Consider the following 136,091-nt stretch of genomic DNA (forward strand, 5'->3'; position numbering starts at 1 on the left):
ACCTGGGTCTTGGTGCATGCCAGGAAAGCACTCTATCATCAGGCCAAACTTTTTTTTTCTTCTGGTAGTTGTGGGGCTTGAACTTGCAGCCTGAGCGCTGTCCTGAGCTTTTCTACTTAAGGCTAGCACTCTACCACTTTGAGCCTGGACTCTACTTTGAGTGCTGTAGTTGTTCCATGGAGATGAGTCTCATAGACTTTCCTTCCCTGACTGGCTTTGAACCACAATCTTCAGATTTCAGCTTCCTGAGTAGCTAGGATAATAGGTATGAGCCACCAGCACCCAGCTTTTTTGTTTGTTTGTTGAGACAAAGTCTTGCTGTATAGTGCAGACTGTCCTCAAACTCAGGATCCTCCTGAGTCAGCCTTCTGGGTTCAAGGATTACACGTATGCATCACTACACTTGGCTGAGAGGAATATATTCCTATTTCCAATGAAGATCTTTCCCGAGACACAAAGGCTGGGATGAAAACACTGGGCAGACATGATGGCCAGGCTGCTTCATAGGATGGCATTGGCCCTGGAAATTCCACAGAATATAGAGACCAATTACATGAAAACAATAATATAAAAAGTTTGCAAACTGTTTTGTAGTTGCTCATGCTTTTTATTTATTTTTGGTTGTAAAGGTGATGTACAGAGGGGTTATAGTTGTATAATGAGTATATTTCTTTGTTTTTGAACAGTGTTACTCCGAGTCCATACTTTTTAATATAGAATCTAGTTGGAGTGTAGGGGGATACAACAGGGACATGGATCTAAAGTCAACCATATCAGCCATCTTTGGTTAAGTTACTTTGTTTGGGAAGCTAACTTATTCTGAAAACCTGGAAATAGTTAACAACTGTGGATGGAAGGAATGTAGACTACAGCTCTGATTTAGCCCCCTAGTGGTGAAAGTCCACAGTATGCTTGTTAAAGCATCCTCTGGAGGGAAGGGGTCATCTATGCAGAATTCTAGATGGGCACTGACCCTTCCAATTCCCAGATTGCGTTGATATGAATTTTGCTCAGATTTTTAACTGGGGGAAGAAAAACGCCTCTAAACACGAGTCGTTTCCAGAATGCTTCTGTATGCAGATTCTTCTGGAAAGAAATACACAGGCCAATCTTCAGAGTTCTTCTGTTTGGACTCTGCATGTGCCAAACCAAAAAATTCAAAGAAGCATTTGAGAGTGTTTAAGCAGCCTGCAGATCATCTATGCTATTCTCAACAAAACGATCAGTTTTCTAAGTGTGAGAAATCAACTTTTTCTCTTTTAACCATAGAAGGCCACGCAAATAGTAACACACAGACACCCACGCACACCCATGAACTCAACCCAGGTATGTGTCCTGTTCTCCGGGAAGGGGACGAGTGCAGGTCCAGGGGGAAGGAATGTGGCAGGCCCTCCTGATGAGAAAACCCATCTGGGACTTGAGAAATCTGGATCCAATTCTTGGCTCCATCTCCAGCTCACCACATAATTAAGAGGGCAGATCAGCTAATCTCTCTGTCCTTCACTTTGTCCTCTTTAAAACGATAGTATCTGGCCTCTCCCCACTTCTCAGGAATGCCATGTCAGCAGATGCTGAGCCGTGGGGCCTCAGAGGCCAATTAGCTGTAGACAGCAGGGAACTATGCCCAGCCTCAGCTGCCCTCCTGCCCTAGCCTGTCTCACAAATTAATGTCTCTGGTCACACACTGGCTGCCTGAGAGAGTGTGAATGAATCGCAGACAACTCAAAGCTCCTTCCTTTCAATGATGAGGCAAAAGTAACATTTCTTAAGTTTTTGATTCACTGTCTCAAGTTCTTATCAGTGTCAATTTAAGAAAGAGGCATTTTTAGGCCCAGGCAGGGGTGCGCCAATGAAGTCACCAGAAAGTGGGGGAATTTTGAGTTCTTTTCTGACTCTAGTACCTGAGTAACTTGGACTCCTCTCCTCAGATATTTATTTATTTTTTTTTCATGTCTTTTTTGTTTGTTTGTTTGTTTTTGTTGTTGTTGTTGTTTTTTGCCAGTCCTGGGCTTGAGCTCAGGGCTTGAGCACTGTCCTTGGACTTTCTCAAGGCTAGAGCTGTACCACTTGAGCCTCAGCACCACTTCTGGCTTTTTTCTATGTATGTGGTACCGAGGAATCGAACCCAGGTCTTCATGCATGCTAGGAAAGCACTTTAACCACTAGGCCAAACTCCTGGCCTCCTCAGATATTTATGAGTGTTTACTGGGGGCCTAAAATATGCTGGGCAATGGGCAAGTTTGAATGAATTTTTCCAAACAGGCATGCATGGCATCTTATACAATAAGTGCTCAGTAAACAGAAGCCATCATAGACTTTAATCTCCACATAAGCTAGGTGATATTCCCATTGTATAGATGGGAAAATTAAGGGACATGGCTGCTCTACTGTATTTCATAGACCTTTGGAGAGCCAAGATTATCTACCCATGCTTCCAAAATGGATAGAGTACCAGTCAGAGCCCTTAGCTGTCACTTGTGTGGAACTTGCTGAACTGGCCTCCCCAAAGCCATGCTTCCTTCCATGAGTGGTCCACAGGCAGTACGTGGTCAGACTTGGAGTGGCATTAAATATTCATGGCTCAATTGTACATGGCGTTCTGATCAACGGACTTAGCTCTTCTGGGTACTAAAATGCCAGGGCCAGGCTGTGTAGTCCTTTCTCAGGAAATTAATTTTCCAGCCCCATTATATATTGGAGAAGTTGTTTTAGCTTCTGCAGAAGTGAAAAAGCCGAAGCGGTTTCTTGCTGTTATTGCAGTGAATTGTTCTGTAATAGAAGCAAAAAAACTGTTATGGAAGGCGGGGTTAAAGTTATGGTCCCAGAAGTTCCCAGATCCTGAAGTGTGTGTTTAGAGCTGCAAGTTCAAATGCCGGTGTTCTTGTTATGAAAGAGCAGCTGAGGAAATGGGCTGCTCCTCCTCCAGGAGTGGCTGACAGACTCCCAAGCCCTGTTGGGGAAGAGGAGTAGCCCAGGGATGTCCCACTTTCCAGTTTGACCTTACACTTCATCCACTTGATTGTGTGCAAGGTTTTATCATCTGTCTAGGTTGTTGAAGAAGAAAAAATAATGAGGTTATTTATCTGAATTTATCTAAAAGTTCTACTTTTAGAACTTCAAACATAGATTTGCATTAGAGAATGCTACCCACATCTGTGTAGAATAACTTTCTCAGAATTTCTTTCAAACATCTAAGAACTGGAGCTGGAGGCTGGTGGCTCATGTTTGCTACTCAGTAACCTGAGATCTGAGGATCCCTGTTTGAAGCCAGCCAAGGCGGGGAAGTCTGAGACTTTTTTCTTATATACACTGCCACAAAATAAAGCTGGAAGTGGAGCTATGGTTCAGATGGTAGAGCGCTAGACATGAGCAAAAGAAGGTGAAAGAGAATACCCAGTCCCTGAGATCAAGCCTCAGGACCTGAAATAATAATAATAATAATAATAATAATAATAATAATAAGAAGAAGAAGAAGAAGAAGAAGAAGAAGAAGAAGAAGAAGAAGAAGAAGAAGAAGAAGAAGTATGTGAAGGTAACAGAAGTTGGACAATCTTTGAGTGCTTAACCCTATACCTCTTACTATTCTTAGACCCTTTTTTCAGCCATTTCTAGGTCAGAATTTTTTTTTCCTGTTGCACAACTATAGTGTATTGTTCAACATTTTATGGGACTTGCCTTTCAACTGTTTTTTCTGTTTCTGGAGAAAAGCTGTGTGCCCACTTGAACTCAGCTGTGTAAAATGTCTCACCTATAGATGATGATAGCAGGTTATCAGACCAATTCTTTCCAGTCTTTTAAACTTGAAGTTGAATCTTCAAGAAAAGGTTTTTATTGCAAGGATCCAGATTGTTTTCTCCCTCCTTTGAAAATGTGGGTATACCTCACATAATATAAATGCATAAACATGCTCATTGTAAAAAGATTGCAAGGAATAAAGTATGTAAAGACTATGGAGAAAAAAATATTCATGGCTCAAGTGAAATATGTATTTATCTAGAATAATATAATGTTCTTCCTCTCACCCTCACTTCCACATATAGTTGTCATGAGATTGGTGTGGGAAAGGGCAGTCACGAGGGGACTAGACCAAAGGCCCTTCTACAATCCAGGCAACAGAGAATAATTTGATCACCAAATTCTACTTTTCTGAGGATTTCTGTTTAAGTCATATATTTTGAATCAGACCAGGTCTGATTTGTCTTTTTTTTAATGGTACATACGAATTCCAAGTTATATCACTAATCTGAGAATTTTAATGTATTAATAGGAAAACAAGAACTGAGCCACTATCACTACCTCCACAAAACATCCTGATCTCAACTCTCTTCAGATCACTTTTGCTGCTGTTGATTCTGGAAGATGCAAACTGGACACCCTAATCTGGGGAGGCAGGAACCTCAAGAGAGTGACAGGGATGGAGAAGAGAGAATCCTGGGTTCTCAGTACTCAGGGAAGATGAGAACAACCTACAAGGGAGACTTAGAAGCAGCAGACATGAGTATTGCTAGGAGAGTACAACTGGGAATTGAGGGTTCAGTTTAGCCAGTCCTGGGCTTGAGCTCAGGGCCTGAGCACTGTCCTTGGACTTTCTCAAGGCCAAAGCTCTATCACTTGAGCCTCAGCACTACTTCTGGCTCTTGGTATGTGGTACTGAGGGATTGAACCTACGTCTTTGTGCATGCTAGGAAAGTACTCTACCACTAGGCCAAACTTTTTTTTTTTTGTGGGTTATGGGGCTTGAGCTTAGTCTGGGTGCTGTCACTGAGCTCTTCAGCTACCACCCTACCCCTGGGCCTCGGCGTTGTTCCAGAGCTCCTCAGCTCAAAGCTACTACCCTACCCTTGAGCCAAGCCCCACTTCCTGTTTTCTAGAAGTTAATTGGAGATAAGAGTCTCAGGTTTTTTGTGCCTGGGCAGGCACAAAAAAACCTGGCTTTGAGCCTTGATCCTCAGATCTCAGCCTCCTGAGTAGCTAGGATTACAGGCGTAAGCCTTGGCACTGGCTTTTTGTTTTCGTTTTTGTTTTTAGGAAGAGTGTTGGAAGCAAGAAAGGAGTGGGAGGCATGGAAACAGACAACCCTTCTAAGTTATGCCTCCTCGTAGCCTGTTGGCTATTCAGACTAGCTAGCGGTACCTATGCCACTCTTGCCTCCTGGCTATTCAGGGTCAGTCTAGGTGTTTCCTATCCTTTGCTTTCTCCATCTTCCTTCTCCCATTTCCTAATTCTCTATTACCATCCTCTAACTCCCATAAACATACTGCTCTCCATTTGTTATCTTGCTTTCCTTTCGGAAAAGTCTTCCAATAAGCTTTTCTACAACAAGAGATTACTAAGATCTGATTGATGCAAATTAGCTAGCAATAATGCTTAGACTCCTGTTGTCTCCCGAGGGTAGTGGAAGACTGAAATATCACAAGAGGAGGAGGAAGGTCACTGGGCAGACAGAAAGCAAATTGCTGAAGATGGAAAGGAGGAGGGATTGAGAACAGTGGACACATTCAAATCAGAACAAGGCAGGGAGCGGAAAGGAGAACTGGGGTCATACTTATAAATATTAGGTAGCATGTTTTCCAGGCACATTTTAGTAGCTAGACCAAATTTTATTACTGAAGGTGATCAAAAAAAATTAAACACTGATGTGGTTTTAGAGTTGAAACTAAGATTTTTGGCACTTTTTCTGTAATTGTGCAAAATTGTGTTAAGGAATTATATGACAACTCCAGCTTAAACAAATGACCTAGGGTTAGGGCAAAAACAAAACAAAAGGGCCTGGAGTTTGGCCTAGTGGTAGAGTATTGCCTGGCATGAAGACCTAGGTTCGATTTCTTGGTACCACATACATAGAAAAGAAGGCTGGAAGTGGTACTGTGGCTCAAGTAGTAGAACTCTAGCCTTGAGAAAACCCAAGGACAGTGCTCAGGCCCTGAGTTCAAGGCCTAGGATTGGCAAATAAAATAAAACAAAAATAAAACAAAAAATTGGCTATATCAGAACCAGTTGTGGAACTGTGGCTCAAATAAGTTGAGTGCTAGATTTGAGCAAAAAAGCTAAAGAAGTGCATCCAGGCACTGGGTTCAAGACCCAGTATTAGCATACCAAAAAAAGTAAATAAGAACAAAAGCCTTACACACACACACACACACACACACACACACACACACACACACAAACACACGCGCGCCTCTTAAACTACTCCAGTCCAAAGCACTGTCACAAAAAGGTTTTCATGTAAAGAAAACTTATCTGGGGCCTGGAGTTTGGCCTACTGGTAGAATGCTTGCCTAGCATGCACAAAGACCCAGGTTCGATTCCTGGATACCACATATATAGAAAAAAGCTGGAAATGGTGCTGTGGCTCAAGTGGTAGAGCTCTAGCCTTGAGAAAGCCCAAGGACACAGTACTCAGGTCCTGAGTTCAAGGCCTAGGATTGGCAAAAAAGAAAAAAGAAAAAAAAAAAAGAAAGCCCTTAGCCTTCCATAAGCTAAAGAACAGGCATTTAAATGTCATTCTTCAAAGCATGCCCTTTAGATCAGGAGTCCTTGACTTCGCTATACAGACTTAATAGTCAAGAGTATAAAAACTTCCCTTGTATTCAAAGGAAATAGTGGTATTTAAATCCTAAACCTAATAATCTAATGCTATTGCAGTGGCTTACCATCTTTCTCGCCCTTTATATATTTCAACTTTTCTAAAATCATCTGGGAAGTAATAGATCATATTTAATTGTTCAGGATTTTATGCTGTGCTTTCAGAATCGTGCCTGATTTGTGGTCTGGCTGTAGTTCAGTATTATCCAACACTAGGTTTATTTCATCAGCTGAGTTTCAAAGCTCCCTCACTTTAACCAAAAATTAAAATAATTGCTCTAACTTTTCCCCTTGCTGTCAGGCAGCTAGTTAGTGAGTCTTGCCACATTTTAAAATAACTCTGTATGTTCTCCATAAAAGATTTTTTTTTTAAATTTCGCACAGGCATTCATTCTCCTGTATGAAAACAAATCTTTCTTCCTAACAACTTACTTTGTTGTAGGGTTACAAACCATGCCACTAAATCTATGGAGAATAGCCATAGATCCAGCTGGTGGAGAGAATGGCCTGTGGTTCCCAGGCCTCTCTCCTTCCCATCTCGCTTTAATAGTGTACGCAGTCACTGAGTGGCAAACAGGAGGGACAAAAGAACGTTATGGTACATATATTGTGCATGTGTGTCATCCTTCATTCCATTTCACCTCTAAAAATCCTTTTTCCCTTCTCATTGCTTCCACTGGTCCCTTTGACAGCCCCCCTTTAGATGTCTTGTTACTACTACCACCATGACTGAAAACAAGCACTACTAAGTTTTCTGAGTTTGTCTCTTATTCAAGTCATCTCTAGATGTATCCATTTTCCTAAAAATGACATTTCATTTTTCTTTATGGCTGGGTAGTATTCCATTGTATGGAGCTATGTGTATACACACACACATACAAGTATATGCGTGTATTGAATTTTCTTTTCCATTCACCAGTTGTTTAGTTATCTTGGCTGATTCAAGTTTGGCTATCATGAACAGAGCTGCAGTATGAATGGGACTATATTTGTTGTATTTATTGTATATCGATTTAGTCTCCTTTGGATGCATGTCCAATTATGGTATGACACGGCCATAAATTATGTCTGTTTAGTTTTTTGAGGAGCCTCCATACTGACTACCACATTGGTTATCTAGTTTACATTCCCACCAATGTATGAAGGCTTTACACACACACACGTGTTCATGCACACACACACATACTACTGCTAACACTCGTTGCTTTCTAGATACTAGTCAACCATGAAAGATGATGGAATGGAATCTTAGTATAGTTTTATGTCAGAGCAAAGGATGTTAGCCATTGTCCCTTGCCTCATGCATGCTAGGGAAATGCTCTACTGTTGAGCTGTGTTCTCACTTCTCTCCAGGCAATTGTTCTGAGAGGAACTGGAATAGAAGGTATTTTGTTCATCAAAAAGATTTTTTAAGCTAGGCACTTGTAACTCATGCCTGTAGTCTAGCTACTCAAGAGGCTGAGATGAGGATGCCAGCCCTGGCAGGATGCTAAGAAACACTCTAAGTCCCTTTCACGTGAGAATGAAGACCATTGTCAGCAGACTGTCGAATGTCGACATCACTTCTGAAGGGCCCCCGCGGAACCCTGCAGAGAGATTTCAACATCAACATGGAACTCAGTCTCCTTAGAAAGAAAAAGAAGAGGCTCGGGGTTGACAAATGGTGGGGAAACAGAAAGGAACTGGCAACTGTCTGTAGTCGTGTACAGAACATGATCAAGGCTTCTGCTACAAGATGAGGTCTGTGTATGTTCACTTCCCCATCAACGTCGTTATTCAGGAGAATGGGTCTCTAGGTGAAATCTGAACCTTGTTGGAATACAACCTTGAGAAATACATCCGAAGAGTTTGGATGAGGACAGGTGTTGCTTGTTCAGTATCTCAAGCCCAGAAAGATGAATTAATCATTGAAGGAAATGATATTGAACTTGTCTCAAATTCAGCTGCTTTGATTCAGCAAGCAACAACAGCTAAAAAAACAAGTCTATCAGAAAATTTTTGGATGGTATCTATGTTTCTGAAAAAGGAACAGTTCAACAGGCTGCTGAATATGTAAGTTAACGCATCTTCAGAAATACCATCCAGGATTCTGATAACCAGTTTGTGATACTTCAGTGATGCAATAAAAGAATTCTATTGATGTGAAAAAAAAAACACTATAATTTTCCACTTAACTCACTGAAATTAAAAAGTCATCCTCATAGAAAAAAATAATAATTTAATAAATGGCAAGTTTCAAAATATACATTATTAGGAATAAGCAGTTCATTGACTAATAACACAATGCTCAAAATTTTGTTGTTGTTGGTCATAGAACTTAAACTCTGAAACTGAGCATTGTCCCTAAGCTCTTCAGCTCAAGGCTAGTGACTACCTCTTGAGCCACACAGGCCCACTTTATATTTCCTGGTGCTTAATTTGGCGATAAGTGTATCATGGCCTTTTGTGCTGAGATCTGATCCTCAGATCTCAGCCTCCTGAGTAGCTAAGATTACAGGAGTGAGCCACTGGCACCCAGCTTGCCCATGCTCTTTTAAAAGAATTTTTGTGGGGGCCGGGAGTTTGGCCTAGTGGTTAAAGTGCTTGCCTAGCATGCATGAAGACCCGGGTTCGATTCCTCGGTACCACATACATAGAAAAAAGCCGGAAGTGGTGCTGAGGCTCAAGTAGTAGAGCTCTAGCCTTGAGAAAGTCCAAGGACAGTGCTCAGGCCCTGAGCTCAAGCCCAGGACTGGCAAAAAAAAAAAAAAAAGAATTTTTGTGGAAGACAAGCTGATTTCCAAAATGAATTATATGAAAACCAATTGTATGAAAATGTCAAGGGCCTAAATTGTTCGAGCCACTTTGAAAATGGCAGGCTTGGCTCTACCCTTACTACCAAGCTATCATAAATAAGGCACTATATTAGAAAAAATAAGCTAATGGAACTAAACAGAGAACCCAAAATGTGATCAAGTACACATACTTATGATGTGTACATATACTTGAAAGGTAGCAGAAAGGCAGACAGACCACTAAGGGCTGGTTTTGCATTGCCTGGTGCCAGGATAAGGGGTACCCAGGAAGACCCTTCCTCAGTGATGAATGTGTACAAGATGGAGTCAAGGGCTTTCTTTCTCTTTTTTTTGCCAATCCAGGGGCTTGAACTCAGGGCCTGAGTACTATCCTTGGGTTTTCTCAAGGCTAGAGCTCTACCACTTGAGCCACAGCACCACTTTCAGCTTTTTTCTATGTATGTGGTACTAAGGAATTGATCCCGGGTCTTCGTGTATGCTAGGCAAGCACTAGGCCAAACTCCCAGCCCTGGAGTCGAGTTTTTGTGAAAAACTGGATGATGTAGAATGAAGGCCTTCTGTCACCATCCTACATATGTCTGGGTTTAATGTACACACAGTCTTTTAAAGAAGTTAAATCGAACTGAATGCCAGAAAAGTATCACCAGTAGCATCTGAAGTTGCTCTAATTACTATTTTATTTTCCTTTTCAATACTTTTAAAGATTCCACATATTAGACAATTTTCTGATAATGTGTTAATTTCTCTGGAGACAACCATATAATCATTTAAAACATGTACATATATGAGATAGAAGTTTCCGCAGCCTATAAAAGCTTCTTTGGGGGAATAAAAGTGATGTGCTGACAATTCAATCATAACGTTAAAATAAATGGTTTCCTTACGAAACATGAAGCTCTATGTATGGAACTATCATTGGTGCAGGCAAAGAACTCAGGTCAAGTGAACCCTGAACTACTCCTACCCAGTGCAGTTCCTTCCATTACTACAGGCCATCTGGTCCTCTAGAAAGACCTTCACCCTCTAGCATTTCCTCAAATCACTCCTTACTCGTAGGCAGGAAAAAAAGGTCAGTCTTCCTAAGATGACAGGAGACAACGGTTTGTGGAGTGTTTTCTATAAGTGGTACTTTCTGGGGCATTTCACCCCCATATCTCATTAATTCCAAAAAAACATGCCTACAGTTCCCTCCACTGCTCCCTTTATCACAAAAAAGGAGGGAACCACTGCTTCCTAACTCACTTTTGGTGCATGGAACAACCAAATATTACACCAAAAGACATGTAATAAATGCCATATAATAGAGGTAAGAATAAGAAAAAAAGCAGTTATCTGCTTTCATTTGACTTAAAGGAAAAAAGGACACCAATGTGCTTTACTACATACTAAAATATCAGACAAATGCACAACATACTGCAAAACTTTAATACAATGTGGTTAAACACAATACTCAAATATTAAACTCTTCAAACACATAAAAATCATCTTCTGAAAGATCAATGGGCTTTCTAGTGTAGCTACCTTTGTGTAACTTTATGAAATATTCCCCTCAATGTCTGACCCTGATCTTGATACATTAGGAAGTCTGATGTAAGAAAATGGCATGTGGACAGTCAGAGGCTTAGATTACTATTATTCCAGGGCCCGTCTTCAGAATCCATCATCAGAGGACTGCTCCGCATCTTCATCCTTTACTTCTCGGTATTTTCCCAAAGACTCCCCTTCTGGATTGTAGTTCTGCATTTTAATATTTAGTTTTTCAGCTAATTTTTGTGCTGCGAGCTTCGCTTGCATCTCCTTTAAAGAAAAAAACAATAACAGCAAATCCCAAAGTTACACATTTCTTTTTCCTTTCAATGGGAAAAAATGTGAGATAACCCCCAATTGCAATACAAAGAGGCTGACAGCTACGTTCTACCAGAGACACAGAGGAATGCCTGTCTATCCTGGAACGATCTACTACTGTCTAAGAAAGGGAGCCATCAGCTCAGCAAGATGACAGCACAGATATATTAAGTATGTGGGTGCATGGGTGTATATATACACACCATCGTGCACGCACAAGACAACCTGACCTCTGCAGAAAATCACTAATGCTGTGATGATTTCTCCAAGTGACAATCTTCCACCTGAGTTAAGTCAGAACCTCTAGACTTCAGAGTTAGACATTAGTTCTAACATGCCAAGTTCCCATCTCCAAATAAAAGTCCTATAGAAATTAATAGACAACAAAAACTAGGGGCTGGGAGCATGGCCTAGTGTTAGGGTGCTTGCCTAGCATGCACGAGGCCCTGGGTTCAATTCCTGGGTACTACATATACAGAAAAAGCCGGCAATGGTACTGTGGCTCAAGGGGTAGAGCTCTAGCCTTGAGAAACCCCAAGGACAGTGCCCAGGCTCTGGTTTAGGAAACAAAAAGCAAAAAACAAAACCCTCCAAGTAAACTTCACAATGGCTTATCCACACTCTGTCCCTTCACATCCCTGGAATGCCATTATACCTTACCCTTCAAGACTCGGACAATAAAGGCAGGTATAAGTGAGGCTCCTGTTGCTACAGTACCAAGGAAGGCAATTTCAGGTTGAAAAGTTAAAATTCAACCTAAACATGTCTAAGGTAGGCATTTCAGATCTCAGAGACAACTTAAAAAGCATTTCTTTAATACCATATTGATAATTAGCAGTAATTCTAACTGGCTATACAGGAGGTAGGGAAGACTACCTTAAAAGTACCTATTGAGCTTTTACAAAAAGCCATGTCCAGCTGACAAGTTAGCTATAATCTAGTTGAGCAATGTGGATGGAGGAGGCCAACATGTTGCTGCTATCTTCCTGGAGACTCACGGTTACTAGTATATCTCATCTGTACTCCCCCTAGCATTCTCACACTTCCTTTTTGTTTCTCCCTGCTACTCCACACATGTTTAAAATTCTATTCAAAGCACATGAAGCTTTGGAGAGGCTACTGTGTAAATGTGACTAAGATGCCTAAGGTAGGAGCTGCTCTCTTTCCACAGCTCACAAATTATGCTCGTAAACACAGAGCCCCATGTTTGTAACATAACACTGTCCTTCCACCCTCCCGCACTACCCCTTTTCCCTCTACACTCCCTTCATTCTCTTGGCAGAGCTCTGAATTAAGATTGCACCTCTGAGAAGCTGATACATGGTTTTTATAGGGTACAAGAATGAACAACCGTTGCTTCCACTATCTCAACCAAGAGCAGGCAGATAACATGAAAATAGGCAATCAGTCCCCACATTTCTTGATAAATTACTAATGTTGCAGATAGCTGTAACTGTCTCCATGGCTACTTGATGTTCTAACTTTGTATCACTGAAAATCAGTGGCACATTCATGGCCTCTAGCACCAATTCCCTTCTTTTAATCCTCTCCCCTTTGAGCTGCCTGAAATAAATATCAGCTCATGAAACAGCAGGCAATAAAGCCAAGAAAAATGGGATAAATACCTCATAATTCTGTTTCTGCTGTTTCTGAAGAGCCAAAGACTCCTCTATGGAGAGCAGCTGAGTAGGCAAGTGGTGAAGTGGTAGGAGTCTCGCAGCAGTGATGTCATCAAGATGCTGCTTATCCCTGCGCCGCCGCTCCTCTGAGGAAACGGAGGGCTCTCCCCTCTGACAGTGACCAGTTGAGTCATTCTTCTGTGATGGCAACCTGGAGGGAAACATAAGACTATATCAAACTATTTTCCTTCTACACACACAACCAAAACTTAATCATTTTCTTCTTACATGCACACAAAAATGGCCTTGAATCCTAGCATATAATTCTCCTACAAAGGTTGTAATAAATAGCAAGGTTATTCATATTCATATTGTAACAGGGGTAGTGTGCAGTTATACAAACTTCTGCTCTTTGCCTTTTCCTCCTCATACCTTATACTTGAGCTGAAGCTATTTTTTTTTCCTCAGTAAATCTAGTCACAGATCAAAAGGAATTTTCTGTCTAGTGGAGGGAAATAAATGGGCCAACAATTGCAGTGTAACATATCACAGGTACTAGGGTAGGTAAAGATACTTTGTAACAATCAGCATACAATTAAATATTTTGTCCCCAGGGTGGACCCTGGGTCCCCCTTTATCTGTAAGGAGCAAAATTTCCACTTCACTGAATCCCCACAGCTCTGTCCCTTACATGTAGTAAGTTTGCAGACATTTTATTCTGAAAGAGTCCACCAGCTCCCTACAATGCTTTTCTCTGAGCCTATGGACTAATCAAAGGGGGAGGTGTACACTAGTAAATGGTACTGTAAAGAAACCCATTATATACCTCCTCCCAACTCTATGTTTATTAGGAAATGTTGACTGAATTTTTTTTTTTGCCAGTCCTGGGCTTGGGCTCAGGGCTTCAACACTGTCCTTGGACTTTCTCAAGGCTAGCACTCTGCCACTTGAGCCTCAGCACCACTTCCGGCTTTTTTTTTTTGCTATGTATGTGGAGTACCGAGGAATCGAACTCGGGTCTTCACGCATGCTAGGCAAGCACTCTACCACTAGGCCAAACTCCCTGCCCCTGTTGACTGAATTTAATACTCCCCACCTGCTATGTAAAATCTCTGTCAATGATTTAGTTTCAAAATTAATGTTATTTTTCAAAAGGAATCCTCCACTCCAGTAAGTTTGGTCTAAGTATTCCCAAACTGTTTTCTACCTATAAATAGTGCTCAAGCAGGCTCCCTTAACTTAAAACATTCTTCCAACTTTTTGAGTTTCACACATTTCCTAGGATAGGCCTGTTTCAAATGACACTTACACGTTGGTTTTAAATTTATGTGGCAGGGGCACTGGATTTTGGGCTCGCATTTCTAGCACTTCCATGTAATGAGGCTTCTTAGGAAGCCCTCTGCAAAGGTCTGTGGAGTTCTTAGCACTCAGTTTTTCTTCTGAATGTTGTTCACCTTGATCGGCAATCGTGATTCTGTTTAACCTGTCAATAAACAGGTTGTCAAGGCTGCAGGAAATGTCTTCTCGATCTGAAGCACGATGCTGGGGGAGATGCTCGATAGATCCGGATGAAGAAGGTCCCTCGGCTCTGCTGCTGGAAGCTGGGCCCTTGCTCACTGTGTACTCAACCTCCAGAGTGTCTTCATTGCCTTTGTGAGCAGGATGCACAAGTCCCTGCTTTTCTGAGTTTGTTTCAGATGACTTGATGCTATCCACAGGGGAACAGCCAGGAACTAGTGATGAAGTATCAAGTATCTGGTCAGAGTTCTGGGGCTTATCTACATCCACATCAACTCCTGCAATCGCTTTTTGCCTTAGCTTATAGTCTAAACTAATAGGATGAAACACTTCACTTTGTCCTTTAACTTCTTCTCGTTCTGCAATGGCAGCTTTCAATTTGGCAACAATGCCAAAGATCTTTTTACCTTTGTCGGGCAATTTGCAAATGAATTTTCTGTCAAGTAGAAAAAAATACATATATATTAGAACCATTTTATTTATGAACTTTACATGTAACACTTAAAAGGCAAAGTATTTTCCTCTAACATATGTTTCCAAAATACGACTTTTTTTTTTTTTTTTGGTGGGTCATGGAGCTTGAACTAGGCCTGGGCGCTGTCCCTGAGCTCTTCAGCTCAAGGCTACCACCCTACCTTTGAGCCAAGCCCCTCTTCCCATTTTCTAGAGGTTAATTGGAGATAAGAATCTCAGGTCCTCTCGTGCCTGGGCTGGCTTTGAACTTTGATCTTCAGATCTCACCCTTCTGAGTAGCTAGGCTTACAAGTGTGAGCCACCATGCCCAGCTAACGATGTTTTTTTGATGTGTGATCTCCCAAGACCTAAAAGGTTTGAAGGATGGGTCTGTAAGGCCAAATTTCATGATTTCAAAATATTGACATTTGCCCTTAATGTGCAAACAGGCACAGTGGGGTTTTTCAGAAGTTTCATAATACAACATCATTGTTCTGGAATGGAACATTTAGTTGTATATTCTTTTTTTTCCATATATTCTTTTATTGTAATTAATAGAAGGGTTATATTACATTCGCCAGATGGAAGATGCAGTACTTCACATACATTGATACTCTTTCTCATGTCTTGGTCCCCATTTCCCTCCCCCTAGTTGTATATTCTTATGTTTTTTGGGGGGTTTTTTTGGGGGGGGAGGTGGGGACTCCTGGGGCTTTCTCAAGGCTAGAGCTCTATCATTTGAGCCATAGCACCACTGCTGGATTTTTCTATGTATGTGGTACTGAGGAATGGAATCTGCGTATTTGTGTATGCTAGGCAAGCAGTCTACCACTATGCCAAATTCCCGACCCTATTCTTATGTTTTAAAGACTTCTCAGTTGTTACTGATCAGCCAGTAAGTTTTGCTAGATAAAACAAGAAAAAGTTATTTCACTGCTATATATTAAAAATATAGCTCATAAATTGAAAACACTGGTCTTTACTTAGGAACCCTCCCATGAAGTGATTGTTCCTTTTTCTGAATGACAGAAATTCCTTTTCTGATTTATTCTTTCGTTGCGTAAGTGAACAGCAAAGTTGACATTTTAGGCCACATTTTTTTTTTGGGTGATGGGACTTGAACTCTGGGCCTGAGCACTGTCCCTTAGCTCTTCAGCTCAAGGCTAGTACCACTTGAGCCACAATGCCAGTTCACATTTTCCGGTGGTTAATTGGAGATAAGAGTCTCAGGGACTTTAGTGCCAGGGCTGGCTTTGAACTATGATTCTCACATCTCAGCCTCCTGAGTAGCTAGGATTACAGGCATGAGCCAATGATGCCCAGCAGGCCATGCATTCTTTTTCTGACAGTACATCCACTAAGTCCAGCAATTTCAACATAACACCTCTCTGCCACTTAGATTCTTTTATTTTCCTGGCCTTTTTCTCCCGAGTCTTGGGCTTGTATCTCTAGCTTTTAATGATTTAGTTTTCAGTGAACCCAAGTATCTACACTTTTCTCTCTTAACAAGCACGCCCCACTTAAAAAAAAAAAAAAAAAATCAACCTTGAATAAATTCCTCTCCCCACTTCTATTTTTGTTAGTGCTTCTCCATACAAATCGGAAATCTCCAGCCATGGCTGTTAATTATAGATTCGAACTCTTCCACCCTTTATTTTTCCCCAATTCTGCCTTTTCAGTCCTTTTGTTGGAAACCTCTCTGAAAATATGCTCATGTCCTCTGCTTCTTAGTCCTTCAAAGCACCCTACATCAAGACCCTATATAAAACTGCTTATGGGGAAAACATCCTTCCATCGTTCCCCTGCTTAAATACAACCTACCTGCTGAATGAGAATGCAAATTTGTTTGGCCTAATAAACCACTTGTTATAGCCCATGCCTCCATTAAGAATAGACTTAGAGATCTAGGTCCATTAATACAGTCTAGGCTGGGATTGTGGCTTAGTGGTAAGCATGCATGCAGCTCTCGGTTCTACTCCTTGCTAACACATAAACAAAAAGTCATTAAGTAAATCCTAAAACTTTGGGTGCATATAGAAGCCAGGGGCTGGTGGCTCACACCTGTAACCCCAGCTATTCAGGAGGCTGAGATATGAGGATCGCTTTTCCAAACCAGCCTGGTCAGGAAAGTCATGCGACTCTGAATCTCCAATTAACCACCAAAAGATTGAAAATGGAGCTGTGGTTCAATTGGTTCGAGAGCTGGTGCTGAGCAGAACACCTCAGGGACAAGTGCCCAGGGCTGTGATTTCAAGCCCCAAGACCAGATTTGGAGAGCTAAGTCCATTAAGCAGACTAGAAAGCCAGTGGCTGGCGGCAGTAATCCTACCCAGAAGGCTGAGATCGTGGTTCAAAGCCAGCCCAGGCAGAGACTCTACTTCCAATTAACCACCAAAAAGCCCGAAGTGGAGGTGTGGCTCAAGTGGTCGCTTAAGCAACAGCTCAGAAACAGCGTCCATATCCTTGGTTCAAGAACGCTGCCTATCACAGACATGCACGCACGCGTGTGCACACACACACACACACACACACACACGCACAGTAGCTCTAGAGATCCAGATTCAGTAAGGGTAGAGCTATTTAAGACATGAAAATTGCCAACACGCTTTTGTTATGGGGAAGAAGCGTGCCAAGGGGTTGAGGACCCGGGCGCTCCCGTCGGGGAGCCCAACTCAGGGGCTGCCGGGAGAAACCCCGGCGGCGGCGCCGTCCTCGCGCGGTCGGTCGGCGCGGGGCCCGCGGGAGGCCCCGCTGGGCCGCTGCAGGCCGCGCCGGCGCCCGTGGGGTGGCGGGGGAATCTACGGGGGCCAAGGTGACCTTCAGGGCAGGGGAGAGGGAGGGAAAGCAGCGCGCCCGGGAAGCCCGGTGCTGACGTGGGTAGGGCGGCGGCTTACTCGTTGCGCAAAAGTCTCTCCTGGCGCCTCAACATCTCCCGCAGCTCCGTCAAACTCCGCAGCCCCAAGTCCTCGGGAGCTGGGGGCTCGAAGCCGCGGGGCAGCGAGAACATTCTGCGGGACCTGAGGTTGGCGAGGCTGCGGCGGGCAGTCGGCTTCCTCGGCAGGCCCCACGGCGGGTGCGGGATCCGCAGCCGGAGGCGACTCCGGGGCACGGGCGGGAGTCGCCATTTTCCCGGAAGAACAGCTCTTCTTCGAGTCGAATCGAGCTTTATTGAAACGCCGGAAGTAGACACCAACTGGGAGACGGGGACGCCCGGAGGCGCGCACAGGGGCGGAAGTTGCGTCAGGTGACGTAAGCGCCACGATTTGGCGCGCTTTTCTCAGTGCTGCGGCGCTCGTGCGGCCGTCAGCTGTTCGCCTCTCTTCAGGAAGTATTGAAGCGCGTTTGTGTGTGGTGGCGCAGGTCCATAATACCAGCGCTTGGGAGGTTGAGGTAAGAAGATAACAAGTTCGAGGCCAACCTGGGCTGCCAAGACCGTGTCTCAAAATATCGAGAGTTTCCGTGACCCAACCTCGCACTCTATAGACGTGAACTGGGAGCATGGCCCCTCTTACGAGCCCTGTTAGGATATAACCAGAGTGGTGGAAGGAGGCATTACTCAAATAGTAAAGCGGTAAAAATGCTAAGATTGGATGAGTTAAAGTCTAGAGAATGAAGGGCCGGGAGTGTGGCCTAGTGGTGGAGTGCCTGCCTAGCATGCACAACGACCCGGGGTTCAATTCCTCGGTACCACATACATAGAAAAAAGCCGAAGTGGTGCTGAGGCTCAAGTGGTAGAGCTCTAGGCTTGAGGAAGCCCAAGGACAGTGGCCAAGGCCTGAGTTCAAGTCTCGGGACTGGGAAAAAATAAATAAATAAAAGCTGGGTGCGAGTGCCTCACACTCAGCTACTCAGAAGTCTGAGGTCTGAGGATAGCGGTTCGAAGCCAGCCCCGGCAGGAAAGTCTGTGAAACTTACCTTCAGCTAGCCAGCAAAAACAGTGGCTCAAAATGAAAAGCTCAGTGACAATGCCCAAGCCATGAGTTCAAGCTCCCTACTGGCATTAAAAACAACAACAAAACCCTAAAGGAGGAGTTAACTGTTAGTGATGTAAATTGGGTTCCAGAGTAGAATTTGAAAGATGGAGCTATGTGACCTGCTCAAACTTTAGTGACCTTTAAAGTTGTAAGGTTCCTTCGGTCCCATCAGGTTTTTATAACGAAGGTTCATGCAGCAGGACTTTTGATTTGTGGCACGATCTTAGACAGGGTTCTAGCTACAGGGTTTTTGTTTTCTTCCACATTAGTGAATTCTCATTTTCTACTCATGGGTCCCACTGCCGTTCAAGGAAGTGTATAATTCTTTGACACCTCCAGATTCTGCTCCCTTCTGTGTTCCTTTCCTGGAAGGTTCTAATCTTCCTTTGCCATTCATGAATTTTGGTGCATCTTACCGCCTCTCTGAGCCTTCCTTGATGGTTGAAAACCAAATCTCCCTCTCTCTCTCTCTCTCTCTCTCTCTCTCTCTCTCTCTCTCTCTCTCTCTCTCTCTCTCTCTCTCTCTCTCTCTCTGTCTCTCTCTCTCTCTCTTTCTCTTTCTCTCTCTCTCTCTTTCTCTCCCTTCCTTTAGTGCCTGGAATGGCTTTGAACATTAATCCTCAGATCTCAGCCTCCTGAGTAGCAAGTATTACAGGCGTGAGCCACCCTGCCCGGCCCCTTTTTTCTCTTTTAACCACAGCTAACAGTGCTTAGAGTTAGAACTTCCCTTCATGAGGCATACTATACATTTCTAATTATATCCTATGTGGTAACTTTTTGGTTTTCCTGTTCCTGGGCTTGAACTCAGGACCTGTCACTAAGCTGCTTTTGTTCATGGCTAGCACTCGACCACTTGAGTGGTCCACACTGGTTTCTTTTCTTTCTTTTTAGTAGTTTATTGCAGATAAAAGAGTCTCACAGACTTTTCTGCTCGGATTGGCTTTGAACTGCAGTCTTCAGATCTCAGCCTCCTGAGTAGCTAGGATCACTGGAGCCTGGCATGGCATTCCTCTCCCCACCCCCCTGATTTTCTAATGAAATTGTAACCTCTTATGCTTGTGTTTTGGGGGTTTCCTCTGATACATATAGTAGATACTCATTCATAGAATCTACTCATTTTTTCTTTGTACTGCTCCTCCATAATCTTTTTTGTAAATGAAACATCTCTTCTATATGCAAGTATTAAGCTTTGTGTTTTGTGGTTTTTTTTTTCTTCCTTAGGCATTTTCTTTTTGCTATCTTCATTCAAGCTTTTTTTTTATTGAGATTGAGTAATTTTGTAATTGATAAGGATTATCATTCTGATTTGCAGAGCTTTTGGATAATGAAAAATACAAAGACTAAGTTTTACATAGGAAAGAAGTTTAAGTCTTCAAACATTAATGATAAAATTATTTCTTCCTGATTGGGTGATATATACATTTCTTTCCTGTTGCTTAGTTTTAGTTGTTCCCTCTTTCTCTCCCATTCCCTCCTTCCCCCATGTTAAGCTTTTCATACAAGTATTAACCATAATTGCAGTGTGAAGGTATTTCCAGTGGTATAGAATAGAAACCTATAAAACATGGCTTAAGGTCTCAACATACCAGAATACAAATCTGTGTTTCTACCAACACCCATGCACAAATGATCTGGTTCTCAGCAACTAAAAAGTATGCCAAGTGAACAAACTTCCCCCTATAACAAAATTGTGCTTTAAAATAAAAATAAGCAAATGATTCTTTCATAATTCATCAAGCATCACAAGATAGGTATCTAGAGCATGAAATTTCATTGCATTATCAGTGGAAATAGAGATATGAAACTGAGATATTATTTTTTTAATAAGAAAAAAAGAATACCAAAACAAATGTCAGGGGTTTTACCTGTTGGCAGCTAAATCAATGAGACCCTTAAGGAAGTAGAATCCACACACCAACAGCACCTGATCTTCCCTGAAAAATTCCAGTTGTATAGCAAAGACTCATTTGCTATTTAAAAAAAAAATAAGAAAAAAGAAAATGAATTAAAACAAGTGTGTTTCAGATTTTTTTGTTTTGTAATGGTATTGGGGTACCTTAAGACCTTGACTACGGAGCTGGTGCTCTATCATTGTGTCATGCCTCCAGCTCTGTTGCTTAGTTTTTGGAAATGGAGTCTTTTCTGCCCAGGATGAGTAGTCTTTCAGCCCATTGAGTAGTTATGAGCCAGAAGTCCCGAGCCACAAGTACCCAGCTTCTTTGCTTAAAAAAAGTGTAGTGCTTAGATAATGTGAATGTTACCCTCACAGTGAGTAAATTTGACTGGGCTTTAAAAGAAAGGAAAATGCAGACACTGAAAGAGAAATTTTGAAATTTCATCAACCAAATGAAGATAACTTATGGCCATTCCATAGCCACTAAGATGTACAAGACATTTCTTTTTCTTTTTCTTTCTTTCTTTCTTCTTCTTTTTTTTTTTTTTGGTGGGTCATGGGGCTTGAACTCAGCCTGGGTGCTGTCCCTGAGCTCTTCAGCTCAAGGCTGCTGTCCTGCCTTTGAGCCAAGCCCCACTTCCTGTTGTTGTTTTTCTAGAGGTTAATTGGAGATAAGAGTCTCAGGTCCTCTAGTGCCTGTGCTGGCTTTGAACCTTGATTCTCATAGCTCAGCCTCCTGAGTAGCTAAGATTACAGGTGTGAGCCAAAGCACTCAGCCAAAGACATTTCTTGACCATTATTAAAAACAGAAATTTGTGGATTTCAGAGCCATGAGTTCATCAAAGAATTTACCAAGACAAGTATGTAAAAAAACAAAACAAAACATTAAGGTGCCTTTAAGAGAAACTGAGCAGGCAAGCATAGGTACAAGGGGATTACTTTAGATTTGGCTGATTAGTTAACTTATTTTTTTTTTGTGGGTTTTAACTGGTTGTTTGTTCTTTGGTTTGTGGTTTGAATTTGTGAACATTTTGTGTACTCAGAGCCTTGTTTTCTCATTTCAGTCTCTACCAAGGTCAGTCCTTGTTTTTTTCATCTAACCAGGATACTAGTCCTACCATGCCTCCCTATGACTCAAACCTGGGAATGATTTGTTTGTTCAATACAGAGTTGATGATCAATTCTGAAATCAGTAAACATTAATCTTTGGAATCACTAAACTGTCTGCTTCTGTTTTCTTATGTTGGTTGTTGGGTGTGGTTTGATTATGTTCCTTAATGGCTCAGTGGTTGTAAGCTTGCTATCTAGTGGGGTAGCATTGGAAAGTACTATGGAATGTGAAAAGGTAGGACCCAGGAGAAATCATATAGTGAACCTGACCTCTGAATGCAATCTCACTATATGACCACTCTCTGGTTTGCACTCATACCACAGTTGTACCAATATACTACAAAGCCTTCTCCAGAACCCAGTTATTACCAATGATATGTTCTTGAACTTTCATAACTATAAACTAAATAAACATCTTTCCTTTACTCATTACCCAGCCACAGGTTTTTTGGTTATAGTAATAGAAAATATAACATCCAGGGGCTGGGAGTTTGGCCTAGTGGCAGAGCACTTGCCTAGCATGCATGAAGACCCTGGTACAATTCCTTGGTATCACATACATAGGAAAAAAAAGCCAGAAGTGGTGCTGCAGCTCAAGTGGTAGATCTCTAGCCTTGAGAAAGTCCAAGGACAGTGTTCAGGCCCTGAGCTCAAGCCCAGGACTGCCCCCCCCACCCCCCCCCAAAAAGAAATATAACATCCAGCACATACTTTTCAGTTTTTGTTGTTTGATGGTTGTGGGTCTTGATCTTGAGGCCTAGGCCCTGTCCCTGACCTCTCTCACTCAAGGCTAGTGCTCTGTCACAGCTCTACTTTTGGTTTTCTGGTGGTTGATTGTTGATAATAGTTTCATGGACTTTTCCTACCTGGGCTGGCTTTGAACTGGTGTCCTCAGATCTCAGCCTCCTGAGTAGCTAGGACTACAGGTGTGAGCCTCCAGAGTCCGCTTTATTTTTTACTTACCGTGTTAAAAAAAAAAGAGTATTGAGCTGGGCATGGTGGCACATGCATGTAATACAGCTATTTTAGGGAGACTAACTGAAGATGATTAGGTTAGAGGCCATCTTGGGCAAATCAAAACCTGTCTCAAAATAAAATACCTAAAGGGCTGAGGTTATAGTTTAGTGCTACAGAACACTTGCTTAGCATGCACAGAAATCAGAATCATAAAGCTTTCACAAATACTTAGGAATTCACAGACAGATTCTTCATTTTCCTTCCAGCTTTAAAATCCTAAACTTCTATGAAATGTCACATTCCCCCTTTCTATTTTATGTTGATCCCACAACAGCAAAAGGTTTTTCTCAGCTACCCAAGGGTTTAGGTTGTAAAGTGCATGTACTCCACACTAAAAGTAAATTCTTGCCTTAGTTATCCAAATTGTTTGAAATGTGGAACCAAATTTTCAGCTCCTATCTCCCTTTTTTATCAGCAAATAGTAATTTAAAGCCATTTACCAAGGCTATGATTCCCGGGTGGCAGACTGTGGCCTATTAAAATTAATCCCGACAGAAGATCCTTATGGCTTTCTCCAAATCCATTCAGTTTTGTGGTTTATGAACAAGATGAACAGACTGCTCTTCCCAGAGGGTTGGAGGGAGGAAACACATTAAAATGGCTACTGCATCTCTGTTTGCTCAGCTGTGGGGGGAGAGGGGAGCGATGTAGGGCAGCGTGGGGGGTGGAAGATAATACCAGGACTAAGGGAAATGGGATTAATCAAAGGGGCAGTTGCCTATGGAGGGGAAATACAAAGTCTCTGGTGAGCAAAGCTCAACCCAATAAGGTTTTAGTTGGAGGACTGGAACTCTTTCTCCTCAGACTTTCACATGATTGAGCTTTGTTTAGTGACAGGTCTTCCATTTCAGACCACCACTGTGTTTTATGACCATGATTGTGTGGGAAGAGAGAATAGGCGTCTGTTAGAGGAGGATCATCAAATGTACAGTTCTCTAAAAAATTGTGTCATTTTGTTTTTTAGTTAGCACATTTACTCAAGATTCTTGATTAATATATGACCGGTGGTATTTGAGTAATAAACTATGAATATGAATGAACTCATTAACCAGAGATAAAAATGTCCTTGGAAGAGTACTAAGATTAGTACTTAAGATTAGAGTACTAAGATTAGTACTTTATTTAGATTAGAGTGCTAGTCTTGAGATTGCATAGATTTCTTCTCTTCTTGATTTATTTTACTTTCCTTTGACAAACAACTGAAATCTGACCACTGAAAAGATCGTTTGGTTAAATCACAGAGAGTGTTTTTTGGAGGTGGGGGAGGTTGTCATAGATACTTCTGTAAAGGCTGTGCTCTGTCCATCATTTACATGGGATCATAAATTAGTTCCAAATGTTTTTCTCATAAAAGCTCAGCTGAAGTAAAGACCTACATTTAAAGAGTCAAATCTTAGACTGGGGTATAATAGACAATGAATGACATTTTGAACAATCTCAGGATAAGTCACTGAAAATGCTATAGCAGTGGATTCAGAGTGGTAGGAAAACTTGAGAAGATCTTTTCTGTTCTTTTTTTTTTTTTGTCAGTTGTGGGGCTTGAACTCAGGGCCTGAGCACTGTCCTTGGACTTTTCTCAAGGCTAGAGCTCTACCCGTGAGCCACAGCACCACTTCCAGCTTTTTTTTTTCCCCTTCGGTATATGTGGTGCCAAGGAATCAAACCTGGGTCTTCATGCATGCTAGGCAAGCACTCTACCACTAGGGCAAACTCCTGGCCCATTGAGAAGATCTTATATCCAGGATTTAGAGAACATGGTAGGCAAAAAGAAAAGAGGAGGATATCAAAACCAAATTTGGTTTGTTCCTTTTCTATGGAGCATCTACAATATTATGTATCATAAGTCTGGTTACAAAAATCACTAATAATATATGATTGTATATACTTACTTTGTGCCTGAGAAAGGATATATTGATGGGGAAAAGAAAGGAATGAGGAAGGAAATGTTCAAAGTCAGTGTAGAATAGGGTTTCAAAATTCATTTTCTTGTAAATTTCACCAGGAAGGAAGCTGTCCTCTTCCTGGACAGCAGGTCTACACTACAGCATTAACACATATCAGAGGCAGAGACTAAGAAACTGGTAGTTTTCCACAAACTAGAGTAAGAAAAAACTAACTACCCCCTCCTCTCACTAGACCTGCCCAGAGTTAGGTCTGGTCACCTTGATTTATGTGTATAGGATGATAAAGGCAACCCATATGAGAAAATGAAGGCAGTGGTGGTTAAAAAAAAAAAAAAGTCAGTCAATGCCAAATAATGTTTTCAAGGGAGAGGGTTCATGGACCACTAACTTTGTAGCAAGTCAATTAATTGTGGGCCTCAGTTTCCTCTAGCTTCAAATGAGGGTGTTGAAGGAGACAAGCTCCAAGAGGCCTTTCAACACTTAAATTATACGATCCTAAGATGATTAATGTTATAATACATTCTTTGGCAACATCTGCATCTATTTAAGCTCATAAACGTTGAGAAGAAATATTTGGTATGCAGTAAAGCCAGAAAGCAGGTAGCTCTTTAAATAAATGCTCACCCAACACTGGCAAGGTTTCAGATTTATCAACCATTGGGGTACTCCCTAAGTTGCCCCTATCTTACAGGACTGGACAATGTTTTCCATCACCTAGAATTCTTGGGCTTAATTTAATTTTTATATCTAATGGATGACAGGTCTGAGTACTTTCAGATTGTTTATAAGGTTTAAAAAAAAAATGAAAAACCTGAGGTTGTCAAAATTGCAGGAGACAAGCAAACTGTAATAGATGATGTGGAAAGCATACCATTCCAAGCAGACTTAAGAAAAGGTAGTTTGATGGAATATGTTCTTGATAACACACAGAAAGAAAAACATTAGATAATGTCAGCCAAAAGGATGTAAGTTATGGATCTTTGGCCAAGCCAGTCTGCAAATAGATTTGTTTGGCAGCATACTGCTTTTCAAAGTTATGAATCTGGGTGACTTAGAATTGACATGTACTTACAGTACATAGGGGTGCCCTATCACTACTATCTGCTACTCACCCCCATTGTCCACCCTTCCCATCTGTATGCAGAAGAGTTAGGGCATGCTGGGCAAGTGCAAAAGAGTTCAAGCTCATCATCATAAGATTGACACTCATTATAGGAAAGTGGTCTCAGTCTCAAAATCACCAAGTGTTGTAAGGTTTGTATTTCAACAATCTTCACAAACATTATTTAAATCATTCATGCAATACATGTTCTTTGAGATTATAAGTTGGTACTGGTAGATCAAATGCAAAAATGGAGTTTGAATTCCTTTTTTTTTTTTTTTTTGCCAGTTTTGGGGCTTGAATGGAGGACCTGGGCACTGTCCCTGAGCTTCTTTTGCTCACTTGAGCTTACTTGCCACTTGAGCTACAGCACCACTTCTGACTTTTTCTGTTTATGTGGTACAAAGGAATCAATCCCAGGGCTTCATGCAAGCTAGGCAAGCACTCTATCACTAAGCCACATTCCCAGCCCTTCCTTTTTTTTTTTTCTTTTTATCCTTACCAGGCCCCTCCATAAGTAGAGTCTCAACTCTGGCGGGGTAGGGTGGTAGGGGTGAAATAAATCCCTTGTTTTCTAAGACAGATTGAGAAGAACTCTGGTCTGATTTTTAGAATCTGCTGTTTTGAACAAGTTCTAAAAAACATTTGCAGCTAGCTCCCTCAGCAAGTAGGTATTGTTTACAGTTTGCCTAAACACTCTTATCTCTGACAAAAGTCATTTTATGAGGTCAAAGAAAATTATGAATCTTATGATCACCGTGGAAATATTAGCATCTTTATTTCAAATTTCATTCTGGGGATTTTGTAACCAAAGAGGTCAGCCTGAAACAGACCTCATTTCCTTTCCCCCAGGCCCCAAAATATTTAAATAAAGATATTTTATTTTAGGGTCAGGCTACAAAGGGACCAGTGAAGTTGTTTTCAGTTTGAGTGTGTTTTGTTTAGGAGGTGGCAAGTTAAGAGGAAAGAGGAGAATTAAAATATTTGCAAGATGTCATTAATCTCCAGCAAGAGCCTCAGTTGTTTTTCTCCCTCTCCTTTCATTTCAGAACTAATCCAGCTTTCTGTTATTTGGCTCAGAAAAGTCTTAAATCTGTAACAAGAGAGTAACTTCCTGTTCTCAAGAGTATGGCTGCCAAAGAAAACATTTACAAGAAAAGTCCCAGGGCCAAAAAATTGCCTACTAATTATTTCTCGACCTCCCTCCCACCCCTAATTCAGGAAGGTGAATGCTGTAAATGCTCTATGTTAAAACCCTAAAGTATGTGTTGAAAAATTAAGAGAAAACCCTCAAGAACTGTTTGCCATTTGTTTATATTTTATTGCATTCAAATTACATCAGTTTTATGGCCCTTGGGCACGTATGAATGCTTCTTATAATATTTTCTTCAGAATTCCACAAAGATTATACTATACCATTATCAAAATATGTTATGGAGGTTTTTAACCCAGTGCTGTTCAAACTGAAGAAGAGAAAAGAGGCCCCTGACACCCAGGAACTGACCTAGTGCTCCCAGCTAGAACACAGTGTGACCTGACACTCATAAAGAGGTGAGCTCAGGGTACTATCTTTAGTAATGTCTATATTCCGTTGTGATCCCAGTTCAAAGCTGTCAGTTTTGCAGGCTGTATAATCATATGGAAATGAAGAAGGCCTACAATAGGCAAAACAATTTCCTTTGGAAATAGAAATAGAGAACCTGTACTACCTGACTTCAAGACCCTATGATGAAGCTCCTGCCACTGAGACAGTGAGGCATTACATGACCAGATCAATGTAAGAGTGGAGAGTGAAGAGCTACTGTAGATGTGTCTCTAGTTGATTGATTTTTAACAATAATGCAAGGGCAATTTAGCAGAATATGGGTACTCTTTTCAACAATTGGTTGCTTAAATCATTGGATATCCACAAACAAAAAAGGTGAGGGGAAAGAGGGGAAGACGGGAGGAGTGAAAGGAATAAGCCAATGCTTTAATATATACTTTGCACCATGCATTAACAAATCACACCAAACTCTAATAGTAGTCTCTCTTCTGGTGTCTTTGTCTCTAGTTTTTCTAGAAACACAGTTTCAGTTTTCTTTTTTGGGGGCCATGCCTTCTATGATGAAGCCCAGTGGGTTGTTCTTACATTTATATATGAGGAAAAGAAGATACACTTTCCCTCTGTTCCTCCAACCACAGTTCTCTTCTGTTATGGCTTACATGTAGTTTGTCCCCAGAAAGTTCATGGGCTGCACACTTTACCCCTAGCATGGTGACGCTGAGAGGTGATGTGATCTTTAAGCGGAAAGTGGTTTAGGTGATTGAGGATACTGTCACTAAAAGAGATGTATAACTCTTGGGTGCTCTGGTTATATCCTAGTAGAGCAGATTGTTATAAATGAGTAAGTCTGGCTTCTGAATCTCTATGGTTTTCTGTCTCATTGTAGTATGATCAGGGAAGCCCCCACCATAGGCTTTCTGACTTTCAACCTGAATAAAGATTATACAGCAAGGTACCCAGCTTCCAATGTTGTATTATAAGCACCACAAAACAAAAGAGCACACTCCCTATTTTCCTATTCTGCTCATTATCATTCCCAGTAATTGCTATTAATAATAGCAGGAATCAATTATTGGCATGTCTCTGATGCAGCTCTAGCAAATTTATCTAAGGCAATCATATGGTCTGCACAGAAAGCAGAGGAATACAGTTTTATTCATTTAAAAAGCAAACCTCTGAACTAGGATACAGTGTCTCACAGAGCTGTAGCAACCTGACTGAAAGAATACTGAGGTTTAATGGCAGATTTGAGATCAACCCCGAGGCTCCTTACTGTGTTTTGAAACCAAATAGGCTTGCCAGGGTGATTTGGGGCTCTCTTCATATCTCTTGACTTTCAGCTTCTTCATCTCCAAAATTTTAGTCGTCACATCTTCCAAACATGATTGTCACATCTTCCAAACATGATTGTTGCAAGGATTTTGTGTCTATGTTTATACTGTGTCCCAGGTCTGTTCCTGGAATACTTTTCACTTATAGCTTTCTCTGTGTTTATCAGGGTTTGGAATATATTCTGTTTAAATAACTAGTGGACCATTTGTGTGGAATTGTCCCATCAAATTTCTTACATCACAGGAGAACAGGATGTGAACACAGTGAGTAGTTATTCAATATTTAAATGGGGGTGGGGAGATGTGAACATGAGTACCCCTGAGATTCAGAGACAGGAGAGCCCAGGACTCTCTGGAAAACATTTTGGAGCAGACGAGGATCTTGAGGCACATGAATTTTAATTTTCCCAGTACAGGCATTTACCCAGAGTTGAACTGGGATTCAGAGCTACATGCAAGAAGAGGATTATGGCCCACCTTGGCCTGCACTAGGACAGAAGCGGGATTTACCCATTTTTTCACCCCTGCTCTCCCTTGCCCTGGTAGAATGCCTGGAGTAGAGCAGGCACATAGTATTCAGTGGAGAGAAAGTGGACAGAGTAGCCACTAGATCAGCTCAGGCATCATGGTTGGTGTGTACTCTTTTCAGTGGATGGACCTTGTTATATCTCCTGACTCTAAACACTTCCCATCCATTGGCCCTTTGAGATATGGTCTGAGTCTTTTCTGTCTCCCTGACTGGCTCTGATTGTGGCTCACTATGTAACAGACTCTTTGCTGGGTCCTGGGAGACTCCCACTCCTTCTATTCTGTTTCCTGTCAGTTGTCTAGGCATTCTCTGGACCCTAGAGATATCTCTAGGCATACAGCTTACACCTGCATGTTCTTGAGCTCAGGTGTCCACAGCAAATATCCCAAAGGAACATATTTCACTGCTTGTTAAGGGGGCAAGTCTGCCTAAAGAAGGAATTTTAAAATATATATATATGTATATATATTTATTTATGTATATATATACTCCATTTAAAAAATATGCATCACTAATTTGGCAAAAGAATCAGGAAATCACATTCTCATCCTGTTGGGAGTTGCAGTGGACACAAATTTCCAGGGGACAGATTGGGGCAAATGCACCTCAGCCTTGCATCCATATTTGGCCTGACAATTCCTCTTCTAGAATGTCTCTTGAGAAAATGATTAGGAAAATGTGCAAAGATGTGATCCCCAGAGGATTGCTTTAAAAAGACTAAAAGTAACTTCCAAAATATCATTAGGGTATTTCATTAGGGGATAGGACTATTAGATGATGGTACATCAATGAAATAAAATCCAATTAATTTGAAGATATAATGGTATGGATTACCTATATGTGCACATGTGTATAAAACTGATTATAGGGCCAAGAGCATGGCCTAATGATAGAGTGTTTCCCTCATATGCACAAAGCCCCGGGTTTGATTCTTCAGTACCACATACACAGAAAAAAGCTGGAGATGGTACTGTGACTCAAGTGGTAGAGCTCTAGCCTTGAGAAAGCCCAAGGATGGTGCTCAGGCCCTGAGTTCAAGCCCCAGGACTCACACAAAAGAAATATAATCCAAGTGCATCCTGTCATCCTAACTACTTAAGAGGCTGAGACTGGGAACATCACAACTCAAGGCCAGCCCAAGCAAAAAGCTTATGAGACTTCCCACCTCTTGGGCCATCTCAATCAATTAAAAAGCTGAGTACAGTGATGTGTACTTGCTATTTCTGTTTTGTGGAGTCGGGGCTGGCCCAGGCAAAAAGCAAGACCTTGGGCCGCGAGTTTGGCCTAGTGGTAAGAGTGCTTGCCTAGCAAGCACAAAGACCCGGGTTTGATTCCTCAGTACCACATGCATAGAAAAAGCTGCAAGTGGTACTGTGGCTCAAGTAGTAGAGTGCTGTCCTTGAGAAAGCCCAAGGACAGTGCTCAGGCCCTGAGTTCAAGGCCCAGGACTGGCCAAAAACAACAACAACAAAACCTTTTTTGAAAACAAAAGCAAAAAGGCCTACTGGTATGTCTCAAGTGGTAGAACACCTGTCTTAACAAGTGTGAGGCAGTCCAAGAAAATTGATGAGCCAAGTGTGGTTATGAAAGTATGTCCTGGTGACAGGCAGCATTTACTGCGTATTCACTACGTCACAGGTAGTATTCTTACTTGTAGGGTTAACTTCAGCGTTAACAAGCTATATTCTTACTTGAAATGTTCATTTTTGCATCAGTCCCACCAGGAAGAAATTGTCCCTGCTTCCATGGTCCAGGGCCGCAGGCTGATTCAGTGACTTCCACATTGCACACTCTGTGACTGAGCATAGGTAGGTGGACTATAGAGCCCCATTCTAACACCCCACAATTCTGCTTCGCTATTGAGGGTCATGTTTATTATGTAAAAAAAGTGTGTGTATGAATAATTTTAAGAAAGCCAAGAAGGACTGGAATGAAATTTTCAATCTGAAGCCTTATTACAGGATGTCATTTTTATATTTAAAAAATATCTTTCATACATACTGCCATCTTTTATTTCAGTGAGATAAATTTGTTATGCAGTATTCATAAATAGGTTACACAATACTCATGTTCATGAACCAGCACTCTTTCAGGTGGAGGATGTGGTCACTACAGGTAGTCTTAAAAGTGTATTTAGAAGGATTCTCTGTGTATTTCCATCCATACAATGTAGGAACTTTCTTTAGTAGTCCTCTGGATAGTTACATGACATAAGAAATTCTCCTTTTATTGAAGATGTGCTTTAAAATGCAAAAGCCCAAAGGTAGAATAATCTTTGATATTCTTTAAATTTAAAATCTTAAATTTTTCTTTCTCTAGCTTGTTTTAAATGAGGAAGAGAAAGGAGAGAATATAAGTATGTTTACAGAATTGTTTTTACTTCTTAGTTGCATTAAAATCAACATTAGGTCACTACTTCCAGACCTGCTTTTTTAGAGACATGGGGCTCCCAGGACCTTCTGTTCCTTTCTGAGACCAGCTTCCCCAATGCTGCTCCTGCAGATAGCCTTTTCCTGAGATGCTTCTTGACAGTTTCCACAGGGCACAGTTTCTTTGGAACATCTATATGACTGAATGTTACCCGAGAGCTAACAGTGCTTTAAAAAAAAAAAACAACCCTCCAGGAGGATAGCAGTTGCTACCCAGGGGTCCAGCTACTACACAGCCCCATGTCAGCTCTCTGTTGAATAGGCTCAGCCTATCAAGTACATGTAGTTAGCCCAGGTTGTTAGAATATGAAACTATATTCATAGAGTTTTGGTGACTCACCCAAGAGGCTATGTAGCCAGAGTTGAAATATATATTTCATTCTAAAACTTGGCTTTCTCTAGATTATCTCAACTTATTTTATTCAGTGAAATTACTTTGCTTGCCTTAATTTTTTTTTCTAAAATGAGGAAATTAAAGGGGTAGGGAAGAAAAGATTGGGAGATTTTTATGAACTATTTTGTATTTTGTGGTCATGAATATATGTTACTCTTTTCAGAAGGTGCATCAACTAAATACATTTCAGGAATGAAAGAGAAACACACACACACACACATATACACACGAAACACACACACACACACACACACATATACACACATACACACACACCCTTACATGGCTATGCTTCTCTGGATCATGGTGACTATATGGCCTTGCACTAATTCTACAGACTGGCAGTCTATGCATTCTACACAGACAACATTAGTAGAACAAAATATATGGTATTTATTAAACAGGTTGTAATAACAAATGTGTTAAGGGTTATAATAACAAAGTGGAGCATGCATGAATAGATTACTCGTTCATTGAACAAATACATTGATTGGTACAAAACATTCACTGATTAAATTTCCACAACATACAAAATTCTCTTTTAGTTAAAGTGTGAATAAAAATAAAAATCACAGGTTGAATAAATATAGTGATTTCAGGTCCGATAAAGGCATAAGGCACAAATTAAAGCAAGGGATTAGCATATCAAGATGAAGCTTGTCTGGCCTACACAATCTAATTGCTACTTTTATAGCCCTGCAGAAATCCTCATGACCAAAGAGAGAGAGCAGTGCATGCTGGGAATTCTCCCCTCTGGGTTCAAGTTTTTCCAGGTGCCCACACTTCTCATTGACAGCCTTGCTGTGCCAGAGAAACACTGTTTCTAATACTTTTATGGGTAAACAAACATTCATCTCTAACAAATCATGCTGCTGTGAATAGTATGAAATTTCAAATTAATGTCCTTTTCACTCCCAACCAAAGTAGTAAAATAGATTTAAAAAAAAAAACTGTGAAATTCTGCAAGGCTCTCAGTGTCTATATGAAAAACAAATGATAATACAATATACCACATGGTAGGATAGTTGGATGACTGAAATGTGACCATATACTTGTCCTTGCCAGTCCCCTCCTGCATCTTTACCCTCCTTTCTATCTTAGAAGCAGAGCAGAGCTGAAGTAGTTTCCATTCTGGCTTCTTGATCATGAGGAAGTAACAGTCACCCTTTCTTGACTCCAGGCTGAAGAGTTTCTTGCCCTTTTTGCCTCTGAAGTGCATGGATACAAACAAGTGCCTATGTGAGGGTTTTCTTCATGGTTAACTCTAGGACTCTTGTGTATGGCATATAGTTTCTAGAAGGCATCACAATATCACGGGTCCTTCCTGTTGGGCTAAGAAATGAGAAACAGGAGATGATTACATTTTTTTCCAGTCTTGGGGCTTGAACTTAGGGCCTGGGCACTGTCTTGATCTTTTCCAAGGCTAGTGCTTGAGCCACAGCACCACTTCCAGCTTTTTCTGTGTATGTGGTACCAAGAATTGAACCCATGCATGCTAGGACAAGCACTCTACCACTAGGCCATACTCCAGCCAATTATATTCTTTATATGCTAAGACAAATCTTCAGCAGTGAAGGATAAAAAGATTGTAACAATGCAATTTAATATTTCATGTCAACTTTACAAAAGGGACTTGTGATAAAGAGGTTCTTCCCCAAATTCAAATGCTGATTGATATCTTAGCCTCTAAGGTGATGTCAGCTGGAGGTAGAACCTCTGGAGGTGGTTAGGTCATAAGGGCTCTTCCCTCATGGATGGCATCCCACCTTCCACATGAGGAAACAAGGAGAAGATGTTGTTTATGAACCAAAAAGTAGGTCCTCAGCAGAGATCAAGTCTGCTAGGGCCTTGGTCTTGGGACTTCCTGGCCTCCAGAATTAGAAGAAATAAATTTCTGTTGTTTACATGTTTCCAAGTCTATAACAGCCCAAGTAGACCACTGCAGGATTATAGTTTGTAAGCAACTTTTAAAAGATTGTGCTACCTATCAGTGACTCAGAAGAATATAAAATTTCCATCCAAGGGACTTGTCATTTGGCAGGAAAAATATGTACATAATTTGAATTGTGTGTTAGGTGCTGTGTTAGAGATATGAATAACTGCTGAGTATTCCTCACTTGCTTATTCAGATCCACTTTCTCCCCCTCCCCACTTGCTCTGTACTGACCTGAAGGTCAGAATTGGTCGATTCTTTGCTCTCTAGTTTTCAGTTCATTTTGACCAGTTAGGATATGGGAATAGGTGATCAGAGAATGAGTGATAAAGAGGTCAGAGCATCTGTTCCCTTCCAGCCAGGCTGTAGCTGGGTAACTGACTGTTTGCCTCTCCCAAAGGTCACAACCATAGCTCTGCCTTACTCTTTTGCTAGCCTTTTCCTCCCGCTTCTTCAAACTAATGTTGGTACAATGGTTTGAGGGCAACCCCCAAAGGTTCATATGCTAGAAGTCTGGTCCTCGGTACAGTGATGCTGACATGATGAGTGGAGCCTAAGGAAAGTAGCAGGTGTTGGGTGCCCTACCCCCATGAACGAATGATTAATGCTATTTACTAGGAGGTTGTCAGATCAGGTAGGGTGAATTAGTTCCTGAGAGCAGGTTGTTATAAAAAAAAAAAAGAGTGATTCTTTCTCCTCCTTAGTCTCTTGCTTCCATCTCACCATGTGATCCGTTAACCATACATATTCACCTTTGTGATGCCACTCATCCTAGGCTCAATCAGAGCAATGTAAAACGGACAAGGGTGGTGACAGCTCTTGCTGCTCTGAGCTTGGGAGCTGTGTGCTTCCTTCTTTCTCTTCTAACTGCCCAAACATTTGTAAACAGCCTATTCCTTGAAGTTTCTTCAGTCTCTCCTCCTTGCCAGAACAATGCAAGATTGAACACGCAATGGTTTCACTGAGGGCAGAACAACTTAACATGCCATCATATTCACATCTGAGTATCTACATAGGGATGGCAAATCCTCAGAGATGTTGAATATTCATTCAGCAAGGGGACTGTGGGGAGATAAAGTGTATAAGAGCAAAGGAGGATGTACCCACAGTTTGCAGATATTGATTGGAGACATATTTGGTACCAGCTAAGCAAGGAGTTTACAGTAGAAAGTGGCAGAAGACAAGGCCAGGTCTCCTATCACAAGTGTGACAAGAAGACAGATCCAAGAAATTGAGAAGGAGCTAGGGAACTTGCCACTATGGGTTTTGTTTTGTTTTATTTATTTATAATTTTTTTTGCCAGTCCTGGGCTTGAACTCAGGGCCTCGGCCCTGTCCTTGGGCTTTCTCAAGGCTAGAGCTCTACCACTTGAGCCATAGCCCACTTCTGGGTATGTGATACCAAGAAATCGAACCTGGGTCTTTGTGTATAATAAGCAAGCACTCTTAGCATTAGGCCAAACTCCCCCCTCCCTCCTCTGTGGGTTTTTAAGGAAGACTGTGCTCATATTTACATTCTAGCAAATATAAAAATTCTAGTACTGTTGATAGTTGCCTGTGGAAATGTTAGCCTGGAAGGAGAAGATAAGGAACTTCTTGCTAGTTAGGAAGAGAAAGAGAGACCATGAGGATTCTAACAGGAGCACTGCAGGTAAAGACATAGGGAAAATTGAGGAAAAGTCTTTCCTCTAGAATCCATAACTCAGCTACATTTCCCAGCCTTCTTTGCAGTTAGGTGGTGGTCATGTGACTAAATGGGCAAAAAACCATTCACAGTAGTTCAGGTTTAACCTGTACAACTTTCTACATAGTCCTCTCTGCTCATCTTCTCCCTTCCCTCACCCCTTCTCTCTTTGCAGAAAATACACTGAGGGACCAAAAAGGACTCCAAAGCCACTAGATGGAAGAGCCCCGAATGAAGGTATGGAGTGAGGGCCCTACTATACTTATGACTTGATATGAAAAACTATATGGTGTTAAGCCACTGAGATTTGTGGATATTGCAGCTACATTCCTTGTCACAACTGATTCAGTGACCAAATGCTGTGAGATATGAGAATCAATTCCCTTCCTTCTAATTTCCCATGTTCAGTCATTCACAAAGTCCTGTTCACAGGATGTATCAGAAGTAAGAATCAAAAGACATCACAAATGTTACATGTCATCCCCCAGGAGATCTAGTATGTCTTCTCCTGCTTTCGGTCCCCTCAAACCCCCTGAAGATGATTACTAACAAGCTCTGACACACCACTGAAAGCTTCTCCCTTGGCACCCACTGTATGCATTTGTCTCCATTATTACCTAAATTTCCTCAGGATGACAACCATATCTCACTCATCTTTATAACCCCAGAAGCTCCCCCAGGGTGGACACAAAGCTTTCAGTCCACATGTAGATGACCTGGAAACCAGAGGAGTAGGGTGTTTTGAGGAGCAGTCACATTGTCACCTGCCACACAAAAGAATCCATGGGCCTTCAGGAATCCCCAATGACCTAGTCAGGCACACTAGAGGAATGTCAGGGGTAGAAACCATTTGGCAATGTGTGCCAACTCCTATGAAAATTCCACATAACACAAATGGTCTCTGGTGACAATATCTTTAAAAAAGCCTGTAAAACACTGAAATATTTATAAAGGTGATCCTTCCAGGTTTCAAAAACAGGCACTCATATCCCAACCTTTCTAAAAAAGAAGTGAAACACTTTATTAAGCTGATCACTAGGAAACAAACAGATTTCAAGAATACAGAAATTTTAACCATAGAACTAAGGTTCACCCATTTACTCTACCACATTTAGTGAGCCTTTTAGTAATCTAGAGAGGAGCAGTTCCCCTGGGATGATGGTTGCAGGGGGAGAGCAGCATGGGTGCAGTCAGGGAGGGAAGAACAAATAACATAATCAAAAAATAAGTTTGAACAGAAAGCTATTATATACTCTGATTGATACAACAGAAATAAGAAGAAAAATACAAGCACTGTTAAAGCACTTACTACTGTGTGCCTGGAACTTAGAACTATTTTCCCTTGAATTGTACTTACTAAGATATGATTCATTTGGTAGACACCAATGGCTCATGCCTATAATTCTAGCTATTCAGGAAGCTGAGAACTGAAGATTATGATTCAAAGCTAGCCCTGGCAAGAAAGTCTGAGACACTTATCTTTAGTGAATCACCAAAAAAGCTGAAAATAGAGCAGTAGCTCTCATGGACAGTACCCAGGACCAGCACCTTAATTTTAAAGAAGAGGAAGCAGGGCCGGGAGTTTGGCCTAGTGGTTGAGTGTTTGTTTGCCTAGCATGCACGAAGACCCAGCTTCGATTCCTCGGTACCACATACTTAGGAAAAAAAGCCAGAAGTGGTGCTGAGGCTCAAGTGGTAGAGTACTAGCCTTGAGAAAGTCCAAGGACAGTGCTCAGACCCTGAGCTCAAGCCCAGGACTGGCAAAAAAAAAAAAAAAGAAGCAGCAGCAGCACAGATGGAAAACCATTGCCCCCAGGTTCTCTCTACAGCTCTTCCCATCTCTTCTCTACCAAGATCACATAGTAGGCACTCAATAAAGAGCTGAGAGGAAGTAAGTGAAATATTATTCTGCCCTCTCGGAAATGCGAATCTGTAGGTTATGTAGTTTTCATTTCCTCTGCTGACTGACCTAGGTAGTTAAAGTGCTAAGATGGATCCTGGGGGAAAGCAAATGTTACATTTATGGAAAAGCTGCTTTTAGACACTGAAGTGGCTTCCAAGTTCACCGTGGCCATAAGTTAAGGGTCTGTCAGCACTTCCATTATGAAAACCGCTTTGTGGTTTCATAACTGAGTCATAAAAGTTTGCCTTAGGCTATACTTGGACATACAAATTGAAAAGCTTGTTTCAAGCCAAAATGTGGGAATTAGAAAACAAACAGTTTATTGGTTTCAGGCATAGTTTTGTACCCGCCTTAACCAAACAAGATTTATTATGTGGGCAATTAGATTGGACTAAGCCACTTGGCTCTTGAAAAATAAGAAAAGGGGAGAAATGGCCAAATTATTTCTATTTCAAAAGGGGTCCCTGAGCATAATCAATCATTCTTTTTGGTTATATTTTCATCAAGTGCATTTTACCACACCTCATGAGACTCAGAGTCTATTTGCATATTTTTCTCTTTTAAAGAAAATTTTCTGTTAGTTACATTATTTGTGCATTCTATTTGAAGGAACATTTTCTGTTAATTATATCTGGGTGATAAACTTGCCTTGTCTTTACTGGAAGACAAGTAGTATAAATAAAAACATAGTTTAAAAGCTAACAAGCAAGTGCATTCACTAACATTCTTTTGTCCTTGAGAGTGGCAAGTGGCTCATTTTAATGAACCATAACTAAAACAAAAGAAAACAAAAAAACCATCAGAAATAGATTTTAAAAGTAAAGTAACAAAATGAGGTTGTCTTATTCAACTAGTGAAGCTACTGACTTGACATGTTGAAGAAACTGAGACCTTAGGGGAAAAAGAACTTCAGAAAGACCTACTATTGGTAATCAGTAGAACTAGAACCAGGAATTCCACTTCCCTGGCTTGGGAATCAGCCAGACCCTTTACCACCCTGTAACTATTCAGGATGCAAAAGGCTCTGACATGTTCTGGATTACTAATGCTCAGCACATATGCCCCTGCTTACACAAGAACCTCTTGTGTACACAGGACACCAGGCACTTAGCTAGTTCATTAACCTAAATCCCGTCCAAGTGTAATTTTTTTTGTCTTTTGCCATGCATTGTGTTTACTTATAGATATATAGGCACTTTCTAGTTACCACAAAAGAGGGAAACTGCAATCTATGTTTCTTTGGGTCTGGCTTACCTCACAATATAATTTTATCCCAAGTCCTTTTATTTCCTTATGAACGGCAACAATATCATTCTTCCTGATAGAAACATAGAATTCCATTGTGGATAAATTATATAGGACTATAGTGAGACCAAAGGAGGATATCCTTAGGAGAGGATCACAAAGGTTCAATAGCTATGTATATATGATACCATATAAAATGATGATCATCAAAATGAACTCAAGAAATTAAAATGAGGTTTTTATGTCATTTCGCTTATTTTTTTTTCTCCTTTGCCATTGTTTCTTCTGTACCTTTTGTATGTAAGATTACCGGTTTTGAGGAAGGTCGGGGGAGCACAAAAATGGTGGGACAAAGGATGAACAAATGCAGCAGTGATACTAGACACTGTTGAAAATGAACTTCACAACTTATAGGGGAGGGAGGTGAGGAGGGAAAAATGGGGGGGAAACAAGAGAAGAGGTGACACTATTCAAAAAGAAATGTACTCATTAACTATGTAACTATAACCCCTCTGTACATCACCTCTACCATAACAACAAAATTTAATTAAAAAAATGAAGTCCCAAGCCACATGTCAGTCACATCCTGTTTTACACATTTAATGTCCTCTAGGCTACGCACAGTTGCGAGCACCTAGAGATGGCAAGTTAGTTACTAGAGACAGGCTCCTGCATCATGAGCTCAGGTCTCACTCGGGAGGGACACAGGCCCAGATGTGGGGAGCAGCTGGGCAGTGGAAAGGCCAGTTCTCTAGCCCAGAAATGTAACTACATAAACTAATAAGAGGGTAGTAATCCTGTAAGTGTTGCTGAGAGCAGCAGATCATTATGCATGAGGCAGATCCAGTGCTATGTAAAACTTTGCTACAATGCTTGGGAACAGTTTAGTTTAAGATTTACACATCTCTCCCACATTGCTACAGTACTTGCTTGGTCCCCTCACACTGTTATCCATGCCTGCCAACCCATTTGTCTCTCCTCTAGTCTCTACTCTGGGACAGGAACCAAATGTCATTCCTCCTAATGCCCTAACTGCCTGGCACAGGCAAAGTATTAACAGTGGCTTGCTGAATGGGTGAAGAAACAAAGGCTTGCATTCTGAGAGAGACCAGCCTTTCTCTGCAGTGGTTTCTAGGTCTCTCCTTCACTCTCTCCTCCACATAGAATGCCTCTGCTCCCACAGAAACAGTGGTATCTAAGACCTTGGAAGATACCACTTAGCTTTGCAGAAATCATTTTGCTAGAAAGAATGCAATTTGGCTAGTAAAGTATTTTCCTAAGTCAGAGAAGAATTTTAATCAGGAAAACAGGAAATTCCTAAATACCTGGGTAGAAGATCACAGCTCACTCCAATCTCTCTGGTTTCCACTTCAGTCTTGGGCTGAGTTTCTGCTAAATAGTCCAGTCTGCTTTGCAGTTCATTATTCTAAAAATTAGAGGGGTGGGGTAGGGAGAGAAAGTCGTTTTAACCAGAAAGCCAGATATATTCCTGCACAACTGTGTATGATATCATTTACATATGAACTGATTTCTACCAGACACATATATATATTTGTATAAATATATAAATATATATATTTATCACAATGCATTTATTGGACATCTTTTACAGAACAGGTGTTAATGAAATATATTGATTTGATTGTTACATACAGCTCCTTATGTGTGTACATATACATGCATGCACTTTTCCATAAATGAAAACATATCCTAATCTCTGCTGTTGTCATCCTTACTTTCATCCAACAATTTATTGTGGATGTCAGTCTATGTTTGCTACTTTTCTTTTCATGTCAACTAGTTATTTTACTTACCCAATTCTGTGGGTATACAATGTTTCTTTAATTAGTCTCTTATTGATGGGCATTTAGTTATTTATCACTTTCTACCATTATAAATAAGGTGCGGCTCAACTTTCAACACTCCCCCCACTAAACTATAAAATGAGTAAGTCTATTAATTTAATTTAGTGGGAAATGCCTCTATAACTTAATAATTAGTATTTCATAGGTATAGAAAATTCAGAATCTCAAAACATATAAAATAGAATGAGCTCCTTGGGATTAAAGGTAGCATTCTGAATAGTTTTCTTTTTTCTTTTTTCTTTTTTTAAGGCCAGAGCCAAACATTACATAGGTTGATGACTAGATGCTCAGGAATTAGAAATTTTCCCTGTGGGGGTAATAACGAAGGACAAAGGCATAAGAAAGTTAAGGGTATTGAAGTGAAAACAGCCAAAATGATGGTATCTAAAATTTATTGAGGAAAAAATACACAAAAGCATTAAAAAAAAAGAGGACAACAGTGGCTATTGCTGTACGTAGAGATTCAGGGTACTTAAAAAAGTGGATAGATAGATAGGTAGATAAAGTGCTAGCCTTGAGTGAAGAAGCTCAGGGGCAGTGCTCAGGCCCTGAGTTCAAGCCCCACAACAGACAAAAAAATTAACACTTTGTAGCTGAGGCTTCAAGAAATACAGATCTGAGCCACCAGCTATCACAGGCATGACAGAAGGTTTTGGATCTAGCCAAATTCATTTCTTTGTAAGGCAAAAAGCTGCAGTACTCTTCAAAACAATTAAATGGAATCTAAAGTCTCCACAAGAAAGAATCCATAATGTCTAGTTTCTATCCCAGAATAGAATTATCTGACATAATTAGTGTCAAGAAATTAGGACCCATTTTCAGGGGAAAAGGAATCAGCAGACACCAATCCTGATGAGACTCAGATGTAGGACTTTTCAGATAAGGATTATAATGCTGTCATCATAACTATGGTCAATGAAGTAACAAAATATGCTCACAAGTAATGAAGTAAGAAGACTAGAAAAATATGTGAAAGAACCAGGTAGGAATTTTAAAACTTAGAAGTAAATATCTGAAATTTAAAAAGAATTTTTTAATGTTTAAATGAACCCAAGAAAAGAAGTTGATAAAGGAATGTGGCAATAAAAAGAAGATAAAAAGCTAAAAATAATTAATAAAGGATCATGGAAGTATGGGATAATTTTGAAAGTCCTAACATAAGGATTTGGAGATTCCAAAAAGAGAGAAGAGAAAAACTAAATCAGAAAACAATTTTTAATACATAATGGACAACTTCCTAAATTTGGTGAAAGACATAAATTTACAAATTAAATTTCAGCAAAACTAAAAAGGATAAACTCAAAGAAGAATAAGCTATAGTAAAATGATCAAAATCCACTGGTATAGAAAAATATTAGTACTACAGATTTGTCACCAGAAATAATGGAAACTAGTATTAGTGAATAATGAAAAAAAAACTGTCAACTTATAGCATTCTGTCTTTCTATACTATAATAAAGGTAAATCAAGTCCTTTAGATAAGGAAAACATAAAAAATATTTTACCCTCTGACCTGAACTACACAAAATGTTAAATCAAAGTTCTCCTAGTCAAAGAGCGATGATATCAAAGAGAAATTTATTACTTCAGGAAGTGGTAAAAAAAAAGTATAGGAATAGAAAACATATGAGTAAATATGAGAAACCTCCATTTCCTGTTAATTCCCTTAAAATACATGATTGTTAAAGCATACATAGATGCTTTAGATGCTTACATGCATAGATAAAACATATATAATAATTTTAATAGTGGAGCAGAGGTAATTTAGCCTATATCATTGGAATGTTTCTGCCTTGTACATGAAATGGTGCAAGATCATCTTAAGGGAACTGAACAGAATAATGACCAAAGTATTAGGTAAAAAGATACAGCCCAAATGACAATTGATAAAATAATATTCTAAATAGTATAATAATCTAGAAGAAAAGCCAGGTGCTAGTGGTTCACACCTGTAATCCTAACTACTTAGGAGGTTGAGATATGAGGATTGCTGGTCAAAGCCAGCCCTGGCGGGAAAGTCCAAGACACTGGTATCTCCAATAAAGTACTCAGAAATAGCCTGAGGTGGTGCTGTGGTTCAATTAGCAGAGCACTAGTTTTGGATAAAAGAAGATCAGGGACAACACTGGCTCCAAGCTCAAGTCCCAGGATCAGCTTTAAAAAAAAAAAAAGAAAGAAAGGAAAAATAAACCAAGCAAGCAAAACATAAACAGGAGCAAATAGAAAATTACCAACGAAATGGTAGACCTAAATCGAAGCATAACAAAACTACTGTTAAATTATTGGTTATAATAAATGATAATGGATAATATGCCCATTAAAGGGCAGAGACTATCAGAAATGCAAAAAAAGTATAACTACTACCTGAAAGAAATGCACTTTACAGAGATATGGACTATCTGACAATAAGTGAGTGGAAGATGACATACCATGTAAATGGTTAGAAAAGATAGGAATGGCTGTGTTAATATAAAATAAAACAAGAGTTCAAAATGAAGAGTATTAACTAAACTGCTGACCAGAATTTCATACAGAAAAGGTTAATTCATCATTAAGACATAAAAGTTAAAATTTTGTATTTAATAATAGACATTCAAAATGCATGTATAAACACTGGCAGTTTTAAAAAGTATAGTAATTGATTTTATCTTAATGCCCATTTCTCGAAGGTTGATAATTACACAAAACAGGAAAAAGTAAAGATCATCTAAACAGTAGTAGCAGTTGCCTAAACTTAAGTAGTATTGATAGAACATGTACAACAGTGGCAGAGTATACATTTTTTTAAACAACATTCAATCAAGAGAAACCATGTGCTGGGCTATAAAACAAGGTTCAATAAATTTAAAAGAATGAAAAATAATACAAAATAGATTATTTGACTGTAAAAATATTAAAATAGAAAAAAGGTACCTTGGAGCACTCACATTAGAAAGTTAAAGAACATACAATAAAATCAAAGAAAAAATCTTGAGGGAACTTAGAAATATTTTGAGCTGTATGACTGAAAATACCACATATCAAACTTGTACAATGCAGCTGAAGCAAAGGTTATTAGAACATTTATGGCTATAAAAGCTTATTAAAAAAGAAGAGATCAAGCTGGAGTGTGGCCTAGTGGTAGAATGCTTGCCTAGCATGCACAAAGCCCTAGGTTGCATTTCTTGGTACCACATACATAGAAAAAAGCTGGAAATGGTGCTAAGGCTCAAATGGTAGAGCTCTAGCCTTGAGAAAGTCCAAGGACAGTGCTCAGTCCCTGAGCTCAAGCCCAGGTCTGGCAAAAAATAATAATAATAATAACAATAACAATGAGATTTTTAAAAAGTCAGTGACCTAAGGTTCTACCTGAAGAAGCTAGAAAGAGAATAGCAAAGTAATCCTAAACCAGTTAGAAAAAGGAGCAAAACTCAATGACATAAAAGACAGGTAATAGAGAAAATAGACAAAGTCTTTTGCCATATTTAGCTGGGCATGGTTGCACATATCTGTGACCCTAGCTATTGGGGATTTGGAGGCAGGTGGATCTAGAGTTTGAGTCCATCCCTAGCAAAATTATCCAGACCTTATCTGAAAAACAAAAGGGCTATTGGGTATAAGCCTGAACAAGGTAGCTGAGGAAAGTAGAAGTAGAAATAGAATTAAGAAGTAGTTTACAAATAAAATTTAAAGCAAAATAAACTTAAGAAGAGTTGACACAGTACAGCAAAGCCTATCTGCGTCTTAAGTCTGGTCAAATCTAACTGAAGTGGAGTGACCAGAATCTTGGACTGCTGCCTGAACTGTGTTCTATTGAAGATGGCTTCTGGGACTGACTGAGAATCAAATTTCAGTGTTTCCTGCTTTCAAATACCACCACCTTGCGTTTGTGCATGTAATGAATCCCACCCACTGACTTGGGAGCTTTCTGTGCCTCATCCAGGAAGGAAGAAACTTGCATGGCGCTTTGGGGCATTTGAGGGAAATTATGTCATGGCAGTCACTTCCCCAATCTCCCTCATTCACAGGAAGCCAGGAGCTATAGTACAGGCCCCAGAATAAGACTATATCCAATAAACTGTGTGTTTGGAGCCTTGGAACCTGGCACTGCAGTCCTGATATCACATGGAAGAGTTACTGAGAGACCAATAGCACACACAGACATGCTGAGAGGTTCACATGCCACACTGCATGCATCAAGTACAGCACAAACAAAACCAATGCTCTATAAAAATAAACAACAACAACAAAAAAACCAGTGGAATAAGTTTCAGAAATCAGATCACGTTATGAAAGTAAATGCTTGCCATTGTATTTGAGGACTATCGCTTCATGTCACAAATGGGGATTGGAATGTTTCTTCTCTAGAAGGTTTTTTTTTCCTCCAAACTTCTTCTAGACATAGTTTGGAGGGAAAAAAAAGGAAAAAGAGTGTGTATAGTTTAGTTACTGCAAGGTTTTCTAGTTATTGATAAGAATAGGAAAAGTCTGATATAGCCATGCAAGAGGGGCTTTTAGGAATAGTGTGTGTGAACCTTTGTGATCCTCTCCTAAGAATATCCTGCTTTGGTCTCATTAAAAGTTTCAATAGCTATGGGCATATGATCATATGAAATGGTATTTATCAAAATGAACTCCAAGAAATTGAAATGAGGTTTTATATTATTTTGCTTTGTTTTTTTCCTCCTTTGTCATTTAAAAAAAATTGTACGTTTCACCTTGTATGTAAGTTTATCTTGTTCTGGGGAGGGTAAGGGGGAGCACAGAAATAGTGGAACAAAGGGTGAACAAATGCAGCAGTGATACCTACTAGACACTGCATTGAAAATGAGCTATGTGGGGCCTAGTGGTATAGTCCTTGCCTAGCATGCACGAAGCCCAAGGTTCAATTCCTCCGCACCATATATTCAGAAAAAGCTAGAAGTGGCGTTGTGGCTCAAGTGGCAGAGTACTACCCTTGAGCAAAAAGTGTCCAAGGACAGTGTCCAGGCCCTGAGTTCAGCCCAGGACTGGCAAAAAAAAAAAGGAATAAATAAATAAATAAATGAGCTATGCAACTTGTAGGGGAGGAGGGTTGGTAGAGAAAAACAGGGCGAAAATGAGAGGAGAGGTAACACTGTTGAAAAAGAAATATACTCATTACCTGACCTATGTAACTGTAACCCCTCTGTACGTCATCTTTACAATAAAATAAGAACTAAAAGAAATTAGGTGTGTATTTTCTAGGCATGTATTATGCAAATTCTAATGATTTTAAATATAGGAAAAAGGCAAATGATCAAGGGACACAATAATCCACCTTCTCTAAAAGAAAACCTTCTCGATTGTCATCCATAACGTAGACTCAGCTTTTCCTTTTTTAATTTTGTATTGGCAGTAATGACAATTAAACTCAGCATCTTGCACACTTAGTAAGCAGGTACCCTTACTACTGAGCCACACCTCCAGTCTTGACTTTGCTCATCATTTTTAAGATAAGACCTCGCTTCATGCCTTGGTATCCTGGGGAACAATCCACCTATGGTAGGCTTCCAGGTATCTAGGATTACAGGTATGAACCACCATGTCCAGCTGAGGACTGGTGTACCTTTCTGCCCAGGCTCACCATGAGCTATGTTCTAATCATTCTAAGCAAGGAGTACAACTGTCAGCCACCAAGGCCCAGGACAGGATTGGATATAGAGTATTCACTTGGGCTGCTGGTCCAGTGTCCTGATGTGATTTTTTTTTCCTTGGGAGGGTGGGTCATGGAGCTCAAACTTGGCCTGGATGTTGTCCTTGAGCTCTTCAGCTCAAGGCTACTGCCCTACCCTTAAGACAAGCCCCACTTCCCATTTTCTGGAGGTTAATCCGAGATAAGAGTCTCAGGTCCTTTTGTGCCCTGGCTAGCTTTGAGCCTTGATTCTCTTACAGGTGTGAGCCATTGACCGGCCTGACGTGACTTTTTTTTTATTAAGGTACTGGGGATTGAACTTGCTGGGCTGATGTTCCATTACGTGAGCTATGCATCTATCCCTGTTTCATATTTTTAAAAGCAGACACAGTTTTCAAACATTAAAAATAGAAACAGTCTCAAAGATTATTTTAGACTTCCCTGACTCCTGTCTGCTTTTTAAAGGTGAAGTAACAGAGCCCAGGTTGTAAGGTAAATTCTCTTGCAAAGTCATCCACAGACAATGGCAGAATGTGGGTGCCTATCTTTCGATAGGCTGATGAAGAACTAAAATTTGCTCATATTTGACAGTGTGTGAGGCACTTACATTGTTTCATTGAATCTTTACAAAATCTTAGTGGGTGATGTGATTACCCCCATTCTATAAATGCTGAAATGGAGACAGAGAGGTGCAAGTCACATGACATGTAGCTCAGTTTGTAATCAGAGTTATCAGGTTCTAAACCCAGAGGCCTTAGATAAAACTCTGGAGTGATATTTATAAAATCCTGTGCATGTTCAATGCCAGATCTCTAAAGAAAAAAGCCCTGTTTAGTCATGCATATAATTTCTGTGGTATAAAAATTCCCTCCACAGCTGATTTCAAACCACCAATGTGGTATCACTGAACATAGAGCAGAGAAAAGATGCAGATCTGGCGTTCTCCTGGGAAATCAGTGCAGTCCTGAGAGTCATGGCCTGTGTGCAGAAGAGCGAAGCTGTCCCTGGGAACCAGGTAGGACTGGACAAATAAGAGCATTGTAAAAGCTGAAGCTCTTCCGTTTCAAGCTGTGATGTTAAATAAGGGTTGCTTCTTTGAAATTATCAGCATTGTTATCAAGAAGAGCAAATATGACCTCAGCACCAGTTCTGGCTTTTTTTCTATGTATATGGTACCTAGGAATCGAACCCAGGCCTTCGTGCATGCTAGGCAAGCACTCTACCACTAGGCCAAACTCCTGGCCCCAGGAAAAACAAATCTTACAGCAGCCTTTGAAATTCATATCCAGTGAGCTGGACATGACAGTGTACACCTATAATTCCATCTACGTGAGAAAAAAAAAAAGCATGAGGTCTTATCTGGAAAATAAAAGAAAAAGGACTAGATGTATGATTCAAGTGGTAGAGTATCTGCCTAGCAACTGCAGGCCCTGAGTTAAAAACCTCAGGATCACCAAAACAAACATGAACCCACCTCATCCCCTCTTCTCCCCCCACCCACCCCAGGTAGCTGCAGATGAAGGGCTGTGGGTCCAATAACCTGCTCACAACACTGTCATAACCTTGTGTTGTATGAAACTGTCTTCGCTAAATGCTCACACAATTCAAGTGGATGATGGTCTCCAACACTGAATAGGAACACAAAAATGAAAGAATGATTCACAGTAGTACATGACTATAAATGTAAAATATACATTGATAACAACAAAGGGGTCTCTGAGGCCAGGCAGTGGAAGAAGCATATGTCCTTTACTGTGGGCCACATACTACATATGACTCACAACTACTGTATGGAGATGGTATCATTTTCCAGAGTTACATTCACCCTGGCCAGCCAAGGCAAGGAGCAGTAAAGTAAATGGCCCAAGACCACATTATTAAGGTCAGAATTTAGATCTGCATTCAGGCAGACAAGCTCTAGAGCCTGTCTGCAATTAGATTCTTAACAAAAGATAGTTCATTTATCAGATAGGAAATGGGTGGCTACCAGAATGATCCAAGACAACTGAAACACCATCACTGTATCATGTGGTTTAAAGTGGGAAAGCAAAGTCATGGCATTAAAATGTACTGGTACCAGATGGGGCACAGCAGATCACACTTATCCTAGCTACTTGGGAGGCTGAGCATATGAGGATCTCAGTTCCAGGGTGGCCCAGGTAGGAAATCCCATGAGATTCCAGCTCAATGAAAAGAAACTGGGCATCCGAGGTACGAGAAGAAGCCTAAAATACTAAAGTAGGCAGATTGATGAGGCGTAGGCCCAGCAGAAAATGAAATCCTTCCTAGAAAAAAAAGAGCCTCAAGCAAAAGGAGCTGGAAGCCTGCCTCCAGTGGCTAAGAGCTTGCATAGGACTGTAAAGCCTTACATTCAAACCCCAGTCCTGCCCACCTGCTTCCAGGGGAAAAAAATGACTGCACTTCATGGAAAGTGTTAAGGTGAAAGTAGCCATAAGAAAATGTTAAAGTAAGTGAAACAATAGCCTTAGGAAGGTATAAAATAAAATTTAACACAATGAAGAAATGAATTAGGCTCATGATAATGTATAAGAATGGGCTTAAACCTATGGGTTTATTACTAAACCTTGTCATTATGCAACTTCATTTTATATGTTTTTTTTCCTGCTGTTGGAAATGGACCTGTGAGAGTGATCAGAAACAATCAGCAATATTAAAAAGTGTTTTGGGTTGAAAAAGTTCAAAGTAAATGAATCAATTAGTTTTGTAATCCATGTTTAAATGCTCCAGGAAAGCTGGAGTCACAGTCTTACTGATTACGTAGGAGAATCTATCACAGCCAACTTCACTGTGATCTCTGGACATTCACCATTCCTGGAGATTCCTCTGCCCACCAGAGTATGCCTCTACCCAGGCAATTCAAGCTACCCAGTTCTCCTGTATTTAAAATTGGGGAAATATAATCACATCTAATAATACAACCTAATACAGAGGGCATCCTTTTAAGTAAAGAAAGAACAACACTAGTAAGTTAAAACCTGGGTGCTTAGTAAGAGCCGAGTTTGTCAGCCCAGTGTCACCCACTTGCTTGTCTGTGCAGTGTGACCCCGACTGCATAATATCTACCCATGTTGCCTCACTATCCAGCATCCACACTTGGGTAAGTCTAACACCACTTTTCAGGTTTACATTATACAGAGCATATGGAAAGTCACCAGCAACATCTTGCACACAGTTGATACTTGAGAAATGTCACTTTTGCATGTGGCTTCATTCTGGTCTTCCACACTGTCACCCTGGGGAGGGGTTGATAATGAAGAGCACTGACAAGGACAGCTGTTGGCAAACCAGCCTTTCATAGAATCCGCAAATGAAAAGTCTTAATGCCAAGTTCTTAATAATTAGCCTTTGGAGCAAACAGATTTTGGCTTCTGTTTTTAATAACATCTGACCTCCTAGGATTCTTCCAATGCCATCATTTCCTTCCCTGGAACTTATACAAAATCTCCAATGACTTTCAGAAAGCCAGAGGCAAGTCTACTAAGCACCTTAGAACATTTCCAGTGAAATTAAATCACATCTAAAATATGTCCACTCAATATAACAGAAGAACAACTCTGGATTGGGAATCTCCATTTTGGGGCCTGGCCCTGACATTTATTATTCTAGGTTACCCTAAACAAGACTACCTTACCTTCTGTACTCAGGGTCTCAAACCTGCAGTTAGTGCTTTGCCAATTGAATCTCAACTCCAATCTGGCATTTTATAGGTCAACTGGAGATGGAGTCCCACAGCCTTTTGTGCTTGGACTGGCTTTGAACTTTGATCCTCAGTTCTCAGCTTCCTGAATAGCTATAGGATTACAGACAGGAGCCACAGTACCCAGCTTGTGTCTTGACTTTTTCTTAAGTTTCTGAAAATGGCATGTGAGGCATGTATGTGAAAGTGCTCTATGAATTAGAAAGTCCTGCACAAATGTGGGGAATTGTCAATATTAATAAACAGCTTGTCAGACTTGCCGAGCAATTCTTGATTCAGACAAACAAGAGCCAAAGAGCGGAGATGAGAAGCAGGCTGGAGTGTAGGGAGTGAGACAGGAAAGGAAGGGGAGCTATTAGCACCTCATTTGCAAAGCTGGCACTTAACCTTCAATCAATTTTATAAGGCCAGGAAATAACCATATTTTTAATTAAGTATGGGCAGCAGGATCAGCAATATAAAATTTGTCAGGAAGACACCAGCTTCTTACCTCTCCTTCTAGGAAAGATATCTTTTCCAAAAGCTGCAATATTAAGAGCTGCTTCTGTTGTACCTTTTTCTTTAATGATTCAATCTAGAAGGAAACAAATGGAAAATGGTTAAATCAAAAGCGTGAAACTGTATGAATGCAAGTCCACCAACTGGGGGACAGCTGTTTTGAATAGCATTTGGACAGCTCTACACTGTGTTTGCTGGAACACGGCAGACCTGATATACTCCATAAACAATGCAATCTATGATTGGGAGCCATAGCATCTCAGACAGGGACTTCAGAGTTGTGTCCATTGGGTTTATCTAGCCCAACATCTGTCCATTAATACAGTGCTGTGCCACCCTCAATAATATCCCATCAACAGCCTAGGGACATTGATATAAGAAATGTAAATACAAGCCGGACACGAGTGGCTCATGCTTGTAATCTCAAAGTACCCAGGCAGCTGAGACCAGGAAGATGGAGGTCCTAAAGATACTTAGGACAGCAAAAATGTCCATAAAACTCTATTACCAGTGTCCAGGCAAAAGAGCTGGGCTGGATGAATGGCTCAAGTGATAAAGTGCCAGCCAGGAACAACCCAATACCACCAAAAAAAAAAAAAAAAGAAAAGAAAAGAAAAGTTGAAAGTTGATCAACTCTTACAGCTAACAAGGAAACAAAATGCCAAGTCTGGAATGTCACAACTTGTATAAGACAATTGACTCTGGCCTATAATAAGCTACCTGGTTGGGGAAAAACAGGGGACCACATGTGGGGTGAGGAAGATCGGGGCCCATGCTTCCTTGGCTTATTTGAGCCACACCTCAATTGGGGGTGTGGATTTTCTGTCCCAACTGGCTTTGAATTGTGATCCTCTGGATCTCCACCTTCTTGAGTAGCTAGGATCACAGGTGTGAGCCACCGGTTGGAACTTAGGAACAATGGCAGCAAAATTATCTTGCCTATAAGCTGTTCCCTCCATGTTCTTAAACCATACTTCCTGCTCCCCTTTGTTCTGAAATCCATGTTGAATCCTTCAGAAGTGATAAGCTCTATGTGAAATGTTTTTTTGATTAAATATCACCTCTCATGTCCTCAGAAGGTCTTAGTGATTTTCAATGCCCATTGCTTACTTTTTCACTTAAAATTTTTAAAATTCACATTTTAAACAGTATTATTACTGTAGGAAAGAATGAAAACAGCACAATAAAGATAATTTTTGAAAACTATTCCTATAAAAACCAAAGGAAATTTACACACACTGTTTTTTTTTTTTTGCTCCATAATTGTACCTCACTCCCACAACTATTTCATTTATCCAACTTCTCTTCCACCTTTACCTTCACCATGGTAAACTTTGGTGTTTCTGTCCCTCGAGGTTTTATTGTAAACACTTTTCCATTGTGTAATGTATTTTTTAGCATTCATGTAATATACTCCATCAAATTGATATTCCATAATTTATTGCCTGTTCCTTTAGTGCTAGGCATTAAGGTTATTTCCATTTTCTCTCTATTATAAATAATGGGAGCAAGAACATCTTTATATATATATGGCTTTTTTTCTGAAGTTTGAGTTATATCCTTAGGATAAATTCCCAGGAGTGGGATTAGTGGGTCAGAGGGTCTGAACAGCTTTATGGCTCTTAATATTTATTGCTAAAGTGCCTAGAGGGTCGTTCTAATTCACAGTACCACCTGCAACACAGGCTGTGCTTGCCCTCCCCGCCCTGCTGCACTGCCTCCTCCAGCCACTAGTTTGGGGCAAATTTAATAGGTACAAAAGGGTCACACATTGCTGTTTTTAATTAGCAATTTCTTTAATTATCAACATTACACATTTCAGTGTGTTTTTTACATTCTTCTATATTCTATTTTATATGATTTGATTTTCTTGATACTGTATGGAATTCAAAATACTTCATAAAGAAAATGCCAGTGCATGCAGCTAAGAAAGAATAAGCAAAGCCTATCAACCTTGTTCCCCAGGCTCAAAAATAGCAAGATTTGCTCATGTTTAAGTTTCCCCTGTTTCTCCGTCTCTGTCTCTCCGTCTCTGTCTCTCCGTCTCTGTCTCTCTCTCTGTCTCTCTCTGTCCCTCTCTCTTTGTCTCTGTCTCTCTGTCTCTGTCTCTGTCTCTGTCTCTTTCTCTTTCTCTCTCTCTCTCTGTCTGTCTCTCCCTCTCTCCATCCTGGGGCTTGAACTCAGGGCCTCGGCACTGTTCTTGGGCAATCTCAAGGCTAGTGCTCTACCATTTGAGCCATAGAACTACTTCTAGCCTTTTCTGTGTATGTAGTACCAAGGAATGGAACAAGGGGCTTTGTGCATGGGAAGCAAGCACTCTACCACTAGGCCATCCTCCTGGACCACCCTGTTTCTTCTTTTCTTTCCTTTGTGTAACTTTTTAAAGCGAACCTAGAAAATCTGCATATGTTTCCTATAGATTTCACTGTGCATCTCTAAACATGAATTCTCTTTTCCTTTTTTATTTCTTTTTTATCCCTAAGTAGTTGTACAAAGGAGTTGCCATTCAACAAAGCAGTTTATGAATACAATGTATGTTGATCAGTGTCATTTCTTTCATCTTTCTCCTTCATCCATCCCATTGTCACTCCTTTCCTTAATTTTGTAGGATATGCATTGAATTTTATGACTACATGCTCGCCCTTTTTTTCATTTGTCTATCCCTTCTTCCCTCTCCTTTCTCTTTTCCTTCCCTTTCTCCTTCTCCTCCTTCCCTCCTCCCTCTTTCCTGTCTTTCCTTCACTTGCTCCCTCCTTCCTCTCTTCCTTTCTTCCTTCCTTCTTGCCTGTCTGCCTGCCTACCTACCTACCTACCTATCTTTCTGTATGTGTCAGTACTGGGTCTTGAACTTGGAAACTGGGTCAGAACTTGGACACTGTCCATCAGCTTTTTCTGCTTAAGGGTGGTGCTCTGCTGCACTTCCATTTCTGGCTGATTGAATGGAGATAAGAATCTCATGACTTTTCTGCCCAGTCCAGATTCAAACCATGATCTTCATATGATCTGTATTCTTTATGATCTTCATATGAAGTTCCTTAGTAGCTAGGTTTACAGATGTGGTTTACAGCTTTCCTTTACACAAGATCTCTTACATATATGTTTGATAATTGATTTTCTCTCTGAATAGGAGAAATCACTTTATCAACTATCACATTTCTGTAAGCTGATTGTGGATCTTCTATTAGCCTCACCAAAATGATAAACAAAACAGTAAGGTTCTGTTTGAAGGGTTCCAGAACAACCCTGGAAATGATGAGACTTCTCTGCTTCAGGGCTCCTCACCTCTCTACCCCCTCACATTAGTAATACATAGAACTCAGGAGATATCAGAAAATGACAGCTATAGAACCAGGTTTATATACAGTACCCAACTGTGCAAGATTCAGGAAACAAATGTCAATATTGAACTTAGGGACTATGAAGAAAAATGAATGATGAAATACAACAGTAAATAAGCATTAAACACAAGATAGCAATTGACATGGATTGTTAAGAAATTGTATTTTGGACTTTCTTGCATCATCTGGTAAATGAGAACAGAAATGGAAAATGTCTTATCAAATAAGAAACTCACTGAAGTAATGGTGTGCAAGGGTACATCAGCTTAATTATGCACTTGGAGAGGCACATGTGCTGGCTAAAAGGAAAAACTAAACTAAAACTGGGTGCTGATGCCTCATGCCAACCATCCCAGCTACCTGGGAAGCTCAGTGTTTGAGGATAGCAAGGGCAGAAAAGCAGTTTTTAGATCCCTTCTCGGTGTGATGCTGAGCACAGTGGTACATGCCCATCATGTTAGGACAGGAAGCCTAATGTAGCCAGATTGTACCTACACATATATCCTAACAGGTAATGAAACCCTAGCTCAAAAACTAGTGAATAGAAGCTGAGCACAATGGCTCAAGCCTGTAATCCTAGCTACTTCAGAGGCTGAGATCTGAGGATCTAGGTTCAAAGCCAGCCGGGCACTAAAGAATGTGACATTCTTATCTCCAATTAACCACTAGAAAACCAGAAATGACACATTGGCTCAAGTAGTAGGGTGGTAGCCTTGAGCTGAAGAGCTCAGAGACAGCACCCAGGCCCAGAGATCAATCCCCATGACCAACAAAACAAAACAAAAACTATCGAGCAAAAGTAGGAATAGAGGTGTGGGTACAGTAAGCAGTAAGAGCACCTGTCTAGTAAGTGCAAGGACCTAAGTTCAAACCCTATTACTATCCCTACCTCACCCTCATAAAAAAGAAAAATAAAATAATTTAATTTTAAAGCAAATACTAAAAACCCTCAAAAACAAAAATGACATTTAATCAAGCTGTTAAAATCTCAGAATAGAAAGAAAATTTTCTGTCTGCCTGTCTGTCTGCCTGCCTGCCTGTCTACCTGTCTGCCTGTCTGCCTGCCTGCCTACCTGTGCCAATTCTGGAACTTGAATTCAAGGCCTGGGCACTACCACTGAGCCTTCTGCTCAAGGCTGGCACTCTACCACATGAGCCATAGAATCACTTGCAACTTTCTCAGTTAATGTGGTCCTGAGGACTCAAACTCAGGGCCTCATGTATGCAAGGCAAGCACTCTACCACTAAGCCACATTCCCAGCCCAAGAAAAAATTTTAAGTTGATAGCATGATGGCTTTTCTTCGCAAATGGCCTTATTTTCATTCATTTTAATTAGTCTTGTTTTCATTCATTTGAACTTTGGGACTAGCCAGTGAACGTCCACAGGAGCAAATATTCCAGATCAGGTGTACAGGATGTGTCGTGTATGTGTGCCCATGTGTCAAAAACTGTGCTCATACATACATTAATGAAGAAATCAAAGCTCCCCAATGTGGCCACTAAAAACCCTTTCCATCATTCCTTCCTTCCAGGGGACCCTTATTTACCAGGACTTCCTACTTTAAGCTGAATTTATGAAGGAGCAATTCACTTTCCCATTGAAACATTTCTCCAAGGTGTATAACTATCTTCTGTGTTCTTAAACAACATGAGATTATCCAGGTTATGGTCTCCAGGTCAAAATTAAGCAACATGATACTTTATTATAAGCTTTTACAGCCTTCTCAGGGGAAATTCATGTTGTTATATATTTGAAAGTTTGAGAATTTTGCAAGGAAATAGCTCCAAGATTCTGTATTATTGTTTTCAGTGACTCAAAACAATGACTGGGCAGGGATGGAACAAGATAGGCAAGAAGCTTCTAGAACTCACACAGGCTTCCATATTAACCCTCATCCCTTGGTTTCCTTTTGTTCTAACAGAATCTAGTTTCCCACCTATCTCCATTCCCCTCAACAAAACAGGAAGCAAGCATGATCCTATAGACCAGTCACACCACGATAGGAGAACAATTATTTTGTACTCTTCTTTGGGAAAATATTTTTATTTTCTGTTCCAACTTCTCAATTCTGTTTTGGAAGTCCCATTACACTGTAAATTCATGGTTACTTTATTTTTACCCTCATCTTTCTTCCTTGGCTTCTTTTTGTTCTAACAGAGCCTAGTTTCTCACCTCTCTCCATTCCTCTCAACAAAACAGGAAGCAAGCGTGATCCCATAGGCTAGTCATACCACGATAGAAGAACAATTACTTGGTACTCTACTTTGGAAAAATATTTTTGTTTTCTGCTGCAGCTTCTCTTAATTCTGTTTTGGAAATCTCATAACACTAGAAATTCATAGCTACTTTATTTTTAAAGGGTATTCTCCCACCATAAAAAATGTAAGATTTAAAATAATAAACCTTAGCTCTTTCTTAAGAAAAAAAAGAATGTATTAAGAAATATGACAAGATCCGACTGGACACTGCACTAATGTAGCATAGAAAAGACAGCTTAATAAGGACAAGGGAGAAGGTGCATTATCTCATTGGAGGGGGTGGGCATTAAGGATATGAAAAACGAAACTGAAAAATTGCTAAATGAAGCCCTGAGTGGGGAAAATGAAAAATCAATGAAGGAACGGAGGGAGGAAGAAAAGGTACATTTTTCATCTTCATGATCCTTGATTAGGTTTGTGAAAATTCATTTTCAATTAATGTGTCTTATGGCATTCAGCCAGGCTAGATATGAGCAGGCCTCATATTTTAATCAATTTTTTCCTATTAAGTTTGAAGTAATATATAATAATAGAACTACACTATTCAAAAGGATCCGTTAAAACTGTAAAATAATCTAATTTGGTTTGATTTCTATCTTTATACTAATGACAATCTAACTTCTCAGAGAGGAACTGCACTCATTCTCCAGGGTGCCTGTTACTTGGCTATAAAAATGTCAGGGAAGGATGAATACTGGCTTCCAGGTCTGAGGGTAGCCGCTGAGCAGGGAAGGAAGAAAAGGGCATGCTGGGTACCAGGCCAGGGCTGCATTAGCACATGGTGCTCATGAGCATCCTAAGTGGTTATCGCTCCTTTCTGAGGAACCCATAGGTTCCAAGATGCTCATCTTCCCTTCGCCCCCTCAACCACCATCTAGTGGCTGGTAGGACTGAGCTCTTAATCCTAGCCTTTCAGGTGCTCACGCCCGGATGTTTTCAATCACACTATCTTCATGTTGAGAGAGTTTTCTGCCTTCCTCCTCTTAGAGATAACAACCTAGCACTGCCACGTGCCACTGCCCTCCCCTCCCCATCCCCGGGAGGAGCCAGGCTGGGATGATTTTGTTTTACAAATAACTGTGGGAGCTCTTGATTCTTGTAGCTAGCCTTGTGTTTTAGAGGAGGCAGATGGAATGGAGATGTGGGGAAAACAATTTATTGCTATGTTTCCAGTGGATCAGAAAGAGAACTGGCTCAGAACAATGTCATTGAATGTGCAGTCACACTGGAAAAAGAAAAGAAAAGCTAGGCGGTAAAGGTACTTCCCAAAGTGTTTGTAAAGTTCAAGGGCCCTGAAATTTGAGCCTTGACAAACATTTGCTAGGTTCTCCTCCCAGCCCTGTCCTCTCTGTCTACCTACCCAGCACTGCCTCCCATGGACCTCACTTTAGGAAAATAGAGACTACTCACCCCTGTGAGTCCCCACCTATATCTTCCAGCCGCCACATTTGAACTACTTCCCATAATCCAGTCCAAGTATATGAATGCTGCCTGCATTCACCCTATACTTTCCAGTCTCCATGTTTTGTTTTTATTTATTCTATTCTTATGTGATATGATCTTTTTCCATCTAATTCTTGCCTACAAAAACCCAACCTATCCTGCAAGACCAAGACACTACATACTCTACCCACACTGGAATTGTTTTGTATTTATAGACCCTTGGCATCTAATTGATCAGGCATGGTTGTCTTGAGCACCTCTGGAGGAGGGGTTATTTAGGATCATTCTCATTTTATTGATAAGGAATTAGGATCTTCAGAGGGTCAGTAATTTACCCATCATACAAAGCCTAATCAGGAGCTGGACAAGCAAAACCATCTCATCTGCTCAGAGCCTTTGAACACTGATACTGTCTAGCCTCTATGTTCTCAGCTGGCAAAGCTCCTAAGAGGCCTTCTCACTTGTCACATTCTGTCTCAAGTTCTGATGAGTTTAAATGTTAACAAGAAACAGGACATACTTTGTGAATGTTATTGGCTGTCCTAGCAGAAAAAAAGTTTCCTGTAAGTTGTACTTGGCTCCTCCTCCTCCCCGTACTCACTCCTAAGCCCAAGGACTGGTTTTCCTGTAGGCTTCAGCAAAGAGACAAGAAGGCAGGAGTATTGAAAGAGGTGAATATGCTACAGCCTGTCACAATGGCAAGAGGTGACATGAAACAAATCAGTGAGTAATGTGGTTGGGAAGAAGAAAAAAAAACTCTAAAGAGTTTTGCCAAACAAAGGCAATACTATCCACACCATATAGACAAAAAGAAATTAATTCCATATAAATTATTCTTTATTTGTCCACAAGTATTTATTGAGTACCTACTATTTGCCAATGGCCATTCTAGACATTAGGTATACAGTCATAAACAAGATAGACCAAAGTCCCTGCCCTCATAGAGCTTCCATTCTACCTTAAGAAAAGAGATACAAAACAAACAGACAAAAGAAACACATGAAGCATGTGGCTCTGCAGAAGATACCTGCCATGGGGAAAAGCTGACTCAGGACAGGATGAAGGGGAAAGAAGGAAATGTGACACACAAACCCGAAAAAGTCTTAGAGAAAGTACCTCTGTGACCCACAAGGCATACAACACATGTTAACTAGACCTAAGTAAAAATTGGTCCAACACGAGACATACTATAAACAAACCTTACCATCTGGGTGATGTCACACATAGATATATCAGTAACATGTAAATTATTTTAGTAATATGTCAATAATATGTAGAGTTTATACAAAGCAGGAAGAATTATAAGCAATCTAAAATCAAAACAGGCAGAGGATATGAACACTTAATTCATAAGAGAGGAGGCCTGCGTGGCCTATGAGCTTTTGAAGTCACTCCACCTCACAACTTGTAATGAATAATAATCCTACTGATACAAATCACAGCTAAAACAAAGAGGTGTTATTTCATAACTGGCCCAAATTATAGTGTGCACAGTGCCAGGTGGTGACGAGCATTTGGAAATATCTGCCCTGTCAGACACTTCACAGAACAGGTGGGAAGAATCTGGTAAAGCTGAAATTACATCAACTCTGCACCCTAGCCATTCCTCCTTCCTAAGTAGAGAATCATGTAGACATGCCTGTCATTGTTTGTAGAGGAATAAAACTTTGGGACCATAACTAAATGACCCTACAGAATCCATTTTAATATATTTCAATAAAGTGTATTAGGCAAAGTGGTCACCGACGACTCACACCTGTAATCCTAGCTACTCTCAAGATCATGGTTCATAAACTACCCAGGGCAGGCAAGTCCATGAGACTCTTTTCTCCAATGAGCCACCAAAAAGCCATTAGTGGAACTATGGCTCAAGTTATAGAATGCTAGCCCTGAACACAAAAGCTAAGGGATGTCACCCAGGCCCTGAGTTCAAGCCCTAGAACCAATATACACACATATACACAGAAGTATATTAAACAGTAAAACGAAAAACTTATGTCTGTATGTAATAACCGCACAAAAAAGATGAGATAAAAAGTAAGTTTCAAAATATATACTCTATACCATTTACTTTGTTATAAATTAAAATGAATACAATTTTAAAACAAATTAAGCTATATATTCATAATAGATATGTATTTCTGTAGTCAAACCTCAGAAACAAGGTCCAGAAGGATCTAGGACTGAATTGCCTCTGAAGTGAAGAGAGGATAGAAGAAGGAAGAGGAGGAAGTGGCTCTGTGGCTCAAGGGGTAGGGCAGTAGCTTTGAACTGAAGAGCTTAGGGACAACATCCAGGCCCACAGTTCAAGTCCCACAACTGACAAAAAGTAAAGAACAAAACTATAAAACTAAATACTTCTTTACCAGTACTGTTTCTTTATTTAAAAACCAGTCAGAAACAACTATGCCAAAATGTTAACATGTGTTAGTCCTATAAGAGGCACATGGGGTTTATTTTTCTTATTCCCTGTAATACCATGTTTAAATATTTTTTCCAACTTGCAAAAATGAGAAGACAAGAACAGAGACAACCTTTAGAGTCAAAGATCTTGACACAGACCCCAGAATGGCCATTATTTAACAAGAGACTGCCGGTTTAAGGCTCCGAGCCTCTGTTTCCTACATTAAAAAAAAAAACTGAACAAATAATACCATCTATGGAGGGTGTATAGGATGTTCATTCTTGTGAGGATTTTGAGAGAAGAGACACATTAAAACCTACTAGGGTCTTGGAACATGAGGCCAAACACCCTCACAAATTTCTTGGAGCAGAACTGGGCACCCAGATCTCCAAGGGACAATTCAAAGTCAATCAGAAACCATTTCAGTACTTCATTGACATTTGCCAAGAAAGAACTTCTTCTTGGAAAGGACAGTTGGTACCATGAATACATTAATCAAGACTTGTCCTCAAATGCACCTGTAACCATTCTAGAATACATAGTGGGGGGGAAAGGACAGACACAATTGCACTCTTTCAGGTATCTTCCAAAATCTCAGCATTCTGAACAAAGTATTAAGGTTTTAAAACCAGCAAACACTCATACCATACTACTAGAGTTTGAAAGAAACCATAACATTTTTATTTTCAGTAAGTAAATTCTGCCTCAAACTCTTGAGGAGCAGATATTTTAGAGCATGGGTGACCATGAGATAAGATGCACATTTAGAGCCACGGCTAAGTAGGAGGCATGGATGTAAGGATTGAGGTCTGAGTCAAACATGGGCAAAAGCTTGAGACCCTATCTGCAAAGTAAAGTAAAAGACCAGAAGTGTGGCTCAACTATTAGAGCACCTGCCTAGCAAGCATGAGGCCCTGTGTTCACCAAAGGAATAGCTAAGTTTTCAGTTAAGGACAGAGTTAGGGAAGATGGGATGAAGTGGTGGGACAGGATTTGAACATATAACCCAGGGTTGACAGGCAGTAAGTCAAGTCACTGTCTAGGCAGAAGAAGGGGGTGAACTGGAGACTACTATCAAGAGTGGGCTGAGATGGGTCAGGAAGTAAGGGATCCAGATTCAAGAAGACCAAGTAGGCTAGAAGCAGGTCCAAGACTGTTCTAAGTGCCTAGAGGTGCTAGAACACAGTGTGTAGGAGGCACTGGACCTAGGAGCTGTATGCACCTTTTCCACTATGTGGTCCACATGATAAGCCTCTCTGGCCTCTAGAGACTGTCTGGAACCCAGAAAAGTGAAGAAAGTCTCCAGCAAGAGAAAACACAGCATCCCAGGAGAGTCAACACAATTACCCATTTGGTCTGCAGGTCATGGAATCCCCTCAGTCATATGATTTGACTTTTTGGAACTGAATTGTGAATCTCTTCTACTAGAACAAATGCCAGTGACTTTCCCATCAAAGACATAGAAATCCATCAGAGCAGGGAAGGAATCCCGAAACAGTGGAGGTGGCCATGGCAGGGTAACATCTAGATGAGTGATGCACAGCTCGCCTCAAGCCTTCTGCAGAACCCAGCAGAACCTGTGATGCCTGTGTCAACCATAGTGACAGTATACCGTGAATGGAGAACACTGTTCATCGGCTTCCTTTCTCTTCCACATTCTTGTTTAAGTGGGGCAGAAGCATCACAAGGAAAGACAAAAGGCAGATACTGACAAGATGGCCCCTATATACCATGATGAATAGAAAACCAGTGTCAGAACAGTGGGCTTCTGCATGATCTCACTCCATCAGCACAGTCTAGCAGCTTCTGTAGGCCAACATCACCCTTAACTAAGACTTTGGCTATGGCTAACAACCAACACATTCTCAGCAACACCTGTGGCTGTCAGGAAAGACAATGAAAATAAAGCATGTATGACACATACTCCACTTCAATTTATTTTAGCTGAACAGATCTCCCTCTTCATAAATCAGACTTCTTCGAGTGAAGTCAGTGTGACAGAAACTAGCCACTTCTTTCCTAAACAAACAAGATGGTTAAGAAAGTAACTATTGCTACTAATGTCCATTTAGAGAGGATACTTGGAGTTCCCCCTCTCATATACACATGCAATCAAAAGACCTGGGCACTTAGCTGTTTCTCTGCACTCTTGGGCGTGGTTCATAAGAAATATTTTCTTCTCAGAGCACTCAAATTCAAGCTCAGCGGGTGTCCTTGGCACTTACAGAATTATAATTGGTAGTCTTTTTTTTTTAATATAGTTCATTCTTTGATGTCTAGGAATCCATGTTTCCAAAAAGACTCTGGATCTCTGAGTTCTCTGCTCTGCAGTCTGGAGCTGTATAAACTCAGGTGACAATGTGGGGAGATTTTCACAAATGAGGGCCCCCAAATGAGCCCATTTTTTCCCTCTGAATATAGCACGTTCTTCCAGTTACATTTCTTGGCTGATCACAGAAAAAATAGCAACTTCTTCCCCGCTGAGAGTGTAAAAGTGTTCTTCTCACCACGAGCTGTAATGGGAACCGTTTCCACTCAGAGCAGGCTACCACTTTATCATCTTCCAAAGAGCCGGAAGCTAAATTTGGAGAAGAGCTCGTGCGACATGATCTGGAGACAGTTCAATGGAGTGGATTAGGGTTGAGGGCTCAGTGTTAGGGGTCCTTTCCCTTACCCCAGGTGACTAACTACTAACAGTAGGAATCACTGGGAACCTTGTAAACACAGACCTAAGGCACCCTTGTGTGTGTTAAATGTGGCAACACACTGTAGGATCATTTCAGAATGTGCAAGGCAGGTGGCAGAATCATTTCAAATGGACGATTCTTGGGAGGAAGAAAATTTAATTTAAAAACAAAATTGCTTTGTATGTAAATAATCTACTCAAGAGTCTGGGGGCCAAGATAGAGAGCAGCAAAAAGCACAGAAAGGAGCAGTTAAGTACTCAAAGATGCCTTTTGGTCCCCAAGACTCCGAAAGAGAAAAGCGACACTAGGTGTTAGTCTGGACATTAGTTACTTTTATCTATAAATTCACTTTCCCCCAGCTTAGGTACACAGTTTACTTCCAGGGTTCCACTGATGATGTTTAGTGTTTTATGTACACCGTCTCATTTAACTCATAGCAAAAGACTTCTCAGGTAGATACACCTCCTAATTCCATTTGAAGACAAAGAAATGAATAACTTTGCCAAGTTCCAAGTGACCCAAAAGTCTGTGGTTATAGGTATTTTCTAAGAAACCTTTCACTGTATTTTCACAAGGATCTCAATATGCAAGGGCACAATGCAGACTCAGGGTCTGGGGAGATAGCTCTGAGACCTCAAATAGAAGGGAAGCCCTGTGTTGCTGACTGGCTATTGAACCAAGAACTTGGAAGCTGGTTATGGTGGAGTATGCTTGTAACCCTAGCTACTCAGGGGGTAGGAAGATTGGTGACAGCCTTGGCGTAAAAGCATGAGAGAGACCCTGCTTGGGCAGGATAGGGGGAACCTGAAGCAGAAAGGATTTGATGCGGCTCAAGCTATAGAGGGCTTGCCTAGCAAATGTGATGCCCTAGGTTCAATCCCTAGAAATTAATTAATTAATTAATTAATTAATTAATTTATTTATTTATTGCCAGTCCTGGGCTTGAGCTCAGGGCCTGAGCACTGTCCTTGGACTTTCTCAAGGCTAGAGCTCTACCACTTGAGACTCAGCACCACTTCCGGCTTTTTTCTATATGTGATACTGAGGAATCGAACCTGGGTCTTCATGCATGCTAGGCAAGCACTTTAACCACTAGGCCAAACTCCCGGCCCCAATCCCTAGAAATTTAAAACCTCAACTCTGGAGAATTATTCATCCAATCTAGTTGGTTTCCCTCAGTCAGGGTACCATCACTCCAAAAAAATCGACGTAAGAGATGATGAGCAAATACTTTTAAAACCATGCCCTAGGAATTTCACATGAGTCATGGTCCTTGTGAATACTATTTTTTCAACCAGGCATTTTGTCCTGTTTCTAAAGAAGTCATGTAGCCAAGTGCCAGGTAATTTAAGCCAAGGAGTGGTCAGACATATGCATGCATGGACAGAGGCAGAAGGACCTAGAATAGCTGGTCCTTGATATTTAATTCCTAATGTCCAAGGATATTAGGTAGAATGGATGCTGTCCCGTTAGGTCTTTACTCTCTGATTCACAAGAGCTTCTCATCTTCCCTCTAGGTGGGTCTTGTTCACCACTGGGATCTGTTGGTTACCACCAGCATTAACAGTGAGCTATTGGGCTGACAGTTTGGCCTAGTGGTAGAGTGCTTGCCTAGCATGCACAAAGACCGGGTTCAATTCCTCGGTGCCACATACATAAAAAAAAGCCAGAAGTGGTGCTGTGGCTCAAGTGGTAGAGCTCTAGCCTTGAGAAAAAAACAAAACAAAACAAACAAACAAAAAAAACAAAGACAGTGCTCAAGCCCTGAGCCCAAGCCCAGGACTGGCAAGAAAAAAAAGAGTGAGCTGTTACAGAATCCTGCTCAGGAGCCAGACTTAGACAAGAAAGTGATGGGAAGGTACCCTGATAGAACCAGACAGTCTCAGACTTTGGACAGCTCTCTCCCTTCTCTTGTCCCTACTGACCAGTCCACAGGCTTTGCACCTCCTACTCTTACATTCACATCAGTTTTCCATAAGTGCTTCCAAAGGGAGTCTAGCTGAATATGTAAAAATACAAAGCCTCACATGGAGAGCCAGGCTGCTGTCCATCCTGGCTGCAAAGTAGAATTACCTATGGAATTTAAAAAAAACAGTCCCAGTCCTCCTTTCCACGCCCCCAGTACCCAGTCTTCCCCCATGTGCCACAGTCAGACATTTTTCTAGAGCTCCCTAGGAGACGTGAATGTACAGCTTGGATGAGAAGCACAAATGGGAAAATCAATGTCTCACATCTTATCTCTTATTAAACATCTACATTATAAAAAGGGAGAGATTTCTGCTGAAAAAAACTAAAGAAATAATGTGTCGTGTACACCTGGAAAGCAGTTTCCTTCAGATACTTCAGAGGAGAAACATTTTCTGTGTCACAAATGATTCTGGGAAATGAGAAGATGATAAAATGATCATCTTTGTTTAGTTGATAGTTATTTTTAGTATTTACAAAATACTAAATGCTGGGAAAAGGTACATTATTCAACATTTAAGGTTTCAAGAGCCTCAGTAACCTTAACCTGGATGTTTTGAGCTTTTGAAAAGAGAAGTTCATCACTATAAGGAACTATATGTTCCTTTAGAGATTTTAGGACCAAGATGGCACCCACAGTGAATGGAGACTGGAGCTCCAGCCATGGTGGAAGTGAAGTTTATGTCACTGATGAGTTCTCAAGCCTTATGTAAGAGAAAGAGAACTGCCATTAACATCAAAGGGTTGCTTCTAGCCTAGGTCAAATGTGCTCCTTCTCTCTGGACTATAAAAGTCAGAGTGGAAGATTTCACAGTGACCAATGCAGCTGTCTGCTCAAGATTTGCCTCAACTGATCTGGAGTGATTTATGTATGACTTTGCACACCATGCAAAGGAGTGTTAACATTAAGATGATAGTAACAAGGCACAGCATAGAAAGCAACAGAATTCTTTATATAAAGAACATTTTCCAGGGCTGGGATGCAGCTCAGTGGCAAAGCTCTTGCCTAGGAAGTGCAGTGTTCTGAGTTTAATCCCCAATAGAAATAGGAAAAGGCAAAATAAAGAACAGTTAAAGGACCAGGAGTTTGGCCTAGTGGTAAAGTGCTTGCCTAGCATGCACAAAGACTGGGGTTCAATTCCTTGGTACCACATACATAGAAAAAAACCAGAAGTGGTGCTGTGGTTCAAGTGGTAAAGTACTAGCCTTGCGAAGCCCCAGGACTGGCAAAACAAACAAACAAAAACAGTTAAAGAACATTTGCCAAGGTTATCAGATTTCTTTCTCATAGCCTTTTAGACTATATCTGCATGTAAGATCAGATTCCTAAGAAGCATACCTATGATGAAGACTACAGTACATTCTGGGCTATGCAAACAATGTTAGACCTATTTTCTACGGTTTGCATGGAGAGCTAAAGTTTTCCTCTTCGAAAGTGCCACCCAGTGGTTCTGGCTTGGCTTTGCACCACAATACAGAAGAAAATATGTCTATATATTCTTTTCTACAGAATAGTTTTCTAAAATATGAATTCATGTCTCTCCTTTCTCCATGAATCTCCTTGCTGCAACTCCTATCCATTCTCTAAATCACTAAAGCTTTGAACTTTTTTCCAACCTGGTCCTTCTGCTCCGAGTCTATCATTTATCCATGTATTTTTAAATAATGTAACCTCATAAATGTCTAAAAAATGGAGATTTTCAACCTATCTTTTTGCAGTAGAAATAGACACAGTATACTGAACCAGTGCTGTGATTTTTTACTACCTGATTCAGATCATTGCAGTTCAGAATTCAATATACTTTTCTGACATCTCCATCATTGGTTTTGAAACCCAGACTTCCTCTAAGTGGCACTAAAGCTGATGTCATCATTCTAACTTGGAGCCTGTTATTTCCCTCTATTGGCTGAGCTTATGTGGGAGATGCAAAAATTCATAGGAAGAAAATGAAGCACAAATATGTCTTTATGTGTCTTCCTATTTCCACGCGCGAGTGTGCGCGCACACACACACACACACACACACACACGCGCGCGCATATCTCAGCCCTCTGTATCCATGGATTCCACACCTGCAAGTTCCAGTCAACTTCAGATCGAAAAAGTATTTGACAAAGGGCTGAACATGCACTGACATTTTTACTTGTCATTCTCTAACCAGTATAGTTTAACTTGAAACATTAAGGTCATAGATTTATTAGCTACTGTAAGTAATTCAGAGATATTAATAGAGGATTGCAGAGGTGATAAGCAAATACTATATCATGTAATATATGGGATTTGAGCATCCAAGGATTTGGGTATCTTTGGGGTGAGGGTTCTGGACCAAATATTTTTAGTACTAGGAGACTCTGTATGCGTATGTACCCCCAGTTCTTTCCAGTTAAGACAGTCATCTTATTTTGAAAGTAGACTACCAAACAGAATTCTAAATTTCTTTGAAAATGGAACAAGAAGGAGAGAGTTGTCTTTGATTTTAGTATCAGTCTTAAGAGATTAACAAAAGTAAGTGCATGTGAGGTTTCATTCGATGGTATACTTAACACTAGACATGAGAATAACATATTCCCATTCAGTGAGATAAAAGAGTACAGGTTAATAAGAGCTCTCCCCTCACCCAAGACTTCAAGTGCGTGAGACTCAAAAGCAGAAAAAGTATGCTCTGACAGCCAAAGTTCCCAGACACCCTAGAAGATGACAAAGCCATGTTTTTCCTAGGAAAATGTGTTCCTGCTAGCTACCTAGTGCAAAGTGTGGAGCAGCATCCTTCCCCATCGCTGTGGCAGGTGGCCCTCCAGTCTAGGTACATTAAGGGGTATGAAGGCGTGGCCTTGTACCTCCATGAGCCATTGTGTGTGAGCACACTTGGTCTTACGTAAAGAGGACGTTTATCCTCCACCCAACATAGCAATGTGCCTCTCCCCACCTCATCATCCATAATCATATCCCCAAATGTGGTGGATTCATAGAATAGATACTCTTTTTTTTTTGGCAAGGGGTGTGTGTCATGGGCTTGAACTCAGCCGGGGCACTGTCCCTGAGCTCTTCAGCTCAAGGCTACCGCCCTACTCTTGAGTCAAGCTCCACTTCCTGTTTTCTAGGGGTTAATTGGAGATATGAGTCTCAGGTCCTTTTGTGTCTGGGCTGAGATCCTCAGATCTCAGCCTCCTGCACAGCTAAGATTACAGGTGTGAGCCACTACACCCAGCAGAGTAGATACTCTTTTGGTCTTTTGTCTGCCATGTGTATGGCTTCTTATTAGCTATACAGTTTTAATAATTCACTAATAAAATAGGTCTACTTTAGAGTGATAATTATTATAAGGGAATTTTCCCCCAGTTTTTCATTGCCAAGTAAATGTTATGTTAAATTAAGACCTTTATTTTTTCCTTTCTTTTTCCATTTCCTTTTTTTCTTCTTTTGCTTTCTTTTTTTTAAAGTTAGAAAATTATACGCAAGGGAATTATTAGAATCTTATGAGTACTAATTATTCTTTTTCCATCTTTTTTTATTGGACAAAAAATACCAAACTGATAATATGTGATCAGCTTTATCGTAGTATGAACTTTCTTCTATTGATCTTCATCACAGTGAGACAGATTACCCTGATACAAATGAAAACCATTCCTTACTTTTTTCTTCTTAGAGAAATAAATGTTCTACTTACCTGTTTTGCTTCATCTAGAAAAGCAGAACAGTGACCTCTTCCCAATAGAATGAATACATGGCTTCATGCCACATTTCATAGTCAACAGGGAAAGGATGGTGGAAAGGAGAGCAGGTAAAGAAGGAACAGGAAGGATAAATGAGGGTAACGAGATGGAGGAAAAGAGAGACAAGGCAGATAAAGACACCAGCAATGGCAAAAGACCTGCAGTGGTGGCCAGGAGGAGAGGCAAGCAGGTATAAGAAGAGTGTAGTGCCTGAATTTAAGTCAGTTTCTCTCATCACACCTTTCTGTCCCCTGAGCTGGAGGACCCCACTGATGGTGGTGTGCTCAGCAGCATTCATCACTGTAATGCTTTGGTATGGAGAAAGCCTTCCTATAGAGAGGGAATCAGAGGACATATGAAGAGATGCCCCTTCAGGCCAAGGTGGTAATAGTTGGAGCAAGTCTATCTGCAAGCCACAGGAAACTGAGCTGAGAGGCAGATATGTTCTATAGCTGAAGCTTCCTCACCACAGGAAGTAATTCTGGACCTGAGGCCTTGTGCAAGTGCTTACCTCCTCGACCATCTGTTTGACTTTCTTCTGCTGGCAGTGTACCATGTCATCTAGGTGTTTAATCCGCTCTCGGAGGCTGGCTGATGCCTCCTCCAGCTGCTGATACCTAACAGGGAAGAAAAAAGCAGCTGAGTACTCCAACTAAGCCATAAGAATATTGCCCCAAACACAAGACTCCAAGATTTCATCCTCTTATCTTGAATATCTTAGGGGTGAACTACAGATCAGCTACTCTACCCTAGCAAGATATAAGGCCCTTCAAGTTCTCACTTTCAAGTGTTAACCTGTATAAGGACAGTTACTGCACTTTCCAGAGACAAATATTTTTGGCCACTTAAAAGTATGTGAGGCTCTCATTTGGTGGATAATTAGAGACAGACCATCCATCAAGGAAGGACCTTGACCAGAACACAAGAAAATAACTAAAACCAAGTGTCAGAGCCTTGGATGTCCAGAGTTACCTGTGTTCTATGCATCATTTATTTGAGATGAACAGGTTGAAAGAAGAGTGGCCCATGCCACAAAACACGCCATCCTTTTGTTTGAAAACAGTGCAAATTATTCCCTAACTATACTTGATTCAAAGAAACCAAAGAAGCCAACAGATGACTCTGTGTTGTGTAGGCTTTGAGCACAGAATGCTGGAGGAAGGGTGTGGTGATTACACACCACCTTAGCATCCAGTGAAAATTCCTAGAACCTGGAAAACTCTGAAGCTATAAAACAGGAAGAAAAATAGGTATTATTTTCAACATAGACTGTGTAGCAGGGAGTGTACCCCAAAGTACCCTCATAACAACCCTTCAAGGCAGGCACTACTTTCAATTATGGAACTCTTCTTCCTTTAAGGGGAAAAAAAAGAATGCCCATTTTGTAGCTAAGCAGAAAGGTTCAGGGAAGTTAAACAATGTGCCTAGAGTACTCAACCCATCCCTTGCCTGACTTTCCTTCACAGGAAATGCATGTGTATTGGGGTTTGTATTCAGGACTGCAAGCTTGCTCACATGGCTGGTATTCTTACCCCTGAGCCACACCTCTAACCTGGCTTTTTGGCTATTTATTAGGGAGGTAGTCTTTAGGATTTTTCTGTCCAGGCTGGCTTCCATCCTCAATCCTTAGCTACTTAGCCTCCTGAATAGCTATGATTACAGGTACCAGCTCCTGGTTTCTACCTTTTGATTTCAGGAAGATTCAATGGCCTATTCTTGTATTTTCCATTCAGGGTTCTACATGTTTATAGCCAAAAGGCAATGCCAAGTTTGGATACAAAAACATGTTTAAATTAATTTCTAGGACAAATGGTATTAGTCACCATAGATGAGTCTGCTCATTCTACAAAGTCCACAGCAAAGGGCATTTATAGACTGAACTTTTGCCCTTGCAGCAGTCTTTGCTGTGCCCCACTGCACTAACAACCAGCCATTGGCCATAAGGTGTGGCTGTCAGCCCCACCCTGGAAGCTCTCACATATTTAGTCTGTCACAAACATGGAAACTTTATCCCACAAAATGAGAACATGCTTGCCCTCTAAATCCACTCCAAGATGAAGGATGGTTCCTCTTACCTCTGTTTGTTAGGCTCAGTGATTTCCCCTGACATTTCTGTTTCATGCTCTAAGAGTTGAAGTTGAAGTTGATGCCGTTCCTAAAACAAATAGGTATTGTAATCAGTAGGTCACCACAGAGATGGACAGAAAGTGTCAAGCAAGTTCAGCTTTTAGAAGTGCAAGTCTGTGTAATAACCCTAGGGATCACTCACTCACTCACTGAGAGTCCAAATAAAGTTCAGGGATATGCCTGTGTAGTTGCAGCTATATTTCTAGATTCGAGGAAAATACCCTAGGAACACCACACTCAAGACATCTTTAAAAAAAATACTGTTAGCCTAGGTTTACATATCTTATGAAAATGTATAAGCTCTAAATAATGACAACCAATGCTTCAAATAAGTAACCCAAACTATTATAAAAGTCTTGTTTATGTTCTAAAACATCAAGTAAACAGACTCTGGAATTATGATGTCCTAGCCTGGTAGTGTAAACACAACGTCACTTCTAAAACATGTGTAAGTATTGTGGTTAGATTAATGGTTGCCCGGAGATGCCCACCTCCTAATCCCTGAATTTTGCAAATACGTTATCTTATTATCTTACAAGAAAAGGGATTTTTAAATGGGGAGATTCTCCTAGATTGTTCATTTGGGCACTTGTCAAAAGGAGGAGTGAGGCTGGAACTAGAAAGAGGTTAAAGGTGCTATGCTGCTGGTTCAAGGCACTGGAGGAGGGGGCTACAAGTCAAGGAACACAGACACTCCAGAAGGTAGAAAAGACAAGGAAACAGATTCTCCTCTGGATCTTCCAGAAGGAATCCAGCATCAGTCTCTTGGTTCTAGAACTTCTCCCCTCCAAAACTGTAAAACAATAAATGAATGTTGTTTGAAGCTAGTATTTTTTTTTTGCCAGTCCTGGGCTTGAGCTCAGGGCCTGAGCACTGTCCTTGGACTTTCTCAAGGCTAGAGCTCTACCACTTGAGCCTCAGCACCACTTCTGGCTTTTTTCTATGTATGTGGTACCAAGGAATCGAACCCAGGTCTTCGTGAATGCTAGGCAAGCACTTTAACCACTAGGCCAAACTCCTGGCCCCCCCCCCTTTTTTTTTTACCAGTCCTGGGCTTGAGCGCAGGACCTGAGCACTGTCCTTGGACTTTCTCAAGGCTAGAGCTCTACCACTTGAGCCTCAGCACCACTTTTGGCTTTTTTGTATGTATGTGGTACCAAGGAATCGAACCGGGTCTTTGTGCATGCTAGGCAAGCACTTTAACCACTAGGCCAAACTCCCAGCCCTAGTATTTTTTGATAATATACTGTAGTAGCAGTAAGTAACAGTAAGGCAATGTATTTTATATACTTTATATACTTCCAAAAAAGTAAGAATCTAGGCCAGTATTTCTTTAGAGAAAGTGAAAAGAAATGTTGCTAAAAAGCCTGGATTCCATCAGTACTGAAATGGCACTAAAAATTATGAACCCCATCTTTTCTCTCCAAAACTCTAATAAATATTTAAAAATTATATAGATTTTACAACTCCTTTCCATAAAATTATTGGATGCAAGTCTTGGAAAATCTAATTGCTATGAGCTCTGAAGCTGTAAAGTGTGGTACCAAATGGAAAGCTTGGCTGGGCAGGGAGCATCCATCATGCCAGGGAAAGAATTACATCCCCAATGTGTTTGGAATGGTGAAGTAAGACCAGCTTTACTGGGGTTTTGTAACTGTTGTGAAATCTCTACAGCAAACACACATCCTTACCATCTGGCCAGGGCAGCATGCTTCCCCTGCCCTGTGGGCTGTGCCACAGACTGGAAGTTATTATCATCAGCCCTGAAATAAGGGTGACAAACCACTCACAAATGACCACTTCCCCCACCCACAAAAAAGGTGTCATCTAGCTACACCTCATGTTTCTACTCCTGTGTTCTAAAACTCGAAGTGTGATAAGTCTTCAGAGTGCACTGCACAATTATGTCTTCTGAGAAGCCACTACTAGAATGAAGACACAGAACATTTTCTATAGAAAAACAAGATGAGTGGGAGAGAGTTGGTGGGAGAAAAACATGGGAAGGGGTAACAATGTTCAAGAAGTAATGTACCTACCACCTGATGAATGTAACTAACCCCTCTGTACATCATCGTACCAATAAAATAAATTTTTTTTAAAAAAGGAAAAGAAAAAGAGCATTCCCTGACTCTCAGGGAGTTCTGGAAGAGCACACTCTACAAGATTTTCTCTGGTCAGAAACAAAGATAGTTCCCATATAGTGCTTAGTGAGAGAAACAGTGAATTAAGGTATAGGAGAGAAGCCATGCCAAAGTACATTGTCTGAGCAAAATGCAACGGGAAATGAGAACAGGATACAAACAAGGCCTGGTTTCCGTCTGCGGACCTGCTGCTCAACCACAGTGGGACAGAGATTTGGCCAGATTCCCTTTCTCAAAGATTTACTCATGAAGGGAAAAGCATGTGATTGGAGATACCTAATCGTGGTATTTCTTTAGCCTTATTGGAAAAGAAGATTTAGAGAAAGAACAATAAATCTTGAGTCACAAAAAAAATAAAATAAAGAAACCAAGTGTTGACAAAGAGCTAGACTCACCACCTTCTAGACCTTTCAACCTGTCAGGACTGCACATAGAAATCAGTGTGAATAAACAAGAAACTTCCAGAATCACAGGGATACAGTGAAGATCTACTATAAAACAGATCAAGCTAAAAAAATGCTGACTTCAGGTGCAAACACTCATGGCTTATAACAAGGTCATAAATTACTGAGCCCTTATCAACATGGCAGGAATTGTGCTTAGTAAGTAGCATGTCTTCTTCTCATTCATTCTCATGAAAGGCCTCAGAATAAGAACTAATGCTACTAACATATTACAGAAGAAATAGTTTGGAAGAGTTAAAGAACTGCCCACAATTCATATATGTGTGTGTGTGTGTGTGTGTGTGTGTGTGTGTGTTGTGGTCAGATTAATGGTCACCCATTGATGCCTAAATCCTAATCCCTGAAAATGAGAGGCAAGATCAACTTCCTGGCTCCTGTGATTCTAAATCCTCTGTGTTCAGTGAGGTACCACTGGCTCATACCTATCATCCTATCTACTCAGGAGGCTGAGATTATGATTCAAAGCCAGCCTAGACAGAAGAGTCCTCAAAAGACTTTCCAAAATAACTGAAAAATAGTAGGGCTGGAGGTGTGACTTAACTATAGTAGCGCACCAGCTGTGAGCAAGCAAGCTGACTGAGCACAAGACTCTGAGTTCAAACCCTAGTGCCACCAAAACAAATGAATAATTTCTGTGTTCTTGCCACATATATACAATCTACCCTGCCTGCTCACTTCCTCCCTCACACAGCAGGAAAATCTGCCATCCAGATAGGGCAATGTCTTAGGAGAATGGTGATGAACACATTCATCCAGGTTCTAGAAAGCCCTTCTATTTGCAGACTCCAGTACCTCCACCACCAGTCAATACTGCTGTTAATTCTCAATTAGCCAACCATCTGCTCTCCAGAAAAGCCCTCCAGGGGGTAGAGATCAGATTATAACTCTCAAGTAAAGAGGGAGGTTAGCAGAAAAAGTGCACCCCACAAGCCTAGAAGCACCCATGTTGGCTGAGGCTGTAGGAAACTGTGATAGAGACCAGAGGAGGGATGAGGAGGCCTTTCTTCAGATCCACATGACAGTGTACTCAGGACCTTGCTCAACTGTCACTACCTTGCTCCCATCTCCAGGCTGGGGATTTTGAGCATCCAAAGCAAGTTACAAGGTGCTAATAATGTTTTAGGGTTGGTGGGTTTCCTCTATCTGCAACCTGTGCAGCAACAGCTGTTCTGCAGAACTCAGAATCAGCTGTCAGCTACTAAACATCATCCATTTCTTTCCTTCCTGTCCTCCTCTCTCTACCCCCTCTTCCTGTTCACCACTTCCTGCCTGGTTTCTGGCTCATGCTCTCGCCTGAGCTCTTGTCTTCCCTAGTACCTCATCCTCACCATGAGAGACTTACCTGGTTCCTCTAAACTCCTGATGTGACAGGGAAATATCTTCCTGCCCTAGACACATACCCCAGAAATAACAGGGGTGGGGTACTGACAGAACACTCAAATAGGCCTGGGGTTACTCAATAGGTAAGCCAAGTACATGGTTGGAACTTTGGCTAGCTGTTACAATGGTAATGTGTGTAAAGAATTTCATACGTAATGATTTCTTGTTTGTTTTATTTGGGGCTGTACTGGGCTTTGAACTCAGGGCCTCATACTTGCTGGGCAGGTTCTTTTCCACTTAAGCCTTGCCATCAGCCTTGTAATGTTGTTTAAAAACATCAAAATAGTTACCACACATGAGCTAGAACTCTGTGTTTACTTATTTGCATAATTGTCTACTTGGGGTTGAGAGTAGCCAGCACTGAGCTTCAGAAAGGCCAGGAAAGGGAGCATGGGAAAGGCAGAGGAGGCTGGCGAGTGGGCCACAGACCCTGATATTCGCTGTTACCTTTTCCATGCGCTCGATAAGCCTGTCCAGCTCTCCAATCCTCTGGTCCTTCTCCTCGAGGCTGACCTCTGCCGCATGCATCTTTTGATTGGCTTCTTCAATTGCTTTCAGAAAACTATTGGTTTCCTCCTGCCAAAGAAAGTCTGACTTCAGCACAGGTATGGAGTGACTGAGCAATTCACCAAGTAGCTCTGACCTTGAGGTGGCACCATTTCCCTTTCACCACCTGATGACCCAAGTGTCCCTAAGTCTGAAGGGAATCAAGGCCAGATCTAGAATTGAATATAGAATTCTCAGACCTTTCTCCCACCTCACTGTGCACCCTCTCCTAAGAAGAAACTCCTGTCAGTCATTCAGCACTCCTATTAATCCTCTCCAGACACAGAGAAGGCAGGCAGAAGTCCCTCCTAACCACGTAAGGTGCTGGAGCAAAGCTGGGGTGAAATATGTGCATTCCGCTTCTAGGTCAGGCACTGTGGAACTTTACAGCACAGAACTTTCAAGGGCAGAGGAAACTTCTAGAGATGTGAATTGCAGAGATGCCCTGCACAGAGAGGGTGGTGCTTGTGAGGTTTTGGAGAGCTGAGGGAGAATCTAGGACTGAGAAGTAAGAAATTTCAGGAAAAGATGAACCAGTGGGGAAAGGAAAGGTACTGCTATGGCAAAGCTAGGATCTACTTTGGAACCAGTAAGTGGAAAGATGTGGCATGTATTGAGAGATACATCAGGTCTATTCAGAGTGGGAAGCAGAGAGGGGGAGAAGAAGGAGATAAGTAAGTGCTTTGATCCCTTGCTCATATTCTCCCCTGTAAGGGGAGAGAACTCTTACTTTTTTTCATATATTTTTATTGTAATTAATAGAAGGGTTACATTACATTCACCAGATAGAAGGTGCATTACTTCACATACATTGATACTCTTTCTCATGGCTTGGTCCCCATTTCCCTCCCCCCATCCTCGCCCCTCATCTTGTTTTCCCCCCTTCCCTATCTGATTTCAAATAACCAAATACACATATATACAATATAGCAGATAACAAGGTGAAATATTGTAACAATATGAGATAACCAAGGGACAGCAAGGGAGATGAGAGATAACATAGTACATTGAGGACAACAATCACTCATTATGTGGCTTTTGTTTCTATATCCTGGAGATGGTTTCATTTAGTGTCGTACTATATGGCCGTATATATATCTAGGTTTTGAAAACTCTTACTCTTGACACTTCCCCATTACATCCTGCCTATTGGATGAACAGTGCTGGCCACAGCATACCAGGAGAGCCTCTTTCTCGGCACTGTGTTTCTGCTGCTCCTCCTGGAGCCTTTCCTCATACTGGCTGTACAGCTTCCTGGTCATCTCCCTCATCACCTCAGCATTGGCTTCTTGAGATGATTCCACCTGCAAAGAGACTCATTTTTTGGATTGCAGCTTTCACTTTTCCCTCTAGACATCTCATGAGGGAACATAGAGAGGTAGTGAACTGTCGCTTGGGGGGTCTGTAGTGGAGAGAAAGTTCAGGAACTCCTAGGGAAAGGAGGAAGAAGGCTGAGCAGAGCACAGACCAATAAAACACATATACTTTAAATTATTTACTATGATCAAATATAAAAATTTAGCCAGGTGTCAGTGGCTCATGCCTGTAATCCTTGCTATGCATGCAGGAGGCTGAGATCTGATAATTAGAGTTCAAAGCAGCCTGGGTAGAAAAGTCTGTGAGACTGTTATCTCTAATTAACCAGCAAAAATCCCGAAGTGGAACTATGACTTAGGTAATAGAGCAGTAGCCTTGACTTAAAAAAAAAATGCTCAAGGATAATGCCCAGGCCCTGAATTGAAGCCCCAGGATAAGCACAAAAGTAACTAACTATGCCAGATGCCCATGGCTCATGTGTATAATCCTAGCTATTCAGAAAGCTGAGATCTGAGGATCATGGTTCAAAGCCAGCCTGGGCAGAGAAGTCTCCCTGAGACTCTTACCTCCAATTAACCACTCAAAAAAATAAAATGGTGCTGTGGCTAAATAGGTAGAGTGCTATCCTTGAACATAGGGACAATGCTGAGGTCCTGAGTTTAAGCCTCACATTAATTAATTTAGTTAGTAAATAAATAAAGCAAACTGCTACATGGGAGTTGGTGATGAAGGTTAGCCCCAACCAAAAAAAACATACTTAGACTCTCACGCCAGGAATGGCGTGAGACACATAGCTAGGAAGATTGAAGTCTAAGGCCCACCCCAGGTTTAAAAAAAAAATGCAAGACCTTACTTGAAAAGTAAAGCAAAGGAGGGGCCAGGAGTTTGGCCTAGTGGTAGAGTGCTTGCCTAGCATGCACGAAGACCGGGTTCAATTCTTCGGTACCCCACATACATAGCAAAAAGCCAGAAAGTGGTGCTGAGGCTCAAGTGGTAGAGCTCTAGCCTTGAGAAAGCCCAAGGACAGTGCTCAAGCCCTGAGCCCAAGCCCAGGACTGGCAAAAAAAAAAAGAAAGAAAAGGAAAGCAAAGGAAAAAAAAGGGGGGGGGGACTTGAGGTTTGGTTTAAGTGATAGAGCACATGCCTAGCAAGTATAAGTGCCCAAGTACAAACCCTCATATAGCCAAAAAGGAGTGGAAAGAAAATCAGACTGCATATTTTTCCACCCAGATGCTTTTTCAGGTGCTGCACTTCCAATCTAGTAGTGACACTAAGCCAGGTGACTCTAGATGCAGCTTGGGAGATGAGCCTGTGTTGCTGGACATGCAAAGGGCTGAGGCTGCAGAGCTGGCTCCTCCTCTCTGCCCAGGCCACCATGTACATGCTTGGTCTTCATGCCACTGCTGTTTAGAGATATGATCTGACCTTATCCTTCTTCTTTCTGGGCTACTGTTTCTTCCAGAGAACTGAGTTTGCTGGACACCTCACCTCTAAACAAGGGAGGCCTCCCTCAACCTCAATAGGTGATATACTGTTTGTTCCAGTGACCCTAGACAATCAACAATTCTCACCTCTCATCACTAAGCAAGTGTGGGCAGCCAAGAAGTCAAAACATGGAAACTCCCAAGCAGGGGTTATCAGCTGAGAATCTGGGTGCGCCCCCCCCACACACACCTAGCCTACATCTCTATTTCTACTGCTCACAGAGCGTGGGAGAGGATTCTGCTCAATGGCCCATGCCAGTAATTCTAGTAACTCGGCAGGAGGATCATGGTTCAAACTGTCCCAGCCCTGGAAAAGTTCCTGAGACTCCTTCTCAACCAAGAGCTGGGTACAATGGCACCCACCTATTGTCCCAGACTTTATGGAGAGGGCTAAGCTTGGGAGGATTGTACTTCCAGGCCAACCTGAACAAAAGAGTTTGTGAGACTCTCAATGGAAGGAGCGGGGTGTGGTAGTACATTCATGTCATCCTAGCTATTACTGAAGGGGTAGAACAGGTGTTGACTGTTCAGCAGGAAGTGAGACCCTATCTTAAAAATAATCAGTGCCAGAAAGGGCCGGAAACGTTCAGCCATGGAGCACCTGATAAGAAAGCGGGAGGCTCAGCGTTCAAAACCCCAACACTGCTCCTCCCCCGCGCCAGGAAAAGAAAGGGATAAAGGAAATGGAAATGTTGAAGATGAGAGGAAGAAAAAGAAGATAAAGGCAGGAAAGGCTAGTCAGAAAAGTAGGTACATCTCCTTTACCTTCATCTTCAGCAGCTGATTTTCCATGTGAGCCACCTCTAACTGCCTCTGCTTTTCCCGCAGTTTGTCCATGCAGGCCTCGTAGGTCTGCTGCAGGTTTCTGATTTGATCTTTAATGTTGCTGTTTTCCAAAGTAACATCCACCAGGCTTTTCTATGAGGACGGAAACACACATGAAGCCAGAGTGAGGGATGTGAGAGCCTATGGCTAGGGCCATGCAGAGGGTACTTCCCATTTTCAGGCCATTTTGCAGCCTGAGTGTTTGGGCCTCCTGCAGTGGTCAAGACACCTGTCAACTTGATGTTTGGGGGCTGGGGATCTTCCCATTATCATCACACCACCTGCCATGGCTTAGGAGGAATAAAAAGGGATCATGAGGCTTTCCAAGGTGAATATGTTTTTACCACCTCACTTCATGCGGGAAAGAAAACCAGGTTTGAGAGAGTATACTCATTAAGAAAGCCTCATGCAAATAGTATATTACATAGTATTCAATATGTAGTAGAATGATATTTTTTCTTGGCTTTTTCTATAGTGTATGCGTGTGTATCTATCAATGTATGCATAGGCAAATTAATATATATATAGCAGTACTGGGTTTTGAACTCAGGGCCTGATATTGAAATACAGGCACTGTGTTACTTAAGCCATTCCACCAGCCTTTTTTGCTTTGTTCTTTTTCAAGAGTCTCTTTTTGCCATTGATGACTTCAGACTATATTGTCTTCCTTCTGCCTCCTGCCTAGCCAGGCAGGCCAAGCCACCACATGGGATCTCACTAACTTTCTTTGGCTAATCTGGATTTAGATTGTCATCCTCCTTACCTCCCTCTCCCAAATAGCTAGCATTACAGGAATGTACTGGAAAGAAAAGAGAGAGAGAGAGAGAGAGAGAGAGAGAGAGAGAGAGAGAGAGAGAGAGAGAGAGAGAGAGAGAGAGAGAGAGAGAGACACATGATATAGATCCTAAACTAGTCTGAATGCAGGTGGGACAAACACCTTCCCAGTGGGCTGGAATGACATGGCATCCCAAAGGGAAGGGCAAGGGGCCTTGGTGAGCCCCCTTGGCAGCAGGAGGAAGGGAAAACAAAGGTCCTTGAATAAGCCAGAGCCAAACTGGGGCTGGGCCCAAGGCCAGAAAAAATGCATATGCAAAGGAAAAGTGTAGGGCTTGGAGGCCCCACCAGAAACGGGCGTCCCAGACAAACCCAAACACAAGACCCACCCAGCATCACCACTGGACAGGGGCCGATCTTTGTTGTTGCCCCATGGGCTGCAGTTGTGGAATGCTTATACCACTGGAAGGAGATGAGCCCCATGTGAAAATCTCTTTGTTATCCACTCAGTTATTTATATAGGACCAGAAAGGATTTGAAATCATTTGTGGAACCTTTCAGAGGATAGTAAAAAGATAAGAGTCCATTTTAATTGGAGAAAGGGCAGAAACTATTGTGTAAATGTTTGGAAAGCAAGGCCAAAGGAAGCTAGTCCACATAAACATAAAGCTTTGTTTTGAAAATCTTCATGTGTTGGGCAGAGATGGCTCCAATGGAACTGTGACAGGGGCAGCATTTGCCTGGGGAATGCCTAGCAAATCCAATGAGTGAAAACAGTCCTTTGAAGTGAGTTGAAAACCTGCAATTTTTTTTCTTTTTAAACAAATAGAGGATACTGGGTCTTTCTCTTTCTCCATCTAGTAACACAAGATGTTGTTTGGAATATACCTGGCCCTTTCTAATGCAACATAAGGCTGATAGTGTGGCTTACTGGAGGAATCCCTGCCTAGCCAGCTTGTTACAAGCCAGGTGTTCTACCACTTGAGCCATGCACCCAGCCCTTTTTGCTTTCAGGTTTTTTTTTACAGTAAGATCTTATATTCCGAGACCAGCCTTGGGCAGAAAAATAAATAAATACAAGAGCTTACTGGAAAAATAACTGATGATCCCTGGGGTGTATGGTGGAGAAGCGACAGCTCCAGTCCTGAACTCAAGAGTCTGAGCCCCTACCCCAATGAGGACAAAACAAAGGGTCATTGTCTTGGCTTGGAAGCACTTCCTCTGACTTCCCTTAAGGGAATGAGCTCAGGACATCCCGTGCCCTTCCCACAGAGGAGTAGGACTCACTCCCTGTTATGCTCTGTGGTAGAACAGGAGTGGATGAATACCTGCAGACCAATGGAGTCTGATGCCAAAGCTGAGCTCATGGCGTTGAAACTGTCCAAGGCTGAGGACTGGCTCTCAATGTGATTCTCAAAGTAATCCTTCTGAGCATTGGAGACCTGGACCGAAGAAAAAGACAGTCAAAACCAACTTACACCCCATAGCAGTCTTCAGATGAACTTCCTTCTGTGAGTACCACATCTGTCTCAACAGTATTTACCTATAATGCTTTTGCATAAAGGCAATAGATGTGGTGCTGAGAGCATGGCTTAGTGGTAGAGTGCCTACCTACAATGCAGGATACCCTGGGTTTGATTCCTCAGCACCACATACACAGAAAAAGCTGGAAGTATTGTGGCCCAAGTAGTAGAGCACTAGCCTAAGGACAGTGCTCAGGCCCTGAGCTCATTCCTCAGAACTGGCAAAAAAAAAAAAAAAAAAGATGATGATGATGATGATGATGAAGAAGAAGAAGAAGAAGAAGAAGAGGAGGAGGAGGAGGAGGAAGAGGAGGAGGAGGAAGAGGAAGAAGAAGAGGAGGAAGAGGAAGAAGAGGAGGAAGAGGAAGAAGAAGAGGAGGAAACAAGTACACGAGCCAGACAGTAGAAAGACAAAAAATAATTTTCCTTCAGATAACATTTTATATTCACCCACAGAAGTGCACAACCCCTGAGGGCAGGAGTCAGCATAAGTTCTTCATAGGAAAGAAACTGGATCAGAGAGGGAAAGTGATCTGTTCAGTCACACAGCAGGAAAGGCAAACCATCAGGAGTGGTTTCTGCCATCTTATCTCTTCTAGTCACCATAAAAAGCACAGTTTTGGGCTCTTCTCATTCTCTAGTGTTGTTTTGTGGTTACTGTTGCTGGTGATTTAAGTGTGTGTGTGTGTGTTTGAGAAAGTTCTGTCTCAGCCCTGCTCCTGAGCCAGAGCTTAAAGGGGGCTTAGGACAGAGAGTAAAGAGTGGGATTTGGTGGGAGTGTGGCTGGGGGGGGTGGTGAGGTAGTAACATTCAGGAAGGTTCACAGGTGGAGGAGAGCACAGAAATCAGCCAGGCAGGACAGAGCATGAGGAGTCCCTGGGGGTTGGAGGCCAGGCCAGGAGTAGGTGGCACTCCCTTATTTGGGGCTGTGACTATCTGGCAGTAAATGGTGAGCCCTAGTCTGTGTAGTTGGGAGGCAGGTGGAGAATGAAATGTGGATAAGCATGTTCCCAGGACAGTTGTAACCTCAGAAAACCATCACATGTAGATGGCCAGCAAAGCATTGGGCAGGACTGTCCCTGCTCCCATGTCAAATTCATTCCTTTAGCTTTAAGGACAGTAATTCATCTGTTAGAGTGAATTTCTACAAAGGGTGTATGAGGATGTCACATACTGGTGAGAGTGGGCTTAGGTGAGCATGTTTATACAACCCACTCCTGTAATCAAGAACACTATGCCTACGCAAGAAGATGCCTGACAGTCCAGCCATAGACTGGACTCTCAGGCTCAGCTCCTGTCCACCCTCATAACTGCAGACCTGGTCTCTCATGTAAGATCTGTCATCTATATAACAACTCACCTTTGACCCTGTGAATAACAAAGATCCCCTTTAAATCCCACTAGCAGCTTATCTATGGTTTTCATCCCATAAAATATTCACATAGCTAGGCGCCAGTGGCTCGTGCTTACAGTCCTAGCTAATCAGGAGGCTGAGATCTGAGGATCACGGTTCAAAGCCATCTGGGTACAAAAGACCATGAGACTCATCTCCAGTTAACCACCAGAAAATGGGAAGTGGCACTGTGGTTCAAGTGGTAGAGCACTAGCATTGAGCTAAAGAACTCAGGGACAGAGCCCAGGCTTAGAGTTCAAGCCTCATGACCTGCTCCCCCCCCTCAAATTCACATGTGCCAGCATTTTAAAAATATAAAAGGTACAGCGTGAAATAAGTCCCCCCTCCACTCTTGCCCCATATACCAAATCCTCCCATGCTTTCCCCCTTGTCTTCCCTATTAGCAGTTGCTGTGAAGCACATTCTCAGTTATCTTTCAGTCACTTCTGGGCACACACAGTCTTCTGCTTTATATAAGTAGAAGTAGATAATGGAGAGGGTCCCTTCTCATTAATAAAGCATTGGTCATTATCTATTCTGTAAGGCCAAGGTCTTATCACTTGTTCAACAGCTTATTTTCTCTTTTGTTTTTACAATCACATATTTGCTAGAACAGCACGTTTGATAGAATATCATTTGCCTTCCTCTTCTTGATGGCCTTCCTATTCTTGATGGCCTTTAGGTTTCCAATCTTTTTACTATTATGAGCAATGCTACCCTAAATTAGTTCACCCATCAGTCATTGCGCATTGGTGAGAGATTATCTGCAAATAAATTTACAGGAATAGACTTGGAAGGGAATACTTTGAAGATCAAGAATATAGTTCTTAAAAGTTTCCTATAAATAATAGAGTTCAATCTGTGACTATACTTCCCTCATTTCATGTAAAACAGAGCTTCCTTCAGGAAGAACACAATATACTTGAGCATCTTCAGGTACCAGAAACTGAGGGAAGTTCCACGTTTTGCCCTCTCCTTCCACAGGTTAATGAGGTACAGACTTACTGACAGTTCCTGGGTGAGCTGTCGGATCTTCTGTCTCATTTCATCATAGTCTCCATACATTCGCTTCCTGACTTTCTCCAAAGTGGCTCTCACCTACAGTCCGCAAGAATGGTAAAATGTTAAGCTACATTTTCATAAAAGATGAATAACACTATTAATGACAAGGGACTCAATCCCCAATCCTCCAAAAATGTTGGCCTGGCACTGGTAGCTCCTGCCTATAATCCTATCTACTAAGGAGATTGAGATGTGAGGATTGAAGTTGCAGGCCATCAAAAAGCCAAGCCAGAGGCATAGTTCAAGTAGTAGAGGGCTAGCAGTAAGTAAATAAGCTGAAGCAAGCACATGGGAACCTTGCATTCAAACCCCAGTACTGGAATGGATGGTTGGATGGAGGGATAGATATGATAGACAGACAGACCATCAAAAACCATCTCATACAATAGATAATATGATATAGCTCTACATGTTTGCAAAGCCAGCAAGTTAAGTGAAGTGCACAGGGCTATAAGTTTTCACTTTTGCAAAATCTGTACTTTTAACATTACCATGAGACATAAAGGCATTTCCAAATCAAAGTAACTCTTAAGAACTTTTTCCCATCTGATAAGTTCCAAAAAGGAATATAGGTCCTAAAAAGAATCCCTAAATGGCTCACATCTTTGATGTAGTTCATCTCTTCTTTCAGCTGATTGGTAGACCAGCCGTACACCACCATTTCCTTCTGCTGGTTTGGATCTGATCTTCGCACCACACCATAGACAACACCCTGAGGAAGTTTCCGGTTAGATTCTCCATTGCTCAGCTCAGGGGGCTACAAGAAGGCAGAAAAAGAAACAGTGAATGGTAAGGCCTCATTAAAAACAGCTAGAATACAGCCAGGCCAAGTGGCTCACACTTGTAACCCTAGCTATTCAGGAGGCTGAGATCTGAGGATCACGGTTCAAAGCTAACCCAGGCACTAAAGACCGTGAGACTCCTTTCTCCAGTTAACCACCAGAAAACCAGAAGTGCTGTGGCTCAAGGGGTAGGTTGGTAGCCTTGAGCTGAAGAGCTCAGGGACAATGCCCAGGCCCAGAGGCCCAGAGTTCAGCTGGAATAATGGGCCTTCATGTATGATTATTCAGGTTGTGTCCAGCACTTGCGTGCTTGGCATTAGGGGCAGAGGGAGCAGAGACCCAGCCTGGCCTCTGTCGGCCAGGGGTCTTGTTCCTGAAGGAAAAGCATCTTCTGCCAACTTCCATCTTCCTTGTACATCCCCATTGCCCTACATTCCCAGTGGAGATGCCCTTTTCTAATGCTCCCAAGGGTTATTTGTTTATGACATGAATGAGTGAGTGAAGTCTCACGCTATTTTTCCCTTTACACCAGTTTCTTTGATGATTTCAACCTCATTTGAAAATACGTGGTCTGAAATTCAAGAAGTCATCTGGCAGCCAAATAGTCCAGCGAGGGTAGGGCTAATCCTAGGACAAAGTTCTGAGACAAAGAAGTGTAGATGGTCCCCAACCTCTTGTGTCTACTCATGAAATATTTCTGAGGCAGAGGCAGTACTATTGCGGCTAGCTGGAGAATCTTCCAACTCCTGCCAGCTGGTTCTTAATTCCTTCCATTAAAGCTTAGATCACTGTTTCCAAAAACAGGAAAATGAGCTTTGTTGAAGACTAGTTACCACAAAAAGAAATGTCCCTTAGTAAATTCTGCATTCACAGCCAATCTAGTACATAGCAGTTACCATCTCCATAGCTGAGAAAACTTAAGTTCACAAAGGTGAAATAACTTGCACACATGTCGATTCAAGCCCATTCTGACATTAAGCATATCTCTCTACATGCTGCAGAGTTTCTCTTATGTAGTGAGAGCCTCCACAATTAGGAGGGGACAGTGGCAAGAAAAAACAAAGACCAAGGACTGAAACCCTTCCCAGCTCTTCCTGTATGGAGCACCACATGGCAGAGCAGCCCAAAGCCATCCAGGGCCACCCTGCTGTATTCACTTTTCAACCACTTCTGCAAAGATCCCTTCACAGAACAGTTTCTGATAAACACAACAGCAATTTGCATTTTTACATCATTGATTTTAACAGAATAAGATGTGCTTCTTGATCCTAATCAAAATAAAATCAGGAGGAAAGGAAAAGCCTAGAAAGAACTATAAATTATTCAAACCATGGTCTCTTATAAGGGGGTAGTCGGGTAGGGAAGGTGAGCTTTGATTCAGTTTTTTTCTGTATACTCTTTTGCATTAGTCCTTCAATTAAAAATTTTTTCATAATGAGAACTTATTGAAAAGGAAGAAAACACAGGTCTGGCTTCCTATCCATGTCTTAGGTAGCCCTGGGAGGAGAGGGGACCAGGGCCAGGTTTTCTTGCAGTCAATACTTGCATGCATGGCTCCTTGCACCCAGGTCCCGTAGACACCACTGCTGGTTCTTGAAATATGTTGCTATGAGTAGTTAACTGGGCTATTAAGTGGTTCTTGGTACAGTGACAAGCTGGCATTAAGAGATCCCTAGCTTATTTGACATATAATTAGGAAGGAGAAAAGCTCTAAACATATTCCCCACTGATCAGGAAACAAAAGCATGTTTTCAGTCATGAGCTCCACCCAGTTCCTGCAAAACAAGCTAATGGCCTCACAGGCTTTGCTGAGATGAATTTCCACAAAGCCAGGGTACTCACAGGTGGACTGGCCACCAGGATAACTCAGGTAGCCAGACACAAAAGATTCCACCTCCAGCCAAGGCGGGGACCTGCCTGGGAACCACCATAAACAGAGGAAAACACAAATGACTTCAGGACAGAGGGTCTCACAGACACTGCCTGAGAGGTCCTGGGCCTAAGAATGATAAACAGGAAAAGGTTTCTAAGACTAGATTTACATTCTTGCTTTTTTTTTTTTTTTTTTTTAAGGATGTGTGTGTCTTTGTGTAACACATCCAGAAAGATGCACTCAAACCTTTGGTGACAATTCCCTTGAGAAAACGGGATGTCATTTTTGCTGTAGTGGTTTTTTTGAGGGTTTTTTTGGTTTTTGGTTTCATTCTTTGATTTTTCTTTTTTAGCAAAAAAAAAATCCAAATGTTACTCTTAAATCGATCACTTTTATTTTCTTTTATTATTTTTTTTAAAGCAATGACCTGTAATCCCAGCTACTTGGAAGAAGTATCTTAGTCCAAGGCAATGTAGAGACTTGAAACTCTTTTTGAACAGTAACTAGCTGATCCTAGTGCCTCCTGCCTGTAATCCTAGCTACTCAAGTCTGAGGACTATGGTTTGAACTAGCCTTGGCAGAAGGCCAAGGTGAGACTGGGCCAGGAGTTTGGCCTAGTGGTAGAACGCTTTCCTAACATTCACGAAGTCCTGGGTTCAACTCCTTGGTACCACATATACAGAAAAAGCTGGAAGTAGTGCTGTGGTGCAAGTGGTAGAGTGCTGTCCTTGAGAAAGCACAAGGACAGTGCTCAGGCCCTGAGTTTAAGCACCAGAACTGGCACAAAAAAAAATAGTGAGCCTTTTATCTCCAATTAACCATCAAGAAATCAGAAGTGGAACTGTGGTTCAAATGGTTAGAATATCAGCCTTGAGTGAAAAAGTTAAGGAATAGTGCCCTAAGTTCAAGTCCCAGTACACACACATTCACATGTGCACACACATACCTATGCATGTACTCACGAGCACACACACACTGGAAAAAAAAAAACCCTAAAGTAAAAAGGACTGGGGGCATGACTCACATGGTAAATCACCTGCCTAGTAAGAGCAAGCCTTGAATTCAAATGCAGTGCTGCCAAAAGAGGACATAAAAGTTACTAAAACGTCAGTCTAAATAAAAGACCTCCTGGAAGGGACAGTGACTCAGGTATATGCCCATCAGCTTGGCTACTATCCAGGGAAAAGAATAACTTTCCTCTAGGCGTTGACAGGGAAAGAGAGGGGAAAATACTTAAGAAGAAAGGGAAAAATATTTGCTGTCCAGTGATTTTTATCACACAGTATTTTCTTTAAACCTTACAATAACTGTTCTGTGTAAATATTACTACTAAATCTTTCAAGGAGTCAGATTTCAAGTTCCTGTCTGTTTTTCCAACAAATACAGGGAAAAAGAAGAAAGAACTGATATATTGGGCAGTCTTTGTGACTGAATTTTTCTTTTGTAACCTTTAAAATTTCTCTAAAATATTAATTTTAGGCAAGATAACAGTTCTGTAATAATAGAAACAGTTGTGATCTTTTTGAGAGATATACAAAAATATTTATGGCATATTTACTTGCTTATTTATACAGAGGAAAGGAAGTAGATGGACAGGGTGTGGGCAAGGCACTGCTGACCCTGGATTCAGGGATGTCAGATCTGGAAAGAGGGTTTAGTGGTAGGTTACACAGTCCTGTCTCCTTTGGTGTTTGAAATGCCCCACAAGTAAAAGATTTTTAACCCCTCTTCCGAATGCAACCTGATATTTTTTAACATATTTTTAAAACTACTAGACAGACCTATTGCAAGCCTCATGGGCATAAAACAATACAATAAGGTAGGCAAAATCTCCTTGAAAGCAAAGGCCCTAATAAACTTTAGGAAGAAAAGAAAGCTATCACCAAAAGAGGAAGAGAAAACAATCACCTTGTAAGGCTGGGCATTCCATACCCCCATGTGTAAGTGAAATGTCAGAGTCAACAGCAAGGGAAATCAGTAACACAGACTCTCCAGGCTCTGGTGCTTCCAGTGGATACAATTTACCGCTTACTGCCTGTGCTCCTTATACTTGGAAAGAAGCTCCAGAAACATAATTCAATCAAAATGACTGAAGTAATGGATTCATGGCCCACTGGAGAGTTTGGATTAGCGAGGCCAGTAAAAGGTGATCATGTTTTCTACCTCCTAAACCAGGATACAGAGTACTACAGTACAACAGGCTCCACAAAAATTATATCCTGATGCTCAGCCTAAATAGATTCTTAATAAACACTTTTTGGCAGTGTTTTAACATTGCTTGGTAGGAACTCTGTTATTAGAGGCTCATCCCAAAGGTTTTTTTTTCTTCAATTAGTTTTTTGGGTAGGGTTTTGCATTTTTTTGCCATATGCTAGCCTCCCTCCCATAGCTAGAATTATAATCGAATGCCACGACACACACCCAGGTTATGTGTCAAGATAGGATACCCCTAATTTCTTGTCCAGGCTGGCCTTGAACCTGGATCTTCCTAGTCCTCAACCTCCTGAGTGGCTAGGACCTTAGGCATGCACCACTGCACCCGACCAAATAAATACATTTTGAAAGAAGGGAAACAACGTATCTGGAGGGAGCTGGGACTATGCCAGAATATCGGAAGTCTTGGGCTGTCTTAGCCGCTGAGGATCACTGTGCTCATTGAAGAGAACCTGTTCATCAGTGAGTTCTTGGGGAATAAATCATGGCAAAAATGCAACTCAACAAATTAAAGCTGACATAAGCAGACTGCCACAACCAACCCCTAGTCCCAGAGACTGCAATGGGAGGTAGATGCATATCCTGGCTGTTCATAGGACATAGGAGGACTCAACAAGGATCAGATGGCTTACGAAGTAGAAGCCAGTCTACTTCCAGGACTTCTGGTTTTGGATGTCTTCTTGCTCTGGCCAGAGGGCAGCAGCTGCCCAAGGGCTACTGAGGGAGGCCACTGGGCCTCCTTTTCATCTGGCAGTTGGAGGCCTGCATTGCAGGAATGTATACCTGCCTGTCTGACCTGCCTATCTGCCTTCATGAATTATTCACCTCAGGTCATCATCTCACACTTCACATGATTTTTCCCTTCTTATGAGACAGAAATGAACCTTACAGCTGAGCCTGGGGCTTTCCTCATCCTAGAAGAGACTTAGAGAAGGGAAAGCTAGCCATGGAGCCTTAGTGGCATGGAAACAGTAGGCTTTTTAAAGTTTTAGTTGTTTCTGATGATCTTACAGACTTGAGAGACCATTTCCTAAAGAAATCCACATATGCTCAGACCAAATTGATGGCCTTGAATGCTTAAAGGGAAAGAAAACTGTAGCCAAGCAGAAGTTCCAAGGAGAGTGGCAGTTTTAATGACAGTATCATGCTGGAAAGTCACTTTATTAATTTACAGCTTCTATGCAGACAATAAGCTATTAGAGCACCATAACCCCAGGGCACAGGGAAAAAGTCAGGGAGGAAAATTAAAAAGAAAGGAAGAAGGAAAATAAAAGAAAAAGAAAGAGGAACTAGTTTTCTAGAAAATAAATCAAGGTAGCCTTGATTGATAAACTGTAAATATCCTAACTAGACTGCCTGATAAGAGACAGTGTGTTCCCAGGGCTACACGGCTGAGTTACAAATTACAAATCCACTACTTGCTGTGGGGCCCTGTGCAAAGTTACTTACTTCAGTGAGTATCAATAAAATGGGGGTGATCTCACCAGTTCCAGGGACAGCCTAAGAAATACAGGAAGGAGCAGACATCAAGTACCTAATGTGTGCTAAATACCCTGCACAGTATACTGATAGTTTCTAGCATTCCCGCTGTGCTTTCATTACATTCCTGTTGTCTGGGGATATAGCTCAGTGGCAGAACACTTGCTCAGCACTGTAAAAATGAATGGAAAGAGGGAGGAAGAGAGAAAAGGAGAGATGAAGGAAAGAAGAAAGGGAGGGAGGGAGGGGAAGGAAGGATTTTTCATATCTATGTTCCCATTATGTCTTCATCTGTGTCCAGATATTTGGACACTATCTGAGGAAAGAATCATAGTCTCAGAACTGGACTACAATTTGGAAAAGGACTTGCAAACAATATTCTCAGTATTTTCTTAGAGTCAGCAGGAGTGTGGGATTTAAGGGTGAAGGAGAACCCCTGAAGACAGCCAACATAGCTCTTATCTGAGCCACTGCACTGGCACATACACCAGTCTGAAAGAAGAGTTCCACAGCTAAAGAAACTGGAAAACACTAGATTAACATTTCCATTTGTTTATAAAAGAAACTGACCCTCCACCCCTCCAGAGGACCCTTGACTGGCCCAAGCACTATAGTGACTGATGTGATGGCCAGGACCTGAAGTCCACCCATCCTCCAAGGTTGTGGTCCTAGATGGGAGCTATCACTGAGGGCAGGCCAGCTCCAGCTGCAGCTGTGAATCACAGCTGCACCACCCCTCACCTGGCAACAGCCTGGCTGTTGTATAAACAGTCATGCCAAGGACAAGAACCAACAGGCTTATTCATCCAGGCTTCACAAGGAAAGGGACTGTAAAACCTGAGGGCGAGGACTTCCTCCTTTCAAATACTGACTGGCTGTGAAGTTCCCCACTCTACATCCACACTCACACCTGTTCCTCACCACTTGGGTTCCCAAAGATCTGGAAACAAACAACAGGTCACTGTAGGATACAGGCTGGCTCTTCATACCTACTTAAAATATTGTCTAGCTGAGTATCAGTGGCTCAGGCCTGTAATCTTAGCTACTTAGGAGACTGAGAGCTGAGGATTGGGTTGGAAGCCATTGTGAACAAGAACGTCCATGAGACTCTTACCTTCCATTAAACTCCAAATATATATTCTTGGCTCCCAACATATCTGCTTAGCCGGATGCAGGTAGCCCACACCTATAATCCTAGATATTCAGAAGACTGAGACCTGGAGAACTGTGGTTCAAAGCTAACCTAAGCAGAAGAAGCCTGGCTTCTTAATCTCCAATATACCAGCAAAAGGCAGAGCTGGAGGCATGGCTGCAGTCAAACAAGCAAAAGGTCTTGAGATCCTGTGTTAATCAGCTCAAATCAGACTCCCTAAATTTCAACTTTACAGGAAAGATCAGATTTAATCCAATAAACCTATGATTGTTGGTGTTGGTTCTACCTCTTAATATTGTGTGCATGTATGTGCATATGCATGTGTGTATGTGCACATGTGTAAGCATGCAAGCACATGGTACAGTGCATTTGGATTTTAGTAAGCACGTGAGTAGACATTAAGTTCCATCAAAATGAGAGGTATTTCATTTCAAAATTACCTACTACCAACTTTAATATTAATGCTTAACAAGTTTACAAATGTATTCCCTACTTATCAAGTTCTCTGGGGAAGTACATCTGACAAATGAGTAAAAAAATACTCATTCTCACTGGCGATCAAGGTGGAAGAAAAAATATTTGAATGTCTTCTAGTATGTGTCCCTGTGACTCTATTGAAATTGTCTCCAAACACTCATTCCTGCCCCTCTCTGTGGCATACTTGTGTTCTGAGGGATTCTCCCCAATGACTTGAGGAAAAGGACAGAATGGCTCTACTGGCTGAGGAATCTATGCATTACCAGCCCTCTGTGGCCTTCCGGTTGCTTCATGTACACTAAGCATCTTCTGTGACAGGCACAAACAATAATGGCCAGCTTGCCCTCAGCCAGCTTCAGCTCTAATGGGTACCAGAAATCCTGAGAAGTTTCACTTCCATAGGTGTCATTAAGGCCTACTTCAAATCCTAACAGCACCAATCCCCTGGCTTTGTACTCTCTCATGGATCTTCCTTCAAAGAACCCAAAGTCATCTGACCAGGAAGGGTCATCGAGAGTGCCTGGTACCTTACAACTTTGTGGATGACAGGGAGGGACAGACTTATTGGAACCACATCAGAAGACTTGACCCCCTCCAAGGAGCCACAGCTGGTGTGTGGACTTTGGCTCCCCATGACTCAGTCAGGAATCTGGCATTTCAGATTTCATCTGATGATGAAATCACACAGACCAGCCTCTAGTTACCATGAGATACCTCAAGAGTTGCCACCACCCAAGGACTTCAGTCTTGGAGAAACAGCCAGCCCCACCCTCCTCCTCTCTACCCCACTTCTTCTGCAGTGAGTCATCAGTGTGCTACAGACAGGGTGCGACTTCGACTTCACACCTGATGCCCCATGCAAGAGGCATCATGGAGCGTATGCTATCCATGTGGCTTCTGCCCCGAGCCTTGGAGTAGATGTCTGGATCAGAATTAGAGGCCACTGACCTCCACCAGGGCCACTGTTGCCTAGTTTATACATGGAGGTTCAGTGTATAAGCTGTTCAAAAGAAAGAAGATAAGGAGAAAGAAAAAGGAGGAACAGGCAAGAAGGAAGAGGAGGAGGGGGAGAGGGAGGGGGAGAAAGAGGAGGAGGAGAAGATACTGTTAGTGTTAACCAGATTGAAAAGGACCTCTTCAAAATAAGCAGAATGGCACACAGCCTATTTATCAACTCCACTTGACCAAGCTAAACCCCAGACATTTTTCCTTGGGCACACTTTATTCTACTGCATTGGTGAGCACCCCTCTGGGGCATCTGACCCCATTCCAGCACTCAGAAACCCTTTACCATCATTCCCCCAGGCATGTGATGTGGGCCTAAGTCCCACAGTCCAAATTCCCTGCCCCTGTACCATACACTCAGGCAAAGCCACCAAGGCCCTTGTCCTGCCATGTACTTTAACTGGGGCTTCCTTTCCACGAAGTTCATATGCCAGCTCCTGTGTTATTGCTAAATGGAGAAAAATGTTAGGGAAGCAAAGAGAGCAGAGGGGCTCGCTCAGCAACAGAGGCCCTACTCAATCTTGGTCATCACTGAAGGCCAGCAGCCATAGCTGGTCATTCTCACATTCTGTGATTGTAAGCTTCACTCCCAAACATTGACTCTGTTGAGAATTCCAAGCTGAACAAATTATTCAACTGTATAACCAGAGTATCAGTACTGCAAATGTGAACATCAACAGGTACTCAAAATATCAACAAATGGTTCATATTTAAAATTGTGTAATCCTACCATGTCTTTTCTAAGGTCTTTTGACTCAAGAGTTAATTCAAGTTCAATATTCCATTTTGTGTGAAGTTGTTTCACTCTCTCTCATCTATAGTATACCCAGGTATTTAGAAGAATGTCCTATGTTTGCTTATTCTTAACTCAATTAGGAAAGTTGTGCTGAATGTTACTCAGCAAGTAGTGTAGTCTTTTTAACTGTGTCATCTCAGAAGTCATAGTACAGTGGGTTGACCCCTGTTGGATCACTTGATTGCGCTGCTGGCTGCTCAGTTGTTCCTCTGGAAGGCACAGAATCAGTAAATCACCTCTTGAGGTGATACTGAGACCATGCAAATATCCTTTTCCACAATTACTTTCCACCAACTAGTTTTTAGACACATTGAGAATCTTACATAGGGGAATAGCAAAATAAAGATTTTCTAAATTAATTAGCTGGCTTTCTATAAAAAAAGAAAACCCTTCCTTTTCTCTGCCCACTCCCCCAATCATCACTTGTCATTGACTTTTGAGTTATTATTACTCACTGTATCATAATTTTCACACTTTATGACCCTCTATCCAAAATGCTTAGGACCAGAAGTGTTTCTGATTTTGGATTCGAATATGTACATGTAGTTTTTACCTGTTGAATATCCCTTGTTCCCAAACCAGAAATGCTCCAAAATCCAAAGTGCTTTAAGTACCATACCTGTACTCGAAAAGTTCGAAAGTCTAAAGACTTTCATTTGATGACTGTTCAACCTGTATTGCGATTATTCTTTGTGATTTCAAGTTTTTCCATCTTGACCACATAGACCCCTTTCCAACCAGCCTCCTGCCCTCAGGCCTTAGATATGACATGCATTGGTTTCTGAGTGTTACCTGGATGCCACCATTTTTATAGTTTACCATACCACATTATCTAAAGCCGGGACTTGTATTTTGTTTTATTTTATATTTATATAAAAACAGATGCAAATAAAAAGTACTTCCTAATTCTTGTCATTCCCATTTCCTACTCTTACTTGGACTCCATTCATGTTTACCTCCTAAACTCTACAAATTATATAGAATTACTTCATTCTCATTCTCACTGAAATAGAAGGTAAGTTCTGTAGCTGACAGGTCATTTTTTTTAAACCCTCTATTCACTACTATAATCCTGATGCCTAGAACAAACATGCCTGAGCTCAGTGGATGTTCTATCATTACTTGTAACTGGATAAGTCAGGAGATAATCAGGACCTCCTATTCATTCTCTAAGCCTGCATTTCAATGTCACCTGCCGAGCAGTCAGTTGGGACCATATCTTTATCAGAGCCCATTTTGTGAGACTGGATCGGAACACCTGAACTATCTCATCATCATTGTTGGTTTGTGTGTGTCACACTTGAAAAATCTTCCTATAAGCTGGGACAAGATTGAATCTTGATCTTCCTGGGCCTACCATTTAGAACACAAACATTTGCTGAACTCTTTCCTCATCCAGCCAAGAAAATGCCTTTCTGGCACTTAGAAGGAGTTGGCACACAAATGTTTGCTGAACTCCTCCTACATCCAACTCAGAAAGTGCCCTTTCCACACAGTGCAGTGGCCCACTGGGCCTTTCCTCTGCTGCCTGAACTGGGCTGCCAGCCAACTACTCCCAGATACCCAGAGGATCCAGCCCCAAACAGCTCATAAAGGGCCCTTTGACTCAACCGCCTGGGTTGTTTCAGGAACAAAACAAAACACCTTCTTTGACCCAGCACCTGTCATTGGCAAAAGAGCCACCATGTTCCCCTAGAAGTAAAAGCAGGAGCTGGACCTGGCAGAGCCATCTGGGGAGAGCATACTGGGTCCTGGGTGAGAAGGTAGGTCTGTTAGTCAGGGCCTTTCATCAGTAGAGCAGCCATCAAGCAGCTATGAGAGCAGCTGGGGGAGGAGCTGGGAGGAGAGTGGACTAAAAGAGTTCAAGACCAGACCCATCAAGAGCCTGGCCCCAGATGTGGCTCACCTGCTCTTTTCTTTCAATCTTCTTTTCAGTTTTCCTGGGATCTGGACCCTCGGGAGGCACAGTCAGCCGCAGTCTGCAGACATTTGCCTGAGAGAATTGGAGAGGAGAGACCTGTTAGACCACCAGCATTTGGGGCAGGAAGAAGCAGGTGATACTGAGTTTCTCACAGTCTATTTCTCCCACATGGCAGAGGAAGGGGATTCTGTTCCCACAGGAGTCTGTGAGGGTTAAGACTGGCCTTTGCGTGGACGGAAACAGGCTCCTACCAGTCAGCTCAAAACAGAAAGAATAGCTTCAGATATTTCAAACATCTTCCCCCCCCCCTCTCATAGTACTGGGGTTTGAACTCAAGCTCACCTTTGCTAGGTTGGTGCCTCCACCATTTGAACCACGCCTCCCAGTACTGTTTTTCTGCTGCCTATTTTTGAGATGCAGTTTCATGAACTTTTCCACCTGGTCTGCATCCAACCAGGATCCTCCTACTCTTGGCTGCCTAAATAGCTAGGATTATAGGCACGAGCCATTGGCATCCAACAGTTAAAACATTTTAATGACTCAGACTTCATAACAATATAGTACAGTATAATCTCATTTCTTGGGTACAGGTCAAAATGCAGCCACAGGGTTAGAAGCCAAAAAGTACACAATGACTATCTCTAAATCATGAGATTGCAGGTGATGTGTACTTGATTATATATTTAAATTTCTATAATAGATATGACACAACCATAGCTTTGAAGTATCTTTACCCAATGTTCATATTCATTATTCTCAATAGCCAAATAGTCTGGTGTCAGATGGATGGAGAAACAACTTTGTGTGTGTGTGTGTACATAGCTATGTATATATGTGACAATATGTATATATATGTATGTATGTATGTATGTATATATACACAATGGAATATTCAACCTTAAAGCAGAGGTTGATTCAGACACATGTTACAGCAAGTATGTGCCTTGAAGACAGTATGCTTGGTGGACTAAGCCAGTCATAAAGGACAAATAGTACAAAATTTTACCTCTTTGAGGAGCCATCAGATTCATAGAGCCAGTGGGTACAGTAGTGGCTGCCAATAGTTAAGGAGATGGGGAATCGTGTCTACTCAGTGTACGAATTCAATATGAAAGTATAAAAAGAATTCTGAGGATGGATAGTGGTACTGGTTGCTAGTTGATAACCCTCAGGTGGTAATCACCACTCCCCCACTTTCCAGAGGGGGTCCTAAAGAGTCAGTCACTCAAAAGTGAGGTGGGGGGCTGGGAGTTTGGCCTAGTGGTAGAGTGCATGCTTGAAGACCTGGATTCGATTCCTTGGTACCACATACATAGAAAAAAGCTGGAAGTGGTGCTGGGGCTCAAGTGATAGAGCTCTAGCCTTGAAAAAAGTCCAAGGACAGTGCTCAGGCCTGAGTTCAAACCCTACAACTGGCAAAAAAAAAAAAAATGAGATGGCCCCTCCTTCTGGTTGAGCCTATTCTTCACCTGCCATCCCAGAATGCCAAGATTCTTCCATAAGCTTTCTATGGTGTGCAAACACATCTTACACATCAAGCTCTGTACTGACTCATGTGTACCTTAGGGTGCACAAAGCCTAAAAGAAAACAAAATGCATAAAATAAAATGAACTTGTAAATTAAAACATTTGGAGCTGGGCACCTGTGCTCATTCCTGCAATCCTAGCTACTCAGGAGACTGAATGAATGCTATGCATCACAGTTTGAAGCCAGCCAAGCAGAAAAGTCTGAGAGACCCTTATCTCTAAGTAGTCAGCAATTAAGCCAGAAGTGGAAGTATGGCTCAAGTGAAAGACTGACATCCTTGAGCCAATAAGTCAAGCAAGAGCATGAGGCTCTAAGTTCAAACCTCTGTGCCTGCATAAAAATCAATAAGTAAAATGTTCGGATTCAAAGCTATTGAGCGGCTGTGCTCAGGCGCCCAAGGCCATACCCCTGGGCCCCATCGTCACCATTTTTTCTGCTCAGCAAAGGTACTTGGATAGAAACATTGAAGGGTACTCCTATTAAGTTGCTTAAGGAAACATAACCCACTGTTGACACTGTTTGTCACTGAAAAATGAGATTTCTCTGATGCCTATTACTGTTTTTGAGTCATTTTAATGAAAGAAATGAGTAGTAATATAAAGACTGATTAAAAAATGTGTCAGAGAAAGGTTGAAAGAAGAGAATAGAAAAAGGGAAGGAGGGGGGAGGGAAGGAAGGAAGGAAAGGAAAGGAAAGGAAAGGAAAGGAAAGGAAAGGAAAGGAAAGGAGGGGAGGGAGGAAAGGGAGACAGAGAAAAAAACAAAACCTCTAACCCTACCTAAAGCTACAGGACAGCTCCATAAGTAGCAAGGAAAACATGATCAGGAGTCTAAAATGTGTTCTGAAATCCTAACAGAAGCATTAAGGAAAGTGACCCTTGAACCCATCCCCTGGCTAACAGGACAGTCTGCCTCCCTATGCACTTGCTCCATGAGGAATTCCTGGAGTAAGTTCAAGAAGCATGGCTTATCTCAGCATTTTATACTAGTCACCCTGGCCTTCTGAAACCCATATACAACTCCTAGAGCTCCTTCTCAGGTTAGGAAAGTACCTGAGAGGCAGGTAGGGCACTTTATTACCTGGGGGGGGGGGGTCCCAGTTCTGAACAACGTGGAGAACTGCAGCTTATTTACCCCAAACTGCTGGACTACCATCCCCGCAATCAATCAGCATTCCAGTGCAATGGATCCAATCAGAGAGCTGGACAGAGTATGTTATAAAAATACCTCTTAAGGGCCATGAGAGTACCATGATGGAAAAGAAATTGCCATGCCCCCCAAAAGCTCATTATCTGGTACTGACATCAGGATATGAAAACCATTAGAAAGCTACTTTCACCTCCTGTACTTTCATTACCTCAGTGGTAAAATACTGTACCCTAAGGATTGTTGAGAAGATTCAGTTAGTTAATACAAGAAAAGGCTTAGACTAGTTTTTGGCATGTAAGAAAGATTCTAATAGTGCTTCTTATTATCATGGGAATAAAGGAAGGGGAGGAGCCCTAGTCTTAATTAGAGGTGGGAGTCTATGGGAAGAAAGGCTCCTGGGAGTAATACTTGAGCAGGGGATAAAACAGGCCTTTCTGTTCTTTCTGGTAGGTGAGATCTGAAGACTTCATCATCAGTATGACACCTCTCAGGCCAGGTGTTGCAGGCTGGCTAAAGGTACCACCGATGGTGTATTCAGAGAATGGAAAATGGCGCCCAACCTGAGCTACCTGAACTGGGTAGAGGAGAGGAAAGTGGACAAATGAGTAGGAGCCAGTACTCTCACAATCAAAAAGTGCCTGATGGAAAAGCACAGCCTCTGATCATAAATCATTCAAACCTTTGGATGAAGAGCCTAACACTCAACGGTGAGTTCATGTCAGTAATTCAACTGGTAGTCACTGATAACACCTCTAGTTCCTGCACTGCAGTGTGGGTGGTAGGAAAACTATGGGGCAAGAACAGACCTCATTGCCCAGTACTGCATCAACACAGAATGGCTGTTTGGTCGATGAATGCTGGTCATGGTTTATTTTCGTTTTGTTTCGGGTAGGGATTGGGGGGTGGGGAGAAGAGGAGTTGGTTGAACAAAAACAAACGAGACTTATCCTTGTACTCCCTGGAGATTCATCTGTTCTTTTCTTTAATCCAAACCTCCTGGGAGAGATGGTGAGGGAGAAGCAGCTAGCACTCCTTCACAAGAAAAGGTACAACCAAGCCCTTGTTTGCAACTCAGGGAACCTAGAGAGCCCTGTGAGTTCTCTGGTGGCCTGTGGCGGAAGCAAAGGTCCCTCATAGAGGGGTGCTATGAGGATATACCTACCAACATACCCTCAGCTTGAATAGGGAATCCCAGCTCCCTTGAGTTCTCTAAGGAAATTAGCTAAATACACTTACATTACTCCGGTCCAGTCTACTCAGACAGAGTCTTTGTCCTGCTCCCACTAGAGACAGAAGGCCTGGTCCCTGTGGGTGTAGCTTCTCATTCTCCCCAATCAGCGTAAGGAGTCAGCAGGAGGGAATGGAGCATGCCCAATCTAGATTAGGCCTTTCAGGTCAGCTGTGACCCTGAACTATAGCTTGATTATCTACATCAGGGTAGGGCAAACTTTCTATAAAGGGCTAGATACGAACGCTTCAGATTTTGCAGGCCACTGTTTAAAAGAAGAAAGAAAGAAAAGAAAGAGAAAAGAAAATAATCTTAGTCCAATGGCACACAAAGCAGCCCAGTGCAGATTTGACACAGGAGTATTTGTTGGCCTCTGTCTTCCTGTCCCCGGCTACCTACTTAGACTTTTCCGAGGTGGACTACTGTACCAGGGCCCCTCTTTCACATGTCAGGCCTGCCTCTACACAAGGTTCATCAGCAGAAAGACAGTAGCCTCTCCTCCCTGTTCTCACTGGCTCCCTCTGTGTCAGGCACATCGTGTGCCTGAAGTACCAAGATCCACAGAGAAAATACAGGTTGGTGACAGCACACAAAGATCCCAGGGTGGCTGGGGACGGTTGTGACTCATCAGCCATGTCCCCGTTACCATCCTGCTCTGCATCCTACAGACACCAAGATATTTTCAAGACCATTGTTCCGGGAGTGTCTGCATTTCAAGAAAGTCGTAAAAGAAAGGATGCTTAGAGAAGTATCCTTATCCTAGGCTGCACTCAGAGTCACCTGCAAAGTTTCCTGAGAAATAGATGCTATTAACTACTTGCAGTGGTCCTCACTCAGGTGCTTTGAAGCAAGGCCTGGGCACAGATATCTGAAGCTCCCTGGTGATTACATGTGGAACCAGCTTGAGAAACTCCGACTGTAAAACAGGATGAAGCAACCTGAATATTTGGAGGCCTTCCCAGAACTGTCAAAGTCCTCACCTGGGCCAGCATTCCCATCCACTTGTCACCTGCTCCCAGCCCAGGTGGGTCAGAGGCACTGGGCTGGCTTTATGTCAAGGCTTCTCTTCCTAGCACGAATTAGCCAACTGGATAGTAAGTGTGGCTTCATTAGGACCCTGAGGAGATGCTTCTTTTCAAGCACCTCTCCTGCCAGGCTCCCCAAGCATCTCCTCAAGTTGTTAATCACTTCTGTGAGACATGTAAGTCACAGGTGGGAGGACTCAGGGCAGATCTCCTGGGAGATATGACCCTCATCAGAAGAGAGGCAAAGAACAGAATTGGAAGCTCGGGGAAATGGCAAGCCATTTGGAATATCTTGAAAAGAGTACACGATGGGGAAAAAGAGAGAGGGTGAAACACTGATGGATTTGAACTTTTCCCCATCAATACAAAAGAGGCCCCAGAAGCAGAAGAGACAGATGATTGGATTTCGCATCTTAGAAAGGTCATGCTGTACTGGAAAGAATAAACAAGAGTCACCAGTGTGACAGGCCATGGTGTTGCACACCTGCAAGCCCAACTATTCAGGAGGCAGAGGTAAGGAGATTGTGCCAGGGCAAAGATGCAAGACCCTTTCTGGAAAAGCAAACCCAAAACAAAAGGATTGGAGGGATGGGAAGGTTTAAGGGATAAGGCCCTTGATTAGCAAAACAGAAAGCCACAAGTTCAGTTCCCACTACCACAAAAGCCAAAAGAATCAGCAGCATGATTGGCAATGGTTCAGGAAATATCACTCATCTGAACAGGGAAAGAGGCAAATATCAAAATGTAATTCTTTTGCCTGCTGGAAAAGTACAGGGCCCGTTAAGACCATAATGCAGGTCACTGATTAAAGTTATCACAAGCTAAAGCATTCAAGGTGTTCTCTAGTCAACCAGGACCCAGAGTTCTTTGAAGAGCTCACTTAGACAACAACCCCTGAAGGCTCCTGACTTGAAAAAATTTCCCAAATGACCAGACCCTCCACTCTGTGGTGACACCAGCTTGCAGGGCCCCTGTCTCCATCTGGAGGAAGTTCAGCAGGGATCTCCTACGCAGGCCTTCCCCTGTGCCCTGCAGTCAGGGACCTTGGGCCCCTGTCCATTCCAGACCCAGTTTGCTTAAGAGCCCCAAGCCTGTTTATCCTACCTAGAGCATAACAAGCTGGAAGGAAAAAGCAAAGCAAACAAACAAAGAACCCCACAGAAGTTAAGGATTTTCATTATTGAATCTACAACTGTCACTTCAGTGGCATTTTGGGGGAGGGTGCTAAGCTCTGAGAGCATTAGTTCTAAAACCTCACAAACTTGACCTACAAGAAAGGGGCTGGCTCAGGAAGATCCCCATAAGAAGCTAGCCAGTTCTTCTGGGTGTAAAGAACCTCCCTCCCCCCTTCCTCTAGTAATGCTGTAGCCTGCTTCTTCCCTCAGATGCTGAGCGATGCATCCTGTGCCCTCCCTCAGAGCTTGTCTTACACAGATGTTTCTGCCTCTTGGGAAAGGGAAGTGGGGTAAATAACCTACCTGACCCATTCACAGGTCAGCTATGGGAAATTTCTTATTTGAGCCCATTAGACCAAAATGGAACATTAGTGAGTTGTGTACTAACCAGAGATAATAGCTGACAAGGCTCATGCCACTTTGGAACAGAGGAAATCTCTGTCAGTATCTCCCTTGCTACACCTGTCTCCCTTGCTATGGGAGCCTCCTGAGTACCACAAAGAATCTTATACCTAGTTCTTGTTTGGGTCTGAGTGGAGTTTTTATGTGCCACTGAGACCAGCACCACCAGCCAACAGTCTTGCAATCAACAGAGTACAGCACTGGAGTCAATGCACGAGAGGCCGATATACAATCCTGGCCCAACAGCTTAGCCTACAGGAGTACAGGAAACAGCCCCCAGTGTACAACCTGGCCAGAAAAATGACCTTTCATTTCAAAGGTCCATGAATATTTGGTTACAAAAATTCTCTTCAAAATTATGAAGTAATGGCAGTCTTAAAAAAAAAAAAAAGTCCCCCTGACTCGCCAAGGTCATTCTGCCTGTGTTTATTCTCCAATTTATCTTCCTGCTGTTGCCATAGATAAAACTATTTTTAGCACACCACTGGTTTGTAGGCAGATTTTTTTTTTAATTTCACAACTTGTGATACTTGGCATTTATCAACACCTCTCAGAGTTTTGTTTATTGGCCATCAGGAATTGCTCTCCAGCCTGCTTTGTTTTGTGTTTTACTCTTGAGAGATGATTTCAGATAAGGTGGAAGTACAGCTGTAGGAGATGGCCATTGAGTAAGGGGTAACTGGTGAGAATCTGGTCAGCCACACTGCCCTTTGCCGCTGACTCACAGAAGTCCCTGTTCAGTGTCAGCTGTCACCACCAGTCCTGCTTGGCTTAAATGTCTGTTCCAACAGAGCCTGGTGCTCCCCCCGCAGTCTCTAATCACCATCTGGATGGAATGGAAGTTTTCTACTATGGTCAGTGTGTTCCTGTTCAAGACCATCATCCAGACCCCAACAGGGAGAAATGAGAGAACAATACATTATATTGGAAGTTTTCCAGCTTCAAGAACACTTTTCATGATCATCTGTTTAGTCTTACAAGTTTATTTTCAAGATAGCCTATTCTTGTTTTTCTAAAACATTTTTAATATGTGCTTTGTCCCAAAGTAAGTCCAATTGTTATATTGTATCTGTCCAGATTCCTACTTAGATAAGTGATAGTTTTATTCTGCTGGTATCAATAATGTCAGTTGCCTTGCGAATGTCTACCGAGGGTACAAGATTAAGTACACATCACCTATAGTGGGAGGCCTTCGGATGCCCTGGAAAGAACCTTCCATTTAGTTTTGTAGAACATTCACTCCAGCAATCACAGATTGGTATTATGCTCGTTTGTGACTTCAGCCTTCATGGGTGGAATGGGCTCCAGTACCCAGCCCTGCACTGTGCAGAAGATCTCTAAATGTTTGCTGAATTAGCTGATCAATCCATGGATCATAGTTGCCCATTTCTCCCCCTCCCCCTGCCAGCCAAAACATAGTACTTGAAAATTAGAGTTGGAAACCATAAAGACAGGGAAAACTCTAAGGTTTCCAGCTATCTCCTTTCCAGAACAAGTTATAAAATGCCTTGTGAGTCCTCCAGCCCCAAGAGTTTACAGCAAACCATGCTTCACAATGTAATGGGTCAGGTACCAAAGTACTTAAGACTTCCTCACATGCAAATAGTCAAGAAAAATATCTCCAGAACATATTATTGAGTTTCCTGGTTACATTTGTATCCACTCACAATATTCCACTAACCACCCTAAACAGAAGCCACCTCTGATGGGAAACTGTTCCCCAGCTCAAGCCTATCTTTTCAGTGACTTCATTTGTTTTCCATCAAAATTTTGTTTCAGAGATCTCCTGGAGGTTGGGTTGACAGGGGAGAGGAATAGTCAAAAACCCATCTTGGATGAAGACAGGTCTGAGGTTGGAAATCTACTCGGACTTAATGTAGCTCTTTATAAAGTTAATCATTGGGCAGCCAGAGCCTGTCCACTTTAAACACACACACACACACACCCAGAGCCCATCACTTGGCCCACATCCAAAAGTAATATACACCTCTCCTCCAAGTGAAGATAGTCCATAAGACAACCACCATCCCTTGATTGAGGTATGTGACAGCAAGTATGTCTATAAGACCGGCAGACACACCCAACAGTACCAAAGGAGCTTCTGGTTTGGACTTAACCACCTGTTTGACTGAACCTTGAAAAAACATGATCATGTCAGAGAAGTGGCAAATGATAACGAGTGAATGTCCTGATAAAGGAGGAACTAGAAAGCCACTTCCCAGTGTGCTCTGAGCTCCTCGATCTTGGAGGCCAAACCTCGCTATTTGTCACAAAACATCTAAAGAAGGTGGAAAAGAGACAACAAAAACAGAAGAGAGAAGCTTTAGGGGAACCCCTGAAAGTGGATATCCAGGAGCTGTGAAGACCACTTCAGTTGCCAGTATTTATATCAAAAAGAAGGTGTCGTGCATAAAGTGTAGTCCCCTCAGAGCTGGGCTCCTGCAAACAGGTGCCTGGCTTGACAAATCCCACCCGGGGCGAGCGCCTTCCTTCCCCTGTGATCAATGAAGTTTGGGTTTTCTATGCACCCGATGCTTGTGGGTCTCGGGGTCGAGATTGCAGGAATGCCCCCCTTACTTTTTGAAACAGGTGACGCCAAATAATAAGCTCGGCTGGACGGAGGGGAGGAAAACTCAGGGAATTCCAGCCTTCTCCTCCTGCCAAAGGCTCTGGCTAGGACAGGATGGGACGGTTGAGTCCAGGATGCGGTATGTGTGTGTGGTGGGGGGGGATCAGAGGCTGTGTCCCTTAGGTCCTCACCCCCAGATCCCTGCGGGGCCCGAGGTGGGGTAGGGGGCCGCCAGGAGAGAGGGAGAGAGATCCCGAGGTTCTCCCTCTCCAGCTACTCACCCTCCGGCTGGGCGCCCCAGGCGGCCTGGCATTCCCGCTGGAGAGCAGGGTGACGGTGGACGTGGAGCGCAGCATCCCGCAGCGGCTGCTGTCGATCCTGGGCTGGGCACCCTCGCTCCTCCCGGGCAGAAAAAGCAAGCCGGGCGCGTCCTGCGCGGGGGTGGCGGGGGCCACTTGCGGATCCAGCTTGGGCTCTGTGGGAGCTCGGGGCTGGGGAGGGGGCGGGGCCGGGGCGTGCGGGGCGGGGCTGGGGGCGGGGCCGGGGCGTGCTGGTCCGACTTGTCCTGCTGCATTTTCCACCCAGATCACCGACCTGGCCAAAGTTGAGTGCCATCCTCTCCCTTGGCACTGGGCCTTCCCAGATCAGCCCCCGAGAGGAAGCAGCCTTAGGCACACCCTTGTGCGCTCTCTCTTAATCTCCCCCCCTCCTTCCTCTTCCTCCTTCCCTCCCTCCCTCTCTCCTATAGGGTCGAGGCCACCAACCTCAGTCCAATTGCTGACCATTCCGCCCTCCCCCTACTCCTCACCCCGCCTAGGTTGGGGGCTGCAAACTTGGCCACGCCTCAGCATCACTGGGACTCTCGCCCCATTTCATTCATTTACTAAGTGCCTGTCACATGTCCTTTCCAGCAGATAGCGCCAACTCCTGGCCTGGTGGGGTTTGCAGTCTGATAGGAGCCAACTGGACCTTGGCCGAGGTAGAAGAGGAGACACTGTGAACATACATACGGAGTCCACCTGCGGCCTCAGGTGCCAGGAAAAGACTACCAGAGGAAGTGACTAAGGCAAAACCAGATTTAGAGTGCCCATCACAACTGCTGTTTATTCAGTGATCACTGTGCTCCCAGATGACAGCATCCATCAGTCCGTCCTCACTACCGCACTCAAAGGTAGGCTCCATGATCACCCTGCGTCTCTTGCAGATTGACTCATGAAGGGACTGAGTGACCTCAGGGCTGCTGAATGGTAAAGCTAACAATGCCAGTTCCCTCTCCTCCCTCTCCATCTGGCCTTAGGTCCTGGCTGGTGCTCACTGCCGCCCCCTGGCCACAGAGGGAGCAATTCCAGTTGAAAACCAGGGTTGTATGTAAAGATGGGAAGAAGTATTTAGGAACTTTAAGCAGCACAAATCAAGGGAGCAGTGGTGGAGAAGCAGTGGAAAGGAGCTGGAACCATGTTGCAAAGGGTCCAAGGTGCTTAGTTAGGCCTTATCTTCAGGACCATGTGTTTATCAGCAAAGAAACAAAAAAATACCTCTACCCTACCATCAAAGCCCAGCCAAGCCCCACCAAGCTCTCCAGGGTATCCAGCCTGGAGCACTCACAGTCCTGAACCCAGATCTGAAGAACTCTTGTCTTCTGCTAGAGTCATCTATGTACATGAGTGTCCCCATGATCCTCTCTGCATACCCAGGGTGGCACCACCAGGAAAGCTGCTTATGGAATGTTACTGAACAGAAGTCCAAATGACCCTGTGAAACTCGTTGCTTTTGCAGACAAGGAAGCTGTGGGCAGTGGAAAAAGTAATTTTTCCAGAGTCACACAGCTTGTTTTTTGCTGTCCCTGTCTGATTTCATTCCTATCCTCACCACAGATGTGCCTATGTTCAAAAGCATTTTATATTTGTTTTCTCACCGCTTTCTCACAGTGACACCATCAGTGAAATACTGATACTCCCACTGTACAGATGGGAAAACTAAGGCCAGACACATTAGTTCAATTGTTACATAGCTGGGACTAGACATCTAGTCTTCTACCTCCAAGCATACCGCCATCGTCTATTCTCCTTCCTATCTCTCACTTTCAAAAACAGATTGATGGAAAGTTGCTTTCCATATTTCTTCCTTCTGTGTATGTATGTGTGTGTGCTTAAACTCAGGACCTTATGCACTCACTTGGCTTTTTCACTGAAAGCTTTCACTTTACCACATGAACCACACCTCCAGATTTTTACTGTAGTCTCTCAGATTCGTCTGACTATCCTGGCTTCAAACTGCAATCCTCAGATCACAGCCTCCTAAGTAGCTGGGATAACAGGTGTGGGCGATCTGTCTACAAAATAGCATTTTGGAAGACTGAAAGTTGAGTCTGCAGTGGTCAAAGGGTGGCTACTGGAAGTCATCAGGAATCAGAGATGTCTGCATGATCACCTCATTAGAAAGAAGCTAATGATTAATGTTGTTTATTTTTGCCCTGAGGAATAAGGAAGTGGACTTTTTCAGACAAAAGTCAAAATTACCTGGCATCAGCAATGTGGGATATTTTTTATATCACGGTGACCACTCAAGATGGAGTCGACTTTGAAAAAGAATGGTGGTCCATGGATCTATTTTTCCTTCACCCACCAAGTCTTTCTCACGTTGTTAATATAGTAGATTTCACTATGGTCCATTACAAAAGCAGCAGACTTCCCACCAGCTTATGAGCTCTGTGTTAAGAAATAGATCTTATTTATAGCTCAGTCTGTCCTGTATCCACACACATGATTGCAATGTATAAGTGTTGAATGCATGAACAAATGATACTTCAGAGCAACTGTAACACACTCTTAGTCCACCAACATAGAAACTAGGTTCCTTGCTTAGGAAAGGATTACCAGCTTTCTTATTTTTCTTTTTAAATTGTTATTGTAAGGATGATGTATAGAGGGTTATAGTTACATAAGTGAGATAAAGAGTACATTTCTTTTTTTTTTTTTTCCTCTTCATGGGGTTTAAACTCTGGACCTAGGCTCTGTCCCTGAGCTCAAGGGTAGCACTCTATCATATTGAGCCACAGTGCCACGTCTGGTTTTCTGGTGATTAACTGGAAATACAAGTCTCATGGACTTTTGTGCCCAGGCTGGCTTTGAACCATAATCCTCAGATTTCAGCCTCCTGGGTAGCTAGGATTATAGGTGTGAGCCACCTGTTCCCAGCTACGTTTCTTTCTGAATAATGTCCTCCCTTCCCTCGCTTTCTCCCAGCTTTTCCATCCCATCCTAATCCACAAGTTGTATAGTTCACTATCATTGAAATGTCAAGTGAGTATCGCTGTGCTGCATTTGTTCACCCTTTACCCTGCCTTACTTTCCCAAAGACAGATAAATGAACAAATGAGACAAAAAGAAAACAAAAACAGTAACAAAAGAAAAAATAAAACTCTTATTTCCTGGAGTTCATTTCAATAAATGGTGTTTTATATGATCATATACACATAGCTATTGCACTTTTGTACTCCTCTCCTAAGAATATCCTCCTTTGGTCTCGCTCTCTGTGAATGCCCTAGAAACCTGTATAATTTAATCATGTCCCAGTGGGGTTTTTTTCCCATCTAGTGTGTTTACTTGTAGATTTATAGGCACATTCTAGTTACCACAAAATAGGGAAACCATGCAACCTATGTTTCTCTGGCTCTTGCTTACTTCACTTAATATAATTTTTTCCAAGTCTTTCCATTTCCTTATAAATGGTACAATGGCATTCTTTCTGACAAAGGATAGAATTCCATTGTGTATGTATACCACATTTTCTTGATCTTTTCATCCACTGAAGGGCATCTGGGTTGAGTCCATATCTTGGTTATGCTAAACAATGCTGCAATGAACATGATTGTGCTGGTAGCTTAGAGGGACCATCTTCTAAGGTGGTCCCAGGGGATTCAAACAGTTTGCCACCTGAAGTAGCAAAAGCCCCAGGATTGACCCAGGCAGGGCAATTCCCAATACTGGTTGTCACCCAGGGCTGAGGGATGTCGCCAGGCAGCTACCAGTGCAGCTGACGCACAGCAGGCCTTTGCTGAGATTGTGTGTCTAGACACCATCAGACAATGGTCTGGGTTGAAGGACACAGAGTTATGGCAAACTATCTTAACTGTTACTCTTTCCTGTCCTCAGGAATAGGCACACATGCTTAAGAGCAATCCTTAACATCTATGCAAAAACATATGCTTAAGAGCTATCCTTAACATCTATGCAAAAACACAGGTATGCAGAAAATTCCAGATACCTGCCCTTCTTTGTCTAGAAATCTTCACTGAACTGTCCTTCCTTCTCTCAGCCTGGGTCCCTGTAGGCCTCTGTTTACTGAGTTGTCTTTGTTGTTTGGAACTGAACCCTATCTGTACGCGGTTGGTATCTTTAACTAAAGTGCTTATGATTTGACCCATTCTTCCAGAAAAGTCCTGAACACCAGAAATTGCTAAAAACAAACAAACAAAAAAACTGACTTCCAAATTGCTAAGTCCAATATGTATGAGGCCTCTTGACATTTTATGCCCTCTTGTATCCCTGCTTTTTCTCCTATTCCACTGTGAAAGAAAAAAAAAAAACCCAAAGTCTTGGCATAGCCTCCAATTCTGAATGTCACAGAGACCAGCTGTTCATGATGGGAAAAGGACACGTCTCCAGCCTCAGGGCAAACGTGTTGAATTACAAAGTCCCATTGGATAAAGCAGAGCAAGAAACACCCCCATATTAACAGACCTTTGAGAGGCAGAGAACAGGGCGTCAGTGATAAGGAAGGCAGACTGAGAGGAACCCAGTCCTTTGGCCAAGTTGCCTAGATCCATGTTATTTATAAGCCTGTCTAGACACAGATATTGGCCTTGAGGGATACAAGCTTGCTGAAACAATTCTACTGCCTCCACAGCAAACTCGGTGAACAAATGACCAATTGGCAGAGTCATAAGCCAAGTCGTTAAGCAAGTATGTCCTGAGCACCACCTACTGTGTGCTAAGTCCTGGGAATACAGAAATAGGTAAGGCAGGCTGCATTGTTTTTCTAGTAATTGGAAACAGATAGACACTAGGGAAAAAAAATTTTTTTGAGTAATAAAATGGCAATCACTTACCTGGTACTTTCCTTCAAGGTTAAGTGTGCTGATATGTTAGAAACTTTCTGAACACATAAATAACAAGGAAGGTACTATTGTGTTCCCTGTTTTGCATATGAGGAAACTGAGTTTTGAGAAGGTGAAGTGACTTATCTGTGGAACTGGTACTAGGATTCAGTGTTGCTAAGCTTAGGCCCAAGGCAAGTTTGGCTGAGTTCGTGATAATTTGCCTTCTGTTCTGGGATAAGGGCCAAATTTGAAGCATGCTTCTGTCCACTGAGACAGGCAGAAGCCACTACTGCCATGGCAGTGGCTGTTCAGGGCAGGAAAGGCTTCTCTGGGAAGGTGGCCTGAAAGGTGAAGAGAACAAGGTAACAGCACTTCAGACTAAAGCTCTGAAGGAAAGCAGCAGGGCCAAAGGAGCTGGAAATGCATAGTAACCAATTCAACTTGAACTTGAGGGCAAGGGGATAATGACCAGAGACAGAACAGGATGTGAGAAGGTGACAAAAAAGGCCTTGGGTCCATTTGAGATTGTAGGCGATGTGCTGACACTGGAAGATTGCATTAAAATGATGGCAGCAGCTGGGCACGGTGGCTCACGCCTGTAATCTAGCTACTTAGGAGGCTGAGATCTGAGGATCAAGGTTCAAAGCCAGCCTAGGCACAAAAGGACCTGAGACTCTTATCTCTAATTAACCTCTAGAAAATGGGAAGTGGGGCTTGGCTCAAGGGGTAGGGTGGTAGCTTTGAGCTGAAGAGCTCAAGGACAGTGCCCGTGCCGAGTTCAAGCCCCATGACACCCCCCCAAAAAATAAAAAAGATGGCAGCAGTACAGGGGCTGTGGGTGGATGGAGAAGCTATAAGGTGAGCCCTATGGCACACACTAAGATAGGGTTGATGTGATATAGAGATGTTTAGCCATGTGGAAAACTGGTCTCTCACACCTGCAATCCTAGCTACTTAGGAGACAGATTCGAGGATTGCAATTCAAAGCCAGCCCAGGCAGGAAAACCTGAGACTCTTATCTCTAATTAAACAGCAAAAATCTGGAACTAGAGCCATCGCTCAAGTGGTAGAGCACCCTGCCAGGCACAGTGGCCCATGCCTGTAATCCTAGCTACTCAGGAGGCTGAGATCTGAGGATCAAGGTTCAAAGCCAGCCTGGGAACAAAAGGACCTGAGACTCTTATCTCCAGTTAACCGCTAGAAAAACAGGAAATGGGGTTTGGCTCAAGGGTAGGTGGTAGCCTTGAGCTTCAAGAGCTCAAGGACAATGCCCAGGCCCAGGGGTAGGGTGGTAGCGTTGAGTTGAAGAGCTCAGGGACAACGCCCAGGCCAAGTTCTAGCCCCATGACCCATCAAAAAAAAAAAGAAAAGAAAAGAAAAAGGAAATGAAATTCAGGGTGTATGAGTACCTTCTCAATTCTGGAGTCTTTCTGGGTATTCAATACAAAAGAGTCGTGTAACTTCTAAGTAGTTTAGTGCAATGGGCTAGTAATAGAAAACCCTTAGGTGGTTGGCATAGAAGCCATAAGTATTTGTGTTTTTTGAAAGACTCCCTGGTGACTGCATTTATAAAGCAGCAGGCTCCGCCCAGTGCCAGAACAATAATAATAACAGAAGGAAAGAAATCAGACAGTGAGAAATGCTGAAGGAATTTGGGGCTTTCAGAGGAGTATGGCATAAAGAACAACTCCTTTATGGCCCACGCACAACCTTGGGCAATTTAGCAACTTTGTCCTGAAAGCTACTGAATAATTGCTGACAAGTTAGAAAATCCTACTGGCATGAATTAAAATGTGAGTCACACCTGCACTTTAATCTGTATGAAAAAGGAAACAGCTCCTCTGTAAAGGGGAAGTTAAAAATAGAAAGCCCCAGGATATTTATGTATGCATATTCAAGTAGAGCATCTACGGTATCTATGTACAGTATGGCATCATCTCAGGCACACGTCCCCAAGAAGCATGCTTTGAGTCGTATGTTCATTGTCAATAGCTTCTGCTTCCAGGAGACATCAGAAATGGGGCAGGACAAGTGAGGAAGGGAAGAAGTAAGCAAGGGTGTGAGCTTAGGGAGAGGTTCCAAATTTGGCTCCATTGTACAGACAGCTAGGAGTAGAAGAGGCACCCCAGGGCTAATCCTACCTCAGCACCAAAGGTTGAGATGTTTATACACTCGTTGGTCTTGGACATGAGGGAGTTGTGTGAAGTTCTAAGAGCCTGCAGCATACTCTTCTGAAGATTAAACGCACAGATGATGAGTGTGGAAGGACTTACAATCTGGGTAACAGACACAGAGCTGGAGAAAAGATGGAAAATCTGAGTGGGCACAGGTGTACCACCTCTATAGTATATCCTTTTATTTTTTTCAGTCATGGGGCTTGATCTCAGGGCCTGGGCATTGTCCTGAGCTCTTTTACTCATGGCTAGTGTTCTACCACTTTGAGCCATAGCTCTACTTTTGGCTGTTTTTGCTGGTTCACTGGAGATAAGAATCTCATAGCCTTTCCTGTCCAGGCTGGCTTTGAACCATGATCCTCGGATCTAAACCTCCTGAGTAGGTAGGACTACAGGCATGAACAACCAGCACCCAACTCTCCATACTGTATCTACATACAGACTTGGATCTTCCTGTAGTTAACAGGAAGTATATTCTGTATCATTACTCCAAGTAAAATTGCTGGTACAACAAAAAGAATCTCTGGTACAACAATAATCATAAACCACTTGGTAATGTGCAGTCTGGCAGAAAACAGAGTGGATAGAGACAGTATAAGAACTTCAGGGATCAAATATGACAGCACATGCCTATAATCTCAGCTGCTCAGGAGGCAGGGACAGGAAGATCACAGTTTGAATCCAACCTGGGCAAAAAGTTAGTGAAACCCATCTCATCAGTGAAGCTTGGCATGGTAGTATGTGTCTGTAAACCCAGTTATGTAAGGAGCATAGGTAGGAGGCTGACCCCCTCCTGGGGGAAAAAAATGTGATGCCTTATCTGAAAATAACAAAAACTGAAGGGGGGAGATGGGAGTGGGTGGTTCTAATGAGCTTAAAGTTCTGTGTTCAAAACCTACTACACCCAAACAAAAATTCATGAAAGACCAGGCATTGGTGGCTCACACCTGTAAGCCTAGCTACTCAGGAGGCTTGAGATATGAGGATGGCAGTTCAAAGCCAGATTGGGCATTTCAAAGCCAGAAGTCCCTGAGACTCTTATCGCCAATTAACAACTCAGAAACATGAAGTGCGGGCTCATCGTGGTAAAGCGCTTAGCCTTGAGCAAAAGAGCTCAGGGACAGCATCCAGGCCCTGAGTTCAAGCCCCACCACCCACCCCAAAAATATTTTTTAATGGAAGAACTTTCGAAGTGTTGATGTAAGAGGCAAGATCCAAAAAAATCAAGAGGCTTGAGTGAGGAGCAGACCAGGAGCTGAGAGAGTCAAATCTAAGAGTTAACTTGTGGACATAAACTCGGCTCCACATTGAAACGTGGCACATTCAGGATTTGGGAGATCCAGCTCAGCAGCCTCATTTTGACTAGTAGCTTCAGAGAAAATTCCAGAAGAAAATATGGAAGTTTGAGAAGATAAGAGAGGAGGTGGCTAATGAGCAGCTTTTAAGAGGGAGCCAAACTTAACATCAGCTCCCATTCCAGCCCCACCACTTAGTAACTGGAGAATGCTGAGTGAGTTATCTCTGTACCCCAAGTCCTCTTACCTGTACAATGGTAGTGGCAGCTCCTGGGTTGGGGGGGTGAAGCCCAATGTTATCTAATATAGACTGTGTGGGTGCATCATGTTCTGGCCCTTGACTTCCAGCAAGTCAGTTTTCAGGAAAACTGTCAACCACCAGCTTGTCTGGGGAGAGGGGTTATACTGAGTAGGGAAGAGGGGAGAAACGTCTTTAGATTTAGGATCTGTTTCTTCCAAGCCAGAAAAATATTATATGGTACATACCAGTGCTGATGTAAGATATCTGGGAAAGAACAGAAACCTTTCCTTCTCATTATTTGATTAGATATATTAAGAGATTAATAGACAGCACTTATCTGCTTGTAAGAAGAGAATTGTACAGCTGTAAAACAAAGGAGCATTCATGCTTTCTAATCTGAAGACCGAGAACATGTAAGTCTGTTTGGTACCCTTTGTGGCTAATGAGCTCATACAAACAGGGCTGTATTACAGATACTAATACAAGAACTGAGAATCAAACACAGAATCATGGATCCTACATCATTTTTCTCTAAATTCAATCTCTTCTCTCCCAAGTACCCATCTGGCTCCCGTCCCATTGCAAGGCCTCTTTCTGTGATGACTCAAGTTGATAGAGTGCCTGCCTAGCAAGTGCAAGGGCTTGAGTTCAAAGCTCAATATCACCAAAAACAAAACAAAAATCAGAGTTTAAAAAAAATGGAGCTGGACGTGGGGGGCTCACACCTGTAATCCTAGCTACTCAGGAGACTGAGATCTGAGGATCAAGGTTCAAAGACAGCAATGCCAGCCTGGGCCCAAAAGGACCTGAGACTCTTATCTCCAGTTAACCTCTAGAAAACAGGAAATGGAGCTTGGTGCAAGGGTAGGGTGGTAGCATTGAGCTGAAGAGCTCAGGGACAGCACAAGGCTGAGTTCAAGCCGCATGACCCACAAAAAAAAAAAAAATGGAACTATGAGTTGGACCTACACAAAAGACCTGGAGCAAGGAAACAGAAAGCTTGAGGAAAGAAGTAGCGTATCAACCAGGTATATATTAATCATTTCCTCAACTGTCCCAGGAGGGCCATTTCCTATCACCCTTCTTCAATCCTTTGACATCAGAGGTTGTTCTCCGAGTCCTAAGAGGCACACATACTCACTGGCTGAAGGTGCCAATCTCCTAAGCCCTGCTTGGCCAACCACAGGGCAGAGGTGGGAAGAGGGAAGGGAGGCTGCACTGGAGGCTTACTAGATCCAGGGGGCTAGTGCTTGCATACAATGAGCCAGGGTTCCTGAGCCCATCAGCATCTGCTCAGCCCAGCCAGGATCATTCACCACGACCCCTCCTTTGTGTATGTGTGTGACAATCCTGAGACTTGAACTCAGGGCCTTTGAGAATAAACAGTTCACAGTTGTTTAGTCTCAAACATCCATTTCTGCTTGATGGGATAGAGCTGAGGCTGGGAGATGTTTACCTGCCTCTCCAGTGGGCAGCTGAATCCAGTCTCCTTTATCTACCCCCATGCAGCTGGTCCAGCCCTCCTGTCCTACCCCCTATGTGACTCTGACCATCTCCCCTAAGCAGACCCTCCACTCCTTCCCCCAGTAACCACAGTGCTAGGGTATCTTCCTGGTCTGAAAGATGACTGAGGAGCAGAAAGCCCATGGTTGGTTGGACACCAGTGGCCCATGCCTGTAATCCCAGCTATTCAGGAGGCTGAGATAAAGGGAAACCCAAGTGTATGAATGAGCTCAAGTGAGACAAAATGGGTTTAAAAAGAGGTGAAGTTGAATCCCTTCAGAACCTCCGATGTGTTCCACCAAATAAACACATTTCCAAGAGTTAAATTAAGCAAACATTGAGCCATTTCAGCCAAGACAGGATCCTAAAGCACATAGACTGCTTTCCACAGAATCACCGTGCAGTGTTTTTTCCAACTTAACTGTCTACAGCCCCAAACCCATGGAATGCTTGTTAAGAGACTATGCACAGCTTACAAAACCCAACTCAGGTTGTCCAGATGCTGCTCTAAAGCAGCTATCCAGGATGAGTGTGCTATCACTGGAATTGTGTGCCTGAGGAATCTCGTGTTGAAAATTAACCCTGAGCGGGAGGTATTAAAAGATGGCAATTTCGATACCATGGCATTCACAGGTGAAACCTGTTTGGGGGTGATTAGGGTTAGATAAAGTCACGGGGTGGAGGCCTTGAGATAGGATCCTGCTGGTTTTATAAGAAGAGGGAGCGAGCCCGCGTTCATATTCCAGCTCTTTGTTTCCAGTGTGGACGTCCTGCTCCGTCTCTGGACCTGACCAGTGTGAAGACCTCATTTCATTATGGCCCCTTAACCTGGCATGTCCTCCGCCCAGAACGGTGAGTCCCAATGTTCACTTCTGGTCTATAATATTCATGCACTGTGTGGTATTGTTATTGACAACAGAAATGGGCCAACCCAGGGCCTGATCTGGAAGAAATACATGCCCAGGATTGATTGTGTGGGTTAATAATTGTCTAGCTCCGGGACAAAGTCTCTGTTCTAAACATGACCAACTAAAATGTAGTATTGGAGATGGGGGACACGGGGCTCCAACAGTGATGGATTTGGAGTCACGGGATTATCAGAGTTTGTTAAAGCACTAAGGCTAATGACCACCACTTGTTATCTTGTCCCATATAGTGTGCTATAAAATGTCCGGGCTGAAGTTCTCTCTGACTTGGGAACACTCTGCAGAGAGAGGGTGAGGCCTGGCTGATTATAGAGAGTAGGGTGGTCGCCTCTGCTGGCAATAATGCTGAAGATCTTGGCTGTTTTGTCATTTGGGGTATACTCCTGTGTCCTGATTTTTGTGTGGATTGAGTGCAGCTGGATTTGATCTGGTGGTGATCAGAGGAATTGTGGAAGGTTGTGGGACAACGGTGAGCTTGGACTGGCTTCCCAGGTGCAGGCTTTGTGGAAAAGTGCCGGAGCCTGTGAGAAAATGTCCTTTTCCCAGAACATCAAGGGCTGGAGTTTTGGGACACTATGTGTCCAGATTGAGGCCAGGCAAATTGGGTCCTGGAGCCGTGCTGGGCTGGGTGCACGAAGTCTTGGAGTGGCTTTCTTGGTCCAGTGGTAAAGGACCTGGGAACTGGCTATTTTCTATGACTGTCTTCTTACTTTTGATAATACAAAAGCATCAGTAAACAAAAGGACTCCCAAACCAAAACAGTTATTGTTCAGGCTGTGGATGATTTTTTTTTTTTTTGGTGCTGGTCCTGGACTCAAACTCAGTACTTAGAACTATCCCCAAGCTTCTTTTCCTCAAAGTTAGTGCCCTACCACTTGAGCTACACCTCCACTTCCGGCTTTTTGGGTGGTTAATTGGAGATAAAAAAATCTCAGGGACTTTCCCACCCAAGCTTAGAACTGCTGTCATCAGATCTCAGTTTCTTGAGTAGCTAGGATCTTGGGCACAAGTTCTGACCCCTGGCTCTCCTCCTAATTCCTAAGCTGTGCTAATGGTTAAGAGTTACAGCCTAGGTTCAGCACAGAAACTCAGTGGAGGGCCTTCGTTGTGGATTCTCAAAGGCAGAACTAAATCACTGCTCTCCTCCTGCCTTCACTCTAGTGTGTTTGTGTGTGAGTTCTGGACCGTGCTGTTTAACTTCCTCTCTGTCTTAGCTTTCCAAAGACACAGATTCGGAGAGGGTGCCTGTAGGAGATTCTGCAATCTTGGACTGAGGAAATAAGATCAGTAGAGGGAAGGACTAAGCTACAATATGACCACACAAGCTCCATAAGCAAAGGGGGGCTGAATGGCCCTCAGTTGTCTTGAGGCCAGGGAGCTGAACCTTTGCACCCACCTCTCCACCAGTCCCTGGATTCCTACTTAACTTTGGAAAAAGCACCTCGTAGTGGGTGAGGCAGCTCCATCCTGTCAAAAGTGATTCTTGTGAGTCATTGTCATCCACCATTTCCTGAAGCTGGGAGGGTAAGGAGGATATGGGCAGCATCCTGGCAACATCTGCCTTTCACGGGTGGCCATCTCTCCTCCCATCACTGCCGTATCTGTCAAGAACAAAACTATTTCTTTAGGTATCTGTTTTGTGTAGGGTAGGTAGGGAATCGGCTGACTGCATTGTCTGCATCTGACTACAAATTCAACTCTTACACATAAGTTCACCTGTTCACCCCCCAGCCTCAGTTTCTCACTCTGTGATGTGGGAAGTGGTCATTGTCATTGCCTTTAGGGTTGTGTAGACTAAATGATAATAAGTAAAGCACCCAGCACTGGCTTAAGTATTGGAGAGCAAAGAGAAGAGGGTGTTTCCTGTGGCCTTTACCCACTGGACTGTGGAGGGAGGATTCGGGTTTCAGTTAAGAGGGGCAAAGGGAGGGGGCAAGGAGGAAGGACTTATGGGGAACTGAAATTGGTAAAGGTTGGCTCCCAGCAGTGGGGTAGGTTTGCACCTGTAATCCTGTAGTGTTGTCATGTGCCTGAGGATATTCTTGAATGAGAGGCAGGCATGTTTAGTCTGGCTGTGAGTCCGCCCCCTCAGTGCCTTAGGCCGGGATCCCTTGCATAGAGATCTCCACTGAGAAAGATCATATACTCCAGGCATTTCCTCCCTCCCTTGTAGATTTCCAGACGAGGCATTTATCACTGTTTCATCATATGAGTAAACTTAGATTCCTGGATTAGGAACCAGTCCTAGAGCCCAGCTAGTCTGCATCCTGTCTCCCACTGGGGGCCCACTTCTGGCCTCTTCCCCTCTCTCAGCAAAACCATTCAGGAGGGAAATGCTTTGTCCTGCCCACACAAAGGTAAACACAGAAGGGATGTCTGGATGTGCTCCAGGAGTTCTTGCAAAGGCTTCCTAACCGAACTCTGCTTTAAGAGGCTTACTTCAGAGAGAGGGGGAGAGTTGGTATCATGGCTTAAACTACTTAAACTCAAGTGTTTTCGTGCTCTTGCTCAGCTTTCTTTCTCATACCAGGTGCTCTACCACCTGAACCATACCTGTAGCCCAGTTTTTGGCTAGTTAATTGGAGTTGGAGTCTCCTGGACCTTTCTGCTTGGGCTGCCATTGAATCATGAACCTTAGATCCCAGCCTTCTGAGTAACTAGGATTATAGGTGTGGTCCACCAGCCCCCTGCTCAAATAGTTTTTCTGTTCTGTTATTTTTACATAAAATCCTACAGGGTACAAACATCTGAACATGGCAAGAGTTAAAACTCTTGGGAACAAAAGTGTTGACTGTAAATTATGGACTAGAACCAAACCTCCTCCCTCCAGTCAGCTGGCTCACTCTGTGATTCTGGTTGGACAAAGCTGAGAGGAAAGCCTAACTTGGACCAACTGAAATGAATTTCACAACCCTTATAGCAAAGTCTTCATTCATTCTCTTTGCTCGGTACCCATTTCTGTACTGGTTCAATGCACAGCTTTCTGTTGTCTGCGTATGTTGTGCCAGGCATTGGTACTGGGCTGTTGGAAATTCTAGTATATGTATGGATCTCCCCTGTCATGGAGAAGCTTGGATATAGAACAGGGACCGGCTGCTTTGAAGGGCCCTCAGACAGTAGTCAACTAGGGAAAAGAGCAGGGAAGGTGTTTGGGCTGGCCTTGCATTCATGCACTCAGACTTGTTGCAGTTGCTATGAGTTTTGCCATTAATATTTTATCCGCATGGTGTGCCCAGACATTTTAAGCAGGGAGTTCCACGATACCAAGGGGTAACGGGAACTGCTGAACAATAGACAAATGATGTGGCTCAAGTGATAGCCTTTGCCTGACACATATAAAGGCCTCCGTACAGTCCACAGCACTGCCAAAGGAGGTGGTGAACATGATGTGATGTCTGTTCCACGCATTTGATTCAGTTACCCAAAAGAGGTTCAATATATGCTTAAGGAAGCTTGGCACCAGTGACTCACCTGTTACCCTAACTATTCAGGAGGCTTAGAGCAAGTGAAGGATTGTAGTTTGAGTCTAGACCAGGCAGAAAAGGTACACAAAACTCTACCTGAAAAATAATCAGTAAAAAAATAAATAGATAAAAACAGAAGAGGATGGATCAAGGGGTAGAGCTCTAGCCTAGCAAGCATGAAGCTTTGAGTTCAAACCTGAAAAAAAAGAAGGAAAAGGAGAGGAAGGAAAGAAGGAAACTTATGGCATATTATTCAGTCACTAAAAAAAAGTCAAAGACGGGGGCCAGGAGTTTGGCCTAGTGGTAGAGTTCTTGCCTAGCATACATGAAGGCCCAGGTTCGATTCCTCAGGACCACATACATAGAAAAAAGCCAGAAGTGGTGCTGTGGCTCAAGTGGTAGAACACAAGCCTTGAAAAAGCTCAAGGATAGTGCCCAGACCCTGAGTTCAAGCCCCAGGACTAGCAGAAAAAAAAATAAAAAATACAGATACAGGGCCCGGGAGTTTGGCCTAGCGGTTAAAGTGCTTGCCTAGCATGCACAAGGACTCGGGTTCGATTCCTCGGTATCCCACATACACAACCAAGCCGGAAGTGGCAGAGACGAGACACAACCAAGCCGGAAAAGTGGCAGAGATAAGACTGCGACGGCGACAGAGAGCGAAAAGAAGCGAGCTGAGCTGAAGTGAACAGAGCCCAACCGAGTGGTGGCCGGAGCGAGCGGGGCCGGAGCGAGCCGAGCCAGAGCCAGCGAGGCCGGAGCGAGAAGGGGCCAGAGCGAGCAGAGCCAGGAGCAAGCGAGAGCTGGCCGGGCCGGAGCGAGCGGGGCCAGGGCCGGAGCGAGCGGGGCCAGGAGCGTGCGGGAGCGACCCGGGCCGGAGCGAGCGGGGCGGAAGCAAGCTGGGCCAGAGCGAGCGGGGCCGGAGCGAGCGGGGCCTGAGCTAGAAAGGGGGGCCTAGCTGGGCCAGAGCGAGCGGGGCCAGAAAGAGAAAGGGGCCAAAAAAAAAAAAAAATACAGATACAAACTACAATGTGGCTGAATTTGAAAACACTGTATTAGAAAAAAATAAAAGGGGCCAGAAGTGTAGCCTAGTGATAGAGTGCTTACCTAGCGTCCACAAAGATCCAGGTTTGATACCTTGGTACCAAATACATAGAAGCCGAAAGTGGTACTGTGGCTCAAGTAGTAGAGCTCTAGCCTTAAGAAAGCCCAAGGACAGTGCTTAGGCCCTGAGTTCAAGCCCCAGGACTGGCAAAAGTCACAAAAAGAGTCACAAAAGACTACATCTTGTCCTGTTCTATATATAAGAAATCCACAGAACAGGCAGATCCAGAGAGGACAAAAATCTTCTGTCGTGACTGAGGAGAAAAATAGGGAGTGATCATATAAACTGTTTCTTGTTAGTCATACAGTGTTCTAAATCTCATAATCAGACGATTGCCTGACTTTTTGTTTCTTTGTCTTTATGCAGCTCTAATTTTAAAAATAAGTTAAAATTCCAAAAGTCGGGGTTATGAGTACCATGCTTCTTGGTGTCACCCCTTTCATTATCCCCCCTCTCCCATCCCTACCTCATAATTTTCTATCTTGAGGGAGAGAATTGACTGCTATGTGAATTCCAACTCAGTAAAACACTCATCCTTGGGGCTAATACTTGTATATATTCTCAATCTAACACCATAGACCATGAGGAGCTCCTCCCCAATCCCAGGAGGGGTGAGAGGCTTTTCTCAGAGGCAATTGGTCTAGTTAACTTCCTCTGAACACCTAATGTTGAAAGGAAGATGGGTGAACGAGAACCAGACTCCAGAGTAATTAACAATAGCTAGCAGTTGGTTCTGCGCACCGATGTGACCGTCAGCTACTACAGAAAAATCCCCACAATATTTCACTTTGTATTATTTGAGTTTGTATACATCATATAAATGTACCTGTACTATATCACAGCTTCCCCAAATGAATTTGTGGCTCTTCTAAACCCTAGTTTACAAAATGAGAAAACAAAAAGTTTTACAAGTGATTATGTAAATTTATCCAGCCACAGGCCACCTGCACATGTGTTCAATCTGTCAACGCTACCTCCCTTAAGGACCAAGGCTGCAGCCAGAGATGCAGGTAGAGGCCCAGAAGAGTAGAACCCTAACACCCCTAACGCTGGGAGGAGCCTGGCACCCATTGGCTCAGGGAGCTCGAGTTGCTGGTTCTGTGAACATGGCAGTGATGCGGAGATGTGCACCAGCTAAGGACTTGGTGATCACAAACACTCGGTCTTTGAGTTCTGGGAGATGAGCTAGATTCAGGCTAAGGTGTAGAGGAAGAAGAATTGGACAAAGATGGGGTGGCTGGGGACAGCGATTGACAGGAGCGTGTGTGGGCGCACGTTGAGAAGAACTCTTGTTACCTGCCAGCCACATGCAGAGGTAGAGCATCCGCCGACCAGGAGTTACATGCCTGTCATCTGGGTATGAAGGGAAGTCTAACACAGGCGGATCGTGCCCGGGTACCTGCCTGCACACAAAAGTCACCCAGCAGATTGTTCTTAATGTACTCGTCTCTTTCATTCCCTTTGGTTAATCTCGTATTGTTACTGTATCTGACTTTGTTACCTGGCATATGCTACATATGTTTATTTATTTGAATAGGAAAGGGAATGGGGGAAAACAAGATGACTGGGAGGGGTGGGAGGAGGAAAATGGGGCCAAAAACATGAGAAGGGGTATCAGTGTGTGAGAAATAATGTACCTACTATCTGGTGAATATAACTGTAACCCCTCTATACATACAAGAAAAAAAATTGGAATATACTTGCTAAAGTGAAAATAAAAAGTAACCAGCAGAGTCAGATACCGCTGGATCACACCCGAAATCCTAGCTACTCCAGCAGGTTAAGATGGCGAGCGTCACAGTTCAGAGCCAGACTCTTCGCACCAATGAGCCAGCAAAAGACCAGAAGTAGTGCTAATAGCTCAGGTGGTAGAGTGCCAGCCTTGAGTAAGAAAGGTAAGGGATAGTGGCCAGGCCCTGAGTAGAGTTCAAGCCCAGTACTGTCATGCTTATGTACACACATGCACACATGATTTCCCACGGTCATTGATCAGCTGAGACCACCAACCTTGCTGGCTGAATTGTGGGTTTTTTTGTTTTGTTTTATTATTTTTTTGGTCAATCCTGGGGCTTCAACTCAGGGCCTGATGAACTTTTTTTTTTTGTTAGTCATGGGACTTGAACTCTGGGCCTGGGCGCTGTCCCTGAGCTCTTTAGCTCAAGGGTAACACCCTACCCCTTGAGCCACAGACTTTTTAGTGCCCAGGCTGGCTTTGAACCGTGATCCTCAGATCTCAGCCTCCTGAGTAGCTGGGATTGTAGGTGTGTGAACCACCAGGCCAGGCTTCCAGAAAGTTGTGTGTCGGTTTGTTTTTTTTGTTTTTGTCGGTCATGGGGCTTGATCTCTGGACCTGGGTGCTGTCCCTGAGCTCTGCAGTTCAGGGCAGGCACTGTACCACTTGAGCCACAGGGTACTTCTTCTTCCAGGAAGTTTTAACATTGATGATTGCTTTTTTGGATGCTTGATGCCATGTTGGCCCTGACGCACACTCCCAATGCCTTCTGGAGCTTTAGAACTTTGTCTCTGCTCTGAAATTTTAGCAGAAGTTACATCATCAACCTATTTCAGACATTCTGTAGCCCCTTTACATGTCCGTGGCTTACAAATATGGAGACATTTCTTGAACTATATTTTTCTCCTGGCCAGATTCTCTAGAACTCTTGGAACTCTTTCCTATGTGGACATTAGGAGACCTGGGACTGAGACTCTAATTTTCTAATTTTATTCCCATTCCGATTAATGGTGAAAAAGCAGTTTAAGCCCATGACTGACCCCACCAATCCTATTTTCTTTTTCTTTTCATTTCTTTGTTTTTGTCAATTCTGTGGCTTGAACTCAGGGTCTGGACACTGTCCTTGAACTTTCGCAAGGTTAGTAGCACTCTACCCCCTTGAGCAGAGCACCACTTGCAGCTTTTTCTGTGTATGTGGTTCTAGGGAATCAAACCTCGGTCTTCATGCATGCCAGGCAAGCACTACCACTAGGCTGTGCTCCTGACCCCTTTATATCCTCCTGTCTTGCTTCCAGAGGGCTCTGTCCATTGCACATGTCACATCTACCTATATATAATGCACAACATCCTCTGGTCAGTTAATTTCTCTAACTTCCCAGATTTGATTCCATTGACTTTCCTAGTCTCTAGTGTCACTTGTTTTGTTTTGCCTGTTCTGGGGCTTGAACTCGGGGCCTGAGCACTGTCTTTGTACTTTCTCAAAGCCAGCCCTCTACCACTTGAGCCCCAGCACCAGTTCTGGCCTTTTCTGTATATGTGGTTTGGAGGAATTGAACCCAGGGCTCCATGCATGGTATGCAAGCACTCTTACCACTAGGCTACACTCCTGGCTCTGTTGTCACTTGTTTTATGTCATGAAAAATCAAGGTGGGTTTCGGGAAGAAGCAGAGATGACTGATGGATTTAGTAAGAAGTCTGTTGTCACCAGGAACCGTTGGTTCACACCTATAATCCTAGCTACTCAGGAGGCTGAGATCTGGGCATTGCCGGAAAGTCTTTAAGACTTTCTGACTTTTTACTGATTAATGGGAGTTAATGTGGTTCAAATGATAGTGCTAGCATCGAGCATAAAAGCTTAGGGACAGAGCCTAAGCCCTGAGTTCAAGTCCCAAGATCATCAACACACACACACACACACACACATACACTAAAGTCTTCCCTGTGTCATCTTTCTGAGCCATTCTTTTCTCATTCAGTTGTCCAGTCTATCCTCATATGGCAAGGACATCCAACAGTAGATAACTCTCCAAGCTGGTTTGAGAATAAAATGAGATCATGTTTACAAAGCATTATCTATAATTCTGATCATCTATGCTCAAAATAGAATCGATATTGTTGTCAGTTGCCAGATGTTTTGTAAAAAGAAATTGGCAGGCCATGCAGTAAAAAAAAAAAAAAAACATTCAGGTTATCAGGAGGCAGAAGTGATTGTGCCACCACATCCAGCATATTCTTGACTACATTCTCACCGAATCCCAGCGACTCAGGATGTGGACTGAGGCTCATGGTTCATGGACAAGCCAGGGGAAATGTTTTACCCATTTCTGGAAGTGCATCTTTCATTTTGGCTACATGAGAAACGTAAATAGAATCATGGTCCAGGCTGAGATCATATATAATGTGTGTATGTAGGTATACGTGTAGTAATATAATACATATACACAAATATACACACATGTCTATCCATGTATATGTGTATACATATGTGTGCATATGGTAAATATGATATATATGGCATACATGTATAGACATATATGTGCATATGTATGTATATGATAAATACGGGATACATATACATGTGAATATAGATATGTATGCATAAATATGTGTGTATATATAGACATACATATGCCCTGCGCAGCCAGACCATTACATGATAAATGTGTATGACATGATATGATAGCCACAGCCTGGGTTATTTTAGATACAGTTCTTCCTGGAAGCAGATAATTTATAAAATCACAAAGAAACCCTAAAGATCACGGGAAATGGGGTGATGCTAATGCGGTAGCCCGTTATTCCTGGACGTTGGAATTGTTTTATTTTCTGGACAGATCACTTGTTGGAACATTACAGCTGAGTGACGAGTGATATAAGGTGAGGACAGGAAGCATGAAGCTTGATTATGCCAGAAAATGCTGCTGGGTAGTATCACAAGAGTGTATTTGCATCCAGGCTGGAAAAGAAATTTGAATCGACGCCAGGAACACCTGACCCTGTGGCTGACCACAGGCGGCCATGAGCCGGATGTGGTTCAGGACTCTCGGGCTTGGAGGGCTTGGAGAACACACACATCTCCTCCCAAGAGCCGAGTTTAGAAGGGACCTTCATCCAAGGGGAAGGAATAGAGAATGCTTATGAATTGATAAACTGTGTAGAAGAGAGATAGGTGGAGAGACAAGAGGTAGGCACACTGACAGAGGCAGAAAGACAAAGAGCTGCGACAGCAGGGACAGACAGACAAAAGAACAGACAGATCGACAGTGAGACATAGACACACAGTATTTTTTTTGTCAGTTGTGGGGCTTGAACTCTGGGCCTGGGCGCTGTTAGCGTTCTATCACTTGAACCATAGTGCCACTTCTGACATGCAATAGTTTTTTTTTTTTGTAGGTGAAACGTCCTTGTCTTTTATTTTTACCTATTTTTATTAGTAAATATTAATACATGTGATAGTATACAAATGATGTCACTGTAATATATCACAATATCCACAGGACACACAGTATTTCTAAGAAGTCGTTTCTCAGAGGAAATTAGTTTGTGTATTGATGCCAAGGTTAGAGGGAAAAAATTGTGATGGAAATTTCTAGGTGATGGAAAGCATTTGGCAGGAGCATTTTGCAGGCTCAGACAAGAGGTCAGGAATGCTGGAAAGCAGCTGCTTTCTCATGAAAACTGTCAACTCTACAACTTCTAGATCCTAGCACAAAGCTTTCGTGTTGCAAAATTGTTTCAAAGTAAAGGATAATCAAAAAAGTTGCTTGAAGTCATATGATTAATCTTCACATGATCTTTGTATATAAAAAAGATCTAGAGGGGTTGGGAGTTTGGCCTAGTGGTAGAGTGCTTGCCTAGCATGCACAAAGACCCAGGTTCGATTCCTCGGTACTACATATAGAAAAAGCCAGAAATGGTGCTGTGGCTCAAGTGGCTGAATGCTAGCCTTGAGGAAAAAGCCCAAGGACCATGCCCAGGCCCTGAGTTCAAGCCCTAGGACTGGCAAAAAAAATATCTAGAAAAATCTTGTGGCTCAAACACTGTGCCAAGTTCCTACAAGAATGCCACTCTAATGGCTTTCACACACAGGGGAATCATTAGGGCCTCAAAGCCATTCTGCTGGGTGTCAGTGGCTCATGCCTATAATCCTAGCTACTCAGGAGGCTGAGATTTGATGGTCACAGTTCAAAGCCAGCCTGAACAGAAAAACCTGTGATTCTTAAAATAACCAGCCAAAAGAGCTAGAAGTGGAGCTGTGATTCAAGTGGTGGTGTAGAACATCAACTGTGAGAGAAAAACAAAAACAAAACTGTTCAGGGAGTGTCCAGGCCCTGGTTCAAGCCCCAGTACCAACACACACACACACACACAATGGAGGTATGGACTCAAGACCCTGGCAAAAGAATCCTTGTACACTTTTTTCTATCAGTGGTTCAAGATGAACTTTTTGAGAAGTCTGAGAAGCCAAAAGTAAGAAGTTCTCAGAATCCCTTATCAGAGAAGCAGATATTTGAGAAATTTTTAAAGCCGAGCATAGATGCCTATGGTGCAAGGGAGAGGCCCAAACTTAAGAACAGCCCATTCCGAACGTTTCTAGTGGTCCTTACAGCACAATTGAGTGATTGTTTGACTCGATGGTGATCTGACCTTGTATGTACAGAGATTGGGGCTCAGCATAGCAATCTTCTGTTTCAATATTCAACCAATAACAATGTGGCTACTCCTTGATAGGAGCCGGGCTGGCTGGGGATGACACTGGGAAAAAGTCAGGTACTTTCTTGCGAGTGCCCCCACACTGTTCCGCCGTGCCAGCCTGCAGAGGTGAATCCCAAGATTTCGCACCAGGCTCAAGGGTAGCGATGGCGGTGAAGTGTGTGTGACGGAGGGCAGAGGGGGGCAGCACCCCACTCCCTGATTAGCTGGCATTGAGACCCTGCACTGTCACAGGGAGGCAGCAGTGGCTTGGAGGGCTTAGACCGCAAGCCATATCCAACCATATCCAGTTGTGAAAGCACAGCTGATTGTAGTCAGGACAAGAATAAAACTGAGAAGCGGCATTATACCTTTGTATTCATCAGACCTGAGGCGCCTCTTGTGAAAGGTCTTCTTAGGTAGCCATTGGGGAGGGGGTCGTCTCAGGTCTGTGACACGCTGTGGAGGGAATGTCCCAAGAAGGATGTTGGTCATATCCAGAGCCAGGAAGCAGCTGGAAAGTGGATGGGGCCCCACTGTCTCTTCTGGGAGCATGGTCCCAATAGCATAAGGGGTTCCCACTAGACCCCACCTTTCGGTGGCCCACCACACAGGCCAGGCTCTCTAGACATGGACCTTTGGGGCTACCCAAGGCCATCCCCAAACCATAGCTATCTGTTGTTGGAGAGACAGTTTCGCTGTGTGGCCCAAACTGGTCTCAAATTTGTGATCCTCCTATCTTGGCCTCCTGTGGGCATGCACATGCCTGGCTCCCCACGGCTTTCTTGATGAAAAAGCTGCTGCCATGAGGAGTGGGGGAAGAGCTGTCCCCAGTCACAAAGCCCTGAAAAGGTCAGCACAACAGCACTTCAAATCCCACGTGCAATTCTGAAATGTAATGGTTATCTACCTTAGTGAGTTCAGGATGAACCCACAAATGGGCTCAGGAAGAGTGGGGTACTTTTTTAAGAGGCAGAGAGCAGACTGAAGCCAGTCGACAGGAAATGTGACTTCCATACCTGGTTGCTGCCCCAGAGCTTGTGTGCTCAAGACTCCTTACCACCTGAGCCACACCTCTACTGCTTGATAATGGTCTCACCGTCTTTACTGCCCAGGGTAGCTGTGGACCGGGATCCTTGGATCTCAGCCTTCTGAGTAGTTGGGATTATAGCCATGAGCCACTGGGGCCTGGCAGCTCTGAGTTCTTAGCCATTCCTCTTCCAGCTCCTCCTCCATTGTTGGCCTTTTACTCCAACCCCTTCCCCATCACATAGTTCATCAGGATATGTAGTGAATAGAACCTTCCAGATGATCGTCCAATCAAATTCTCCCCCAGAAAGTCCAATAACTTTCCCAATGCCTTAAAAACCCAGACCTAAACATGCTTCATTTCTTCTCCTTGGTGTCCAACTATGAAACCTGGGCCTTCCTCTTTTAGGTCCTTGGGGAAACTTGGCAGTCATTTTCCAATGTGACCCAAACAATCTGTTTCCAATGTCATTTCTGGTCAGCTTTGCCAGGCCGGATGTCAGTTGGTTGCAAGTGGTATGGCAAGTTTTGAAACCTCCTCCTAAAGGAGGGTCTTGTGGGAAATTGTGGGTGCCTCGAAGAGGGTGTGTGGAAGTTGGGCAGCAAGTAGAGACATCCTTGGAGAAGGAATGAGATTTAGATCAGCAGTCTCGCCCTCCTACAAGGTGTCATTATGTTTTGTGAAGCTTGATGGTGGCATTGCTGGTCTGCGTTGTCCTCCAGTATCAGACATGGACCATGAGCCACAAGTGGCCCTCTTGCTTTTACCCTGGGGCCTCCTGGTCTGGCCTATGTGCCACCCGCTATGCTTTCTGCTGCCGCCCAGTGGATATCCTGAGGAAGGTCAGGTAGGAAGTTGAATCCTAAAACCAGTTAATAAATCCAACACCAAATTCTTGGCTGTTCTAGGAATTCAAGAAGCCCCTTCCTCAGGGTTCAGCACTGGTGTTGATAAAGTAATACTTGTACTTTGAGATGTTTGACGTAGATCTTCTCCTAATCCATGATCAAGGAGCATGCTTTTAAAAGAGCTAAACTGAACTTGGGAGTCTGAGATCTGAGGGTCACAGTTCAAATCCAGGCCAGGCACTAAAGAACGTGAGACTATCTCCAATTTATCACTACAAAACAGGAAGTGGGGCTGTGGCTCAAGGTAGCGTGGTAACTTTGAGCTGAAGAGCTCAGGGGCAATGCCCAGGCCCAGAGTTCAAGCCCCAGGACCCACAAAAAAATAAGTTCATCTCCCTGCCAGACCAGTGGCTCATGTCTGTAATCACAACTGGTCGGGAGGATGAGAATGGAAGGATTGCACTTCACCTGACCCCATTCTCAACCATAGCTAGGTACAGTGGTGTGGGACCAGCTGTCATTTCAAGCCTCATGGGTGGCTGAGGTTGGAGGATTGTGGTGACAAGCTGGCCTAGGCAGAAAAGTCAGACTTCTCTCTCCACAAGGGGAAACTGGACATGGTAGTGTATGCCTGTGGTCCTAAAAATAACGAGAATAAGCCAGGAGCTGGTGGCTCATGTCTGTGGCTGCAGCTACTCAAGAGACTTAAGATCTGAGGATCATGGCTGGAAGCAAGACTAGGCAGAAAAGTCCCTGAGAGATTCAGAAAATTCAGAAGTAGTGCTGTGGTTCAAGTGGTAGAGCGCTAGCCTTAAGCACAGAGACTCAGGCCCAGACCTAGACTAGCAAAAACAATTTTTAATTTTTTTTTTTTAATGAGAGGCTAGAGGTTGCTAAGTACGACACCCATGTGCTATGTCCCAGTAGGGCCAGAGGAGGCTGGTAGTGCTAGTGCCCTCTGCTGGCCATTTCTGGTGTTACACCAGGACTCACTTGGCTGTGGATAGCCCTGAGAAGCCTTAATCTATTCAGTCTTCAAGATTCCGCCAGAAGGAGGGTAGGGCAGGCCTGTCACCCTCAGAAATCTCCAGTCCTGCAGCCTTCACTATTTCATGGCTCTAGATCCTCCTGTCATCTCAGGACAAAGAGATCAACACATTCATCTTCCCTTCCAGGCCACCCATCTGCCTCTCCCATCGGTGTCATTACACTTGTGGTCTCAGCCACTGCACACCTACCTGCCATGGAAGAGACAGGAACAAGGCCTGACACTAGAGCTAGGGCATGGAGGAGGGGTGTCTTTGGAAGAGAACCTCCCAGAGGAAAACATGTGAGATCTGGAAGGTGACAGTTGAAAGACGGAGCAACAGATACTGTAGCCCAGAAGGACAATGGAAGAGAACAACCCCTCTTCCTGCCCCCCCACAAAAAAAAAAAGTTCCAGGGATCACTAATCCAGCCTTGAGATTATGAGAAGTACATGAGCAAGAGTGTTGGGAAGCCTGAAGCACTACATAAATGTCACCTCCACTCAATGCCTTGGGAGGCCTCATTTGATGCTTGTTGATTAATTGCTGCTGGTAAACTTCCTACAAAGCTTGCTTGTATAATTTGAGTGGCAACCAAGAAAACCCATGGTTTTGTAGCAGCCTCATCTTTTTTAGATTTTTAGAGTAATAACTCTCCTCTCTCTCCCTCTCTGTTGTCTGTGCTAGGGTTCAAATCCAGGGTCTTGTGCATACTAAGCACTTAGTTCTACCACTAAGCTACTACATCCCAACTTTCTCAAGTGTTATTGACATTATTAGAGGAAAAACGTTTGAGGACAGCGTTCCTGTGGGGTCAGCTCACTGACCCCCAAATCCAGAGACCTGGGTAGGCTGCCTTGGTGAGCTGCTCTAAGACGATGGGCACTGGGAGAGGCGGGGGGGGGGGAGCGGAGGAGTGAGCAGGGGCAGTGGCTTCTCAAAGCCCATGCACAGACCTCAGCACCCCGTCCAAATCCACCTGCAAAGCCACTTCTCACGCTCTATTATTTGGTCCTCACTTGAATGTCATCCTCAAAGCCAAGGAAAGGCTGCTCTGGGATGAGGGAGGAGAGAAGCGCTTCTGGGGGAAGCCTTAGACTCTTCCCCATTGTATAGGACAAATTTGGATACTCCAACTCAGCCAAGCCCTCACCCTATGTGGGTCCATCCTTCCATAGTGCAGTGTAGTCCCCTGTGCGCTGGGGGCCACAGCTTTCCCTTCCCCGCCTCCCAGTGCAGGGGTCAAGACACTAACTTCACTTAGCGAGTGAATGACTGTGAGAGCCTGCCCAAGGCGGGTCCCCTGTGCCCAAATTTCACCATGTCTCCCTGCAAATTATTTTTAATGCTTTTATTTTTGGTTGATTGACCAAAAATTTTGGTTGACTTGAACCCGTGGCCTGGGCACTGTCCCTGCCCTCTCTTGCACTCTACCACTTTGAACCACAGCACCACTTCCAGTCTCCTGCTGGTTAAATTGATGAGTCTCATGGACTCTGCTGCCTGGGATGGCTTCAAACTGGAACCCTCAGATCTCAGCCTTCTGCATAGCTAGGATTACAGGCGTGAGTCACTGGTGCTTGGCTTGCAATTTTTTTTCATAAAATCATTTTTGTATCTCTTTGTACAGAATTGTAACCTAATGGACATGTACATATGCAACATTTTGTGCATTGGACTATTATCCAATGAGGACAATAAGCATTTCCATCTCAAATATTAGCATTTCTATATTTAGGGAACCTTCAAATATTTCTTTAGTCATTTTGAAGTGTATAATTATTGTAGACCATTTGAGAAATATTATTATATAAAATGTGTATATTAGATTATATAACAATTGTATAAGATGCATATGCTATTTTATGCTAGATATCATATCATACTGTATAATTATAGAATATATAACCATACTATATAATTATAGAATATATAACATTTTATAACTAGCATAGTTATACAATTACGATTTTAGTTATGTAGCCTACATTATGTATTCATGTATGTTATTATATATACAGTAATTAGAACTCCATTTCCTTCTGTGTTTTGATACCTAACGGCAAAACTGCCCTGGCAGCCTTCCCTTCCACCCTTGTTTACTATCCAGAGACCACTGCCATTCTCTACCCCTACAACACTCAATGTTGTAGCTTCTACCTGTTACCTGTGAGAGTGTGTGCCGTCTGTCTTTCTATGCTTGGCTTACATCACGTAACTCACACACATTGCATTAGTTGCAGGGTTTGGTAAAGCTCCCAGCTTTTTGTTGCACATTCCTTGGCTTGCTCATGGCGACTCTTCCACTTGAACCATACATCCAGCCTTGTGCAAGTTTTTCTTTTCATTTTCTTTAACTATTTTCTTCCAGGGCTTAGAATGTCTCATCCGTGCCTCACTTGGCTTTTGAAGTTTCAGCGGGCAAATGTCTTAACTCTGATTTTGCTTTTATAGGTGGTGTGCCACTGTTACTTCCTCATTCTGTGTACTTGGTAGTATTATTGGCATTGGTTCTTTTTGATTTTGTTGTTGCATATGTTATTGAATTTTCTTCCCCGTAATGGTCATGAACTTGCTCAGCTTGTCTGAATGGCACTCTACCACTTGAGCCATGCCTCCAGCCTGGATTAGTCTTTTGTGCACCTGTGCTGGTCCTAGTGCTCAAACTCCAGGGCCTGGGCACTGACTCTGTGCTTTTTAGGTCAAGGCTAGCACTCTACTACGCCAGCCATGGCTCCACTTCCAGCTTCTTTTTATGATTAGAGACAGAAGTCATAGACTTTTCTGGCCCAGCTGGCTTCAAACTGCGATCCTCAGATTTCCACCTCCTAGAATTGCAGGCATGAGCCACTGACGCCCAGCATGTTGACTATTTCTCTCATGTTTCTTCTGTTCCTGCACTGGGGTTTGAACATCTTGGACCACATTATTTGATCATCCACAAGTTGTGAGTTGGAATGTTCGTGCTGGAGCATGTGGTGGGGTGGCACATGGTGGCAGTGCTGGGTGTGGGCTCATCACTGGACTGGGCATTCTGACTGGGTTGCCAGGCACTTACTGTTATTAAGGGTTGGTTTTCCAGTGCTTTCTTCTCTCCCCGACCTCGCCCCCTCCCTCCCCCCCCCCCCCCCCCCCCCCCGCCAATCCTGAGGCTTGAACTCTGGGCCTGGGTGCTGTCCCTGAACTCTTTTACTCAAGGCTAGTATTCTATCACATTGAGCCACAGTGCCACTTTTTTGAATAGTTTTATTGGAGGTGAGTCTCACAGGGACTTTTCTGCCAGGACTGGCTTTGAACCACGATTCTCAGATCTCAGCCTCCTGAGTAGCTAGGATTATAGGTGTGAGCCACTGGTGTCTGGCTTTCTTTATTATATAATTCATTGTGTTTGAGATGTCAAAAATACTGATTTTTTTTCAAGCTCAGAAATTTCTCCTGCCTGATTACTCATCTATTCATTCAAATTGTTGGCTTCTTTGTTCTTTTTCATGATGTCTTTGTTGAGTTTCTCATTCATACAGTGAATTATTTTAATTTCATTGAATGATCCATATTTTGTATTCCATTGGGTTTCTTAACATCGTTTTTGTGTGTATGTGCTAGTACTGGGGCTTGAACTCAGGGCCTAGGCACTGTCTCTCTGTTGGCACCCTACTGCTTCAGCCATAGCTTCACTTTCAGCTTTTGCTGGCTTAGAGATCAATCTCTTGGACTTCCTTGCCCAGGCTAGCTTCAAACCACAATCCTGAGGTCTCAGCATCTTGAGTTGCTAGGGTGACAGCCACTGGTTCCTGGCTAAATAGTTTTTAGTCTTCTTTTTCTGAGATGATTCTTTTACTTACAATTTGTAGAAAACTTCATTATAAATTTGTAAGTTAAAATTCATATGAGGGGCTGGGAATTTGACCTAGTGGTAGAGTGCTTGCCTAGCATGTACAAAGACCCAGGTTCAATTCCTCGGTACCACATACATAGAAAAAAAGCCAGAAGTGGTGCTGAGGCTCAAGTGGTAGAGCTCTAGCCTTGAGAAAAATCCAAGGACAGTGCTTAGGCCCTGAGTTGAAGCCCCAACTGGTAAAAAAAAAAGAATTCATATGAAACATGGAAATACTAAATTCCTTATAAATGAGCAGATTCTAAACTATAACTCTGCAACACATGACTAAAAGTAAAAAGTGTGTTCATAATAAGTGGAACAGTATTTAAATTATTGGACAGGCTACTGGAGTGTATATTCTGTTAACCCTTTTTCTGTATGCTTCCCTTTCTCTCTATGCTTCTGAGACTGGAAGAGACCCAGGCTTACAGTGCCTGAAAAATTCTCCATGTACCTTCATGTAGTTTAAAGATATAAAAGTCCCTGTTTTGGGGCCAGGAGTTTGGCCTAGTGGTAGGGTGCTTGCCTAGCATGCACGACGACCTGGGTTTGATTCCTTGGTACCACATACATGGAAAAAGCTGGAAAAATGATGCTGTGGCTCAAGGGCTTTCTCAAAGCTAGTGCTCTACACAAGTACATGACCCAGGCCCTGAGTACAAGCCCCAGGACTGGCACCAAAAACAAAACAAAAAAAAACCCTGATTTGACACTTGTAATCCTAGCTACCCAGGAGACTGAGATCTAAGGATTCAAGTTCAAGACCAGCCTGGGCAGGATAGTCCTTGAGACTCATCTCCACTTAACCACCAGAAAGCCAGAAGTGGAGCTTTGGTTTGTGATGGAACACTAGCCTGGTTTCCTTAGACCCGGCGGTGTTCATCCATAGCAGTCGGGAATGGTGGAAATGGTTCCAGCAACCGTGGGTTGTCTCCACGCTACGGTGCCCCAGCCCACACGTACAAGAATAGTCCTGGCGACTGGCTATGAACATGCCCGCCATTTGCACAGGGCTGGGAAAGGCCACCAGAATTTAGCACCCAGCATTTAGAACCCAGCACCTTTATTTTAGAACCTAGCAACAGTGAAGCACAGGGAAAGAAATAATTATTGTGTGTGAGGGGGCGGCAGAGTGGGGTTCTTTATGTCCTCTAAAATGCTGTTTCCGCTAGTTGCTGGTGGCTCACGCCTGTCATCCTAGCTACTCAGGAGGCTGACATCTGAGGATCATGGTTAGAGGCCAGCCTGGGCAGGAAAGTCCATGGGACTCTTAACCTCAATTGATCACCAGAAAACGGGGAGGAAGTGGAGTAGTGGCTCAAAATGGTAGAGTACTAACCTGGAGCAAATGAGCTCAGGATCAGGGCCCAGGCTCTGAGTTCAATCCCCATGGGGGAAAAAGACCGCTGTTTCAGGAAATGACCCTGGCTTGAGGAGCCATCCACGCGTGAATCGGGAACCATCCAGTGCAGGGGAGAACTAGATTTTGCCCAGGGCCAGTGAAGGAGGTGTGCACAGGCTGAGTGGAGGGAAGGTGTGCTTTCTTATCTGTCTGGAGCAGTCTCTCCAAACACAGCTGCTGGGGGCATGGAGAAGCCAGAGGGAGCTTGGCCCTGGTTTCTTGCAGGCTCAGTGTCAAATAGGGACAGATAAAAGACAAGGTGACCTCAACCACCAAGAAAAAAACAAGCAGACTACTGACCTGGTTAGCAGGCTTATCACCCAAGAGGACACTAAACTGAAGCCACCTAGCTTATCTTAATCTCCAAGCCTTTTCCTCGAAAACCAGGCTGTCTGTGGGAGGATCCGAGGGTGCCCAGGCAGCTGGAACACAGGCCTGCAAGCCTCACGTTCCTGCACAGACTGCATTCCAGTTCCTGTGGTCTGATACTTCGAGAGGGGTGGCAGGATAAGGTGGCTGTGGCTCAGGGAGCCTGTCATTCTGTCCCGTCCCCAGTGACTTTGGGCAGGTTTTCTTCCTGCATGTGTGCAGAAAAGGATATGAAAGCTCACAGATGAAGGTTAAATAGAGAAACAGCAAAGGTTTTCTAGGGAGGTTTACCCGGTGGCAGCTTCCCTGAGAGGCCCCAGAATGCCACTGGTCTATTCATAAGGTTGAATTTGATCTGTCAGTGTAGACACTGACACTGGGATTCAGACAAAGCCTAAGTGTATAAATCAAATTGGCCCCCTCTCCTGCCTCTACACAACCCTCACCCCGGCCATCAAGTCAGTCGTAATCTGTGGGGGGCAATTTGCCGACTTTGGGGTTGCAGGATCAATTCTGAACATAAGGCTAGCCTGCACCCCACGGTGGAGATTACTACTGTGATGCAGTGCTGTAGAAAAATCTCCTCACAAAGCATCCTGGGAGGGAGTCCCCACCAAGAGTCACCCCAAACTCGGAGCCATCTTCCCTGTGATGAGACCACACCTGGATGGTCCAGGGGGATTAGGTTAGCTTGACCACAGGGGCCTCAAAGTCCCTAGCTGTATGGTGTGAGGGCCATGAATGCTGGGTGGTGTGGCAGAGCTCAGTGGGGATCCTGAGGCCCCCTGTGGATTGGGGCTGGCAGCATGGTCATCTTGAGAACTGGAGCCCCGGGGATGGGAGGTCACTTGAGTTCCAGAAGATCACACTCTGAACGGCTGCACAGAATTAGCTGCAGCAGAGAAACCACCATGGCAGTTTTGGAGAACTTGGGGCCTGCTGAGGTGAAGCGGGGCTGATCTCCAGGACACTGTGGCCAGCATGATAGGCCTGTGTGCCATGGAGACCTCGGTGCCTGCTGAGACTCGGCAGTCACGCCAGGCGAGGGAAGGAGGGGAGCAGGGCCTGCTTGTTCTGTGGCTGACTGGACGCGTCGTCTTCAGTGGATTTTGTAACATCTTTGTTTTCTGTGACATCAGGACATCACTGTCCAGGGCA

The 136,091-nt window shown here is 42.9% G+C and overlaps 2 protein-coding genes, 1 long non-coding RNA gene and 1 pseudogene across 3 annotated transcripts; 2 read left to right on the forward strand and 2 right to left on the reverse strand.

Moving 5' to 3' along the window:
• Nucleotides 1-8,138: 8,138 nt before the first annotated feature.
• On the forward strand, nucleotides 8,139-8,649 carry LOC150046421 (large ribosomal subunit protein uL6 pseudogene; annotated as a pseudogene).
• Nucleotides 8,650-10,790: 2,141 nt separating this feature from the next.
• Polr2m (RNA polymerase II subunit M) lies at nucleotides 10,791-17,985 on the reverse strand. Its single transcript, XM_090358325.1, has 4 exons — nucleotides 17,713-17,985; nucleotides 14,157-14,801; nucleotides 12,854-13,058; nucleotides 10,791-11,180 (listed from the first exon to the last, which is right to left on the reverse strand). The coding sequence occupies exons 1-4, from the start codon at nucleotides 17,823-17,825 to the stop codon at nucleotides 11,034-11,036; spliced, it is 1,110 nt and encodes a 369-aa protein (XP_090214451.1). The 5' UTR covers nucleotides 17,826-17,985; the 3' UTR covers nucleotides 10,791-11,033.
• Nucleotides 17,986-32,306: 14,321 nt separating this feature from the next.
• On the reverse strand, nucleotides 32,307-104,620 carry Myzap (myocardial zonula adherens protein). Its single transcript, XM_090358326.1, has 13 exons — nucleotides 104,428-104,620; nucleotides 95,057-95,143; nucleotides 83,973-84,128; nucleotides 83,315-83,407; nucleotides 80,722-80,835; nucleotides 78,560-78,712; nucleotides 76,172-76,297; nucleotides 74,895-75,023; nucleotides 70,411-70,490; nucleotides 68,847-68,952; nucleotides 50,518-50,601; nucleotides 40,138-40,238; nucleotides 32,307-33,380 (listed from the first exon to the last, which is right to left on the reverse strand). Exons 1-13 carry the CDS (start codon nucleotides 104,500-104,502, stop codon nucleotides 33,284-33,286), a joined length of 1,401 nt encoding a protein of 466 aa, XP_090214452.1. The 5' UTR covers nucleotides 104,503-104,620; the 3' UTR covers nucleotides 32,307-33,283.
• LOC150046424 (uncharacterized) lies at nucleotides 95,090-115,307 on the forward strand. Its single transcript, XR_016539684.1, has 4 exons — nucleotides 95,090-95,204; nucleotides 98,198-98,454; nucleotides 105,061-105,317; nucleotides 115,221-115,307. It is a non-coding gene; the product is annotated as an uncharacterized LOC150046424 (long non-coding RNA).
• Nucleotides 115,308-136,091: the final 20,784 nt, after the last annotated feature.

The sequence above is a fragment of the Megascapheus bottae genome, chromosome 25 (assembly GCF_031878675.1).
Source record: "Megascapheus bottae isolate mThoBot1 chromosome 25, mThoBot2.hap1, whole genome shotgun sequence".
Taxonomy (NCBI): Eukaryota; Metazoa; Chordata; class Mammalia; order Rodentia; family Geomyidae; genus Megascapheus; species Megascapheus bottae.

Bases quoted from the DNA above. Each gene is read 5' to 3' on its own strand.
- Polr2m (XM_090358325.1), bottom strand. From the start codon at position 17,825: ATGTTCTCGCTGCCCCGCGGCTTCGAGCCCCCAGCTCCCGAGGACTTG. The intron at 14,802-17,712 runs GTAAGCCGCCGC...TCTACTTGACAG, and splicing joins GAGAGACTTTTGCGCAACGA to AAAATTCATTTGCAAATTGC. The intron at 13,059-14,156 runs GTAAGTGTCATT...GTTTCCCTCCAG, and splicing joins CATAAATTTAAAACCAACGT to GTTGCCATCACAGAAGAATG.
- Myzap (XM_090358326.1), bottom strand. From the start codon at position 104,502: ATGCTGCGCTCCACGTCCACCGTCACCCTGCTCTCCAGCGGGAATGCC. The intron at 83,408-83,972 runs GTGAGCCATTTA...TGCGGACTGTAG, and splicing joins AGATGAACTACATCAAAGAT to GTGAGAGCCACTTTGGAGAA. The intron at 80,836-83,314 runs GTAAGTCTGTAC...TCTTCGGTCCAG, and splicing joins AGCTCACCCAGGAACTGTCA to GTCTCCAATGCTCAGAAGGA.